General features: G+C 50.6%; 2 protein-coding genes, 1 long non-coding RNA gene and 1 pseudogene across 4 annotated transcripts in view; 3 read left to right on the top strand and 1 right to left on the bottom strand.

The window, feature by feature from the left end:
• Positions 1-1,538, top strand: part of CACNG5 (calcium voltage-gated channel auxiliary subunit gamma 5) — an 8,817-nt gene extending 7,279 nt beyond the window's left edge. Inside the window, exons 4-5 of the mRNA XM_050762486.1 lie at positions 1-63; positions 373-1,538. The exon at positions 1-63 is cut by the window's left edge and continues 83 nt beyond it. Coding sequence (XP_050618443.1) covers positions 1-63; positions 373-630 — 321 coding nt within the window. The 3' untranslated portion in view covers positions 631-1,538. The remainder of the gene's footprint in view (positions 64-372) is intronic.
• A 66,224-nt stretch (positions 1,539-67,762) lies between these two features.
• On the bottom strand, positions 67,763-69,362 carry LOC126938374 (uncharacterized). The gene is made up of 3 exons (XR_007720066.1): positions 69,004-69,362; positions 68,351-68,577; positions 67,763-67,878 (listed from the first exon to the last, which is right to left on the bottom strand). It is a non-coding gene; the product is annotated as an uncharacterized LOC126938374 (long non-coding RNA).
• Positions 69,363-73,016: 3,654 nt separating this feature from the next.
• On the top strand, positions 73,017-142,169 carry CACNG4 (calcium voltage-gated channel auxiliary subunit gamma 4). The gene is made up of 4 exons (XM_050762485.1): positions 73,017-73,441; positions 128,046-128,129; positions 134,353-134,493; positions 139,221-142,169. Exons 1-4 carry the CDS (start codon positions 73,222-73,224, stop codon positions 139,757-139,759), a joined length of 984 nt encoding a protein of 327 aa, XP_050618442.1. The 5' UTR covers positions 73,017-73,221; the 3' UTR covers positions 139,760-142,169.
• Positions 139,799-142,169, top strand: LOC126938326 (uncharacterized; annotated as a pseudogene). The gene is made up of 2 exons (XR_007720058.1): positions 139,799-139,823; positions 140,045-142,169. The product of XR_007720058.1 is annotated as an uncharacterized LOC126938326 (transcript).
• Positions 142,170-142,546: the final 377 nt, after the last annotated feature.

The raw sequence follows: 142,546 nt of genomic DNA, 5'->3' as shown, positions 1-142,546 counted from the left end.
TACTTCAACTACAAGTATGGGTGGTCGTTTGCCTTCGCCGCCATCTCCTTCCTTTTAACGGAGGTAAAGCCTGTCACCCTAAGTAGGGATAGGCTGGGGCTGGGCGTCGCCCCACTGAGCCAGGGGAAACAGGGGAAAGGGGACATTCCACAAGCATTTTGGACCCTGGACCACCCACCCTACTTCCCTTCCTCATCCCAGAATGTGTCTTACCTTCCTGGGTCTCCTCCAACCAGGATGTCCCCCAGGGCCCTGCTCCTGTCCCCACGTTCGCTTCCCACCCTACTCGAGCTGTGTCCTGTGCAAACCCCAGCCAGGGGAGATGAGGCAGGCCCCAGCAGTGAGCTGTCCTCTGCTGTCTTCTCCCTGTAGAGTGCCGGGGTGATGTCTGTGTACCTGTTCATGAAGCGGTACACCGCGGAGGACATGTACAGGCCCCACCCTGGCTTCTACCGCCCTCGGCTGAGCAACTGCTCCGATTACTCAGGCCAGTTCCTACACCCAGATGCCTGGGTCAGGGGCCGCAGCCCCTCCGACATCTCCAGCGAGGCCTCCCTGCAGATGAACAGCAACTACCCCGCCTTGCTCAAGTGCCCTGACTATGACCAGATGTCCTCTTCGCCCTGCTGAGCCTCGGCCTCCCCCATCCCTGGACTGTGGGTGGCCAAACAACCCTTCCTGTTCTCTCCAGGTGACCCCTGAGCCCCAGGCCTGTGGTTGACAGGCCCAGGCCACCCATGCTTAGATGTTGTCACTTGACCCCAGTCCTCTCCCTGCTTCTCCAGAAGGGCTCTAACTGCCCCAGCATGGGGGTGGGAGTCTGGAGTCTGCAGGCAAGCTGATTGTCTGGGAACATGGGAGAAGCCCCGCCCATGTGAGTGCCAATCACAGCAGTGGCTCCAGGAAGCCAGCAGGTCCCCACAAGCCCAGGAGAAACCGATATTCCCTCTGTATATTCTTCCTGCACCCCCAACTTCATGGCCCTAGGTCAGGGCCAGCTCTGAGATGCCAAGCTCCTTACACAGATGCAGCTGGACTTGTGCACTTGCCAACTGGCCTGGCCATTCACGTTCAAGATCTGCACCATCTGGCCGAAAGGCGACTCTGATACAGAGGTCTGGCTGGCTTAGACACGTCAAGCTGGCAGCGTTCCTTCTGAACCCTTTTTCCCTTTTTGTCACCCATGTCCCTCCACATGACACACCTGTCCGTGCTCGCCCCTCCCCAACACAGGCTGTGAACCTTTTCTCCTTGCCTCACACCAGAACTCAGCTGCCCTGGGCCCTGGCCCTAAGGGACTAAGGGTGGCTCTGAGGTCACACTGATGAAGTTACAAAGAGGTGTTAATGGCTGAAGACATCGTAATACGTATGGCCCTTTGATAACATATTTTACAAGAGCCTTTTATGCCTTAACCCAAATAACTGATTCTGACAATGAGAATTTTAGAATTGGGCTGGTCTGAGTTCCTATTACCAGACACTGTTTCTGGTCCTGGGGATACTGTCCCCTTACAAGGTCAATATTTCCGGACCAAGGCCCTAAGATGAAATCTTGTAGACAGCTAAACCACCTAAGTGGAAGGTAGCCTTTGAAGAGGCTGCCTGGGAGTGGGAGCTGGATTTGATGACACCTGGTGCATCTTGAGTTCAAACAAAGGCAGACTTGGAATAATCCAGCTGCTCTCCGAAGGCTGCCTGTGAACATTTGGGGGTTGCCAATTTAATCCTAATATAGAGGAGTGTCTGCTTCCTGGGTGTAGGACAGATGTAGGCAAATCAGATTTTTCCAGAAGACCAGGCAGTGTGACACCCATTCTTCTGGTGGGAAACCAGACCTAGGGGGGTTTTAATCACCTTCCGTAAGTCCACAGAAGCCACTGCAAGCCATGCACCCCTTAGCTCTCCAAGTGTCGGCTCAGCTTAGACGTTTTTGGTTTTGAGATTTTGAGTAGCAAAACAATGCTGTGTGTCGCTGTTCTGCCTGCTCTCCTCTTGCCCTCTTTAAGATGCCGTTAGGTTCTGAGAACAGAAAGCCATGATGGCAATATGTGGACTCCAGCATGTAGTCCAGAAAGCTGCACGTGTGGTGTGTGCAGCCTTGGAGGGGCTGTGTGTTAGGCAGCTGGGCTGCCATAATGAACTACCACAGGCTGGGTGGCTTAAAAACATACATGAATTTTCCTACAGTTCTGGGGACTGGAGTCCAAGATCAAGGTGTCGGCAGGATTGGTTTCTTCTGAGGCCTCTGTCCTTGGCTTGCAGACGGCTACCTTCCTGCTGTGTCCTCATGTGGTCTGTGTGCCGTGTCCCCGGTGTCCCTCAGTGTGTCCAAATTCCCTCTCCTGATACGGACACCAGTCAGATTGGATTTGGGTTCATCCCCAATTAATTGGTGGTTAATTTTCATGAAATAACCTCTTTAAACACTCTATCTCCAAATATAGTCATTCTACAAATGAATTTAGGAAAGACAGAGTTTAGCCCGTAACAGGTATTTTGCTGTTGGATTCTTCCATGTGTCTCACAGCATGGTAGAGGAGAAAGATAAGAGAAGCCAGTTCTGGTCCCAATTTAGCCACTCATTCACCACGAATCCTTGAGCAACACCCTTCCACTCTGAGAGGCTTGGCCTAAATGGTTTCCAAGCCCACTCTCCTCCTACCCACCCACAACTCCAATGACTCAGCCTCCTGTGGGAGGCTCCCTGTTGCTTTTGTATGTGACTTTTCAATCCTTACCTATAAACTGATAGCAATTGTGAGGCCCCCTTCCCTCTCCACTGGCACCCTTGCAATGAATACTGTTGTATTCTTCAGTTACTGTTTACAGAATAATACCAAAACCATGTTCTCCCCACAACAAAGTAAAGGAATCCGTTTTTGTGCTTGGAGACAGTTAGATAGCATTTCCAAACTGGACAATCATTTAGGTGAGCTCTACTCCAATTTTTATCAATGTAATTAGCTCTTAATTGCACTTTTCTCTCTCTAGAACACTTTCTCTGTCACTGTGCCAGGCTTGTTTTTTGTGCACCTGGAAAAAATAGAATCCACTCCTAAATACAAGCTGATTGTGGACTCAGACATCACTAGGTTCGGTCTTTACTGGCCCTGATGCTGAGCTGCTAAATGAAGGAGCCCTTAGCCTGGGAAGATGTGGTTTACACGCATCTTAGGAACAGGTTCTGGGCCATTTTTTTCCCCATCGGAGGTGGGTGAATGTGTCAATAATCATACCATCACAATTTCCTTTCTGTCTATAAATTCATCTCAGAATCAGGGCCTAGTTGCAGCCTCTCCTCAATCAGGAGATTTTTACCAAGCATTAAACATGTACAAACTCAACTCAGAAATCATAAATTAGGGTCTCTTCTTCAATATACATTCTGATCTTTTGTTTCCTCAAGCACTGTAAAAAAATGGGAGGGGATAATAACACGAATAAACCCAAGTGTTATGAATTGTGGAATAAAATGACTTGGGGTAACAGGGAACAATCTGACATTGGTTCCCCCACACCTGAAACTCACTTTTTTTCTTTTTTTTGTGAGACGATGTCTTGCTCTGTCACCCAGGCTGGAGTGCATGTAAGAGTTAAAGAAAGAGGAAAGAACCACAAAAAGTGGCTCAACAGTCAAAGACAGGTTTATTTTGGAGAATAAACCTGAGAGGGGTTTCTGGATGATTTCGGTCAGGAGCACTGTCTCCTACAGACTAAGAGTATTTATTGGTGAAAGAGCTTGGACTATTTCTGTGTCGGGGAGAAGTTTATGGCAGGGTTGGAACGTCTCTGGTCAGCAAGAGGTTATCTTGGGGCTGACATCTCTCTGGCTGGAGGGGAGGTTATCTCAGGGCTGGCATGTCTCTGGTCGGGGAGGGGTTTAGAATAGTTCTGGTCAAAGATGTCATTTGTGGTTTATGGTCATGCTGACCTTAGCCATTAGGCTGACATCCTTTGGATTTAGGTGGTTTTTGATCAAGGTGAACTTTAAAATGGCAGTGCTTGTACAAGATGGTGAAGCTCCTGCTCTATCAGTGCAGTGGTGCGATCTCAGCTCACTGCAACCTCTGCCTCCTGGGCTCCAGCAATTCTCTTGCCTCAACCTCCCAAGTAGCTGGGATAGCAGGCATGTACCACCATGCCCAGCTAATTTTTGTATTTTTAGTAGAGATGGGGTTTCCCCATATTGGCCAGGTTGGTCTCGAACTCCTGACCTCAAGTAATCTGCCTGCCTTGGCCTCCCAAAGTGCTGGGATTACAGGCATGAGCTACTGTGCCCATCCCCTACCTTCTTTCTTGTCCCATGGGTGAGTCAATGATGTCCTCCCAGCCCCACCAGTGACCTTCAGAAGAATTATGTGTTACCAGGACTGCATGCAGAGCTGGGGTGGGGGGGGTGGGGGTGTGGGGGAAATCCACAGGTGCCACAGGCTTATCAGTGATGTCCCTAGAGAACCACATGTGGGGGGCACCCCTCCTTAATGTTTGAGTAACTCTCCCTTCTCCCTAGATACAGGGGGTCTATTAGGGTTCTCTAGAGAAACAGAATCAATAGGATGAATATATAGAAAGAAAGATTTATTTTAAGAACTTAGCTCAAGAAGTTGTGGAGGCTTGGTGAGTACAACCAAAATATGATGGCGGAGGCTGGTGGGCTAGAGACCCAATGAGGACTTGCAGTTCGAGTCTAAACTTGCAGTCTCCTGGCAGAAATCTTGGCTGCTCAGGGGTAGTCAAGCCTTTGTTCTATTAAGGCTTTCAGTGAAATGGTTGAGGCCCACCGACGTTAGCAAAGGTAATTGCTTTACTCGGTGTCCACTGATTTAAATGTTAGTGTCATCCAAAACACACCTTCACAGGACAGTTAGAAAAATGTTTGGCCAAATATTTGGGCAGCATGGTGGCCCAGCCGCATTCACACATAAAACCAACCATTGTAAGTGGAGAAAGGACAGTGGAGGCCAGGGGAGCCACATTCCAGGCTTGAGCAAATTGGTGCCTGGGCTCTGTTCCTTCACCAGCTGCCTGGATTTTGGGTACAAAGGCCCACCGGCAGCTCTGCAAGTCTTGACTTTCTCCCCACACTCAGTGAACCACTCTCATAGGCTCGTGTGACACTTGGAAGTTAACTTGCCTTTGGAACACAGCACTCTGCCTAGGGAGTGGGTGCATAAGTGGATGGATGAGTGGATTCTGCCTAATGCGCCTGTGCCTGGGGCCTGGCTAGCACTGTGAGTGTGGGTTCATCCATGGCAGCAGTGGCTGCTCCATGTGCCATAGAAGAGATGAGGCTCAGTGGTCACCACTACAGGGGGTGGAGGGTGGTACACTGGAGCCAGCCAGAGCCCCCACCAGGGCTGCTTTTGCTCTTTGGGTTCCAGGCATGCAGATGAGTGAATAGGAACTGAGCAGGTGCCCCTCTAGCATCCACGTCTCCCAGGACAGGTGCTGGGGCCTCATGTCCTTAGTACTGGCAGAGCTGAGGTCTCTGGAGTCTCACATCCCTGAACCAGGATCCTGGGCCTCTACTCTGTGACCCTGGACATGTTACAACCTTCTGGGCCTGCCTCCACTTTCTGGTGTGTGAAGCCAGGACTCCGTGTGTGCTCACTGTGAGGCTAAGATTTTCTGCCTGGGTGGCCCTGTCCTTGAAGGTTTGCATGCATGGGCTCCCTGTCCTGCTGGTTCAGAGGCCTGAGTTCTATCGGGTGCTGCTGAGCCCTCTGTGTGTTACCAGCAGCCCTCCAGACTTCTGTCTTTTCATTCCTATAATGGTGGGGTATAGGTAAAATCACCTCATCAGGCTCTGTCCCCAGACTCTATCCCCAACTCTAGAGGCCGTAAGTTTTACAAGCAAAATGCAACCAAGCTCAAGTAGTAGACTCCTCTCAGCGCCTGCCTCCTGATGGAGGCACCCAGATGACAACACCCCAAAGAATGTGGAATTTAGCTAAGAGATCAGATACTCGCGGCACCCCAAGGAAGAATAAGATTTATGCATAACGGAGTGCACATGGCAGGCAGTAGCAGTGGGGAGACAGTTGAGAGGGAGGAAGGCAGAATTCTGCTGCCTTTATTCATGAGTTGGTAGCAAGATGGCAACAGTGATTCCAAACATCCTATCAAGATGCAACAGCATCAGAGGGAAGAGAAGGGTGGTCTTTTTCTCTCTGTTTTTCTAAGGAACAAAGACAACTTTCCCAGAAGCAACCCCAGCAGACTTCATGTCATGTCTCGTTGGCCAAAACCAAGTCACATGCCATTCTTAAACCACCATCTGGCGAGGGGAACAGGGTGGCCATGTGCTCCAGTTATTTATTAATATACAAGTAATTGCCCCAAAACTTAGTAGGTTAAGACAGCAACAATCATTTTTTTTTTTTTTTTTTTTTTTTGAGACAGAGTCTCGCTCTGTTGCCCAGGCTGGAGTGCAGTGATGTGATCTCAGCTCACTGCAACCTCCACCTCCCAGGTTCATGCCATTCTCCTGCCTCAGCCTCCCGAGTAGCTGGGACTACAGGTACCAGCCATCATGCCCAGCTAATTTGTTTGTTTGTATTTTTAGTAGAGACGGGGTTTCACTGTGTTAGCCAGGATGGTCTCGATCTCCTGACCTCATGATCGACCCTCCTCAGCCTCCCAAAGTGCTGGGATTACAGGCATGAGCCACTGTGCCCAGCCCATATCATGATTATTTCTGACAGCTTTAGGGGTTGGCTGGGCTCAGCAAGGCAGTTGGAGTCAGACAGTGGCTGTCATTTCAAAGGCTTCCCTGCACATTGGTCTGGCAATTGGTGTCCACTGGGACTTCAGCTAAGGTTGTCACTAGAACACCTATGCACACAGTCTCTTCTTAAGGCCTGGTCCTCCTCATAGGGTGACAGCTTGGTTTTAAGAGTAAGGGTCCCAAGAGACAGGAAGAAGCTTCATTGCCTTTCTGGAAGCAGCCTTTGAAATTACCTGATGTCATTTCCATCATAATCCCCAGACTCCCCAGATTTATAGAGAAGAGAACATAGATCCCACCATCTCAGATGTAAGGAGTGTCAGAGTTCCATTGTGAGGAGCGCATGAGAGATGGGATCTATGGTAGCAACCATCTTTGAGAAATACAATCTCAAGCACCATGATTGGCTTTGACCAGTGAGTTATTCTCCCAGCCTGGAGATTCTGAAGTTACTGTGGGGTGGGCTCTGAGGGTCTGTTTCTCTAACAAGCTTCCAGGCGATGTCAAGGCCATGACAGGCTCTAGGCTCTAGGGGTTTAGTTCCAGATCTCTGAATTTTTTTTAAAGCTCTCCAGATGGTTCTAATGTGAAACCAGGGTTGAGAACCACTGGCTTGGATCTACTGGGATTTATCACTGTAGCTGGGGATAAGGCCACCTTCTCCTGAGTCTGGCTGGGGAGTAGCATCCCAAACAAAATGCAGGAAAAGAAGGGAGAATGGTGCTGGGTGGACCCCTGAGGAGGTGGAAGCCCCAGGGACCCCCCCTTGCTCTGTCTCAGCCTGCACAGGCCCCACCTCCTTCAACAAGGCTGTGCCTGGGGCAAGATGCCAACTTCATGGGCTCATGCCTAGCCTCTCTGCTCCTGAGCCCTTTCCCCAAGGAGCTGGTATTCACTGGTATGCAGCTAGAGCCTGCCCCTGGAAAGAGGATAGTAGAGGTCAGCATTCTGGAGCCAACATGCCCTCCAGCCCACTGTAAGGGCCAAGGATGGACTTCGGGCTGTAAGCAGGGATGATAAATCCTCAGAAATGATCTCTTGGTCTCGGGCTCTGACTATCAAGTTCAGGTCAATCTTCATCACTGGTCTTTGAATAATTCATTTTGTGCTCAGCAGTTGTAAAAAAGAACAAGGCTCGAAGGTTTAGAGGTTTCTGATTAGGCAATAAAGGAACCACGTATCACAACGTTCCCAGCTGACTAACTTGGGTAAATTTTTACTTTAAATCCACCCACACTCATACACCTCCCACCCTATTTCAGATACAACAATGTGTGTGAAAACACCATGTAAACTGTAAAGTCCTCCTTGGATTAAGTTATTTTCGTTAACAAAATGGTGAAGAGACTAAATTAAATAAACTGCATAAGGTGAGTAGCAGCTATTCAATTCATAGCAATTCTCAGTGTCCTAAATGATCAATTCTGGAGAGCATCCTACAAGGTCAGTTCACAGGCTTGGGATTCACCATCTTCAACCCAGACACAGTCTCTTGCGACTGTTGATTTAGATACTACGACTTCAGCTTCAAACCCAGCAGGTCATCACCAACATCCTCACCACCAACATGCATCTAAAGTCTTTATCAGAGTCCTTGGCACATAATAGGCATTTTGCAAGCATTATCTCACGTAACCCTTTCCATCCTGTACATAGAATACTGAGACCTAAAAAAGTTTAGGGACTTGCTCATGACCACACAGCTGGTAATATTTGCACTGCTCTGCTCTACAAGTCCTGTTTCAAGTGCACCCCCAAGAGCCTGGCACCTACAGTCCTAAATGTTCAGCATGGTAAATGTATCCTCTTCTATAATCAGAGAAATAATCCAGGTTCCCATCCAAAGATAGATGGGGGAAGGAAAGGTCTAAATGCAAACAACAGTGATGTATTATTTCCTGAAAGCCTCTACACATTAATCCTGATTTCTTCTCTCCCATCTCTACTCATGATGCCAACCAATGGCATCATGAGTAATGGAAATGGCTCCAGAAAAACTCTGGATTTTCCTAACTGTGGTCAGCCAGTGGTGGAACCTCACCACACTCTTGTTCTGGAGAAACTGGAGCAACTGGAGAAAGACATGACACATGTTTGACCATGGCACATGTTTGGAGTGTGTGGTTAGGGGTCATCTGGTGCATCCTACCAACGTAACCCCAAGGAAAGTGCTGGAGGAACTGGGCTGAGATCCTGGAGATGAGCTCATGTCAGACTCTGGCCTCCAGAATCCATTTTCCTGGCTGACTCCCAGGGCACCATGGAGCAAATGGCTAGTGGGTGTGCCATGGGAGGTGAGACCCCCCCCCAGCATTCAGAAATGCATCAGCTGGAGAGGAGGAAGAGGTGTTTTTGTTTGTTCATGATGTTTCCTGAAGCACCGGAAGTGTGAGCTCCTGGGTTGATGGCTGTGTGAGGTGCAAAGAAAAAAAAAAGTGTAGTGAGAATGAATTTTACTTAGATGCAAGGAGTGTCACCTTGTTGTGCTAAATCAAATTAAATCTGTCTGAGCCCCTGTTCACCTGGGTGGTGAGAAATTCAGTGTTCCCCAGGGTTGCATGGGAATCCAATGGGGAGGGGATGGCAGTGGCGGCCAGGCTGGAAATCCAAAGTCCAGTGGTGTAGGTGCCAGGGTTCTTGACACCTGGTATCCTGTGTCCTCGCAAACACCATCCTGCCACCCCCTCAGACCCTGCCAAGGACTCTGGTCTCTGCTGCTCTAGGAACCCATCAATTGCACCTCCTCACTCATTTCCTTCCAGGTGTGGGAACTGTCCCCACGGGTTGACTGCTCTCCCCGACCTCCTCCAAGGACTCCTTCCAATCTGCCACCCCCTTGGGAGGGTCCTGCATATCCTTCCTCAGTGGGTCCTTAGAAACTCAATGGTGGGCTTTTTTGCCTGGATTGGGGGGAAGAAAAAGTGATGGGGAAAATGAAGGACTAATAATTTACCCTGTGATCCTATTACTAACAAATTAGTACTAATATATTATTTTGGCTATTGCTACTATTTCTTTAGCACCTATTACATAACAGCTTCTGTCCTGGGCTGTTTATCCAGTGCGATTTCATTTTCTTTATTTGCTTTGAATCCTAGTGCAGAATCTGAGTTAGTTACCCTCTCCAGTTCATGATGTACAGCCATTATTGGTTCACACAAGGCCTGGCTCTTGATTTTTTATTCGTTCATTCTTTTTTTTCCTTGCCCCTCTACCCCATGAGCAACCATTCAGATGTGGTTAATATATACATTTTTGTTTCTATGTGCTCCTTAAGTGCATATTGTTTTCTGGCATGTGTATTTTAATTTAAATAAAGGGTACTGCATTATATATGCATCTCTATTTTTCATCCAGCACTGCTTTTACAACATTCTGCTTTCCTCCATGAACATATAGTTCATTGCTTCTAACTACTGCCAAGTATTCCACAGCCTTTACTTTTTACCTAAACCCCAGTGAAAATCCCAGTAATTAACACCAGGAAAGTGGGATTTGGAGGCCAGAGTCTGACATGACTCATGTTTAGGGTCTGACACCAATTCCCCCAGCACTTCTCTTGGGTAATGTTGCTTCCAACTCCCCCACAACACACGCAGCAAACAGCACTGCTGAAAATACAGCTGTCTGTCTCCCCTTACAGACCTGGCAACCATTTCTCGGGGCCATACCGAGGGGTGGATGTAACGCATCACAGGCTATGTGTGCACTTAATTTAATCAACACGTTCTCATTGTTCTCCAGCACAGATGCTCCAGTTCATACTCCCCATGTCCCCCATCCCCACTAAAACAGCCCAGCATTCCTCAATCTCAACACTATTGACATTTTGAGCCAGAAAATTCTTTGTTGTGGGTGCTGATCCTTGCATTGCAGGAAGTTCAGCAGCATCTCTAGCCCCTACACACAGGATGCCAGTAGTATCCATATCCTCTGCTTGTGGCAACCAAAATCTCCAGATGTCCCCTGAGCGGAAAACTGTCTCCAGCTGTGAGCTACTTAGGCTTCCCTAGCTTTTGCCTTTTTGCCAGTCTAGTGGGTTCCCCCCTACATTCCCAGCAATCCTACAGCCAAACTACCCTCAAAACACCTGATCTCAGAAGTGAGGCAGGGTCAGGCCTGGTTGTTACCCGGCCAGGAGAAGATGGTACGCTGAACTCCCTGATACCCATCACTCAGCTTCCATGAGGACCAACTCATGTCTGACCCCAGATTCTTTAGAGGCAAATCCCAAACATTGGATCACTTCTTCTGCAATGATTTCCTGCTGTATCAGCAAAAAATCAGGATTCTTTTAAAATCACAGTGCCAACAATACACTTAAAACATTAATAATTCCTTGATGTCATCAAATGTCCAGTTCAGTGTTCAGATTTTCCCATTTTTTAATTTTTGAGATGGAGTCTCACTCTGTCGCCCAGGCTGGAGTGCAGTGGCATGATCTTGGCTCACTGCAACCTCCACCTCCTGGGTTCAAGCCATTCTCCTGCCTCAGCCTCCCAAGTAGCTGGGACTACAGGCACCTGCCACTGTACCCGGCTAATTTTTGTATTTTTAGTAGAGACGAGGTTTCACCATATTGGCCAGGCTAGTCTTGAACTCCTGACTTCATGATCCACCCACCTCGGCCTCCCAAAGTGCTGGGATTATGGGTGTGAACCACTGCGCCCAGCCAATTTTCCTTATTATCTAAAACATGCATATGTGTCGGTGCTTTACTATTTATCAAGACCCATATAATACCCTGGCCTTGCAATTGTTTTCAGGTCTCTTACATTTCATCCATGAGTTTCTCCTCCTTACCGATGATCAGTTGGCCCATACAGTATCACATAGCCCAGAATGTTCTGACTGTATCACCCTGGGCTTGGTGAATGTTTCTTTCCATTGCATTTCCTGTGAATTGGTAGACGGATCTAGAAGCTTGATTGGATGCAGGTCTGACCTGTTGACAATGAAACTCCTTCAGGAGGCATGTGACACCTGGCCATCTGGCTGTACTTTTTTTTTTTTTTGAGACAGAATCTCGGTCTGTCACCCAGGCTGGAGTGCAGCAGCGCCATCTCGGCTCACTGCAACCTCCACCTCCAGGGTTCAAGCGATTCTCCTGCCTCAGCCTCCTAAGTAGCTGGGATTACAGATGCCCACCACAACACCCAGCTAATTTTTGTATTTTTAGTAGAGACAGGGTTTCACCATGTTGGACAGGATGGTCTCAAACTCCTGACCTCAAATGATCCTCCTGCCTCAGTCTCCCAATGTGCTGAGATTATAGGCCACCAGGCTCCACCATGGCTGTCTTTCTTCTGGGAGGTTAGCAGTCATTGATAGTCACGGCCCAGGTTCATCACTGTTAGTGGCTGCACAGAGGTGATGTCCTAACACCCTTCTTTCTTCATTACGAGCTGGAACACTGCTGTTCAGAGAAACCTCCCTTCAACCGCTCTCGAGTTTCTGTGCCTCGGTCCTCATGCCACTCTGTGGCTGCACACAACTGCCCTACAGATGCACCCAGGCCCCAGTGCATGGACATGGGGATGGTTTCCAGCAACAACGTCCACCTGTAACATTCTGCCTGCCCTCCCACCCCCAGAAGCCACTCTCATCTTCATTTTTCACAAATCTCCAAGTCATGAATATTTGTGTCCTTATCCTTTCTGGCTCCTGTGTTTTTCTTCTGCTTCAAGGCCATGAAACAACCACATTGAGATGTCTCCCCTAAGAAGTCTGCCCTGATTCAATGTCTCAAGAATGGCCACTTCTTTGCTAGGTTTTGGAGAGGCCCAGGGCAAGCCTGGAGGCCATTCCCAGGGAGGCTGGGAGGGTCTCAAGTTTGCCCTGGCACAGGGTGATGTTGCTGGGAGCTAACACCCCCACTTCTGCTCCCATGTGGAAAGGGGCCTTTCCTGGAGGCCCCCACCAGCTGTGAGTCACCAGCTCCTGAGCCCCAAACCCCACAGAAGAAACGCAAATGGATTCTGGTGAATAGAGAACTCAAGCCACCTCTGTGTGGGAGAGGATGTTATAATATCAGGCTGTCGGCAAATTAACGTTATTAAACAAATGCACAAAAATAGCAGCCATAATTATTCCCATACAGTAGCTCAATCTGGAACTTTCAGGGTGTTTTTGTTCACCCCCCACCCCCTGAAAACAGGGCTGTCGCTGCTCCTGTGGTCCTTCCTCCTCCCTTCTCTCCAAGATGCTGCAGAGCAAAGAGGCCTTGAGCAAGCTCCAAGAACCTCTTTGTTTCCTTGGGAAATGATAAAATCACAGGAGCTAAGATTTCTTCAATACCTAAGTGCCAGGCCCATATGGAACTCGATTTACAACCTATTGAAGGAAATGCTGTTGTTCCCATTAGACAGATTAGCAAGCTGAGTCCAAGAGAGGCCATGTAACTTGCCTTGAGGTCACTGGGCTTGAGGATATGAATGCCTGGGCTTGAGCAACCTGTGACCTTTGCCCTTTACTCTTTGACTTGCTGCTCCAAATGTTCCTCTCACCAGTATCTTCCTCTGTCTCTCTAGAGACGCTTCATCTCAAAGTACCTGGCCATGGCACCATGGCTTTTGAAAGCCGCTGTGTTCCGTGGAGCTCCATATCTCCCTGCTCGGGATGGCCAGTGCCCAGGGCCAGGTTTGGGCCAGGGTTCCTTGCAGGAGAGCAGAACAGTGGGGATCGAGGAGGGGTGACGTGCCAGCAGAGGCCAGCTTCCTGGCAAGTTGGCGTGAGGACACAAGGTCATGGGGGAGGTGAGAGACCTGGGAAGGGGGTGCCCCAAGCACAGATCTGAACATCTCTCCAGCCAGGCTGCGCACATGATTGCAGGAGCCTGTGTCCTGCAGCAAACGGGGCCAGTCCTGGTAGCAGCCCGCTTCTCGCTTTGACAGGCGGATCAGTCCCCCTCTCTGAGCCTCCATCTCCGCATGATGCCTGCCTCTGTGTCAGGCTATAAACGTCACACGTTATGCAAAGGATGCATGTGACAGGTGCCCATTAGGGATATCACTGGGGATACAGCCATAAAGGGCCTTCCCAGGAGCCACACTCTGGGCTGCAGCTGGGTGTGGAGACAGCAGTCAAGCCCAGGTCTTGCCCCTTTGTCCTCAAGAAGCTGTCCAGCGAGCAGAGAAGCCATGATGCTGCCCCTGATGACTCTGGTAATCACCATGTGGTAGACGCCGTGAGCCCACCCGAATGTCCCTGCAGTCAAGGCTGTGGCACTCTGGGCTGCTGGGAGGCCTGTCCTCAGGCGACCCTCAGCCGTCAGCCCTTACCCTGGGAGCTGCCTCAGCTGCAGAGCACCACCTCACCCTTGGTCATGCCCTGCCCTGGGCAGCCCACATCTAGGGACCAGTGGGCTGGGAACAAAGGCCTGGTGATCTCAGGTGACTCAGGATAACTCTGAAGGGCTGGTCTGCCTCCAGTGCACCCTAGGAGTGGGGCCTGCTCTGCAGCCGGGCTCCTCCCCCTGCCCATCGCCCCTCCCACCCTTCCTTTCCCAAGTACCTGGCTCCAGGACATCCCCAATCCCCTGCCAGCTCTTTCTCTGTGCCTGCTTTCTGAGGTATCCAACCTGCAACATATTATCACTATAATTACGTAAGTGCTGATGATGTCGCCCAGGATTGCTTGCAGGTGAGCCTAAGTTGAGAGAAATTGCAGGCAGCCGCAGGAACATGCCATAGAGAACATCTTTAGTTTCTGCCTGCCCGAGGGCCCCTCTCCCCTTCTTCTGGCCAAGGAGTGAGGAAAGGACTCAGGCTGGGTTATAGTTCCTCATCCCGGCTCTGCTGGTGAGGGATAAGCTTGGGCAGCTCCTGCAGTGCCAGGCACCAGGTCAGGCCTTTTACAAACATGACTGCATCTAAGCACATCAATCATGGGTCCCCATCTTTCAGGATTAAAGAGGTCACTTGTCCAAGATTACACAGCTAATGAGTGGTGGGACTGGGATCCAATGGTTTTCACATGGGGCTCCGAGGGGCGCTGGGACCTTCATGGGGTCCCTGGAGAGAAGGGGGTGAGGAGGAGGTGAAGAGGAGCCTGAGAAGAGGAGCCTGAGTAGGTGGTGCTCCCCAGCCTTCAACGGCGGCAACTCAACCTGCACGGATTTCACATGCCAGGAGGATGCCGCCCTATGCCGGCATCTCAGGCAGCCTGTGCTTGATTTCCCCAATGTCACGTTGACTTTTCCATGCAGAAGTGCTTCTGGAATCAGACAGCTCCAAGCAACTGACCTTTCTTGCATGCAATTCTGTCTGCCTCAAGTCACTTCAATCTACTGATTTTGCTCTGCCCTTAGGAACCACACCAAGTAGACCTTGCTTTTCAGGTTAGCACCTGAGGGTAGTTACCTGACTTCACTGAGTGGCCAACCATGTCCCCTCCCTCTTTTCCCTCCTGTGGGTGCTGTGCTTCCGGATGTTTCATCATCCTGGTTACTGTCCTCTGTAGAACCTCCAGATTGCAATGTCTCTTTAAAATATAATTTCCAGAATTGATTCAAAACTCTAGCACCAAATGCCAGGGACTCTTACGTTTCTTGATGTGGGCACCATGTATTTGCTCATTTTCTTTATTAAGAAAATGACCTAAACCTGTAATCTCCAATGCACAGGTGCTGTGCAGGTCAGCAGTGCCTAAGCTCTCTTCACCAGCCTGTGCATGGAAAATTGGTTTGGGGAGCCAAAAGTCAATACTTTACATTTACCCCTTTACCAAATTATACATTTGACCATGGAACACAGAACGTGCACGCTCGAAGAGTCATTTTTTTCTCCCAAATTCATATGCTTACCCAATTTTATCGGGGAAAAAAAAGCTAACAATTCTGCCCTCTTATGGCCAATTTATTATTTTCCTCTTCTTTAACCTATTTTCCTGGAACAGAATGGGACAAGTGGATTCCCTACACGGTTTGGACATCGTGTAGCACACATTTCATATAGGATAGCTCCCATCTGCTGGTGGAAATGGAGAAGAACCTATAATAAGATGGCTGGTGAGGGTAGTTTCAGGAGCCTGGCTCCTCAGCCCTAGCCATCCACTCACCATGCTTGGCAACTGTGGCTGCCCTGTAAGGCAGGAGAAACTTCTATCTACAAAGAACCTCCGAAAGGACTAGGAATCAGCCTCCGGTGTTTCCTATTTAATTTTGAAACAATCTTATAGAAACAAACTTACAGAAAAGTTGCAAGGCCAGAACAAAGAACTCTTATAAAGGAGGGCTCCCAGGCTTTTACGGTAAATGGCACCCTCGGGCCTCAGAAACTTTTTCCCAGCACCCCTAGGCCAAAAGCACCCAACAGTTCTATTTATCAAATACAAACAGCCCCCGACTTGCGATGGTTCACTTATGATTTCTCTGCTTTACAGTGGTGTCTGCGAAATTGATACACATTCACTCAAACCCATACTTGGAATTTTGAATTTTGATCTTTTCCCCGCCAGGGATGCACAGTACAATACTCCCACATGAGATATTCAGCACTTAATCCTAACACAGGCTTTTTATTAGATGATGGTGCCCAGCTATAGGCTAATGTAAGTGCTCTGAGCATGTTTAAGGTAGGCTAAACGATGATGCTCAGCAAATTAGGTGTATTAAATGCATTTTCAGCAGGGCGTGGCGGCTCACGTGTGTAATCCCGGCACATTGGGAGGCTGTGGCAGGAGGATCACTTGAGCTCAGGAGTTCAAGACCAGCCTGGGCAACATAGTGAGACCCTGTCTCTAATTAAGAATTGATTAAAAGGATAAATAGTACAAATGCATTTTTGACATATGATATTTTCAACTTACAACAGGTTTATTGGGACATAATCCCATAGTAAGACTAGGAGCATCTGTGTTAGGTTTCTGTGCCTTAGTCCTCATTCTACCCTGGAACTGCACATGGTCTGCTGTGTGGAAGCCCCCAGGCCCCAGTGGAGGGTCACGAGGATCGTTTTCGGCAATAACATCCACATGTAGCATCTACCCGCCCTCCTCCAGAAGCCACTCTTTCATCTTCATTTTCAACACAAATCTGGAAGTCGTGAATATTCATGTTATTATACTTCTGGCCCCTGTGCGTTCCCTCTGCTCCAAGGCCATGAAACAACCACATCACACATTCCCCTCTATGCAGTCGGCCCTGATTAAATGGCTTGAGAATGACCACTTCCTTGTCAGGTTTTGGAGACGCCATTCTCAGGGAGGCTTAATAGTGGTAGTCTGGTAGATGTTGCTGTGCTTCCGTCAAACATTTAAAGGATCCTGGCCGGGTGCAGTGGCTCATGCCTGTAATCCCAGCACTTTGGGAGGCTGAGGTGGGCGGATCATGAGGTCAGGAGATGGAGACCATCCTGGCAAGCATGGTGAAACCCCGTCTCTACTAAATATTAAAAAATTAGCCGGGCATGGTGGTGTGTGTCTGTAATCCCAGCTACTCTGGAGGCTGAAGCAGGAGAATTGCTCAAACCCAGGAGGCAGAGGTTGCAGTGAGCTGAGATCACACCACTGCACTCCAGCCTGGGTGACAGAGCGAGACTCCGTCTCAAAATAAAATAAAATAAAATAAAATAAAAAAATAAAGTATCCTATGGCACTCCTGAAAGTTTACTGCAGCGCCCTGGGGCACCTCGGAACATGACTTGAGAACCGTGGTTCTGGGCTAGTAAGTTGCCAGCTTGGTGCCCCGTCATCCTTAAATTCTTTAGTGTGTGCTTCCTGCAAAGAAGGACATTATCCTACACACGTAACACACTCATCCCTATCAGAATCCACAACAATGCATCACTACCATTCAAGTGCCACAATGGAGGTCAGTACTGAGACTCACAGTGGACCAAAGGAGGGAGTGACCAGCAGGACTGATGGGTCTCTTTGCAAAGGGAAAAGAGGAATGGGAGTTTCCCAGGTAGGAGGGGACACTATGCCATGCCACACAGGTTTAGGGAAACTTGGCATGTTTGGGAATGCAAAGTTCACTAAGGCTGGAGCTTAAAGACCAGAGACATATGTTGGGGCCAGAGGCAAAAGACCCTTGAACTCCAGATGAAGGATTGTGAACCTCACCCAAAAGGCAGTAGGGAGCCAAAAGACATTTCAGGCAGAGGTCAGGCAAGCCAGCTTCATTTCTGAGAACAGTGTACCGGGCGGCAGTACAGATGGTGGAAGGAGTAGAGAGAGAGGCTGGGCTGGGACAGGAGATGGGGCTGCTCAGGAGCCCAGGGGGGGCCAGGGGGCTGGAGGGCAGCCCCCCAAGGCCAGGGCCTGCTGATTCTCAACCCACACCAGACTGTGAAGATGGAGACCAGCCCTCTGCTTCGTCTGCATCAACCCTGCACCTCATTGAGTATTGTAGTGTAGCATAGTGTAGTGAATCTCAAAGCCGGCCCATCCAAACACAGGTGTGAGAAACTGACTGAAGCCACGTGGAGAAGTTCAGCTGTCAGGACACAGCGCAACATCTCAGTTAATTCCGGAAGCACTGGAGTCCGAGGACTGGACTTGTTTTAAGGCTGTGCCATGTGCTAGGTCTGGGGTCCCAGCTACTCACCTCACCTCTCTCTTCCTCACTTAACAAAAGGATAATAAGAATCAACTTTATGAGCTGCATGAGGATTCAAGGAAGACAGCCTTATGAGGTTCTTAGCCAGCGCCCGGCACAGAGTAAGAGTAAAGTAAATGTCAGCTAATACCTTCACACTTCTCGAAAGGTCTGTGTCTCAACAGAGGAGTTTCTTTCATCACAGACCAAGCCAAAGGACCAAGTTTGTACAATCGGCAAATTCTTAAGAAGCAAGATGTTGGGGCTGGGCCTGGGAACTGGAGATGGAGATGGGGTTGGAGCAGGGTGGGTGTATTAGCCTGTTTTCATACTGCTATAAAGAACTGCCCAAGGCCGGGCGCGGTGGCTCACGCCTGTAATCCCAGCACTTTGGGAGGCCGAGGCAGGCGAATCACGAGGTCAAGAGATCAAGACCATCCTGGCTAACACGGTGAAACCCCGTCTCTACTAAAAATACAAAAAATTAGCCAGGTGTGGTGGTGGGTGCCTGTAGTCCCAGCTACTCGGGAGGCTGAGGCAGGAGAATGGTGTGAACCCGGGAGGCGAAGCTTGCAGTGAGCTGAGATCACGCCACTGCACTCCAGCCTGGGCAAAAGAGCAAGACTCCATAAAAAAAAAAAAAAAAAAAAAAAGAACTGCCCAAGACTGGGTAATTTATAAAGGAAAGAGATTTAATTGACTCACGGTTCAGCACAGCTGGGGAGGCCTCAGGAAACTTACAGTCATGGCAGAAAGTGAAGGGGAAGCAAGACACCTTCTTCGTAAGGCGGCAGGAAGGAGAAGTGCTGAGTGAGCGGGGAGGAGCCCCTTATAAAACCATCAGATCTCGTGAGAACTCACTCGCTATCACAAGAACAGCATGAGGGAAACCGCCCCCGTGATTCAATTACCTCCACCTTGTCTCTCCCTTGACAGGTGAGGATTATGGGGATTGCAATTCAAGATGAGATTTGGTTGGGAACACAAAACCTAACCATGTCAGGGCTTTCAGGCTGCAGAAGGGAAAGCTGGAAAGGAAATCCAGAATGCAGCAGGATGTTTTGACTCCAAGAACTGGGCAAGAGCAGAGACTAAGCAGAGGACATGGCGTGGATGGGTGGATGGTGGAGGGGAGTTGGGAGAGGTTCTGGAGCTGGCAGGCATGGGGCAGAGGGCAGGGACGGCATGAAGCAGCATCAGCTGCCTCTGCCCACTCAGAACACAGAAACTCCGCCCGCCAATTCCTGGTGTCCTCAAAAGGCAGAGGGAGGCAACGGCAGCATTCATGGCCAGGCTCAGAGGGCACACCCTAGGGAGTCGGGGGAGAGGGGGAATCATCCCCGGGACGATCTTGGCCCAGCTCCTGGGGCAGCAGGGAAGGCAGTGGGGAGGGATGCAGGTCGGCCGGCACGGACCCACACATAGAAGCCTTGACAGAAAGAGAGGCCGTTCCTACACCACTTCTTGGTTCCAGTCATTGGCACATGCTCTATGAGAGAAGGGGATTTCCTCTGGGAGAGGAGCCTGCAATAGACTGAATGGGAATGTCCCTGCAATATTCCTGTGTTGAAATCCTAATCCCTGGTGTGATGGTGTTAGGAGATGGAGTCTTTCAGAGGCCATTAGGTCACGAATGGGTTTACTGCCCTTATTAAAGTGACCCCACAGAGATTCCTCGCCCTCTTTCCATCACGTGGGAATACAAAGAGAAGCCAGCCATCACAGCCCAAAAGAGGGCCCTTAGCAGCGCCGGACCATGCAGGCACCCTCATCTCAGACTTCCAGCCTCCAGAACTGCAAGAAACAATGTCTGTTGTTTAGAAACCACCCAGACTACGGCACTGTGTTACAGCCGCCCCAGTGGACTAACACAAGCCCCAAAGATGATTAAAATTAACCAAAGATAATTAAAATTAAATAGATTTTTTTTAAAAAAAGAAACACCAAAAACCCACTGCAGTTCAAACACACTTAACTGGACAGAAAATTTGTAGGGAAAAAAAAGATAGCGGTAACACACACACACACACACACACACACACCCCCCAAACGCCAAGCTTCCGAATGCAGAGCAGGTGTGTCCCACCGGGAGAATCTTGCCATCAGGAGACTCTGGCTGATAATTAAGCTACAAACTTGTAAAGAGGCACGGCTGTAGCCAGAGAACATTGTAGATCATTATGAAATTTCACCATCTCTAGCTAAGGCGAAGAAAAATGTGGAGAATCTAGCAATCACCTCCAAAAGCTTTTGCTTAGTGCCAGTACAATCTAAGAACAAGGAAGGGGTCAGAGAAGGGCCGCGACAGAAGGAGAGGCCAGGAGGGGGCAGGCCCCGGGCACAGGGTTTGAGCCCTTGTGTCTGGGGCTGTGGGAGAGGACTCGCTGATAGCAAAAGTTGCTGCTGGCAGAGTTCCCATTTTTTCAGCTCTTGCCCCCGGATCTGGGAATGTGCCACTCACTTCCTGTAGTCTTTCTGCCTTTGAGAATGAATTTCTAAACAGTAAAGATCCAGCTCTCTGAATTCACCAGCCATGACTTTAAAACAAGTTTCCCAACTTCAGAGAGGCACATCTGTCATTGACTTGGGGGGCCATTTAGGGAATCAAGTGTCCCTCACCAGGGCCCAGCTGGTTGGCATGGAAACCCTCAGTGCACAGATGCAGGCTCTGGCAGGTTCTGGTATATTCTGGGGCAGAGCAAACTCCCCCGCTGTTCTGATGCAGCCTGTCTTGGCGCCCTGGAGCCTGTCCATGGCTAAAAGCCAAACCACGTCAACGTTGAGATATTTTCCACCAGCACGTTATCAGTCAACAAATAATGGGAACGCTAGACATTGAGTAAATAAATACAAATTTGAACAGGGGACCTAAGGGGACTTCTGACCAGTGGGGTCTGTGGTCAGCGAAGGCTTCCCTAAGGAAATGATGCTTGAGCCCAGTCCTGGATGAATGAGTGAGGGCTCCCCAAGGAAAGGTCTTGGACAGAGGATTTCATGGGACTGTCAAGGGAACAGCTTTAAGGTGGGCTTGAGAAACTTAGAGGAGCCCAAGATAGCAAGCAGGAGAGTGGAAGAACATAATGGGGTGGAGGCTATGGTTGGGGTGAAAATGCAGGCTATAATTGTTGTGCACGCCACCTGGTATTTTTTAAAGGGGGCGAGGGTGATGAGCACCATTTTTCATAAAAACAGTCAACTGCTGCTGGGTGCGGTGGCTCACGCCTGTAATCCCAGCACTTTGGGAGGCCAAGGCGGGCAGATCACCTAAGGTCAGGAGTTCGAGACCAGCCTGGCCAGCATGGTGAAACTCCATCTCTACTAAAACTACAAAAATCAGCCAGAGGTGGTTGCAGGCGCCTGTCATCCCAGCTACTTGGGAAGCTGAGGCAAGAGAATGGCTTGAACCCGGGAGGCAGAGTTGCAGTGAGCCAAGATCACGCCATTGCACTTCAGCCTGGGCAACAGAGCGAGACTCTGTCTCAAAAACAAACAAACAAACAAACAAAAAACAGTCAACTCCAAACTTCTCCCAAGCCAGACAGGCCAGTTCACAAGGGCCTGATGTCTTTCTCTACCAGGAGGAGAATGGCCTGATGAAACAGTGGCTACTTTCCCCACTGCTTACCTGAGAACACAGAGTCTTGGCAAATCCAAATAACTTGCCCCAAACCAGGAGGCCAACATGTGAAGGATCCTGAGATTTGGAATAAGATTTATCTGACCCAATTTCCGTCCTGGCACAATTTGCCTGCCGCCTGCAACTGAGTTTTCACTGAAGGGTCACTCACTCCGCCATTGAGTGGTATTTATTGAGTGCCTATTGCATGCCAGAGGCTATTCTAGGCAGAGCCCCCAACCTTTAGGAACTTATCTTCTGGAGTGGGGATGAGAGGATGGAACGCAAGAACCACAAGAACACACACCCAGCACAAGCGTAGTGCAATGATGAAGATACAATAGAATCAGGTGGAAGAGACCCAGGGGAGGCCTCTCTGAGGACGTGACATTTGGGTTGAGACGTGAATGGCAGGGGACATTTGTGGACTCTATTTAAAGGTTGTGATTACGTTCAGAAAATGGCGGCATAATTCCTGTGAATGTGAAATGTGGCACCGAGCCATGGCCAAGGTCGCCTCCTCAGACGCAAAGGGAGACGCGCCCTCTGGTGTTCAGATCCAGCAATTGCATGGATTGAGCCGGCAGAAAATCAAAACTCAGGGCGTATTCAACATCCGCAGATAACAAGAGAGAGAGAATTCCTTGTATTACCCTGCAATTCAGAGGCAGTACGATGAGTGTTCTTAAGCCATAAATCAGTAAATATCCCCTAAATAAATAAATAAAAATCTTTAAACTTCAAGTAGATCCGTCTATGCCTGCACATGCCATATGTTTTGCAACATCTCGGTACCACTTGGGATCTTAATATTAACCTTTTTCCTGTAAATCAACTTGTTTGCTAAAATACATTTCATTTAAAAGAAAAATCTTTTGCCGCCTCCTAGAGTAAATGGAAATCCAATATCATGCACCAAAAAAGTAGAAGATAGCCATGAGACAAATCCACGCAACGCCAAATCACATGGTTTGATTTCTTCTGGACCTCAGGCCTGGCTCTGTGTTTGTTACAAGGGGGAGATCAGAAAGTGTGGCTGGGGTGTGAGAGATAAAGGAGCAGGACTGAGGCTTGCCTTAATTAAAGGGAACGAAAGACACTGAGAGGAGAATAATTTTCTCATTGGGAGATTGGATATTATTTAAGATCATGCTCTTGGCCCCCTAAAGTTCTGGGGTGCAATGCCCTGGGGACTCCAAAAACTCAAGACTATGCATGTTTTCTTGTCCAGGCATGGAATTGACAAGGAAGACTGGAAAATGGCCCTAGTGACCATAAACCAACTCCCACCCCTCACTCCCCGTTGGGCTCAGAGGGGTTAATTGAGTATTAAAGGATCACACAAGGAATGATAAACCTGAAGAGAAACGAGGTCTCCTGACTCCCACTCCAGTGCTCTTTCTCTGCACCTGGGGAGGCCAGTGTCATCTGTTAAGTGAAACAAAATCTTCCTCTTTTTTTTTTTTTCTGAGACAGAGTCTCTCTGTCACCCAGGCTGGAGTGCAGTGGCATCATCTCTGCTCACTGCAACCTCCGCCTCCTGGGTTCAAGTGATTCTCCTGTAGCCTCTCGAGTAGCTAGGACTACAGGCACGTGCCACCATGCCCAGCTAATTTTGGTATTTTTAGTAGAGATGGGGTTTCACTGGTCTCGAACTCCTGACCTCAGGTGATCCACCCACCTCAGGTGATCCACCCACCTCCCAAAGTGCTGGGATTACAGGCATGAGCCACTGTGCCCAGCCATTTTCTTTTCTTTTCTTTTCTTTTTTCTTTCTTTTTTTTTTTTGAGACAGGGTCTTGGTTGCCCAGGCTGGAGTGCAGTGGCATGATCTCAGCTCACTGCAACCTTCGCTTTCCAGGTTCAAGCGACTTTCCCACTTCAGCCTCCAGAGTAGCTGGGACTACAGCTGCGTGCTACCATGCCTGGTTAATTTTTGTATTTTTTGGTAGAGATGGGGTTTCACTATGTTGGCCAGGCTAATCTTGAACTCCCAACCTCAAGCGATCAGCCTGCCTCAGCCTCCCAAAGTGCTGGGATTACAGGCGTGAGCCAATGTGCCCAGTCAAAATCCTCCTTTCATACAACTCTGTTTCATCCTCTGAAAGCTACTTCACAACAAATCTGAATTATACGTATGACTCTGAGTACTTCTTAATAAGTTTGTGCATCATGATTCAGTAGTCAAGGGGGAAATAATGGAGAAGCAATTATAAAAACATAACTTCCCAAAGTAGAATTTCAGAGAAGTTGCCATGTGCAATTGTTCTCTGGAATTCATCTCATGGCCTAATTCCTTATCAGTCTGGAGAAAGAGGTCTTTTTCTGATCCACTTGGGGACTTGAGACTGGACGGCAGCTGGGGGCAGCTGCCCAGACAGCAACCGGGACCAGGATGAGATTTCATAGCAGGCAGATGTAACTCACCAACATGCTGCCAGTGCCAAATGTCCCTAATCAGTCACTTGCCAATTGCCATTTTTAGCAGACTATACATTTCCAAAACCTAAGGATCTGTTTATAAAACCTGATAGGAAATGAAATCAGGAAGAGCAGACACAATGTAAGAAATTGGGAAGCTCAAGCTGGGATTCCCAAGACTGAAGAAAGCCAGGTTGCTTTTCTGAGCATGGGACACCATCCGGACCTACAGTGGCTCCTTCCCACCTTCCCTGGAGCCCCTCCATGGGAGACAGTGGAAATCAGCGTGCTGGCAGCCTGGATAACGAGATTTCTACATCTCACCGGCTCCATCTGCTCTTCTGTCTGCCGAAGCTCTCAGCTGGAAACACAGACCCTAAAGGGACAGTGGCCTTGACTTCCTGGTGGGGAGGAGGGTGAGAAGCCTGGTTAAGAGATTGCTTTGCTACGACGTCTGGACCAGAGCTTTTGAGCTTTCTGAACTTAGAAGGTGCAGACCTTGTTCTTACAAGGCCCACATCCAAGTGATTATATGGTTAGTAGGTGCTGCTTGAGAACACACAAAACCCATTAAAAGTTACTGTGGATTTCATTACACTGTGGAATAAATATATAGTTTATTCATCACAATAGCGTCTACCCAACTGTGAAAACAGTAATCTGTGCACATTTGAGATGTAGGGTTATGCTCTGTCTATGGGGGCAACTTGTCCACGTGGACTCTGAGACTCTGACAGCAGGTCACTGTCCCTTTGGAGTCTGTGGTCCACTACCTGGGAGTTTCCTCTGCTTTAGATGATTCATGCAAACAGCGCCTACAATGCAGAGACATGGGGACTGGGCTCCACACCCCACCATCAGCAGTCATTGATGTTTGAGCTTGTGGTAGTCTCTTTTTTCAACTCAGGGTTTGTGGCTCCAGAATTTCAGATGAAGCAATTGTTTCGGATTCATGCAACCTAAAGAGGTTCCCTCCAATGACCTGGGGTTAGGTATTCATCTCCCCTCCACCGCCTCTGCCCAGACTGAGCAGATAATTGAGGTGAGCAGGTCTCGGGTCAAGTTGGCGGGGACAGAGGAATGGTGAGTTTGCCCAGATATACAAGACCTTTGCTTTAGAAATTTACAAGGGAATTGCCTGATTTGAGAATTTAAGTGGATTCCAATCCTTTGCCCTTTCACTCTGTCAAAAATACTGTAACTCTTACTTTGCATAATAATGTTTAATTGTGTGCCACACATTTCAGAGCATACTGAACATGCATCTCAGGGCAGAGGTTTGCGTGGGGGAAGCAGGAATTTTGCACTTACTAGACACATTCAATTATGTTCAAGGGTAAATCTCATCAAACTGCATTTTCTCCTTAGATGTTAACTTTTAGATCCTGACCCCTAGGAAAGGGGTTGACGTTGCAGTCTGAGAGCAGGGGAGGGGTAGACTTTTATCAGAGCATTGAGGGCGAACAAAAATGAATGACGATAATTGCAGAAACTTTTAGTGACACTGGGAGACAGCTCTACAGCACTGGGGATTATGTTGCAAATGGTGCTCACCTATTTAGTCTCACATTTTTAACTTCTTCAAGTGGGAATTTAATTTTTTTTTTTTTAGACAGAATCTTGCTCTGCCTCCCAGGCTGGAGTGCAGTGGCGCAATCTTGGCTCACTGCAACCTCCACCTCCCTGGTTCAAGCGATTCTCCTGCCTCAGCCTCCTGAGTAGCTGGGATTACAGGCGTGTGCCACCACGCCCAGCTAATTTTTGTATTTTTAGCAGGCTGGTCTCGAACTCCTGACCTTAGGTGATCCACCCACCTCGACCTCCCAAAGTGCTAGGCTTACAGGTGTGAGCCACTGCACCTGGCCAGGAATTTAATATTAAATTGCCCAAAATTTAATTATTCAAAACTGCTACAGATACAAAAGGTTGAAAACCATTAAATGGAAATTTTGAGGCCGAAAATCGGTTCATTCGTTATTCATTCAACAGATATGGATTACACTAATGTGCAACCAGTGTGTGTCAGGCCCATTGTGGAAGCTGGGACAGCCCTTGGCACCCCCTTGCTAAGCCGCAAGCTCCCAGAATCTAGATGCTTGCACCCGCGCTGTCACAGGGCAGAGGGCACCAAGGATGCTCAAACTGTTGTATGTGCCTCATGCCCATCTGCGGACACCAGTGGATGAAGAGTGGGTTTGACTGTCCCAAAGCTTTAGTAAGGCAGCTTCATGGGGTCTCCGAAAAAGAACTCAGGTCTGGGAGCGAGGAACTCCGGTTTCTCACCCCAGCTCTGTGCAGCTCTTGTGCAATTTGCACTCAGTGGTCCATGCCTGGACTCCCGCCCCTGTACCCAGGCTCTGCCTCTCACCTCTGCACACTCACTGGGCACACCCCCAGCCCTGCTGAGCTCAAACCACCTTTCGGTCATAGCCGGGGCCGCCAATGGGTCCTCAGTGCTACTGAAGGTCAAGCTCTATGTCTGAGTCTGTTCAGCCCCCGGCCACCTGGTCACTAGCTTGGACTTTTCTCTTCTGGCCTCAAGCCCCCAACACCTTCTCCATCTCGGCAGATTGATCTTCACGTTCCTTCACCGAGGAAACTGAAGCAGCCACCTCTCTGCTGACATCCGTGCCACCTGTGCCATCATGCCTCCTGTCACTGAGGATAGCCTGTCCATGTCCCCCTCCTGCTTCCTGGATCCCAAGACCCCACTCAAGGCCTCGGCCCCAGTCACCCTTCCCTCTTCCCAGTATCGCTGGGCTTCCCTCTGCTAGACTCTTCTTGCGTGGTTCGTCTCCCGTCTCAAAAAGGAACAGAGCAGAATAAAAGCTTTTCTGGCTCCCGGAATCCTTCTTCTACTGCCTAGTTTCATATTTGCTACCTAGGGCTCCTTCCCTCCCATCCTCTTTTTAACCCTTCCATCAGACTTTTGCCTCAACCACTGCACCGAAAACTGCTGTCACTGGCGTCACCAGGGGTCCCCACATTGCTAAATTCAATGCCAGCCCTCAGGACGGTTTTTGGTTTTTTTGTTTGTTTGTTTGTTTGTTTGTTTGTTTGTTTTTGAGGGAGGGTCTCACTGTGTCGCCCAGGCTGGAGTGCAGTGGTGCAATCACAGTGCACAGCAGCCTCGACCTCCCGGATTCAAGCGACACTCTCGCCTCAGCCTCTGGAGAAGCTGGGACTACAGGCACACATCACCACACCCAGCTAATTTTGTTTTTGTTTGTTTGTTTGAGATAGAGTCTCGCTCTGTCACCTAGGCCGGAGTGCAGTGGCACAATCACAGCTCACTGCACCCATGACCTCTTGGGCTCAACCAATCCTCCTGCCTCAGTCTCCTGAGTAGCTGGGACTACAGGTGTGCCACCATCATGCCTGGTTAATTTGTGTATTTTTGGAAGAGATGGGGTTTTCCCATGTGGCTCAGGCTGGTCTTGAACTTCTGGACTCAAGTGATCCACCAACCTCAGCTTCCCAAAGTCCTGGGATTATAGGCGTGAACCATTGCGCCTGGCCAGGATGGTCTTTTTTGACCTATCTGCCGTCAGATACTGTTGATTAATTGCTCCTCCTCGAAGCACGACCTTCACCTGTCCTTCAGGATACATCCCTCCCAGACGCTCACTCCCCAGCCCCTTCCCTGACTCCTCCTCATCTCTTGAACGCTAAGCACTAAGGCTTCCAGGGTTCAGTTCCTAGACCTTTTCTCTCCTCTGGTTCCATCCAGAGGAGTCCATCCAATCTCATGGCTTACATACCACACACACGTCTACGCTGACACATCCCAAACATATATCTCCATCGAGACCCCTCCCCTGAGCTCCAAACCCCCGCTGGCTGGTTGACTTCTCCACCAGAAGAGCTAATAGACATCACTCATTTAACTTCTGGAACTGAACTTCTGACTCTGCTCAAGGCCACTCCCATCAGCCTTCCTAACTCTCGTAATGACTGTGCCATTCTTCATTGCTCTGAGCAAGCCCCTTAGGATCTTTTTCAGCTCTTTGCTTCTTCCCACCTTCTCCCAACCCAATCCTCTTGGCTCTACCTTCAAAATACATCCAGAATCCACATCCATTGATAGATGAATAGAGAAACAGAACGTGGCAGTCATACAATGGAATATTGTTCAGCCTTGAAATGGAAGTCTGTTCTGACACATGCTGCGACGTGGATGGGCCTTGAAGACACTAGACTAGGTGAAATCAGCCAGGCACAAAAGGAAAAATACTGTACGATTTCAATTATATGAACTACTTAGAATAGTCAGATTCCTACAGACAGAAAGAAGAAGAGGGGTTGCCAGGAGCTGGGGGAGTGGGGGATGGGGAGTGAGTGTCTAACGAAGACAAGGTTACAGTTTTGCAGGATAAAGAGTTCTGTGGAAGGGAGGTGGTGGTGGTTGCATAACAATGGGAACGTATGTAAGGCTACTACTGAACTCTACACTGAAAAATGGTTAAGATGGGGCTGGGCATGGTGGCTCATGTCCATAATCCCAGCACTTAGGGAGACCGAAGTAGGTGGATCACTTGAGGTCAGGAGTGCAAGACCATCCTGGCCAACATGGTGAAACATCTACTAAAAATACAAAATTTAGCCAGGCGTGGTAGCGCGCCTGTAGTCCCAGTTACTTGGGAGGCTGGGGCAGGTTGAACCTGGGACACAGAGGTTGCAGTGAGTCAAGATCATGCCACTGCACTCCAGCCTGGGAGACAGAGTGAGACTCCATCTCAAATAAATAAATAAATAAAACGGTTAAGATGATAAATTTTATGTCTTGTGTATTACACCACAGTTAAAATAAATTTTTTGAAAAACACTGGGCCAAGTGCAGTGACTCATGCCTATAATCCCATCACTTTGGGAGGCCAAGGAGGGAGGATCTCAAGGTCAGGAGATGGAGACTATCCTGGCCAAAATGGTGAAATCCCATCTTTACTAAAAATACAAAAATCAGCTGGGCATGGTTGCACATGCCTGTAATCCCAGCTACATGGGAGGTTGAGGCAGGAGAATTGCTTGAACCAGGGAGTTGGAGGTTGCAGTGAGCCGAAATTGCACCACTGCACTCCAGCCTGGAGAGAGTGAGACTCTATTGCAAAAACAAAACAAAACAAAACACCTAGAATCTGATCCCTTCTTACCCACTTTATTGCTACCATCCCCATCCGAGCCACAGAAAACTCTTGCTGGAATTGTTGACGTCATCCTTAGTCTCCACCAGCAGCCAGAGGGATCTCAGGAAATCCAAGTTTCACCACTTCTTACCTCTGCTCCGAGCCCTCCACGGCTCCCCTCATACTCTAGGTTACAGCAGCCTTACATCAGTGGGCTCAGCTCCCAGCTGTCTCTAAGTAAGGCAAAGAGAAGGTCAGGGCTGAAGTCCTGGGTCTGCACTAGAGGCTCCATGCTTTCCTTGCTTCACCTCTCACTTCTTCCCACTCCACGGATGCCCCCAGCATGCTTCCCTGCCCCAGGGCAGCTGCTTCCTACCCCTAAAACTCTCTTATTTTCCCTCCTTCCTTCCTTCCTTCCTTCCTTCCTTCCTTCCTTCCTTCCTTCCTTCCTTCCTTCCTTCCTTCCTTCCTTCCCTCCCTCCCTCCCTCTCTCTCCTCTCTCTCTCTCTCTTTCTTTCACAGAATCTCTATCACCCAGGCGGGAGTGTAGTGGCAAGATCACAGCTCACTGCAGCCTCAACCTGCGGGCTCAAGCAATCCTCCCACCTTAGCTTCCTAAAGTAGCTGAGACCACAGGTGCGCACCACTATGCCTGGCTAATTTCTATACTTTGTTGTAGAGACGGGGTCTCACTATATGTTGTCCAGGTTGGTCTCAAACTCCCGAGCTTAAGCGATCCACCCACCTCGGCTTCCCAAAAGTGCTGGGATTATAGATGTGGGCCACCTCGCCTGGACCTGAAACTCTCTTCTGATCAATATCTGCCTGGCTGCCCCGTCACCCCCTTCAGTCTTTTCTGACGTTCTTGGCCAGGCCTTCCCTTGCTGGACCATTGAACATTGCAGCTCCAGCCAGGCACCCCCCTACCTCTCTCCCTGGACTATTTCCCTCCACCTGCGAACACCCGACACACTTAGCATTCTGGTGTGTTCTTCACTGTGTGTCTCCCGCACTAGAACATAAGCTTATGGGGGCAGGGCTTTTTGTCTACTCTGATCGCTGACATATCCACAGTGCCTAAACCAAGGTCTGGCAGATATCAGGTGGTCAATACATCTTTGGTGCATGGCAAAGTGGGTGTATCCATGGCCAAGTTATTTCACCCCATGATGCTTCTGTGAGGCCGTCCAGGACAGTGCTTTGCAAACTTTAGAAAGTGTCAGAATGACACAGAAAGCTGGTCGAGCGGACGGCTGGACTCTGCCCCGGAGATTCTGCTTCGGAGTCTGGGGAGGAGGTGAGATGCACCGGTTCTAAGAAGTTCTGCATCTTGCTGATGCTGCGGCTGGTCCAGTATTTCACTGCCGTTCAGGGACTGGATGAAACCCTGAGGCAGGGAGAGTGAGGCAGGCACCTACCAGGGAGAGGAGTGGGATGGGAGCCTCTCTTGTCCCACTGGAGCTCCCACTGGCTTTGCCAGTCCAGGAAGGGGAGCCTCTGCCTGCTGGAAGCTCTGTAGAAGCGGGAGGTGGAGGGGAGGCTGACAGGAGCCGTCCTGGAAATCAGCTCTGGAGAGCGTGCAGCCCTCCTTCCTGCCAGGGCGTCTAGCCCAGACTTGACCCACTGGCCAGGAAATAGCGGGAGATGTGCCCTTAGTGCACAAGAAGCCTGGAAAACCCACTTTGCCCACCCCAAAACCAGTTGTCTTCACTTTAAGGAAGCACTTATAGACCCCACGCAGGTCCTGAGCCACACCCAGTCACACAGGTGCTGACCTCATCCGCATTCTCTCTGTTCCTTTCTAATTCCACCCCCTCCTCCCCATCTTCCTCTTCCTTCTCTCTCTCTCTCTCTCTCATGCACACACATGTGCATGCACACACATGTGCATGCACACACACACACACACACAGTCATCCCTCCTCACACACAGAAGGCATGCATCCCTCATCCCACCCACAGAAGTCCACACATAAGGGCACCCCTCACATCTTACACTCCTACCTCTCCCACAGGCATGTACACGTGTGTGCCTGCAGCTCGTGTACACAGAAAGGCCCAAAGGGTCTCTGCCAATCTCCTCACCCACACACACCTCGAACTCACCCCTCTTCAGAAAGACACATATGCAAGCCCATAGCCTCACCCATACCCACGCCCAACACACACACACATGCACACATGGACACACACATTCTCGAGCACATGCGTGCACGCACACACACGCAGGCACACACAGGCGCATGCACACACACGGGCACGCACAGACACGTGCACAGGTACACACACACACACTCCACCCCTCCTTCCCCTAAGTCTTCTCTAGGAGTTTTTGGTCCTAGCTTTGCTTTGCCATCTTGAAGACACGCCCCACAGGGCATGGCTTCCCTCATGCCCAAATGCTTGTCCTGAGCCCTGATCTGCCCACCCTCAGGCCCACCTCCGGGAGAGGAGATGCATGCTCAGGATACTCTCCAGGGGCAGCTAGGAAGCAGCATGCCAGGATCAACACCACTCATTTCTGCAGTTGCTGGGGAATCATCAACCTGCCAGCAAGCAAATGCACCTGTAGTCCGCTGGGTGCTGTTCAGACCCCAGGAAATGAGAAATAAGAAGCTGCAGGCCCTGCCTTTAATGAACTCACAATCCACGCAAGAGGGTCGAGGGGCAGCTCTGGGAGCTAAGTGCTATTACATGGTTACTGGAGACCCTGGGGACCCAGATGGGAGTTGTCAGACCTACTTGGATGGACTACAAAGGAGAGGATGCTTGGGCAGGGCCTTAAAGAGTGAGCAGGCATTTGGCCAGGCAGGCAAGGAGCCTAAGACACTCCAGGCAGCAGAGAAAGGACAGAGAACTAAGTGAGCTTGCCCCTGTTGGGGAGCCACCAATCATTTTGTGTGATCACAGCAAGGCAGGAAGGCGGAGGATGTGAGGCTGGAGAGGTAAAGGGACCTCATCACTGAGGAGCTGGTGCAAGACTATGGTGTGTGGGCAGCCTTATTGTTTGGGTGATGGAGAGCCATTGGAAGCCACTAGATTTGTGTTACATGGGGGTCATGCTGGTGGAGACAGGAAGGAGTGGGAATGGTACTAGAGATAGAAAGGCCCAGAGGCACCCTTGGATATAGCATAGGATTAGATTTGGCTACAAAAAATCCAAAATAATAGTAGCTTAACAAAATAAAATTCTTAATTCTCTCTCATATCCAAGAAGCAGGGAGGTATGGCTTGTGTGGTTCTCATGGTATCAGGGACCCAGGCTTTCAATCTTGTTGTTGTGTCGCAAGAGGATTCCATTCCTACAATCATCTGTGATCCAAAGTGGCTGCTGGAGCTCCAGGCGTCACATCTACATTCCAATTAGGGGGAAAAGGGAAAAGAAAACAATACCTTCTATTTAAGGACAATTCCTGAAAGTTACCTATAAAAATTCTCTTGCATACTTTAGGGTGGGATGTAGTCATATGGGTCTCACCTTGCTACAAAGAGAGGCTAGGAAAGGCAGTCTTTATTCAAGGTGGCCGTGTGCCCAGCCAAACACTAAGGGTTCTGTGACTATGGCACTTGGTGGTGGAGTGAGCCTGGCTTTAGCTGAGAGGCTTCTACACTACATTACCTTGACCAAAGGCAGATACATGAACACACTCACCGTCTTCCCTCAGACAATATTCTCTCCAAACTGGGCTGCGGACTCCAACCTCTTCTCCAATGATGTGCTGGACATCACAGGGAACGTGAGAGAGACGTAAGACAGGCTGCAAAGCTTACAGTTTCCTTCAAGAGCCCAAAAAGGCATAAAATAAACAATAGAAACTAACAAGAGATAAGCACCCCCTAACGTGGATATAATCCTTGTAAAATAGATGGTTCTGGGCATAAGCACCCGCGACGGTTCCAAAGGGAAAAGGTCATTGGGGACCCCACAATCAGGGACTTCTAAAGAAAACGGGACCCAAGAAGACCCAAAGAAAGCTGATCCCAAGGGGAAAAAGAAAACTTTTACTCTCTGTTTACTATATTATTATTATTATTATTATCATAACGACTAACAGGGCATAGCAAGCCCAAGGTGCAGGGTAGCGTGCAAGGAAGTTGTCAGTCAGAATAAGGGCTTAATTTGAGCCTGGTCATTCTTAAACAGTGGGCAGAATCTCTTGAGTCTTTGCTCAACTGAGAGCATTTACAGAGGCCCATGCGGTGGGCGGGATGGAGTGATCCTCCAATGGACCTTTCTGAACCACCTTGGACTCTTGTCTACCGGCTGCTATGTCCCCACGGTCAGGCTGCAGGTACCCGCTAGTCCTCGACCCATGCGGAGCTTCCCTGGCTCTGCCATGTGACCCTCACCAGTGGCCCTTCCACCTTGCTTTGCCCTCCTGGTGGGCCCCCTCCCATCCTGCTCTCTCTGGTTGGGACCCTTTGCTTTTGGCCTGTCTTTTGCCTTCTTGCCCCTCAGTTCTATCTTTGTGTCTGGGGCACTGGTCTTACTGCTGCTGCCGCTGTGTTTGTGTGTTCGTTTTTAAGCTATCCCTTTATTCCAAGCCCAAAGGCCTTGTTATAGCTCCTGCTCCTTGAATCCCAGGCCAACCCAGAGACCAGGTCCAGCTGGGGAAGGGAATTGGAACCTCCTTCTTCCTGTTCCTCCCTGCTAGGGCATTAGCATTTCCCCAAGATAGTTTTGAAGACTTTGCTTGGCTTGGGAGGCCAGCGCAGTGAGCCCCACCACCAATGAGCTGATGGTAGCAAGGGGCTCACTGATAAGGGTTTGAATGATACCTTTCTGTGGAGGTCATGGTTCCTACATTTCCAATTGTCCGCCCCAGTAGGCCGCCAAAGCACTACTCAGTCTTGCTGGAGGCCTGGGTGGGCGGGAGTGGTGGGAAGGAGAGGGGAGGAGAACACAAGATCAGTTAAGAAGAGACTGGGCTCTGAGAGGACCTCTGGGCAAGGATGGGAATGATTAGAAGGGACGTTGGGGAGCGCCCACTGGGCTGGCACAGAGTAATTTGCTCAGGAGCCCAGTGGGTGCCTGGAGGGAGAAGTCACAATGGGACATGTTCAAAGGGTGTGCTTGTGCTTCCCTCCAACAACATGGACCAAGTAACAATGCAGAAGGAAGCCACCGGCAGAGCAGCAGTGCTCGGGGATGGAAATGGTCCTGGTGGCATTTGGGTCTTTGTAAAGATGCAGCTATCACCGAGTTTCCAGCTACATCCCTGCACTTCCCACAGCTAGTTCTTCAACTCATCCAACAAACCAAATACATTCCTTTTGGCTTAACCTTGATTAAGTGCTTCTGTTACAACCAAAAGAATTCTGACACAAATCCACTCATCTGCATAATGCACTCCCCTGGGTGTCCCAGGTGAAATGCATCACTGCCCCCCCTTTTTTTTTTTTTTTTTTTTTTTTTTGAGACAGAGTCTCACTCTGTTGCCCAGGCTGGTGCAATCTTGGCTCACTGCAACCTCTGCCTCCCTGGTTCAAGCGATTCTCCTGCCTCAGCCTCCCGAATACCTGGAACTAAAGGTGTGCACCACCACGCCTAGCTAATTTTTGTATTTTTAGTAGAGACAGGGTTTCACCGTGTTGGCCAGGCTGGTCTTGAACTCCTGACATCAAGTGATCCACCTGCCCCGGTCTCCCAAAGTGCTAGGATTGCAGGCATGAGCCACCGTGCCCAGCCAAGTCCACGCTTTTTAACCACTGTGGACAGTTGTGCCCACGGCACTTTGTATGTCCAGAAGATGAAAAAGCCCACATCCCTCCGCTCCTCCTGACCAACCTCTTCCACTCTGACTTGCGAGGAACCCAAGCTGTTCTGCATTCCAGGGCCAGGAGACGACCAGGACAAGGCGGGAGCATCCCTGGGCATTGCTCTCTTTGTATTTCATGAGAGGCTGTGAGCTTTTCAGAGAGGGAGAGGCCTGTTTCCGGATGGCACACCTGTGGCCACACTTTCGTGGTCCTGATTTGATGAGTGGCTGCCTCTGAAGGTGCAGGGAAGGGAGAGAGATGCAGACAGCAGGTGTAGGTTCTGCTCCAAGCACCACCTTCTCCCTGGAGGAGGAAGACTCCTGGGACTAAGTCATTGATTTTTTTTCTAATCAATAAAATTCTAAAGTAAACCAAAATCTTCACAGGTATCCTGTGTTCTGTTCTCAGAGATGAAAAGATTTGAAGCACACTCTCTCTCTCTCTCACGCACAAATACACACACACACACACACACACACACACACTCCCCTTCCCCAGCCTCCTCTCCTGCTAGCCTCCTCTTCTCTCTGAAGCTTGTTTGTCAAGCTCAGTATAGCAAGACTGTCTTCTGGAGCGTCAAGACTCAGTATCAGTGGCAACATCAAAGGAATGTGTTCTTTTCATATGCTTGTCTGCTCGTGTCTAAATCCAGAGTAATGATTTTCTCCTAAATGAATACCTCTTCGCTTCTTTCCCTCTCCCGTATAAAGTGGAGCAGCGAGCAGTTTGCTGGTACTGGATCAGACCGCACCCCGTGACAACTCAGCATATTGTCTGTTCATCTTAGAAGAAACCTTTCTTTGCTTTCATGTGAATTTGCGTCTGAACGATTTGCTGATGCCGTGTGACATATCATGACAGGCGAAGAATAATAACAAAGCTTATTAGTGGGGTTGGTAGGAGGAGCATGGGGTTGTGCGAGCTTTATTCCTTCTTCCACAAATATCTCCTGAGCAGCTACGGTGTACTTGGCATTCTGAGTGCATGAAATTGTATCCTAGTGAGATGTACGTCCGTCTCCCACACTGGGAGCAAAGACCATGCCCCTAACACAGTGCTTAGCATAAACTAAACCTCTGTCACATAAATGGGTCTTTGGTGTTATTATGTGGTGGATTGCATAAAGCACCAGGATGTTTTGCAGCTCCTCCCAGTAAGAGATGAAGTCATCAATTTCACCACCCCTTGAATCTGGGCTGGGCTTGTCTTGCATTGGCCAATGGAATACCATGAAACTGACATGTGATTGCTAATCATAAACATCAAGAGGCCCTGCACCTTCCCTTCTTGCTGCTCTGGGAACCCTGAGCCATCATGTGAAGGAATCCAGACCAGCTTGCTGGGTGATGATGATGAAAGACACACGTTACCCCCAGCAGCCAGCTGACTTCCAGAGGCAGCACCACCAAGCTGACTGGCAGTTGAATATAGACACATGGGTGAGCCCAGGCAAGATTAGCTAAGTCTGGCTCAGACCAGAAGAACCGCTTAGATGAGCCCAGTCTAAACTGCCAACTCGCAAAACTGTGGGCTAAAGAAATCATCAATTTTTAATCTTTAATAATGTTTTTTGCCCAGTTTTTCAGTTAATACAGTGAAACATATTTTATATAATGTTTTTAAAATACATACCACTACTCTTAACATTCAGTATTCTTTGTTTTATGCATACAGAGATATCTACTATGTGTAGATTCTGATATGATAGGAAAAAAACAACAAACTCTTTTTTTCCTTTGTATTCTGAGATAATTGGAAAAACCAAAGTGGTTTTTCTACTCTCTACTTGATATGGTTTGGCTGTGTCCCCACCCAAATCCCATCTTGAATTGTAACTCCCACAATTCCCATGTGTTTGGGGAGGAACCTGGTGGGAGGTGATTGAATTATGGGGCGGGTCTTTCCTGCACTGTTCTTGTGATAATGAATGAGTCTCATGAAATCTGATGGTTTTAAAAATGGGAGTTTCCTGCACAAGCGCTCTCTCTCTCTCTCTCTCTCTCTCTCTCTCTGCCTGCTGCCATCTATGTAAGACATGACTTGCTCCTCCTTGCCTTCCACCATGACTATGAGGCCTCCCCAGCCATGTGGAACTGTAAGTCCATTAAACCTCTTTTTTTCTCCAGTCTTGGGTATGTCTTTATCAGCAGCATGAAAACGGACTAATACACTACTCAACACAACACTTCCGACACCTGCTATGTTGAGGTTGTTTCTCCACATACCAAGCAATTCTCCAGCAGACTCTAGCTGGGTGTCCTCTTATCATATTCAACTCTGACCATGTCTAGCTGGAGATAGTGTATGATCCCGTAGGTTGAGGACTCAGTCCCACAAGACTACCCCCAACCTCAGATGTCAGTCACAAATAGTAGGTTGTCACCTATACTTCTGACCAACCTGCTATAAGTTGGGGTTCCCAAGACCCCCTCTTGTGTTCAATCAATTTTCTAGAGTGGCTCACAGAACTCAGGGAAACACTTTACTACCCATTTGTGATAAAGAATATTATGAAGGATACAGACAAGAATGGCCAGATGGAAGAGATGTATAGGGCAAGCTGTAGGGGAGAGGAGTGCAGAGCCTCCATGCCTTCTCTGGGCATGCCACCCTCCAAGAACCTCCATTGTGTTTAGCTATCTAGAGGCTCTCTTAACCCTTTCCTTTGGGATTTTTATTGAGGCTTCATTATACAGGCACAATTGATTACATTATTGGCCGATGGTGATCAACTTAACCTTCAGTTCCTCTCCCTCCCAAGAGGTTGAGGGTTGGTGCTAAAAGTTCCAACCTCATAATCATACTTTAGTCTTTCCAGTAACCAACCCCCATCCTGAAGCTACCTAGGGAACTCCTGGCCACCAGTCATTCATTAGCATACAAAGGATATTCTTATCACTCTGGAGATTCCAAAGGTTTTTGGATCTGTATGACAGGAAATGAGAAGGAAGACCAAATATTTTTGTTCACAATGTTGCATAGATGTTCATGTACAACATTGCACAATATTGCATAGAGTGTAATAATAACCTCCAATAGGTTATTAGTTGCAAAGGATCTCTGTTACAAAGGATAGATTAACAAGAGAAAACAGGCAGAAATTTATTAACATGTATATTTCATATATACATGGGAGACAACCAGAGAATGAGTAGTTCTCAAAGAGGTGGCTTTGAATTCTAACTTCTATAGCATCTTCAACAAAGAACAATAAATAATTTTATTATTATTATACTTCAAGTTCTGGGATACATGGGCAGAACGTGCAGGTTGGTTGCATAGGTATACACGTGCCATGGTGGTTTGCTGCACTTATCAACCTGTCATCTACATTAGGTATTTCTCCTAATACTATCCCTCCCCCAGCCCCCCAGCCTCTGACAGGCCCTGGTGTGTGATGTTCCCCTCCCTATGTCCATGTGCTTTCATTGTTCAACTCCCACTTATGACTGAGAACATGCAGTGTTTGGTTTTCTGTCCTTGCAATAGTTTGCTGAGAATGATGGTTTCCAGCTTCATCCATGTCCCTACAAAGGACATGAACTCATCCTTTTTATGGCTGCACGGTATTCCATGGTGTATATGTGCCACATTTTCTTTATCCAGTCTATCATTGATGGGCATTTGGGTTGGTTCCAAGTCTTTGCTATTGTGAACAGTGCTGCAATAAACATACGTGTGCATGTGTCTTTATAGTAGAATGATTTATAATCCTTTGGGCATATACCCAGTAATGGGATTGCTGGGTCAAACGGCATTTCTGGCTCTAGATCCTTGAGGAATCGCCACACTGTCTTCCACAATGGTTGAACTAATTTGCACTCCCACCAACAGTGTAAAAGCGTTCCTATTTCTCCACATCCTCTCCAGCATCTGTTGTTTCCTGGCTTTTTAATGATCACCATTCTAACTGGCATGAAATGATATTTCATTGTGGCTCTGATTTGCATTTATCTAATGACCAGTGATGACAAGCTTTTTTTCATATGTTTGTTGGACACATAAATGTCTTCTTTTGAGAAATGTCTGTTCATGTCCTTCCCCCACTTTTTGATGGGATTGTTTGCTTTTTTCTTGTAAATTTGTTTAAGTTTTTTGTAGATTCTGGATATTAGCCCTTTGTCAGATGCATAGATTGCAAAAATTTTCTCCTGTTCTGTAGGTTGCCTAGAAGCGTAAATCTTTAGAGAAGTGACAAAACAAAGGAAAAGGACTTTGAGTCTCTATGGGCAGCAACTTGAGGGGGTGGGGAGACAAGTAAATGGCAGATAAAAGCTAGTTCGTAAAGCTTGTTAATATAAATTCCTGTGGTGTCATCTAAAGCTGTCTTCCGTGATTAACCTTTGTTCTGTCTGGTAGAGAGGGAGGCAGGATACTTGTCTTTGCAAATCTATGTCCTGCTTTCAGGCAATAGAGGGAGGACGAAAAACTATCCTGTATTTGATTCTTAATTGTCTTCAGTTCAACAATCTTTCATATTTTGGGAGGCATATTCTAGTCTCCCACATTCATTAAATTAAACAAAAAGGGAATAGGATCACACTCTATAGACCAAATTGTATTCTACTTTTTTTAACTTAATGAATTGTGAACACTTTTGTTGCAATGAAATACTATCTTACAGTATTTTTGTTAGCCATATGTATTTTATTTCATTGTTGTTCATTGAAATAACCCCTTATGGATGGACATTGACACTGTTTTTATATTTTACTATTTTAAATAAGATTGTGATGACTGTACTTGCAAAAATATCTTAAGATCTACTTTTGATTTTTCCTTAGGACAAATTATTGTTAAAGAAAACTTCCATTCTTTTCTTTAATGGATTAAAGAAAAGTTCCATTTTCAAGGCCTCGGATTGTATTGTCACATTGCTGTATAGAAGCAGTTCTCAAACCTTTTGGTCTCAGTGCTTTTTTACACTCTTAAAAAATACTGAGGATCCCAAAGTGCTTGTGTTTATGTTAGTTACTTCTATCAATATGTGGCTGCATTTTAGGGAGCACAGAGAGGTAAAGGGGATGGTGTAGGTACTAGCCATTTTAGAAATTAAAGCATAGAGATTTCAAGAATATTAATTCATTTAAAATAATGACAATAAACTCCTTAAATGTTAGCATAAATTAAGGTAACATGTTATGTACAAAACAAAAAATACCTAGTGTGAAGAATGGCATGGATTTACATCTTTGCAAATCTCATCAAAATCTAGCTTAATGAAAGATGCTGGATTCTCCTATCTGCTTCTGCATCAATATGTTGCAAAATGACACATCATAGAGCCTGTGGAAAGCTCCATTGTCTACTAGGGAGAGAATGAGAGTAGCAAAGGCAAAAAAAATCTTAGTATTATTACGAAAATAGTTTGACCACCTACAGATCTTCAAAGGGCCTCACGAAGCCCTAGGGGTTCAGGGACCATTATCTTTAAAAAGCAACTTTAAAAATCTTTACTAATTTGTTAAGCAAAAAGTAAAATTTCTCCGTTGCTATTTTCTAAGCATCTTTTTGAAGCCTAAATTACATACCATAAAGTTTACCCATTTAAAGTGTATAAATCAACATTGCTTTAAGACACTAAGTTTTCAGGTTGTTTGTTACACAGCCAAAGCTAACTGATATAAATTATGTATTAACATTGACAGTGAAAGAGAAGCATTGAATAAACAGCATGAAAAGCATAAGATGAATAGCTTCTGTACAGTTACAACAGTTAAATCAATATGTGGCATTATTATTGCTATTGTTACTGTTGGTAACAGTCAAATATTTACCGAGTTCCTTCTGTAAGCATTTATTATTCTCTATCTCATTCAGAATTCTCCATAACCACCCTGTGAAAGATGATTTATTAGCTCAATTTCTGTCCCCACAGATTTAAAGAAATTATTATCGTCCATCACAGTGGTGCTATGTTGATACCATCCCTGCTCCCAAAGAATGAGTGCGATGTACAAATGTGAAACATCAGAATAATGCCATCCATTTATTCTTTCATTTATTTATTTTCTAGACATTTGTTGAGGATCCAAATTGCACCAGGCTCTGTGCTAGGCTCTGGGGGAGACAGAGACTAAGGATGAATTTCCCCCCACCTGTTCCTACCTTCAGGGACTATGATGGTGTTGACATACATCTCAGATTAGTTCATTAATGCTGACTCACGTCACAACACTCACTCCAGGATGAGTGAGGTTGGGGGCAACCGTAGGCAGTCTCACACTGGAGGTAGGACTAAGTGCAGTTGGGTTGTGGGAGGAGAGTCCGTGTTTTAGGAAGCACAGACAAGCAAAGGCGATGAGTGTGGATATCAGAGAGAAGAACCCTGAGGACTGAGGGCTGATATTAAGGCAGAGGGAGATCACACTGCCAGGAAAGGCAGGGCTAACTGGATAATCCAGGACCTAAAGACTTCAATGGAACAGTCCAGAAACAGCAAAGATGAGGTACACCTGCTGCTACGTCTTTGTTCTGAATGGCAGACATCATTAATCAACCACCTCCTACAGAGCCTGGGTCTTTTTCAACCCAGTGCTCCAGGCAGCCACCACAAAGCAATCAGAGTGTGCATACATGATGAGCCCTATTTGCCATTGCTGAAATAGTCATTGTTTCTCGTGGGGACAAAAGACAAAAATATTCAGCAGGCTGCAGATAAGGTGAATCATAGGGTAAAACAGAAAACTCTGGAGCCAGACTTCCTAAGGTTGAATCCTGGTTTCTCTACATACCAACTGTAGGACCTTGTGCAAGATATGTGATCTCTCTGTTCCTCAGTCTCCATGTCTGAAAAATAGGAGTAATAGGATTGCTAAGAGGCATGTATGAGATAATGCATTCTAAACACAGCAATACCCAGCATATCACTATTTCATTCCAGCACTCACACTCTTCACTTCTTAATCTTTCCCCATTGCAGTAGTCAACCAACCTCCAATTGGATTGAAACAAGAAAACAGACTTAACAAAGGTGGGTGAAGCATGTGAATGTTACAGTTTTGCTGCGTAGACAAGAACAGAGCCCACGACTTCAAATAGCCTGTGGGGAGAAAAGTCATTGCCAGTCATACCAGCCCCGACCTGAGCATTCCTAGAGACATGCCCAGCAAAAAGTGAGGTGTCTTAGCTCTAGATCTGGGGGACAGCACATTGATGTGTTCCTTTCCTCTCTGATTTTTAGAAACCCTCATGATTACTCAGTTCCACTGACTATGTTATCTGTTTGGTTAATTGGATGTCCTAACATTGGGAGGACAACACTAGCAATGAAGCACCAAGGGGAGAAGAAAACCAATCTCAAAATTAAAGCCTCTGTGATTTCCAGATTTCATAATAGGGAGCCAGGGAGGATCCAAATGCATTTGCATAAATTCCCCCATTGTATACAGAACTCCTTCCCATCAAAAAGAAAATAGTCTACAAGCCAGTAGAAAATTAAACAAAGTCTATGATCAAGGAGTTCACTGGAAAAGAAATATTAATAGCTTTGAAATAAATGAAAAGATGTAAAGGCCAGGCGCGGTGGCTCAAGCCTGTAATCCCAGCACTTTGGGAGGCCGAGACGGGCGGATCACGAGGTCAGGAGATCAAGACCATCCTGGCTAACACGGTGAAACCCCGTTTCTACTAAAAAATACAAAAAACTAGCCAGGTGAGGTGGCGGGCACCTGTAGTCCCAGCTACTCGGGAGGCTGAGGCAGGAGAATGGCATAAACCCAGGAGGCGGAGCTTGCAGTGAGCTGAGATCTGGCCTCTGCACTCCAGCGTGGGCGACAGAGCCAGACTCCGTCTCAAAAAAAAAAAAAAAAAAAAAAGAAAAAAGGATGTTAACTATCTTGAGATACCGTATTTTACCTACAAGATGGGCAAAGTTATTATAACTTGATAATACTCAATGTTGGAAGGTGTGAGAGGAGACAGGTGCTCTCATACATTGATAATGGAGGCATTAAATAGTAGAACCTCATGTAGATCAATTTGACAATATCAATCACAATTACAAATCCCATACCAGAATTGTACACGTGTGGAACGACACATATATGAGATTATTATTGTGGTGTAATTTGTGTTAGTTAAAGTTGAGAAACAACCAATCAATAGGGACTTGTTCAATAAATTATGATAGAGCTGCATAATGGAAAAATATATATGTATAAAAGGGTAATAAGAAAGATCTTATATACAGAAATGGGATTATCTCCAAGATATGTTGATAAGATTTTTAAAAGTAAGATATAGGATATAATCTAGAGTATGTTATTATTTTTGTAAAAAAGGAGGAGAAAAAAACATATTTGCTTGGTTTTAGAGACTCACTATCTGAAAGGACACCTGTAAATTGAGCAACTCTGGCTGGTCTAGAGAGGACAATTGGGTGACTGGGACCAGGAGGAGGAAGAGGACTTCCCATCTATACATGCTTGTACCTTTCAACTGTCCACCATGAGAATGTATTTACCAAACCAATAATTAAAATAAGGCCAGGTACTGTGTTGCACGCCTGTAATTTCAGCACTTTGGGAGGCTGAGGCAGGCGGATGACTTCAGGTCAGGAGATCAGCCTGGCCAACACCAGGAAACCTAATCTCTATTAAAAATACAAAAATTAGCCGGGAGTGGTGGCACACACCCGTAGGCTCTGCTACTTGAGAGGCTGAGGCAGGAGAATCGCTTGAACCCAGGAGGCAGAGGTTACAGTGAGCTGAGGTCACACCACTGCACTCCAGCCTGGGCAGCAGAATGAGATCCTATCTCAAATAAATAAATAAACAAAATGTAAAGATAAATAAACAAAATGTAAAGATAAAAAAAATTATTTGAGGATGAGTAATTGACTTCTAATTTGCTTTATTTTCCTTAATTTCTGTTTCATATTCATAGTCTTGTGGGATGCTAGGGTCTTGACTTTGCTACGTTATAAAGCAAAGTCAGTTTCTAGTCCCCTCTCTCTTTCTTGACAGTTGTGTGTCGGGAGGGAGAGGGGGATATGATACGTGCCTTGCCAGGCTTAGGCTTTTAAGAACCAAAGCTAGGAAGATACTTTTTGTTTTCCTCTTTATGTTCTGTCTTGTTGCATCTCTTCCCTAAGACAATGTGCAAGAGTCTAGGTGACTCCATTGGCAGGAAAAGGGGGAGGAAAAAACAAGAAAAAAAAAACCCTAAGATATATTTTATAGTTTACACAATGACCTCCAATGAATCCTGCCTCTCTGAAGTCACAGCCTTGTGTGAACCCTCATGCCGAATCTGGGCTGATTTCAATTTGCTGGGACCAGTTGAAGGCAGTGGAAGTGATGGAGGTAAGTGAGCACTCAAATTGAATTTTAGCCTGGCAGGGTTCTTGGCTACACCCAGGAGCAATTCAAGGGCAAGCTGGTGGTGTTAGATAGCAGCCTGTATTGAAGCAGCAGAGCATGGCAGCAGCAGACGTCCAGGCTCCTTGCAGAGCTGGACTACCCCATGAGCAATGTGCCTAGAGTAGCAGTTCAAGGTAGTTGTGCAGCCATATTTATACCTAATTTTAGATACATGCAAATTAATGTTATGCAGAAATTTCCAGAAAAGAGTGGTAACTTCCTGGTCATTGGGTCATTGCCATGGAAAAGGGTTAGTAACGTCCTAGCGTTGCCAGGGCAATGGTAAACTGACATGGCACTGGTAGGCATGTTCTATGGAGAGGTATTTGATATGGCTGGGCTCTGTGTCTCCACCCAACTCTCATCTCAAATTGTAATTCCCATAATCCCCACGTGTCTCGGGAGGGACCTGGTGGCAGGTGATTGGATCATGCAGGCGGTTTCCCCTATGCTGTTCTCATGATAGTGAGTGAGTTCTCATGAGATTTGATGGTTTTATAAGTGTTTAACAGTTCCTTCTCTCCCTCACCTGCCACCATGTAAGACATGCCTGCTTCCCCTTCAGCTATGATTGTAAGTTTCCTGAGACCTCCTCAGCCATGCAGAACTATGAGTCAATTAAGCCTCTTTTCTTTATAATAATTACCCATTCTCAGGCAGTTCTTTATAGCAATGTGAGAATGAACTAATACAGTGCTTTTGCCTCTTCCCTGTTTCATTCAGCCTTCAGTCTGGTCCTGAGCCCAAGCCCTGCCTCTGGGATTGAGTCCTATCTCAGAAGTGACCTATAGAACTTGTGCGAGTTACAGGAGTTGCTTTTCTAACTTCCGTTTTCCACTCTGTTGTTGCCTGGAGCTGCCTTGTAGAGTCCAAGCAGACACCATAGGAAGAGAAAGGCCCCAGGGGCTAAAAGATCAAGAGGAGAGAGAGGAAGGAGGGAGCAGACCCAGCCAGTCCCCAACTGTTCAAGCCATCTCAGCTGAAAAGCCAGTGTCAACCAACACCCCGTGAAGCAGAGTTGACCTAGCTCTGTCGAGCCCTGTCCAATTGCTGAATTATGAGCGAATAAATGAGTGCTGTTTTAAGCTACCAAACTCTGGGGTGAATTTTATACAAGAATAGAAAATGGATTCTGGAGAAGGCATCAACAATGATATCTTGCCATACAAACATTATTTCATTTAATCCTCACAGGAACTGTCAAAGTAGGCATTATTGTCCTCATTCTGCAGATGAGGAAACTGAGACTCTGGGAGCTTAAGTTACACAGCTAGGGCCACACGGCTTGTGTGTGCTCAAGCTGGGATTCAAACTCAGGGTTGTCAAACTCTAAAGGCTTTGCTTTCGGCCCCACCGTCCAGCACTGCAGCCTTGAGGTCTGTGTGCAGACGAGCAATGCATGTTTGTCTCTGTTCCTATGTGACACCAAATTCAGAATCCACCTGCAGAAAACTAAATAGCACTGGCCCTGGATCTTAGTGAGATGTGAAGGCCAGCACCATGGTCTGAGACATTTTCTCCAAATTAGTGGTTTGAAGTGGTGAGATCTCTCAAAAACACAGCTTTCCAGGCTTTGAAAAATGACTAGGAAACATGTGCTGAAAGGTAAAGAAAGCTGGATAACAGACCTATAAATCAGTACTGTGGAATAACCACTCTATCTTCATTTAAAAACCTAGTCTTAGGACTGGGCACAGTGGCTCATGCCTGTAATCCAGCTCATTGGGAGGTCCAGGTGGGAGGACTGCTTTAGCCCAGGAGTTTGAGACTAGCCTGGGCAACACAGTGAGACCCCGTTTCTACAAAAAAAAAATAAAAATTAGCTGGGCATGGTGGTGTGTGCCAGTAGTCTGAGCTACTCAGAGGAACCCTTGAGCCTGGGAGGCGGAGGCTGTAGTGAGCCATGATTGTGCCACTGCATTCCAGCCTCAGTGACAGAGTGAGAACCTGTCTCAAAAAATCAAATCAAATTAAAACCTAGTCTTAGACCACCAAATCCTATTTGGAATGATGGAATCTTCAAATTGGATGGTGCATTTATCACAGTTCTTAGGTGCAAGCACCAGGACCCACTCTAGCTGGTCTCAGCTGAAATGGAATTTTTTTAAGGGCTAATATGCAAATCACAGACTGTGCACGAGGTCAGGGAATCAGGTTTGGAGGAGGCAGCACGTTCCACCAGTAGCTCCCAGTACAGAGGCTCCTGCTGCCAACACAGGCACCTCAGCTCCTACCACAGGTGTGCCCTACATGGGTGTTACCACCAGGACTCCACCACTGCTGTCCCTCCCCACTAAAGGACAAGGCACAAGCAGTGCCTCTCTATTGCCTAATACTGCCCTACCCATGGGAGACTCATGCCTGTGCATCTGATAGGTGGTGTCCAGGTCACATGACAGTACCATAGCAGCAAAGGAGTCTGGGAAAGTGAGTTCTGATTTCTGCCTGGGGACAGAGGAAGAAAATTCATAATGTGGGAAGCTCTCCAAACATAGGAAGCGCCATCTCCAAGATGACAAACAGAAGGAATCCTAGAGACCACACTTTCCCTGTCACTTTCAATCAACAGATGAGGAAACTGAGGCTCAGAGAGGGGAAGGGTTTTGCCCAACATCACACAGAGAGTGAAAGGTTATGACCAGAATTCTAGTGATAGCCACAATCTTCAGCTTGGCCAGCTTTTGGGCCAGTGTCTGTTGGTTATACATGATGTTTTCATTCATTGTTTCAGCAAATATTTCATGCTGTGCCAGACACAGTGCTAAGACTGGGACACAATGTTAAATGTGACTTTACTCCTACCTTCAGGAAACTTACGGTGTAGTAGGGAAGACCCCAGGTAAGTGAGCCAGCCAGCCATGTGCTAAAAGACACTCTTCCCACTACCTGACCATGTCTATAATCACTGATACACAGCTCAATGCCTCCTCCTCCAGGAAGCCTTCCCTCACCAGCTCAGCCTGCAGCCACAGCTCCATACCATTCATCCGTTCTTCAACTAACATTTACGGAGCACCCAAGATGCTCGGTCATGAGACAAACCTGGAAACCACTGAGATGCTTAACCCATTTACACGTGCTATGGTGGCTTATTAAGAGGCTAATGAGGCATCGGAGGGAGGGCTGCTTACCTACCCTGAGGGCCCAAAAATTCTCCCAGAGGAAGTGCTGCTTAAGTTGACATTTGAGAGATGGATAGGTGTTTTCAAGGCAGTCGAGGTGGGGAAGAGTGTTCCAGGCAGTGAAAACAGTGCTAGCAAGGGCATGGAGGTGGGGAATGGCCTTTTACATTTTTATTTTGTTTTACTTTTCAGCACCTTCCTGACTCTCAGATGGGAACGCCAACCCTCCTGTTGGCTTGTTGACTTGCCTGGGAGGCTCAGTAGAACGGCTGACTCACAGAGAGCTCTCAGCGGCTGCCTGCCATTACGTCCACTCTCCAGACTTCAGTTTACTCTTGGGTCTTAATTTGTTCAGCAACAGGATTAAAGGGTTGGATCAAATGGCCCTTCAGTTGCCCTCCAGCTCTGGAATTAGTAACCCTGTGTACGTCAGTTAGGTTATTTTGGTTGCATGCGGTAGACTGGCAACTCTGTCTAAGCTGCATAGAAAGAGCTCTCTATGATGGAGGTGGGCAGAGGAGGGCTCACAGAAGCAGAGAAAATGGGACAGAAACAGAGAGAGGTCCAAGATCACAGTGGTGGGTACCACTGGGCACCTTCTCTAGGGACCCGGTACCAGGAGGGATCCATATCTTTGCATTAACCTTGGTCAGCAGAGGGAAGGGCGCCTGGGTCAACAGTCCCCTTATGCTGCATCTAGGGGACAGGAGGACCTCCAGGGGGAGATGAGGTGCCATTGCCCACAGAAAGGGGAACGGACACCACCGGGGCAAAGCCAAAAGAAGCCCAAAGCCCACCACCCTAGGTGGTGTGACAGAGGTCTAGAAACACAACTTTGAGTCTACCAACAGGGATGAACATACTTCAGATAACTATGCCTAGTGCTGTTGAGAGTTTTGAGGTGCTGGCTGTTCCCACTGTCACTATCCATCACTATCCATAGTCTGGGGCTTTCCTTCATCTTCAAAAAAAAAAAAAAAATCATCTCCATCTTGAAGGATTCCACTTCACTGTGAGTTACTCAAAAGTCAAGGCCAGCACCAAAGATGGTGTCCAGCACACAGTAGGTCTGATACATGCCAATTGAATGGGGATGATCAGATAATTCCCCCGCAGGTGACATTACCAGAAAAGTAATGGGGTGTGTGACCCTGTGCACACTGAGGTCCATCCCCTCTGTCCCAGGTTGTCACAGATGCTCTGATGTTTGCAGGGCAGGAGTGGACCTGCCACATGACCCAAAGCATCTGCAGGGGATTTGAGAGCTCAGGACACCCGCCATCCATCCATCAGCCTGTGGAAGGAGAGTGCAATAACATTCCCCAGGGGAAAATGCATAGCAAACACTCCCCTGCCTCTCAGAGGTGACAAGGTGTCCCCCACGACAGACTGATGCAGGGGACAGCAGCGTCTTGGAGAGAAGCACAGGCAAGGGAGAGGAGAGGAGCTCAGACCAGGTCTATGTGGGATCCAATGATTTCTAAGTCAAGATATTCAGCTCTGGGCAATTTACTTAACTTTTCTGAACCTAAGCTTCTTCCTTTGAAAAAATGGAGATACTTACAATACCTACTGCATCAAGGTTGTCGTGAGATTTGATGAGTTAATAATTCATCCCACCAATATTTGTTGGACACCTAATATGTGTTGATTGCTCTTCTAAGTGCCTGAGATACATCAATGATCAAAATAGAGATACCTGCCTTCCTAGAGCTTTCATCACAGTGAACACAGGCAGAGCTGCTACCACAATGTAGGTGCTCTAACTATTACTAGAGTGTGAATGACTTTCCAAGTGGCAGCAGCAGCAGTGTAGTTGGCTAAGTGCCAGACCACTTCGGTTGGGATGCATTCACTAGATCTCTTTCCAAAGATTCCATGTCTCCTCCTGGGCAATGAAGTTAGGGGTGAACATGTGCCTTGCTTTGGCCAATGCAACATGAGCAGAAATGACAGTTGTCCTGGGTGGAAACTTTAAGAGCTAGCACACAGCATGCCATGTTTCCTCCCCAGAGCTGCAGTACTCAGGGACACATGTGACCAGATAGGTACCTGGGTGATTGACAGCCACAGAGCCCCACTGTGGAACTATAATGGACATGTAGCCTGAGTGAGAAATAGACTTTCAAGATATTAAAACCCTGAGAATTGGGGGTTGCTTGTTACCACTGCATAACAGAGCATCTCCTAATGGATAAAACTGACCTCCCCAACTTGAGCCTTGGCAGAGCTTTCCATGGTGCAAGCCTTGTCGTTATATACTAACAGATCACCAGAAGCAAAACTGTAGGTCACTAAGCAGAGAGTGCAAATGTAGGAGCCCTGTCCTGTTTCCTCACTCTTTGCACTAAGCACACTGGGCAGTTTCCACATCTTGAATTCGCTCTCTGTAAACAGTGGCCATCACCCCATCCCCGCCTACTCCAGGATATCAGACGACTACAGGTTCCAGCCTAGGCTGGATCCAGGATCCCCCTGCCCTCCCATCTACTGAAGTTTCCAACTGTGGAGCCCTTCTGGCCAGGCCTCCCGTCCCTGTCAACCTCAGGAAGCCAAGAAGCAGTCTTCCCTCTTCCCTCTCCTGCTTTCAGTTCGGCTTCTCCGATCCAGCACTGGCCTGCTTCCCTCTCTTTCTGTCTCTGTTTATTGGGACCTCCTGTGACCATTATTTCAGGAAACAAACTCCTTTGAACCTCTCCCTACCCCCAGCCTCTTCAAAGACAGGTGTAGCAGTTAGAGTCCAACCAGGAAAACAGAAGTCCTTCTGAGTATTTGAAACAGACAGAATCTAATCTAAGGAACTGATTACATGGGCAATGGGGTAGGGTGGAGAGCTGAGAAGCCAAACTGCCATAGTAAGGCAGCCCAGACACGAGCAACAGCAGGAAGGAGCGATCAGGAAGGAGTGATCAGCTCTCGTCTGGAGGAACAGAGGGAGGAGGGCCTGGGGTTAACCAGGGGAAGATGGAACCAGAGCAGGCTGGAGCCAGAGCCTGCAAAGAGACGCAGCCACTGAAGACAGGGAAGTAGGGGAATGCTTGAACTTCTCTCTTCCTGCCACCTTCCACCTCTTTCCAGCGCCTCCCACTAACTGAATGATCTGGAAGCGAAGGACACACTGCCCCAAGCTTTCCCCATATATCACCTGCTGCCCCATAACCCTCGCCAGTAGAGGCTGCTCTTTCTCCCACATCCCTCTTAGCCCAGGGCACAGGGCTATGCTGGCTTTTCCTCTGAGTTTTTCCATCTTGGTTGGTGACACTGCCAAGTCAATAACCCATGCCCAATCCCCTTCTTCCTTACTTGCCTCCACTCTAGTGCTGGAAAAGTTAAAAAGTTAAAGACTAATTTTCCCAGTCTCCTTGTAGCTAAGGATGGCCAAAGTTTTTGTTTTCTTGATAAGAGGTAACAGACATGTGGCTGTGACCACCTCTTTCCCCTTCTTCTTACCTTGAATGCCATGAAAATATCCAGCACAGCAGCAGCCATCTTGCAACCATGAGGTAAAAAGCCAGTGCATCAAGGATGGTAGGAGAGGCCAGGTGCAGTGGCTCATGCCCGTAATCCCAGCACTTTGGGAGGCCAATGTAGGCAGATCACTTGAGGTCAGAAGTTCAAGACCAGCCTGGCCAACATGGTGAAACCCCATCTCTACGAAAAATACAAAATAATTAGACAGGCATGGTGCATGGTGGCGGGCACCTGTAATCCCAGCTACTGGGGAAGCTGAGGCAGGAGAATCCCTTGAACCCAGGAGGTGGAGGTTGCAGTAAGCCGAGATCACAACATTGCACTCCAGCCTGGGTGACGAGAGCAAAACTCTGTCTCAAAAAAAAAAAAGTAGAAGAGCAGAAAAAAAATAAAAATCCTGGGTCTTTAAAGACACTATTGAAATGTTAAGCTAGCCCTAAAAGGTTCACATCCAGACTTCTCAATGTGTGAAAATAATTAAGTGCCCTTATTGCTTAGATCTCTGTTAAGTTTCTCTTACAACTGCAAGCGTTCCTAAAACATCATCTATGCAGCTTCCCAAGCTGGGATCTCAGGAGTAAAATTCAGCTCCCGGGTTCTCTCTCACCCTCCACGTCCCATGACTCCTGAGTCCTGGAGATTTGTATCTCCTTGGTGTCTCACCTCCTCCCCTCCTTGCCATGATGACTGACTACATCCTAGGTCAGGTTCTCATGCACCCCTATCCAATCTTCCCTTCCAAAGCTTCTCCTCATGCAGACAGAGGGATCTTTCTAAAATGCATACATTGCACATTGGATAGTGTTTCTTTTTTTCTTAAAAACTTGGGCCAGGCACATGGGCTTAAACCTGTAATTCCAACACTTTGGGAGGCTGAGGCAGAAGGATCACTTGAGGCCAGGAGTTCGAGACCAGCCATGGCCAACATGGCGAAATCCCGTCTCTACTAAAAAATACAAAAATTAGCCAGATGTGGTGGCAGATTTCTGTACTCCCAGCTATTTGAGGGGCAGAGGCACAAGAATTCCTTGAGCCCGGAGGCAGAGGTTGTAGTGAGCTGAGATGGCGCCATTGCACTCCAGCCTGGGCAACAGAGGGAGACTCTGTCTCACAAAAACAAACAAACAAAAACAAAAAACAAAAAACAAAACAAAACTTGTCCTGGTCCCAGCTCCCCGCTGCCTTCAGAACAAAACCTAAATTGCTTAGCTTGGCCGGCACAGCCCTCGTGACTTAGCTCACCAAACCTCAGCCATTCCTCCTCTTGAACTTCCCACACCAGCCATATAAGCTGCTAACCATTCCCTAAAGTCGTTTTCTGGTTACAAGGCTTTGCGTTCTCCACCCCACACGGCCTGAATGATCTCACGGCTCCCCAGCTCTGGGAGGCCTTCCCAGACCCCAGCTCACCCCGCCCTCCCCTGTAACTGCTTCTTTCCCTGCTTGCACCCAGCTCTGTAGCTCTTTTATTTGCTTGCTTTTCTCTTCCTCCCTTACCAGAAAGTCGGTTCCTTGACAACAGGGCCACGAGTGTTATTCATCTCTATATTCCCAGTGCCTGACACGCTGCGGGGACTTGATAAATGTGTGTGGAGTAAGAGGGTGAATGAGTGAGTGAGTGAATGAGGCCGTGCCTTCAGGAAGCTGTGAAGTCAGCTGGAGGGAGGAGCTGACTTTTTGTGGGTTTTGCAAAGAGGACAGAACAGCAATGACCTGTCTTTCAAAACGTGCCGAATAACCTGGCTTTCTGGAACTTTGCCCAGCCAGCTTCAGAGAGGCGAACACCTGCCCTTGTAGAGACGTAGATGTATCCCTTCTCCTTAAATGAATTTTGTCTCAAGCCACCTGCCACCAGGAATCCATCTCAAAGCACGATTTTCCCAGAAACTTTCCATTTGTCTTAGAATGTCCAAGGAGAGGAGGCTGAGATTTCAGATTCATCTGTGAAATTCCTTGGAGGCCTCCCGTTCCCTTCCTTCTCAGAGGGGAAGATGACTTTTCCCACAGCTCTGAGATTGACACACCTGTCTCGGATGGGAAAAGAAGGGCGACAGGGGTAGGAGTCGTGCATCCTCTTAATGACAACAAAGCACATTTGTCCTGCTGGTGAATAAATGATTATCGTGTGGATTACACAGCCCTCCTGTTACACAGCAGCTCAGCGCCAAAGCCTTCTAAGTCGTAAAGGAAGGCATAATAAAGAATTATGGGATCCGGTAAAATGAAAATTGGAATCAATTAGTTCCCTTCAGATGAGAGCTGCTCATAGAACATTCGTTATCCTCACCCTGCTGTGTGTGTGGTGGGGGGGTGGGGTTGGGGGTGGAGGGAAAACTGTTTTCTTACAAGTGGCCATTGCCACCCATTAAAGAGCCTCCAACGCTGTTCCCTGATTTCTCCTGTGTTCGTGCCTCCCCACGGGGAGAAGCAGAAGATGCCAGATCAAAGGCACAGTCGTTAACTCCACGCCAGTCCCCGCGATCTCAGCACCACCTGGGATCGGGCTGATCGGGCTGATCGGGCTGCTGGGCTGTTGGAGTGCAGTCCTTCTCAGCTGCAGCTGTAGAGTCAATGCAATTTTAAGTTTCATTCAGGAAACAGCAGTTCCTTAGCTGATGTATTAAATCAATTAGACGCCAACGGCTGCAGAAGCCAAGACAGCTTCCCGGGCAAGCGCCCGTTACCAGGATCATGAATCACACAAGTGTCGGTAAGGTGTTGCTCGCTCTATTCTGAGGAATGCATCCGTGAAAGCTCAAGATTGGCCATGGAAATACCACACAGCCAGCCGGCCAGTTCTGAGAACCGGGGGGGATCGGGAAGGGGTCTAGGAGGCAAATTACTGCTTTTTCTCTTCTGCTTCCTTTTTAGTTTAGTTTTCCTGGAAATTTCCATCTGATAACAATGCCCAAAGCCATCTTCGAGTAAGTGCAAATCTCTCCCTAACTCTCCCTGCCCCCAGCCTCTGCCTTTGCCCAAGACAGCACCTTTTCTTGCCCAAATCCTCCTCTCTACAGCCCTCTGATCTGTGCTCCACACTGGCGCTGGATTCATCTTTCCGAAAGGAGGTTTGCTCCCGTTGCTTTGAAAGTCCTTCAACGGCCTGCCCTGGCTTTCAAGATGCCATGCCATTGCTCCTTCCAGCCTCCCTCCAGCAGGCAGCTGCGCGTGCCGTGCCCCTGGCCCAAGAGCTCTTCTATGCTTTTCTTGTCATTTTGGGAGTTTCTGTAAATATCCCCTTCTCCAAGAAGTGTCCCCTGCCTCCCCAGACCAGGGCAAGAGCCCCGATTCTCTGGAATCCTTCAGCCCCTGCACACTCGCCATGCAGAATTGTCACCTGTTTGCTTGAAACTTCCGGGAGGCAGATTTAGGCCTTTGACTCTATCTATAGCTCAGCACCCAGCAAATGGCATATGCTTGATCAGCGTTTGTGGCAGGGCTGAATGAAGGAACGGGCTTCTGGAGAAGGAGAATTTGTATTTTCTGGGCCTGGTAGTAGAGGGTGCAGGTGAGAGAGGTGTGTGCCAGGTGAGACAGGAGAGAAAGATTGGGGAAAGGAAGGGCTCCGGGAACCAGGAAAAATGCCAGTCCTTTCATCCTCATTTTGCTGTTCAATTTGGCAACCACACAATGGCATGTGAGGCAGGTCTGCTGGGGTGATGATCCAGCTCTGAAGGCAGCTGGGAAACGCTGCTTCTGAAAGCAGCCACGCCAAACCAGAAGTCTCCCCTCTTGGCTCAAGCAATCCCACCCCAGGACTTGTTTAATGAGGACTCTTGAGGACCATGGAGAAGAGGTTGGGACAGGCCAGGACCACAGAGGAGAGAGACTGGCTCAACTGGTCTGATACCTGGGTTTGAATCCTGACTCTGCCATGCACTACAAGTTAGTGGGGGAAATGGCTTAAGCCCTTGAGCCTCAGGCTTCAAATCTGTGAAATGGGAACAAAGTGGGGTTGTCGAGGGGATTAAATGAGATAATGTTTACAGAGCATGTAATATAGTATCTGGGGGGCATGAAATAAAATGTTAGTGCCATCATGATCACCCAGGAACCCCCCCAAACTGGAAAAGAAGCGGCAAGGCAGGACCTAGTTAGCACAGCTAGAAAGGATGGCGGAGGCTTGCTCATGAGGACTAGGACAGAAGTAGGGGGGTCCTTGAGCTCAGTCATGGGAGGAATGAACTTGGGCTCCTACTTGAAGACCACCTGCCTTGCTTGGCTACAAAGCCAAGAATGTGTGTTTGCAGGGGAGGGTCCCTTGGCTTGGGCTGAGGACAGGAGGTTTAGCTGAGTGTCTGGACTTGACCTTGACCTTCCAAAGCCCAGATTCTGGTCCTCTACTGATCTCCCACCTGCCCAATCAGCCCAACTTGCCCAACCAGCTGTCATGCAAGTCCAGACATGAAGCCACAGCCATCCCGAGGGCTCAGCCGAGCCCCCAGGCAGCACCAGGAGACCTGGCTTCTCCACCTGCCCTCCTTCTCCTGCTGCCCTCCACCACACCCTGCAGGCAGCCCAGGCCTCAGCCCGCCAGGGAAGGGCTCCCTGCCCAGGGTGGCCCCCAGCTTGTGGTGGGGGGGTCAAGTGCCATGCAAAGCCAGCTGCAGCCTGGCAGGGCCCAAGGCAGCCCCTGATTCCACAGGGATGGCGTTTTCAGCCAGCTTGTTAAATGAATTAAATGCCTCTCTTCATTCCGGCTCTGTAATTTATCACAGCATTTGTCCCTGCTTTTTTATATTAGAAAATAATGGAAATTATTCCTTAAATAATCCATTTTTATAACTTACATTTAATTTACGAAAGAATGACAGGCCTAGCGCCCTGCCTGTGACCACAACTTCGTTCTCCATCTGCCTTTTTCCCTGGGTGCCCTTGCCCAGGGGGAAAAGAAAAGCACAAGGGAGGTGAGGGGAAGAGGGCCAGTCCGTGGGTCCTACCGATTTATCTGCGGCAGGTCCAGCAACACCTAAGCAATCTAGACTTGGATGAGGAAGAGTGGAGGGGAAGGTCTGGGGGTGCTGCTCACCACGCTCTCCCCTGGGCAGGTTGCTCCCTCTCAGCCCAGGGCCCCACAAGCCTTTATTTTGATCCATGTGGCTCTATTTTTTGACATGCTCTGCTTCTGGCTGATTTCTGCGGTCAGGTTGATCATAACATGTCAGTTCTGCACTCAAAACCCTCCGGATACTCCCCTGTAGCTCTCGGGGTGAGATTCCAGCTGCCCAGTTCAGCTCTTGGGCCGGCCAGCTCTTGTTGCAGCCTCTGCATTTCCAACTCCTCTGACCCTGCCGGTGGCCTTGCTGTTCAGGATGGCTTTCCGCCGGCCCTCCTTCACGGGATAACCCTTCAAGTCCATTCTTCAAAAGTCGGCTCTGGGAAGCCTTCCCCAAGCACAGCCATCTGCCTCCACCACAGCCACCCAGATCACCCCATACCTGCTTTCCACACTTCAGCTGCTGATTGGCCAACTGCCCTCTCTCGGGACTGAGAGCCTGGTGAGGGTGGGAACCACACCTCATTTGACTTTGACCTCCCATAACCTGGTGCAGGACCTGGCACTTAGAGGATAAATCAGTGCCCCGGGGCCGCCACAAATGACCACAAACATAGTGGCCTACAACACACATCTCACAGGTGTAGAATCAGGAGTGCAAGTTTGGCTGGGCTAAAATCCAGCCTGGCAGGGATGCGTTCCTTTCTGGGAGCTCTCAGGAAACTCGGTTTCCTTGCTCTTTCCAGCTTTTAGAGGCTACCTGCATGCCACGGTTCGTGGCATCTTCCATCTTCAGAGCCAGCCACGGTGGGGTGCGTGCTTCCCACGTGGTATCACTCCGACCTTGTCTTCTGCCTCCTTCTTCCACTTTTAAAGGCCCCTTGCGATTCCATTTAGGCCAAACCAGGATAATCTCCTTATCTCAAAGTCAGCTGATTTGCTACCTTCATTCCCCCTGCAACCTCAATTCCCCTTTATCACTCAACGTAACATATCTGTCCACAGATTCGAGGGATAGGGAAGTGGGCATCCTTGGGGGGCCATTATTCTGCCCACCACAGTAAGAATTCAATCATTCATGTTGAGCAAAGATGAATGAGTGAGATGAAACTACAAGCTTCATGGACCACCAATTCTTCGCACCTTTCTGCCTCTATCGTAAGTGGTTACTGAACCATCTAAAAGTGCTTATTTGGAATCACACACTGGAAATCATCTGTTCAGAGAAAACCCACCGAGGCTGGGCTGCCTTCTCACCGTGACCACCGCATTCATGAAAAATCTATCCAGGACATGGTGCCCGCGCACGGCCCACCCCAGCCCTGCACCCACGGTCCTGCGCCCGCGCTTCTCCCCCATAAGTGGGTGGCTTTTCCTCACGAACCCCAAACACGCAATGGAGAATCGCCTCTGCGAGTTCACTCCCCACTCTGGCACCTTCGGTGAACTCTCCCGGCACAAGTGGGTGGATGCCACTCTAGAGAACCATATATAGGTAAAAATCTGAATTTGCAAAGAGGGTCTGTTAGAAGTCGATTACTCATTACAGAAGGATACACCACATGGTCTCTCTAAAGCGCAGGTTTCCGGGAGCACTTTAATGCAGGAGCTGGTGTACGACTTTGAGAGTGACAGGAGGCATTGTCTGGCAGGCGTCACATACTCCGCCGCCCACAGGAGCCAGCCAGGAAGACAACGGAAATGATGACTCAAGCCCAGTAAGAGAGTCCATTGCCAGATCGAGGCAAGCATGCACAACGTCATTTAATGCTGGTAACGTGACACCATTCACAATATTGTCCCATAATTCTATTTGGACAGCTCCTTCTCTTAAGCCTAGACCAGAGTTAGCTGACATCCCCCTGTCCCCTCCTCTTTCTGTGTTTTTATTCTGGGGGAGAGCTAGAGCTGGTTGCTACAGCAACCAATTTATTTCTGCAAGTGCATTTTAACTTCCCTCAGATGTTCTATTTGACGGGAACTTTTCCCTTCTTGGGGTCTGACTTTTGCTGCATGCTTTCACTAAGCCTGCAAAACCTTTGTTTTCTGCTGCCTTAGGGTTCATACACACATTTACTCAACAGAAGGAGGGGAAAAAAAAAAAACACCCAACTCTAAAAACAAGGCATTTGGAGGAGGGAGAAAAACAAAGCAATTACATTTCCAAGTCTGCTGTCATATCATACTTGTAGGATCTCAAGAGCTGCGGTGTTTACCATACAAGTGTTGGTTCTTCTTTACTCCTCTCCCCACCATATAGCTTGGAAAACATACTCATTTACTTTTTCACTCAACAAACATTTATTGAGCATTTCTGTATGCCAGGTCCTATGCGTTAGGTGGTGGAGTTGCAGAATTGAACAAAACAGACCTAGGTCCCTCCCGGAGTTTGCCAGGTATGGGAAAGACCAGCTTAAACACACTGACACGCAAACCCTGAGGCTGATTATGGGGATGAGAGCTATGAAGAAAGGAGCACGCCATCCAGACTACTGGTCTGGAACAACCTCTCTGAGAAGGGGATGTTTCAGTTGAGATTGAACTTGAGACTGAACTTGATTGAACTTGAAAGCAAGAATTGAGACCTGAGAGAAAGAAGAATTCTCTAGAGAGAGAGCAAGCCATGCTGTGGCTGCTCTGAGCTGGAAAGGAGCGTGGTAGGTTGGAGGGAGGGACAGCGGCCAGTGCAGCAGCCTCTCAGGGAAAGGGGAACCTGAGCTCAAGGTGGAGCTATACATAAGGACAAGATCACACAGGGCAGGCCAGGTGTGGGCATTCATATTTGACCCTCAGTGCACGGGAAGATGCTCTGACATGGTTTTCAGCAGACAAATGAAGTAATTGACATCTGCACAGATCCTCTGGCTGCCAAGGAGAGAACACATTGAGGGAATGTAGGTGGCAATTGTGAAGGAGGAGGACAGCGTCACTGGAGGAGGGCTTTCCAGGCACCCAGAGGAGAGAAGCAGGTGGCCTGGCCAGGAGGCGGCACAAGACAGGGAGCAGTGGACAGGGTAGAAATGCATCTTGGACATAACACTGGCAGAATCTGGTGGTGGGTTGGCTGTGGTTTGTGGCCTGAGCCACAGGCCAATGGCGGTGCTGTACTGAGATGGAGAAGCTGGAGAAGGAGTAGGTTTGGAAGGAGGAAATGGGCTCCATGGCACCTGCCTCCTGCTCAGAACCCTCGTCATGCAATTCCTCTTTATGCAATTCCCCTTTTGAGTCTGTCTCCCACTCTGAATGGGAGGTTCCATGAGGGCTGGGGTCACACCTGCACAGTTCACTGCCGCAATTTTTTTTTTTTTTTTTTTTGAGACAGGGTCTTGCTCCATCACCCAGGCTGGAGTGCAGTGGTACAATCTCAGCTCACTGCAGCCCTGAACTCCTGGGCTCAAGCCATCCTTTCACCTTGGTCACCAAAAGTGCTGGGACTACAGACATGAGCCACAGTGCCCAGCCCACTGCTCCATTCTGAGTAGCACTCACAGTGCCTGGCACCCGAAGGCCCTCGGATAGCCACTGTATTCATTTCTTAGGGTTGCAGTAACAAATTACTAGGTGGCTTTAAAAAGAGAGAAACATATTTTCTCACAGTTCTGGAAGTCAGAAGGCTGAAATCCAGGTGCAGATAGGATTGGTTCCTTGAGGAAGCTCTAGGGAAAACCCGTTCCGCGACTCTCCCTCGTTTTGGGGGCTGCTGGCGGTCTGCGGTGCTCCTGGGCTTGTTGGCGCCTTGCTCCAATCTCTGCTTTCTCCTCTGTGCGTCTTCTCCCCTTCTCTCCTAAGGACACTTGTCACTGGACGCAGGGCCTACCCTAATTCAGGATGATCTCATCTCAAGATCCTTAACTTGGTTACATCTGCAAAACGCTTTTTCCAAATAAGGCCACATTTGCAGGCTTTGGGCATTAGGACTCAGGCATACTTTTTGGGGGATCACAATTCAACCCACTTCATCCACCAACTGAGAAACGAATGAGTACCCGGCGATTTCTGGTTGATGGGAGAACCAAGTGTAGCGCAAACGCCGGGTCAGAGAGTAAAGCTCTGGCTTTCAACCAGCCTTCTGTGGGAGCTGTTTGTATTCACCGCCAGTTTCTCTAAGTTGGTCATTCAGGGATGTGTCCATAACACAGCATGTCAGGTAGGTGACTCACGGTGAATAAACTGGAGAGAAGTTGAGTCATAGTTAAAAGCGGATTTAACATTCCAAAGGTGAACAGCAATCCAGCCTCCAGGTTGAAGCCATTCTTGTGCCTCTTCCCGCCAAGGCAGAGACAGATAAGTAAATACCATCCCTGAGCCGGGCAGCACAGCGCAACCTCCAGGCCTGCACCCCTCTCAGGCATCCTGCCTGGCCAGTCCACCTCCTTTCAGAAGCGATGTATGTTTCCAGCATGGAGCAGGAGGCAGGTCAACAAATGCTGCTCTAAACATCTTGGTCAAGCTTGCTGTGACCTCCCATCCTGCCACACACATCTTAAGTCACAGGCAGCCTCCTCTCCACACTGCCACCCTGCACTGAGGGCCACCCCCTCTGGAAACTACAGGGGGTCCACTGCTAAAAAGTGGGAGGTTTGTCTGTGTGCCCCACAATCCAGGCAGAAAGGCCCAAGGCAGAGAGGACCTTCGAGGGGTACATGGCACCCTTCGAAGTCCTCAGAACACGTCTGCCTTTCCAAGCTGACCACAGGCACCAACACTTAGTCTTAGGAACGCGACTTCTCCCTACCTACGAAGGTTTACCGCAGAGTTTTGTCTCCTAGAGATCCTGCCCCATCCCAGGCCCTGCCTGGCTGACCATCCTCCCCTCCAGTATGAAGAGTCTGTCTGTCCTGAGCCAAGACAGGCAGGGACCAGACCCTGGAGGAAGGCAAGTGACAGTGCATGGGGACAAGCCGAAAAGTGTCTGAGGAGCCCAAAGGCCAGGCTCTCCTGGGACTGAGAGCAGCAGCTCCAGCTCCAGGGACACACAGGGACGCACATGGCAGGAACTGGGGCTGTCATGAGCAAGGCCAAGTGCTCTCCCTGGGTGCTGAGTTTCTTTGATGACCAGACCTGAGAAGGGCCCTTTTCCACAGGGGCCTTGAGACTCCTGACTTTGCTGCCTCAGCGTGAAAGTGTCCTGTCTCTCCAGCCGAGCCCCTCTCGGGGAGGCAGGTCCCCATCCCCTGGGCCTTCCTGCTGGGGTGTGCTGCTCTCCCCACATTGTGTGGGCACCAGCACTATCCACTTAGCACCTCAACCCCCCGGGGCCTCTTCACTAGTGTCCCAGGGGCTCCCCTAAAAGCTACTTGCTCCTGAGCTCCAATTGTAATCAAGTCCCGAGGCAGCTGGGTTTAAAGACACAATTATGCATTATGGATAAAGGGCAGGTCACCCTCCCCCGCCAGCCAGCTGGGCATCTGTGCTTGCCCCACGGCTCCCATCAGAGGCTCCAGCCGACCTGTTCCCTCCCCTGGGCACACAGAGCAAGCCAAGGCGCCCCTTGGTGCCTGCAGCCCCAGGAGCCGAGCACGGGGCTCGTAGCTGCAGCCGCGGAAAGGTCCTCTTGCTGGGATCCCACTACAAATTGATGAACGCTAATGACCTGCCTCCTCCATCTGGTACCACAATCACGAAGATGCTCCCAAATGCTGGGAGTTGAGGGTTATTCTTTTTTCTTTTCCTTTTTGCCTTTTTTTTCAAATATTTATGAAGAGATTTTCCATTTATCCTGACACGTCTTCTCCACCGTGGGTGTCAGCTGGGAGGGCTCAGACAACAAACTCCAGAAGGTATTTTCCCCAAAGCAGCATCTGGCTCCGTTGGCAAGTACAGCGGGTGGTTTGCTGGGAATTGGCCGAGGAAGAGGGAGGAGGAGCCACAGGCTGGCAGCCTCCGGTCCTGGCTCTGCGATGCTCCCAGGGATGGGGCTGGAGCATCCTAAGAGAGCAGCCAGGATACAGGACCTCACAGGCACCCCCACCAGCCTCTCTCTCACTCTCACCCTTCAAGTCTTCTGGTCTGATACCAAAGCTCCCCAGCTCCCCAGGTAAACCACCTGGGCGGAGACCAGTTCTCCTCGCAGCTTCTAAGAGTCTTCTTCAGTGACAATTCCCAGTGGGGCAAGTTGGTAAAGGAGAGGGTGCTGGCTTGGCCCCTGCATCTCAAGCTCTCCCCTCCTAGGAATCCTTCTAAAGGCAGAGCCAGGGGCCTCCCTCGTTCTCCCTGCTGGGCATTTCCCACCTTTGGGGACAGTGTGACCCATACCGGGGCAGAGGGAGTTGGCTGAGCAGCAGAGCCGGAGGTAGCAATAAGAACCTTGTGGAATCTCCCAGGTCACACCAGCTTAACTGCTGTCTTCTGTACTCACCTGTGGTATAGCCCCCCAAGTGAATCCATGAACCCCCAGCCCAGCAGTCCTTGATAGTTACCACAGCGTCTGAGCCAGGCTGTATCTGCCAAAGATGAATTCTGGTGAAAATCAAACAATTTCCAGGAGATCTTGGGTCCAAAGGCATCATGACTTCGTGCCCTTGATCTTGCCTGGGCTGCCCATTAGCAATCACTAGGGAGCTTCAGAAAATATCAAAGCCCAGCCCCACTCCAGCACTGTCAGAATACCTGAGAGTGGGGCATATATTTCTAAGATCTCCCACGTCGTGGTCAAGGGCATCCAGGGTTGAAAACTATTGAGCTATGGGAAGACTATGTCCCCTGGACACAGGCAGTCCTAGACTGGAGTCCTTGCTCTTTTACTTACTTGCTGTGACCTGGAATCAGTTACTTGCCCTCCCAAAGCCTCAGTTGCACCATCTCTAAAATGGGGGATAAAAACATTTTTCTTGTCCTAAGGTGCCCAGCACATGTAACTGTTCAACAAAGTCAAGCTGCTATTAATCATCTTCCATCACGAACCCATCTTCCGGGACAAGAGACTGCTGGTGTTGAGTATGCAGCACACTCCAGCAAGGCAGCCGGCCAGGCAGCTGCTTCCATCCACGCACAGAACCGGTACTTTGGAACTGTTACCTCCCTTACCTGCAGAACAGCCTCAAGGTCTCACCTCTGGGTACCAAGGCTGCAAGAGAGCAATTCAGTCCTTACCTCTGGGTACCAAGGCTGCAAGAGGGTAATTGAGTCATGGGCCTTACCACTCCCCAGGTGATGACACTCCCAACAGATACAGCACCAGTCAAAGAATACCTCTCTAGAGGAGGCTGGGCGCGATGGCTCACACCTGTAATCCCAGCACTTTGGGAGGCTGAGGCGGGCAGATCACCTGAGGTCGGGAGTTCAAGACTAGCCTGTCCAACATGGTGAAACCCTGTCTCTACTAAAAATTCAAAAATTAACTGGGCATGGTGGTGCATGCCTGGAATCCCAGCTACTTGGGAGGCAGAGGCAGGAGAATCGCTTGAACTTGGGAGGCGGAGGTTGAAGTGAGCAGAGATTGCGCAATTGCCTGGGTGACAGAATGAGACTCCGTCTCAAAAAAAAAAAATTAAAAAAAAAAAAATCTCTCCTTGAATTTTTAAAAGATCTAGAGCATTTAAAATATCTCCTCTAGGGCTGGGCGCGGTAGCTCAAGCCTGTGATCCCAGCACTTTGGGAGGCCGAGGCGGGTGGATCACCTGAGGTCAGGAGATCAAGACCATCCTGGCTAACATGGTGAAACCCCGTCTGTACTAAAAATACAAAAAATTAGACGGGCGTGGTGATGGGCGCCTGTAGTCCCAGCTACTCGGGAGGCTGAGGCAGGAGAATGGCGTGAACCCAGGAGGCAGAGCTTGCAGTGAGCCGAGATGGTGCCACTGCACTCCAGCCTGGGCCACAGCGAGACTGTCTCAAAAAAAAGAAAGAAATCTCCTCTAGGAAGTCAATGTGTCTACCATCCTGTTTATCTGGAAATGGTCTGTTATCAGATTCAGCCGAGAACAGAACCAGATACGAGTGTTTGAAAACTTATTCTGCTTGGCACCGCCCTGGGTGGGCTAGGGTGGCATGGGGAAGCCCTGAGGCCCACCGCAGTCATGCAGGGAGCAAGTGCTTCTGGGCAGACACTCCAGTGATCCTGCAGACCACTTGAAGAGGCCCCCAGGACCCCAGGAGCATTGCTCATTCATTAGTAAATATGATTTCTTATTTTGTATTATGTGCATCTCCTGGTGACATCTGCTGATGCCAGACTATCTTGCCTGGGTCAGCTGGGCACCAATGTCTTCTTCAAATCTCATAGCAGCTCTACCAAAGCAGGTGCCACTCTGCCAGTGGATTGCTGGGATGAGTGGGCCTGGAAGAGTTGAGTTGCTTGCCACAGCCTTTTTCCTATATCACACATTGCCGCCACTTCCTGGACAAGAAAGGAATTTAAAGAGAGTTTTTGCAACTGACAGCAATGATTTCTTTTCTTTTTTTTTTTTCTTTGAGATGGAGTTTCACTCTTGTTGCCCACGCTGGAGTGCAATGGCACAATCTCAGCTCACTGCAACCTCCACCTCCCAGGTTCAAGTGACTCTCATGCCTCAGCCACCCAACTAGCTGAGATTACAGGCGCCTGCCACCACACTAGGCTATTTTTTTTTTTTTTTTTTTTTTTTTTTGTATTTTAAGTAGAGATGGGGTTTCACCGTGTTGGCCAGGCTGGTCTCAAACTCCTGACCTCAGGTGATCCACCCGCCTCGGCCTCCCAAAGTGTTGGGATTACAGGCGTGAGCCACAGCGCCCAGCCAGCAATAATTTCAATAATGTCTTCATCCCCAAGAAGACCCACATAGGTTCCCAGGGGACAATATGAACCAATAGGGAGGGCTCTGCTAAAGGGGGGGGGAGGAACAATAACAATATTTCTGGAATAGATAAATTAATAGGTCTGTATTACAAAGGGTGCTTGGGTCCAGTGACATCAGTGACTGTTGGCAGTTAAGGATAAGCAGTTGAGGATAAGCAGTGGTTGTTGGCAGTTGAGGACAACTTAGTTGTCAGGGAGTATTAACGAGCAAGATAATAAAAGTTACTGTTCATTTAGTAAGTATTTAAATCAAAATTATAAGCACAGGTTCTGTATACAGACTGCAGAGGCTTAAAATCGGGCAATGCTTGGCAAGCAATTTACCCTGTCCATGCCTTCGTTACCTCTTCGGTAAAATGAGGTTGATAACAGTATCGATCTCTAAGAATTTTGGAAAAAATCAAATAAGTTAATGTATGGCCAAGCACATCAAATAGAGTGCGGTACACACAAAGAGCTCAGTAAGCATCAGCTATTAGCATTTTGTGTTAATGTTTTCCCTGGGCTTACTGAATCTGCACGATAACCAACCCGATGAGGCCCATGTTTGGTTTTCCATCTTACTGGGGCCCAGAGAGGTTCAGCCACTAGTCCTAGGCCACACAGCTGCAAATGACAAAGCAGAAGTGGAAACCCAGGTCAGCCTGAATCTGATGACCTTTCCTTTCCGCCTCATCAAAAGGCCTTGGAGAGAAAAGCAATAAAGACCCAGCAGTTCTTCTGTGACAAGCAGGAATCACGGACATAGGAGGCAGAGGGCAAGTAGTCAATTGATAGCAACAATCCAGAAAGATGTCTGCAGTATAAAGCAAGCCCTCCCACCCAGTAGCAAGCATAGCTACAGGAGGGCCAAGAGCAACCCACCCCCCAGCCCCCAGCAGTCAGTTGAGAGCCCAGGGAGGCTGGAGATGAAAAGGAAGGTGTGGTTCTGAAGGCGAAGGTACCTGGACCTCCGCGGAACCAAACCTTTCATTCAGCAACCAAGCATTTAGCAGAGTTGCCCATAAAACGCGCCCTCTTCTTCCAGCCCCTGCACCAGGCTGTTATATTTTAGGAATTAAAAGCTCTGCTTTGGTGAAAGCACAAATGACACATGTTTGCTGAAGAATGTGCTGTCACTGACCATCCTCCCCGCCCCCTCCCGCACCTGTTTTCAAACGTTTCAGCCTCTGAGTGCAGACGATCTCCTCCTTGGGGTTCTTCTCAACCCTTTGAGAGTCAGCTCAGTTTCAGAGGCCAGCTGTGGACAAAGGAACCTCTCGGTCTGTTTGTCCTGTAGAGTGTTTTGAAAAGAATGTTCTCAGAATAACCAGCCGACACTAAAGCGTGCTGCGCCGGAAGCTTTGGCCAAGCCAGGCTGTTAATATCAACATGCTCATCAACCGGGCTGGTTCCAGAACAGATTCTAGCAAGGGAGACTGCCTGCAGGGCACAGTCCATACTGGGATCTGGTTTGCAAACACACAGGTCTGGATAAGCCCACACGGACTTCACTCACAGTTCACTGTGTTGTTTGCTGTTTAAGGATACTGGATTTTCCTGCCATCACAGTAAATGGAAAATGCCCAGGAGAGGGTAGCAGCCAGAGACCAGAGGCACCTCAGAGGGGCCACTGGGTACTTGGGCCAGGGGCTGGCCCTCCGCCCTCCACTCTGGCTAGCATCAGGGCAGGTGCTGGGGGTAAGAGCCAGGAGGGAGGAAGAGAAGGGTGGGCTCCCAAGGCTGGTGGCTTCTAGAACCTGCCTGCCATAAACCTAGCTCACTCCTACCTGCCCAGGAAATGGGGAGCCTTCTCCAAACCCCAAACTCCAGACCCACCGCCATAGCTTAAAAAGCACAGCTGTCGGGCCGGGCGCGGTGGCTCAAGCCTGTAATCCCAGCACTTTGGGAGGCCGAGGCGGGCGGATCACGAGGTCAGGAGATCGAGACCATCCTGGCTAACACGGTGAAACCCCGTCTCTACTAAAAAATACAAAAACTTAGCCGGGCGAGGTGGCGGGCGCCTGTAGTCCCAGCTACTCGGGAGGCTGAGGCAGGAGAATGGCCTAAACCCGGGAGGCGGAGCTTGCAGTGAGCTGAGATCCGGCCACTGCACTCCAGCCTGGGTGACAGAGCGAGACTCCGTCTCAAAAAAAAAAAAAAAAAGAAAAAAAAAAGCACAGCTGTCTCCTAACCTCTCCACCCTCATGTGAATTTTGTTATTTTTATTATTTTTAGATGGAGTCTTGCTCTGTTGCCCAGGCTGGAGTGCAGTGGTGTGATCTCAGCTCACTGCAACCTCCACCTCCTGGCTTCAAGTGATTCTCCTGCCTCAGCCTCCTGAGTAGCTGGGATTACAGGAGCCCCCCTCCCTGCCACCCAACCATGCCCAGTTAACTTTTTTGTATTTTTAGTAGATACAGGATTTTACCATGTTGGCCAAGCTGGTCTTGAACTCCTGACCTCAAGTGATCCACCCACCTCGGCCTCCCAAAGTGCTGGGATTACAGGTGTGAGCCACCACGCCCGCCCCCTCATGTGACTTTGATCATCATTTGAAATTGATTTCATCTGGATAAATATGTGAGGAGGAGGAGGAAGGGAGGAAGGAGAAGTGGACAAAGTGGCCGCTGTGCCCTTCGGGGACTGGGGTGCAGTGTAGTAGCAGATGGAGCCCAGCTGTGCTCCAGGCAGAGCTGGGTTCAAATCCTGGCTCAGTGACTTGCTCTCTGTTTAGCTGTAAGTTCACCACTTACACAACGGGGATAAAAGTGTCCTCTTTATATGGTTGTTGTGATGGATAACTGAAATGAGGGACTCAATGACTGGCACCCAGAGGACACTCACAAAATGCTATTTCCTTTCTCTCTGCACTTCTAAGTCCTGGCCTGGCATGGAGATGGTGAGTGTGCCACTGTTTTATCACAGCTGAGCTGAAAAAATAAATGCTGTATATCTGGCTTCCATCACCTTGAATGGGGTATCTGTGATAAGCAAATGAAATGGAATAAACTTGAATACATAAAGCCATGGAGCATTTTCTCATCCTCAAAGGAGCCTACTGAAATACTGAAGCAAAAAAAAAAAAAAAAAAAGAAAAGAAAAGAAAGTCATCCTTGCAGCGTGCATCATCTGATGCAGGGGAGGCTGTCAGGACCTGGATCTCCAGGCATTCTTCTTGAAGGCTGAGCAGGCTGCATGGATTGCAGATAACCCTCCACACAGAGCCAAGCCCCAGAATCTTCTGAGCCTCATCCCCAAGCCTTGGCTATAGAAACTAGAAACCATGCTTTGTGTCAGTTCACCTGAGATCTCACCCAGGTTCCTCAAATCCCCTCACTAAGCCTTCTGAAATCACCAGAACCATCTGCTTTGGGTTCAGAAATGAGATACTACAAAAGTTGACACACAAAGGTCATTATTTCTGGAGGACAAAGGGAGAAAACAAAGCTTTACCTAAAGGCTTTGGGAGTTGCTGCAGAAAGTGACTGTGTTCCCCTGGTTGGTGGAGGGCCTCTCCCGTCTTCTCGTCCGGGCTGCAGATGCAGCTGGCTTGGCCGCTCGGACGTGCAGGTTACGCAACGTGAGCACCCTAATACCGTCTTCCCCTCCCATGGCCGCCGCCTGGCTGCCTCACCACGGAGCTGGGATTCTTCAGGGCTCTGGGCTCATTAAGGCTCTGTCTTCATAGCCAAAGTAAAGTGAAGAATTGAGGTAATTACCTAAATGATTCAGTAAGAAGGAAAGACACCACCACGTGTGGAAAAAGATGGTTTGGGAGACTGGTCCAAGGGACTGGCAAATATTGCCACCTTCTCAGCTGGCAAGGGAGGTAATAATACATGTTTACTTGTTCACACCCCCAGCAGTAACATTTATACGGCGGGGGTTGGGGGGCAGTTCATAGCGGGAGAGGATGCCAAGTGTCCAGTCTCCCCACAAGACCAGTCCAGGACCTCCTCCTAGGCAAGAGAAGAGCACATCCCTCCCTCAATTCTGGAAGTGTCACATGGGAGAAACTCCAGGGTCCTCAGGCAGCAGTTAAATACTGTCATTTAGAGTTCTCTAATCTGGCTGAGCAGAAATTTCCAGATTTAAATTGTGCTCACCCAGGCATGATGAATGGTCTCAGTCAGTCTTGGGTTTGCTCCAGCTCCCTGTGCCGGCGGTCAAGTCCTTATGCGACTCCACAGTCTACACCCTCATAACCGCAGGACCAAGCGCAGCTGCCAGTGGGTGTCCACAAACAGAAAGGCAAACTGTGGAGCTCCCGTTGGGGTCCCCCCCTCAATTAACAGGTAATAATAATGACACAGCCCAGCAGTACTTAACAATGGCAAAGAGGCTGCTTAGCGTCCTTGGAAAAACTCTGGCCTTGAAGTCACGGAGATTTGAGCTAGGATCTGACCCCACCACCCTCCAGGTGTGAAACCTGGGGCAAGTTACTCAAGCTCTGCACCTCAGATTCCCCTGGTGTCGTCAGGGGGTGAGAGTGAGAATTAACAGTGCATGTAGGTGGCTCACACCTCTAATCCCAGCACTTCAGGAGCCTGAGGTGGGTGGATCATTTGAGGCCAGGAGTCCAGCATGGCGAAACCTCGTCTCTACTAAAAATACAAAGGTTAGCCTGGCATGGTGGCACACATCTGTGGTCCTGGCTACTAAGGAGGCTGAGGCAGGAGTATTGCTTGAACCCAGGAGGTACAGGTTGCAGTGAGCCAAAATTGTGCTGTTGCAGTAAGCCAAAATTGTGCCGCTGCACTCCAGCCTGGGTGACAGAGCAAGACTCCATCTCAAAAAAAAAAGAAAAAGAAAATTTTTTTAAAAGTGGATGTAATATATGCCTCCTAGACAGTGTTGGGCTCACTGTCTCCAAAATAAAAGGCAGAAAAGTCAGAATTTACTGCCCAGTCCACAAATGGCAGCTAAGTGTATACGACATGCAAAGTGGCTTTTTTTTTTTTTTTTTTTTTTTTTTTTTGAGACAGAGTCTCGCTTTGTCGCCAGGCTGGAGTACAGTGGCGTGATCTCAGCTCACTGCAACCTCAACCTCCTGGGTTCAAGTGATTCTTCTGCCTCAGCCTCCGGAATGGCTGGGAATACAGGCGCCTGCCACCAAGCCCAGCTAATTTTTGTATTTTTAGTACAGACAGGGTTTCACCATGTTGGCCACAATGGTCTCGATCTCCTGACCTTGTGATCTGCCCGCCTCAGCCTCCCAAAGCGCTGGGATCACAACTGTGAGCCACCACACCCGGCCCAAGGTGGCTTTTTTGACCCTTGAAACAACTCTTTTTTTTTTTTTTTTTTTTTTTGAGATGGAGTCTCACTCTATTACCTAGGCTGGAGTGCAGTGGCATGACCTTGACTCACTGAAACCTCCGCCTCCCGAGTTCAAGCGAATCTCCTGCCTCAGCCTCCCAAGTAGCTGGGATTACAGGTGCTCACCACCATGACCAGCTAATTTTTTTTTTTTTTTTTTTTTTTTTGGTAGAGATGGGGTTTCATCATGTTGGCCAGGCTGGTCTGGAACCCCTGACTTCAAGTGATCCCCCTGCCTTGGCCTCCCAAAGTGCTGGGATTACAGGCGTGAGCCACCATGCCCCACCAACCTTTGAAACAACTCAGAAAGTTGCACTCTTAGAGAGGTATCGTTTTCCCAGGTGTCTTCGGCTTGTCCAGATCACCTTGCTAGTTAGTTGCAGAGCCAGCATGCGAAGGTGACTGTCTTGGCTTCTGGTCCAGTGCATTCTCAACTCTCCCGCACACTTTTCTGTAAGTGGAGGAGTGAGAGCTGGTCTACCAAGGTTCTGATGAAGGAAGATTTCGGTTTTGTCTCCCATGGGATGAACATGAGGACTGCTTGCTTGGAGGAGGGCCCCTCCACCTAAGTGTCATCTCTGCCATCTCATAGGTGAATGGGGGAAGCTGCTGCTCTCCACCCCTGAAGAGCAGGTTCATGCAACATACATTCGTTTCTCCCAAAGTCCCCGACGAAGGCTGCAAGTGGGACAGGGTGGAGGGGGATGTTCCTGAGTAACCCAGTGGCTGGCTCAGGAAATGGGTTTTCACACCATGCTTTGTGGAATGGGTCTAGAGAGGTGCTTTGGGGACTGCAGTGCCCTGAGCCCCTTATTCAGCCAGAGCCATGCCAGCCCTTACCTATAGGGCTAATTGATGGGAGACCTGGTTTGTTTAATTGGGCTTCCATTTATGATTTAATTTGAAACAATGATTTGTTAGAAGAAGAAGAAGAAAGGAGAAGAAGAAGAGAAGGAGGAAGAGGAGGAGGAGGAGGAGGGGAAGGAGGAGGAGGGGGAGGAGAAGGAGAGAAGAACGGGATTCATTTTCCTGGAGTTTCTGAGAACAGAACCAAGACTTAATCCTAGTGGCTGTTAGGGTTGGAAGTGGGTAGCCCTGTTCTGGGTCACAGCAAACCCATCTCACACCTTCTGGTCCACTTAGACATACGTCGGGCACCTGCTGTGTGCAAAACCCCAGACCCGGTAGCAGGTGAGTTAAAGTAAATTAGAGGTGATGACCCTTGTCCTTCGTGACTTGGAAAGCAGAATAGACACCCCAAGGGGCAGAGGGGGCCAATAAACAATTACTGGCGCAGCCAGTCTGGTCCTCAGGCTCTGTCACCTTGTGATGTTTGTTTTTCCCCTTTATGTATATGATCTATTCCTCCCAATTAGACTATAATTGTCCAAGTGGCAAGAAACACCTCTCACTCAGCAAACATTTATGCTAGTATGTGTGCTAGTCATAGGAAAGGCTCACAATCTCGTGGGACAGAGAACAGTGATTTCAACACGGGGGAGTGGGGACCAGGGAAGGTGCCACAAAGAAAGTTAAGCTTCATCTTGCAAGAATAGCAGACTCCCTATACCTTTTTCCATATCCTGGGGTCCAATGCAGCCAGGGATGCCAACAACAGGACCACCTGGACATGTAAGGTCAAAGGGCGCTGCACCTCCTGATGCTGGGCCCTGAGAACCTCCTGGAGGGAGGGCTTTGGAGCTGGGTCTGGAAGGAGGAGCCAGCACCGGCTCCCTGGAGAAGGGAGGGTGTCCAGGTTGGGATCATGGCCAGCAGCAAAGACAATTAAGTGAAGCCAGCAGGGCTCGGGGGGCAGAGGCTGGCAATAAAGGCCAGGTGAGGGAAAGCCAGTTAAGCTCGAGTAGAGCAAAAGGCAAAACGAAATAAAGGTATTGCGAAGCGGCTGGGAGAGAGAGGGAAAAGGCTGGCGGGTGGAGTGTTGGAATCTAACACAACTGGAGTGTTCCTGGACTCCAGTAGTAATAGACCCTCAAAAATGTGAGCATGGAGGAGCGCCCCATCTTCAATCTCAGCCTTGCCACCACTCTAGAAAGCAGGGACCCTGTGTTCTCCCCAAAGGACCTCTCGCTGGCATCGCCCTTCTCCCTCAACCCCAAGTCTGGGTCCTTCCAGGTCCTGCAAGGGGATCTGGAGGAGCAGGAGCCACCTGGGTTGGGGTGGGACCTGGCCCGGGCCTGGCGTGTCTTGCAGGGTCTGGCAGCTGTGACCCACATCTGGGGTTTCAGGAATTCTGACCTGAACACGCACTCCCACACTCACCTTCATCACCAGGTGAACAGGCACAGAGGGGAAAGGAGGGACACACCCACCCACGCCCTCCTCCACAAATTAAAGAATCCGCAGGGCCGTCGGAGGGGAGGCCGGATGTCCTGGGATGGTAAGAGAGGTGGCTGGAGACGCGCTTTCCCTTCGGTCCTCCTGGGGAAGCCTTTCCTCGGCTTCCTTCACTCCAATAATGTGAATGAACCCTGGGAGAGGAAGACAGAGCGCGCGCGGGCGCGGGGAGGGGAGGGGAGGGGAGGCGAGGGGAAGAAAATCTGGGCTGGGGAGAGAGGGGAGCGCAGAGGAGCGCACAGCCGGGCGGGGGCCGAGGCGCGAGGGGCGGCGCCGAGAGGAACCGGGCGCGGGCCCGGAGCGCGGCGGCGGCGGCGGCGGCGGCGGCGGCGGGGGAGGCGCGGAGGGCGCGGGGCGGAGGCGCTGGCCGAGGGGGGAGGGCGAGAGGAGAGGGAGGAGCCCCCGGCCGCCGCCGCCAGCCCGCCCGGCGGCCCGCGCAGCCCGCACTCGCCGCCGAGCCTCGGAGTTTGAGCCCCAGCGCTGCCGGAGCGCAGGCACGCCCGGGGCGCGGAGTCGGAGCGCGCAGCGCGGCGCCGCCCCCCGGCCCTCGGCCCCCCAACCCCGGCGCCCCCGGAGCGGCGCGCGGAGGGAGGAGGGCGGGCGGGCGCGGCGGGCCGGGCCGGCGGGCGGCGGACTATGAGGCGCCCACCATGGTGCGATGCGACCGCGGGCTGCAGATGCTGCTGACCACGGCCGGAGCCTTCGCCGCCTTCTCGCTCATGGCCATCGCCATCGGCACCGACTACTGGCTCTACTCCAGCGCGCACATCTGCAACGGCACCAACCTGACCATGGACGACGGGCCTCCGCCCCGCCGCGCCCGCGGCGACCTCACCCACTCTGGGCTGTGGCGGGTGTGCTGCATCGAAGGTACGGCCGGCCCCGACCCTTCGCCGCCACACACATACACACACATGCGCGCGCGCGCGCACACACACACACACACACGGGGCGCGGGCCGGGGAGGGGGTGGGCGCGGCGCTGGCTCCGCGCGAGACACAAAGGAGCCGGAGCGGGCGGGCGGGTCCCCTCGCGGCCAGCTGTGCATCAGCTCGCGTCCCTCTCGGTTGGGGACCTCCCCAGCACACCGATCCCACAAACTCTCCACGCGCACACCCCCTTGCCCACAGACACAATGAAACACACCGAAACTCACGCGCGCGCGCGTAGCCCGGGACCCGAGCGATCCCCAGGGGCCGCGCCGGCACCCCCGGGGGAGGTGGAGGCTGGCGAGGGGGCGGGAGGAGGCTGGGGTTGGGGGGAGCGGTTGGGGGGGAGGGGTTGCTTGGCAACCGGTGTCTGTGCCATTGCCATGGGAACTGGCCATCCTGGGGCGGGGCCGGCCGGGGGCGGGGCGCGTGGGGGCCGCTGGGCTCTCTTTACAGGCTCGGGCCGAGGGCTGGGGGCAGAAGTAGGGGCGGGGGCGCTGTCGGGGTCGGGGTAGGGGCTGGGTTCCGAGCAGATCTAGGGTAGCTGGGTAGCCCCAACCCGACGCCCGCCTCGTCTCCCACGGAGCCACCAGCCCGCTCCTCGCTGCGCGTTGGAGTGGTGAGGGGAGCGACACTGAGTCTCCCCCAACGGAGACAGCGACCTCGGTCGCGGCCCCTCAGCAGGGAGGCTGCGGAGACCTCAGTAGGAAACTAGGGTGTGCAGGGCCGATCTGCGGACCGGGAACAGACTGGGAGGGGCGTGGTCGTCTGGTCCGAGCTGGGCGCTGCGACCCCCAGATGCAACTGGAGGCTGAGTAGTAGGTGTCATGAGGTTGGAATGCCTCTAGGAGCCAGGATTTCGGCCCTGAGACCCTGGGGACAGCTCCCTACTGGGGAGGGGCCTGGATGCCTCCAACGCCAAAATGCGCTCGGCTTCCGCGCCTTCTGGGCGCCCTTCTTCAGCCCGGCTGCGGAACTTGAACTAACAGGTGGCTGGGGAGGGGCCGCCTGGTCCCGGCCAGGTTGGGCACAGGTTTGCTGCTTAAGCGCGGCGCTCAGATCTGGGACTGGGTGGAGAGAGTTGGTGGAGGCTTTCCTTTGATTTTTCAAAAACCCTTGGACAGAATTCCCTCTTTCTTTTTCCGTAACCTTTCCCCGCGTTAACTCCGCCCCTCAGTTCGGGAAGTTCTCCCACACACCTAGCCTTCCTTACTGCAGTTCAGCCCCTGCACAGAGTTCAGCTGCGGTTGTTTCTTGGTGGAGGTTGGCAAGGAGCCCTTTTCTGGCCGCGTTTGAAGTCATCTGAAAAGAGGCTTTGTGAAGCTGGATCTGCTTAGTGAAGTCAACTTGGCCCCCTTTCCCCCTCCAGACCGTGCTCTTTCTCATCTCATCGGGGATCCTGCCCACCTCTGTCTCCCACCCCCACTCCCGAAAGAGGCTGCTTTGCCCTTTGCAATTTGGAGCCTAATACCAGGGCTGAGTGGCGTCTGCAGGTAACAAAAGTGTTCAATCAGTAGTTCGAGAAGCACAGCCACACAAAAGAGCCAGTGGGCTCACGATCACACCCTCCTCTTTTCTTTTGAAAAACATCATTTTTAGTGTGCAATTGCTCAGATCACGAACACCTACTCCTCTCCTCTGGAGAATGTACCCACGTCACTACCTGCTACAGCACCTGAGTTGGATACAGAGCAGAGGCTGCAGTGCCCCATATTCCACCTCACAAGCAAGTTCCATCGGGTGCCATCTACCTGGCACAGTAAGTCATAAGTCATGCCACTGGCACGACCCGAAGGTATGCGTGGACCCAGGGCCTTCCAGTTTCCCAGTGGAAATTCTGAAACTAAGTCCTCCATGCCAGCAAGCCTGGCTTCCTTTATTAATTCCTCATCCTAATTAGGATTAATGCTGCACTTAGCATCTTGCCAGCTGCCTCGAGCCGTTTGCACTTCGGTGTTCGTCAAGAGAGCCCCAAGTTGATCTGGGCAGCTGGCTTCACTAGCAGAGGGAGCCATCTGGGGGACCTCACCGAAAGAACTGGGCTGCCTGTGTTATTCCCCAATGCTCAGCAGTTCTGAGGGCCAGAACATGTTTGTGGGATCCAGGGTTGGGAGAGTGGGTTCAAGATTCCTTGACTAGAATCATTGTGACAGTCCCTCAACCTGGGTGGGAACTGCCAGCCTATCTCATAAAAAGCACATCCCTAGACCAACAGCTCTCAACCACCTGACACCTCACCTCCTACGATGCCTCCACCTGCCAGCAAGTAGCCAGAGCTGAGGCCTGGACAGCACCTTAACCCTAGGCCACTTTCTGGGGACATGGAGGGAGGGTTACCTCCATGTTGGCTTTCATGTTTAAAATGCATTGTTTCCGCCTGTTCTCTAGAAAAGTATCCCAAAGCATTACCTCTAAAGCAAAATGAACAGAAGAAAGTGAAAAAATCAAACCTCTGGGCTGAAACTAAAGAAATACTGCAGCAGGCAGCTGATAAGACTCTGAGCGTAAAGGCAGAACTCTGAAGGGTTTGCTGGCAACTGGCAAACAACAGATTCAGTTTCATGTTCGTGTCTTATAAATGATGTTGCCGGGCCGGAAAGCCCAGCCCTTTGTGTACTTAAGGCATCCATGCATTCTGGCAAGGCTGTGTGCAAAAGTCTGCTGCTCCCAGCTTCACCAGGGCTGACCTTGTCTTAGCCTCTTTCTACCCCTCAAATCAAAGTCTCTCCCTTCTACCCGCCCCTCTGCTGGGAAGTGTCAAAATACTCAAGTGTGCAGAGCCTTGTGCACATTACCGCGTGGTCTGCCCATGACATCCCTGGGAGCGCGCTGTCTTCACCCCCATCTGCAGATGAGCAAGGGAGGTGCAGAGAGGTTCAGGGACTTGCCCAGAGGCGCCCAGGTAGGAGGCAGCCAGGCCAGATTGGAGCCTTTGTCTCACTACAAAGCTCTTCTCACCAGATCATCCTGCCTTTTCCCAAACAGCTTCTGGGTTGCCATTAAAAATAGAACCAAGTACTTGACTACCCAGTGGAGCCCAGCTCTGAGGTTGGGCTGGCGGCAGCATGAAGGCATTAGAAGTGAGGATGCACAATGGATACATAAATTGCATAACACACCTTTTCCCTTATTTTCTCTTCCCTTCCCTTCTTTTCCCTTCTCCCTTTTTCTCCTCCTCTCCTCTCTTCTCCCCTTCTCCCCTCCCCTCCTCCTTTCCCTCCTCTCCCTCTTCTCCTCCCCTCCCCTTCCCTCCTCCTCCTCTTCCTCTCCTCCCCTCCCCTTCCCTCCTCCTCCCTTCCCTTCTTCTCTCCTTTTCTCTCCTCCCTTTTCCTCTTTCTCTTTCAGTCTTTGTCTATGTCTCTCTCCCGATCTGTTTCTCAGTCTCTTTGTGTCACTGTCTCTATCTCTTTCTCTTTTTTCTCTCCTTCCACTGTGTGCTAGACTAGTTGCCAGTCAGTCATCTCCCTGCCTTCTGAGACACTCATCTCATTCTTTATATCTTTGGTGACACCCAGCCAAGTCTGAGGACATAGGAAAAGGGTAGTAAACCTTTTTTCAAGGTTTATCTAAGGCATCACCAGCCAACATTTGTTCAATCTCATGCATTTTGGAATTCAGTGGGTATAGAATGTAAGCAAACGTCACAGAGCATGTACTCATGCCAGGGGCAAAAGAGTCCATGTAGATATGGAAGGGAAGAGGAGACTGGACCCAGAGGGCAGCAGCTTGTGCCACATGCCAAGGCCCTGCCACCCACACCAACTCTAGAGAACTCACTAGAGCCACCCAGTCCCCGTGCTGCCATCAGGAAAGCTCTCCACCCAAAGAGAAGGGTATTGGTGCCTCAGCCATGCCCCTCCCCCAACCCGATGGAGGAAGCTGCCTTCAGCATGCCCACAGCTCTGCCAGGGCCTTAATATAGCAGCCTTGATGCTAGGCCTGGCCCCTGTGCCTGTTTAGTGCCAGCTCTGTGCTGGGCACTCGTGGGGGAAGTTATGGAGAAGGTTCTGGAACCTGAGAGTGAAGGAGTTCTTTGCCCTAGTCATGTTCACCTGCCTCACCTAGGCAGCATCCTGCACACCAGTGTACCCGACCTTTCTTCCCACCATGGCGCACTGAGGAAGAGGAAGCATTAGCCCTGCACCCTGCAGAGGGGAGTGAGAAGACAGCCATGGATGTCTCCCAAGGGGCCCCAGCTGCCCCGAGTCCCCCCCAGGTGCCCACAGGTGGGAGGCTCACTCTTTCCAAAGAGTTTCCTGAAACTCCTTCCTGGTGGGTCAGCTGCATGGCTCTGTCTTAAACCACACTCCCTACATAGGACCGTTCAGAGAGGTTTCATCAAATAATAGCCTTTCTCCGCCCACTCCAGGCCTGGCGCTGGGCTTGAAACTTTTCTTATCTGTGTTTGCTTTCATTTTCTCTTGAAATAACCCAGAGGCAGCCTGTCCAGTCAGGCCCGGGTGAATGACAGTGTCAGAGCAGGTACCCCTTCCCTGATGCGCCAAGTGCCACCAGCTAGAATCCTCATCCTGGACCCCCTTTGCCCTTGGGTGCTAATCATCACAGCCATCACTACGGAAGACCTTCATGCAGGACTCACATTCGTGCATGTAATTTCCAGCAACACCTCAAGGTAAATATTAATTATCTGCCTTTTATAGTTGTAGAAAATGAGGCTTAAGACGTCGTGCCCAGCTCCTGAGTATTGCATCTCACTCCCCAGATCATGGCCAAGGTAGAACATAGGAGCTCTTCTGTCCGCTAGTCAGGGGAAATCCTTTATTGGAACCATGCAGATTTGGGAAGGGGCAGGTAAGGGGGTTGTTGGAGTCGGCTTGGGCTGACATCATAAAATATGATAGACTGGATGGTTTGGACCACAGATGTGAACTTCTCACAGTTCTGGAGGCTGGGAAGTCTCCAGAATTGTGGAGAAGATTAAGGTGTCACTGGACTTAGTTCCTGGTGAGGTCCCTTTTCCTGGCTTGCAGATGGCCGGCTTCTTCATGCAAGTTCCACAGGGCATAACTCAGGAGCACCAAGGGTTATGGGTTTAGCATCCGCTGCCCCTCGCACCAGGGCAGGGTTTCTTAACCTTAGCACTGCTGACATTGGGGCCAGATCATTCTATTAAAATGCTCTATTAAAATGGAGAGAGAGGGTACCAGCTGTTTGGTCCTTTCTTACGAGGGCATTGATCTGATCATGACCCTCACAACCTCATCTAAAGCTCATCACTTCCCAGAGGCCCTGTCTCCAAATACCATTGTTTACACAGAGGATTAGATCTTCATCATATGAATTCTGGGGGCACACAGACATGTATCCGTCACAAACATGTTCTCGCCCTGTCTCTGCTTCACAGCTGGTGCTTACTCTCCAATCATTCAGGAAGAGGACCTTCAAAATGTCTCAGTAGGAAAATCAGCAGATCTTTAAAATAAATCCCCTGTGTCAGTCTCCACCAGCAGCCCAGACTCTGGGGATTTCCAGGACATAGTGACAGAAGTGCCGAGTAGGAAGGGGCCTCGGGTCACCAGACCCTGAGTGTCAGAGGCGAGGAAGCTACAGCCAAACTGGAGCAGCAATGTGCGGGGAAGGGGGCCTGGTGGGCCTCTGTCTCCTCATCTGAAAATGGGGCCTGGTTGTTCTGGAACACTCCTCCCACCTCTCATTCTCTGTCACACAAACCCCAGAGAGCCTCTGCCCGTAGCTTCCACTTTGAAGGTGGGTTGGTGTGGCGTCATGGAGAGTCCTTGCCGGAGGAGTTTCCAGCCAGAAGAGCCTTGGAGGCTACTTAGTTCAGTGACTCTTGACCCTTTTGCTGCTGAGACACACACACAGGCTACAAGTCACCCACCTGCTGGGTGTGCGGCTGTCCCCTCATTCATTCTTTCAGCACAGGCTCACTGAACTCCTGGTCTGTATCAGACATGCAGGGCTCAGGGTCACAGCCGCAGACAGGACGGACAGGTCCCTGCTGTCCTGGAATTGATATTCCTACGTGTGAGGCCGTTGGCACTTCTAGGTACTGATTTATGTTATGGTGAAAACAGAGCAGGGGGCGTGTGAGGAGCGGCTGGCGGGGGCTGCTGTTGGCTGGTCAAGGAGACAGGAAGCTGTCACGTTTAAGCCAAAACCTGAACCACAAAAAGGACCTGGAGGGAGAACCTTCTAGGAAGAAGAAAGAGCAAGGCGAGGCCCCGAGCAGGAGGGAACCTGGTGTGGACAGAGGAGAGGGAGCAAGGAAGAGGTCAGGGGTTGGGTTGGGGGAGGCTTGGAGGTCAGGGTCAGAAGCCTGCTTTATTTCATATGAGATCAGTGTTATTGCAGAACTTGGGGCAAGGAAGTGCGGTGATCTGGTTTATGTTTTTAGCAGACTTCTGACTGCATTTGGAGATGGAGATACCAGCAGGCAGGGGAGGCTACCGGGAGACCCATCTGGACATTGTGGCGGACTGAAGACCTGGGGCTACATGGTAGCAGCAGAGATGGGAGAAGTGGAGGGATGGCCCAAAGAAAGGGATGAGGAATGAAGAGTGAGCTCCCAGATTTGGGGCCACAGCAGCCGGCCAGGAGGCAGCACCATGGCCAAGTAGGGAAAGATGGAAGAAGGAGCAGTTGTGGGAAAGAAAGCCCTTCCACAGAGCGTAACTCAGGAGCACCGAGGGTTGTGGGTTCAGCATCAGCTGCCCCTCGGAGCAGGGCAGGGTGTCTCACCTGTAGCACTGCTGACACTGGGGCGGGATCATTCTCTATCACAGGAGCTGTCCTATGTGCTGTAGGTGTTTAGCGGCATCCCTGGCCTCCCCGCACTGGAACCAGTAGTGCCGCTCCTTCTCCAGCTGTGACAACCAAAAATGGGCTCAGACTTTGCATATGTCCCTGGAGGACAAAATTGCCCCCGTGGAGAACCTCTTGAGTCTAGGGGAAGCATCGTTTAGGGTTGCAGGGACAGAGGGCAGAGGGAGCAGGCATGATTCCTGGTAGCTGGAATTCCAGTCACTTCACTTCACTTGAGAAAGCACGTGGGGCTGGGCGCGGTGACTCATGCCTGTAATCCCAGCACTTTGAGAGCCCAACGTGGGCGGATCACCTGAGGTCAGGAGATCGAGACCAGCCTGGCTAACATGGTGAAACCCCATCTCTACTAAAAATACAAAAATTAGCCGGGCATGGTGGTGCATGCCTGTAATTCTAGCTACTCGGGAGGCTGAGGCAGGAGAATCGCTTGAACGTGGGAGGCAGAGGTTGCAGTGAGCTGAGATCCCACCACTGCTCTCCAGCCTGGGTGACAGAGCGAGACTCTGTCTCAAAAAAAAAAAAAAAAAAAAAAAAAAAAGAGGCCAGGCACAGTGGCTCACGCCTATAATCCCAGTACTTTGGTTGGGAGGCCAAGGCTAGTGGATCACCTGAGGTCAGGAGTTCAAGACCACCCTGACCAATATGGTGAAACCCCAACTCCACTAAAAATATAAAAGTTAGCCAGCATGGTGGCATGCACCTGTAGTCCCAGCTAGTCCTGAGACAGGAGAATTGCTTGAACCTGGGAGGCGGAGGTTACACTGAGCCGAGAGCTCACCACTACACCCCAGCCTGGGCAATAGAGCAAGACTCCGTCTAAAAAAAAAGAGAGAGAGAGAAAGCACATGAAACACAAGTGGGGGAAGCGATCCTATCAATGGGATGACCTGGTGTCTGCTTTAGGGACCAATCCCAGTCCTTTATTAATAGTAATGCTTACCCTGCCCACAATGCCCAGAAGGCGTCCATCCTGGGGCTGAGAACCACTAATGCTGCCCAGTTCTTACGCTGTGCAAACCAGGGAAGTTCAAGACAGGTGAGGCAGAGTGACTTATGCAAGGTCGCGTGGTTCAGGAGCAGAAAGGGACTGTGGGGCCCCCTGGCTGGGGCTCTGTCCCAGCATAACCTCTCCTTGGGTGCGTACCTGGGCAAAGGCTGGGCAACACACAGCCACCATAGCATGGGGCAGCAATAGGTGCAGAACACCGATGGAAACTCCCTCCCGTGTTCTCTGTGCCTCAGGCCTCCATTGTGGTTAACCTGCACCCACACTCAGAGAAGCGGCGCTGCCCTCCATGACAGCCTCCCTTCAACAAGGATACTGTCTCCAGCGGGTGCATGGGCTTGCTGTCCTGGGAAACAGCTTCAAAAAGGAAGCAAACTGGTTCTAAGCCCCAGGGAGGGGCCAGGGAGGACCTGCCTGGATCTGCCCCCAATGTCCCATCCCCCAATTCTTGTTCTGCATCTCCGTGATACTCCGGGAAATGCTACGAGACTCTCTTTTCTGAACTGCGAGGCAGGACATGGTACCAGATGAAGGACTTTTTTTCTAGTATTAACCTCTTCCAATGAAAAACTTTTCAAAGCTGTAACAATGACATCCCATGATTTTACTTTTTGTTTACTTCTTCCTCCTTCAACCATAAAAGAAAGAAAGGGACAAGATAGATAAAGAGATGAGGGACTGGGGTGGATAGAAAAATCAAGTAGTAAAATGAGAGATGATGGCTGCGTCCAGCTAGTGTCCACAGTACCGACTGCAGAGGCCAGCTGGGGGCCAAGGCAGGCCACAGCTTTGTCACTGAGCTTCCTGGGGGCCAGGACAAAGAAAGGAGCATGGCCAGAGGTGTGTTCACGGGGGCATACAATAAAAGGGGAATATTTCATAATAGAAGCCCAGCTCTTCCTGATACAGAGGCCTAGAAGAAATGATGCCCTTTATTTGAAGGATATTCTATTAAAATGGATTCTGTTGAAAAGGCAGCCTGGGGTAGGGGAAAGAGGCCAGGCTTTGGGGTTGGACCTCTAGAGTTCAAAACCCCAGTTTCCAGGCAGCTGTGTAGCTTTGGGCAGGTTAGGTGACCTCTCCGAGTTCTTGTTGACGTTTGGAAAATGGGATGATGAGGCAGTGAATGGAAAGGTGCCCAGCACATACCTATGGATGCCCCTCCCTCGCGTGGAGTGCTCATTAGGACACTTCTGGGTGGAATCAGAATGGTCCCTAGTGTCTGCATTCTTTGAGGCTCCTGGGTGTGAGTCGATGAGGTGGAGACAGTGACTGAGCTGCCAACTCCCAACCTGCACAGAGGACCCTTCTGGTGAAGCACCACGGCCTTTACAAAGCAGACACTTCCACCCCCACAGGCCAGGCTCTCTGCAGGCTTTTCCCGGGCTCTGTCTGGAGCTGGGCTTGAGTTAGGCCCTTTCCTCCCCGCTTAGTTCACATGGAAGCCGCTGCATCAGATGGCTTCGTGGTGCGTGGGCTTGTAAGGGCTTTGGACTTTAACTGGAACTGCTGTTGCACCTCCACGCCCTCCCTCCATCCCACCCCGATGCCATACCCTGCCTCTGAGGACTGTAGACCCAGAGCAAGCTCTCCACTGTCACCACATCCAACCCGGCCTGCCTGCTACCATGGCAAGCTCGCAGAGGCGGAGGCATTGGGAAATGCTGTTTAATTGCCTTTCCTCCTTCCACCGCCATCACCCCATTTCTGAAAGGAAATGTGGAAAGGCAGAGGGCAGCTGCTTGACTTAAGCCCAGCTCCAGACAGAGCCTGGGAGAAACCAAATGAGTAAAAATCATCAGTCTCCCTGGCTCACCTGCCACTAGCATCTGTCACCTCCTGGACCCAGGGACAGAGAAAGGGGCTGGATCTTCATTCCAGCTCCCCCTCTCCTCCCTACCATGAGTCCACATGGCAGCAGCAGCATCAGACGGCCAACACTGAAGCCACATGGCCCCGGGTTTGAGTCCAGACTCCCACTTGTCAGCTGTGTGTCTTCAGACAAATTGCCTAACCTCTCTGAACTCCAGTTCCTTCATTGTTAAGTTAGGAGCATCATAGAATCAACCCTGGGGTTGTCGTGAAGTTATATGAAAAAAAAAAACATGGAAAATGCCCCTTCTCATGCCTGGCACCCTATAGATATTCAAAATATATCATCGCTTTCATTCTATTTCCATGTTTCCTGAACCTTGGAATTTTTCCCAGAAGACATAAGTTGCCCAAATCTTGTAAGCTGCCCCAGGTCAGTCTACCAGCCTGCAGGGCCCAGGAATGGAAGAAGCTGAGCCGCCCCAGTGGAGGCCACGGTGTTAATTCCTCACCTCTCAGAGGCAGGGCGGCTCTGAATGGCTCCTGTGAACTGCAAAATCAGAGACTGAGGCTCTCAGTTGGGAGCTGAAAGAGGGCCTAGCACCCAGGCTGTGCCCGGGCTGGGGATGGCAGCCACCCAAGTGTGTGTTCCCAACATCACATTTTCTGGCACAGGGACTTTGCCAAGCGCCCTACCCTGGCCCCAAGGAGGCAGAGAGGAACTGGGGAACTTCCAGTAGCCTCAGGGGTGGGAACTGAGTGCCCAGACTGATACTCAGGAGCAGAGAGAGCACTCGTGGGGGCTGTGGCCGACCCGCGCATCCCCCTGTCACTTACGGACCCACACCTGCCGAGAACCCTGCCGTACCAGGCACAAGGCTGCAGCTGTGAGCTCCCAGTGTCTCAGGGCGAGGGCCAGGGGAGAGGAGGACAAGGGACCGGAGTGAAAACCATCAGGATTGGAGTCAGGGACCTGTGGCCTGGTCCTGACTCCGCCACTCACCATCTGGACAGTCTTTGGCTTGTCACTCAACCTCCTAGAGGCTCAGTTTGCTCGGCTGTCAAACTGGCAAATAAAACCTGTCCTCCCCGCCCTCCTCCCTCTGTCTTTCCTCTTTCCTCCCGTTGTCCTCCCCTCCCTCCTCCCTGTCTTTCCTCTTTCCTCCTGTCATCCTCCCCTCCCTTCTCCCTCTCTTTCCTCTTTCCTCCTGTCGTCCTCCCCTCCCTCCTCCCTGTCTTTCCTCTTTCCTCCTGTCATCCTCCCCTCCCTCCTCCCTCTGTCTTTCCTCTTTCCTCCTGTTATCTTTCCCTCCCTCCTCCCTCCATCCTCCCCTCCCTCCAACTTCTTTCCATCCCTCCATCCTTCCCACCTCCAACCCTCTCTCTAACTTCCACCCTCCTCCCTCTAACTTCCCTCCTTCCAGCTTTTCTCTGTCCTCCCCATCCTTCCTCTCTTTATTCTTTCTTCCTCCTCCCTCCCTCCCTGCATCTTCCATTCCTCCTTTCTCCTCCCCATCGTCCCTCCTCCCTGCCTTCATCTTCTCTCTATCCCTGAGTCCTCCCTGCCCAGCCCCACCCCCAGGGTTCTGGGAATATCCAAGCCGAGGATGTTTGTGAAAGTGCTGTGAGAAGCACAGTGGCCGTACTCCCACAGAGGCACCCCGCAGGACACAGTGACTTCAGGCTCCTTTTCTTGGAAACACTGTTGGCTGTGACCTCTTTTCCCTCTGACACCTTGGCAAGGAGGAGCCTGCTGGTGGTAACCTCACGCATCGGGTGTGCTGCCCACCAGTGTGGTCTTGCTTGGACGGCAATGCCCCCTCCGTCTCCGGCCCACTCAGTCACCAGTTCATCCATCCAGCAATGCTGCCAAGAGCCTGCTCTGTGTCTAGCAGAGACAGAAGTCCCTCTCCTGCTGCATCCCTCAGGGCTCCTCGCACCCTCCCCAGGCCTGTGGGCTCCACCTCCGGCACATGCCCACTGTCTTCCTTCCCTCCACCTCTCTCCATCTCAGAGCACTCCCAGCTCTGTCATCTCTCGCCTGGATGCCCGCTGCAGAGTCCTGACTGGTCACTCTCCCTGCTCTCCACACACAGCCAGAAAGAGCTTGTAAAAATATCAACCAGATCACATCATTCCCCAGCTCGGTATGTTCCGGTGAGACCACATCCCTCTGATAAAGTCAGGCTCGTTCCTGGTACCCGAAGCCTGTGGATCCAGCCCCACCCCACCCACTTGACTTTCCCGGAGCTTCGTGTGCAGAAGGGAGTCGAAGGTGACATCTGAACTAAGTCTGTGTGATGGTCCGTAGGACAGGGGGGTGTGGGCAGGGGATCCATGAGACCTGCATTTGAATCCTGCTCTGCCCTGTGTTAGCTCTGTGACCTTGGGCAGATTCCTTAGCTTCTCTGGGCCTGTTATTTTCTCATCTGTAAAATGGGGATATAATGACAGACCCCCCTCTCCCATCTCATCAGATGATCAGCATGGTTACATGAGATTGGGCATGGAGAGCCCTGAGGGCGGCCCAGGCACCATGGGGTGGGGAGCAGAGCTGGGTGCAGAACCAGACCTCACCTCTCTCTTGTGTTTTTCTGAGAGCTACCACATGCACCTGCAGGGCCAGGGGCTGCCTTGGAGAGTGGAACTACTTAAAACTCTGTCGTCCTCAAGTGTTTGTGGGGCACCTGCTGAGTGCCTGGCTTCAGGCTGGGCGTAGTGGGCACAGAAAGCCCCCAAGGTACTTACTGTCTGGTTCTGGTGACCCTGGGGCACCAGCAGTAGGAAAGACACCACACAGGGCACGATGTGGAGAGGGCACCAGAACGCGTCCTAGACATCAGGGACTCCTCTTGGACGCTCTAAGGGGGCCTATCCCATAAGGTTGTCAGGAGAATCAGATGGGAAATACACACAGGGCTCCCCACACATCTGTCTCACCGTAGAACTGAAATAAACAGCAACTCTTTTGCTTGGCATCTTGGAGAGGAGGTAGGACATGGTGGTAAAGGGCCCAGATCCCAGAGTGAGTGGGGGTTTGAATCCAGCATCTGCCTCCTACTAGCTGGGGGGCCTTAAGCTAGTCATTGCACCTCCTCTGAACCTCAGTTGCTTTCTCTGCAAAATGGGGTTGTTAGCAATACCTGCTACACACGTTTGCTGGCAGGAGTCGCGATAAAGTATCTAAGTGCTTGCTTTGGAGCTGGCATAACGTGTTCAGTGCATGGTAGTTATTCTCATCTGCTAACCCAAAAAATACATGGCACGTGGGGACAGGGGAGGGGACCCAGAGTGAGGACGGGTTTCGGAGGAAACGGGGCTTTGGTTCTTAATTCCCAGGGTTCCTCCGGCCCACTTCACCCCTCCCCCACACACCAAAGCACAGGCAAGAAAAGGACACAGATCCCCAAAGACTCCCTAAGGACATTTCAGGACACTCAGGCTCCCTTCCAGGGGCCGGACAGTCCGGCCAAGGCCGTGTCACCAGCTCATCATTAGCATGCGGTGGGGGAGGGATGCCCCGTACTCGTTTCCGGCCCTCAGCTCTGAAAAGCCCGATAACAAGTGCACATTGATGGCCCAGGTTCCCCAGGGCGAGCACGCTGTCCCTGTCTCGCATCTGAGCCTTCGCCCGAGACATTTTCTCGCTTCAGCAGTTTGGCATGTCATACAAAGGGGCTCTGATTTTTCCTGATATCCAACTCCTCTTGCATGAAAAATGGCTTTGGTTGTCTTTCTGCCTGCGGATTCCTGAGTGTGAGTCAAGGCCAGATGCCTGGTGGGCAGACAGTCCTCACTTGCTTAACCGTTTGGAGGATCTCCCGTCTTCTACCTTGGTGGCCACCTGTGGCCTGTGGCCTTGAAGTTCAGTCTCTGGGGGAGTTCCCTGGTGGCTGCAGGCCTGCCCCTCACCCTCTTTCCGACAAACCCCCTTCCCTCACCCTGGTGGTTTCTGATGTGTCTCCAGTCTCCTCCTTTGAGTTGCTGTCATTCTCTCAGTCCTGGTCACCACACCCACCCAGCCAACCCGAGGTTCCTTTTTGTATGACCATCCTCTGCAACCCAAACCCATTTTCCCCATTCCCCAGTGACTTCTTCCCTTCCTCTCTTCCCTCCTTTTTTTTTATTTTTATTTTTATTTATTTATTTATTTATTTTGAGACGGAGTCTTGCTCTGTCGCCCAGGCTGGAGTGCAGTGGTGTGATCTTGGCTTACTGCAACCTCCACTTCCCAGATTGAAGCGATTCTCCTGCCTCAGCCCTCCTGAGTAGCTGGGATTACAGGCATGCGCCTCCACGCCCGACTAACTTGTTTTTGTATTTTTAGTAGAGACGGGGTTTCACCACATTGGTCAGGCTGGTCTCGAACTCCTGACCTCATGATCCACCTGCCTTGGCCTCCTAAAGTGCTGGGATTACAGGTGTGAGCCTCCGCGCCCGGCCCTCTCTTCCCTCTTTCTCTCCTTTCTTTCTTCCTTTTATTTCTAATTAATTCTTCCCCTTTTCCCTTTGAGTCTGCCATCTTTGTAAACCACACAAGCCCTCTCCTGCTTCCTGTTCAAGTCAGTCTTTTGAAAGTTCTTGAAGCATTTCCTAGATAAAAATGTATTATTTTAACTCTGTGATTATTAGGAGGGTTATTAAACATGAAGAGAATTCTATTAAATAGCAAATTGAGTGAGCCAAAAACCCACAGATGTGGAACCTTTGAAGATCATCTGGTACGAAATGGATGTGACTGTGCCAATGGCTGCTTTATTAAGCTGGGAACAAATATTGGAAGGCAATTCACCAAAATGTTAAACTGATGGTCATGGGAATGAGGAGTGACTTATTTGATCTTCTATCTTTTTTCGAATTTCTGTGATGCAGAGAGGAAAAAATATAAACCTGATATTTAGATGAAAAGCATTCCAAGCGCAGTCTCCAGACAGATGAATGGGTGTGTATGCAGATTTGACACTGCCGGTGTTTGTTCTTTTTATGCCTTTTTTTTTTTTTTTTTGAGATGGAGTCTTGCTTTGTAGCCCAGGCTGGAGTGCAGTGGCGCAATCTCGGCTCACTGCAACCTCCACCTCCTGGGTCCCGGTTCAAGTAATTCCCCTACCTCAGCCTCCCGAGTAGCTGGGATTACAGGCACGTGCCACCATGCCCACCTAATTTTTGTATTTTTAGTAGAGACGGGGTTTCACCATGTTGGCCAGGCTGGTCTTGAACTCCTGACCCCGTGATCCGCCCACCTCGGCCTCCCAAAATGCTGGGATTACAAGCATGAGCCACTACGCCCAGCCTGTTCTTTTTATTCTTAAATGCATCCAGGAGCACGGTCCCAGGCACCACGCCCAGCGACTTCTTGCCAGCATTTTATTACAGGCCACTTCTGACTTATAACCAAATTGATTCCTGGATCAAAGCCTTTGCGAGCCAACCACAATTGAATCTTTATTTCCTGTAAACACAATTTCCACATTGGGCTTCCATCCCTAGAAATCCATCTCCTACAATAAAAGTGCTAAAACTGACCATGAAAGTGAGAAGGAAATAAAACCCAGATCTATGCTCTTACAAACTTTTATCACATATGTAACCCTAAGTACTTAATCCGAAAGCTGTGTCGTGAGAGGCTCCCCAGGGAGAATTTTTCTGCCAGAGTCAGACGGCTCAATATTTCTTAATATGTGAATCCAATGAAGTTTCAGCAGAAGATGCTTACTTTTTTAAATTATTTCCCTAGGAAATTGCCCTGTGGCAAGCTTAAGCAGCCTTCATTGCAATTTCATTGCAAGAAATTCATTGCACCAAAAGTCTTCAAACTCTTTAAAATAAAAGATTCTTTTGTCTCAAAAATTTTCCATTGCCAATTCCCTTTGTGTAAATCTTTTTTTTTTTTTTTTGAAACTGAGTTTCACTCTATTGCCCAGGCTGGAGTGCAGTGGCACAATCTTGGCTCACTGCAACCTTTGCCTCCTGGGTTCAAGCAATTCTCCTGCCTCAGCCTCCTGAGTAGCTGGGATTACAGGCGTGCACCACCACACCCAGCTAATGTTTGCATTTTCAGTAGAGACGGGTTTCACCATGTTGGCCAGGCTGGTCTCAAACTCCTGATCTCAGGCAATCTAGCTACCTCAGCCTCCCTAAGTCCTGGGATTACAGGCGTGAGCCACTGCACCTGGCCTTCTTAGAAACATCTTTGCATTTCTTCCAGAGGTTCCTCTAAAAGAACAACAAAAAAAAGAAAAAGAAAAAGAAAAAAATATCTGCATGGTGAATACTGGAGGAAAGGCAGTTTCCACTGTGACTCGTACACCCCTGAAACAATCCCTCGCTCTTTGTGGCAGTGAGTCAGTTGACCCTTCAAATGTCCATCAATGCAGAGATACAAGCTTCCCCTTGGGTCTTTGTTGCCAGGTGCTCAGAATGTTCCCTTTAGTTCTTAGCAAGAGTTTCAGTTAAGGCAGAAGCGGGAGGGAACTGGTATGGAAGGAGATACTGATCAAGTCCAGCATCCTCCAGCTGAGATTCCCAGTACTAGGACTACAAAATTTTCCCTTAGTTCTAATCAAATTTGCTACCTTCAATAGTAATGTCTGTTCCTTTCTTCTTGTTCAGTCTTTCCTGTAGCTGAAAACAAAGCAGTCATCTTCGACCCTTAATAGCCCTTCATATTCTTGGAAGCGGTTTTTTTGGATCCTTCTTTGGTCTACCCATCTCTGGAGGAAAGGGAAGGAAATTTACCAGTTTTTTTTGTTTTGTTTTGAAACCTAGTTGCTTTCTTTAGATGGTAGCTTGAAACGCATAAGCCTTTGTGCAAAGCACTGGGACAGGGTGGGAAGTGCTGGGGCCGAGAGAACCACAGGAGACCCACTCTGTTTGTCACCAGTGGCCGTGAGTAGGAAGGTGCTCAGGCTAGCCCTGCAAGGTCCCCTCCGCCCTAGCTGTTTATCCACTTGACACTCTCCTGCTCGCTCTTCTGTTTAGAGTCCAAAATTATGAATAGTTTAAAAAATAACAGCAAATGCCTACTGAGCCCTCGCTATGCACCAAGCGCATTATGTATTATTTCAATAACTTTCCATATGTTATCTCAGCTTATCTTTGTAACAGCTATAATTTCACACTAGTTACTTAACTATGATTTAATCATGTTTCAGGTGTATTATTGCAGAAAGAGAGCTAACTCTTAGAAAAAAAAGTTTTTAGAGATAGGGTCTCACTCCGTCGCCCAGGCTAGAGTGCAGTGGTGGGATCATAGTGTGTCCGGAGTTGGTTCCTTCTGGTGGGTTCGTGGTCTCGCTGACTTCAAGAATGAAGCCATGGACCTGCACAGTGAGTGTTACAGCTCTTAAAGGTGGCACGGACCCAAAGAGTGAGCAGCAGCAAGATTTATTGTGAAGAGCGAAAGAACAAAGCTTCCACAGGTGGAAGGGGACCTGAGCAGGTTGCTGCTGCTGGCTGGGGTGGCCAGCTTTTATTCCTTTGTTTGTCCCCACCCATGTCCTGCTGATTGGTCCATTTTACAGAGTGCTGATTGGTGGTCCATTTTACAGAGTGTTGATTGGTCCATTTTACAGAGATTGCTCTATTTTACAGAGTGCTGCTTGGTCCATTTTACAAACCTCTAGCTAGCCACAGAGCACTGATTAGTGCATTTTTACAGAGCACCAATTGGTGCATTTTATAAACCTCTAGCTAGCTACAGGGCGCTGATTGGTGCGTTTTACAATCCTAGCTACAGAGTGCTGATTGGTGCATTTTATAATCCTTTTGTAAGACAGAAAAGCTCTCCAAGTCCCCACTTGACCCAGGAAGTCCAGCTGGCTTCCCCTCTCAATAGCTCACTGTGGCTTTGAATTCCAGGGCTCAAGCTTGTTCTGTTGCCCAGGCTGGCTTCAAACTCCTGGGCTCAAGCGATCCTCCTGCCTCAGCCTCCCAAGTAGCTGGATTTACAGGCATAAGCCACCATGCCTGGCAATGAGAGCCAACTCTACTGTGGTTCCTACTATGTGCCAGGGATTGCCCTGTGCCCTTTATATAGATTAACTTGCTTAATCCTCCGCCAGCCTGTGAGGCAGGTGCTAATACTACTTCCATGGTGTAGATGCAGAAACTGAGGCACAGGGAAGTTAAGTAACTGCCCAAGGCCCCAGAGCCAACAAGTGGTGAAGTCAGAATTGAACCCTAGGTTGTCTGGCTTCAGATTCCATTCTCTTCATTCGGCTATACCTCCTCCCAGTTGGTAACAGCAATAGCTATGACACGAAAATCTCTGCAGGCACTTTGCAGAGTTCACTTCCTCCTCACCATGCAGCATGGACAGCACTCCCCTTGTGGGAGACTCACCAGCCTGTGACAGCCCCCAGCACCTGCACCCAGGTCTCGAGCCCCAAAGCCCATGGCAAGATCTTTCTCAGCTCCATGCTAAAAACAGTCATGTGCCTGCTGCACGTTGGAGAAAAGGTGAGGCTGTGGGGTGGCTCAGTGTCCTGTGAATATCCAAAATAACCCACGGTGACCCCAAGAATCTGGGGCCACAGTGCAGGCTACCCAGGCTGGAGGAGGCGTTTGGATGGGAAGAGAGAGCAGGACCCGCCCCTCAGGTGTGTCCCCGTGGTTGCCAGACGCTGGCTGTGGGCTGGGCTGCCACATCAGGCTTCTCAGAGGAGGTGGGCACAGCGTCGTGACCAGAGCAACGCACGATGCTGGGCCCCAGGTCTGACTCATGCAGCCTAGAGAGAAAGGATTCTGCTGTCAGACTGAGGGCGGCTCTTCAGATAGGGCACTCTCCGCAAAGAAAGTGAAAATCATTCTGCTCGAGACAGCTCTTTTTAGAAGACATTAACCGTGCACTCCAAACCCTGGAACCCATGTTTTGCAGGGGCTGCCACCCACTGGCACACTTTCACACCCAGGTTCTGGTTGTTGGCATTCACACGGTGACTCCCAGCTCACACAAAGCAGATAGAAAAACAGGCTGATCATCCTGTGTGTTTCCATTCATACCCTGTTCACACGCAGGCAAAACGAATGCAAGGCAGTGGAGCCCAGCACAGTGGCTCCCGTTGTGGGCTATTGTCTGGGAGGGTGCGAGGTGTGTGAACAATGTTCTATATCTTGATCAGGGTGCTGGTTATATGGGTATGGACACATGTTCATTGAGCTGCACTCTTAGGATTACTCTCTGTAGATTTATCTTCAGTAACAATTAAAAATAGTAGCCAGTTGCAATGGCTTGAACCTGTAATCCTAGCACTTTGGGAAGCCAAGGCGGGAGGATCACTAGAGGACAGGAGTTCAAGACCAGGCTGGGCAACATAACGGGACCCCATTTCTTAAAAAAAAAAAAAAAAAAAAAAAAAAAAAAAAAAAAAAAAAAAAAATTAATTAATTAATTAGCTGGACATGGTGATGCACACCTTTAGCCTTAGCTACATGGGAGGCTGAGGTGGGAGGATTGCCTGAGCCCAGGAGTTTGAAGCTTTAGTGAGCCACCACTGCACTCCAGCTTTGGGCAATAAGCAAGACCCTGTCTTAAAACAAAAGCAAAAAAACAAATATAGGTCTGGGATGACAAAGACTCCCAGGTGGCCTGCCACCAGCTGGCACTCGCCGCCATTCATCCCCAACTGCTGGCCAGTGTTTTCTTCAGTCCTAGGCAATCCAGCAAATACTCATCAGGAATGTGTGTGCCTAGCCCTGAGCTATGTTCTGGGGACTCATTCATTCATTCATTCAGCAATTATTTTTGCACCCAGCCTCTTGGGAACAGTGTTTGACCTCCCGGAGGAGAAAGATACTCCTGTATCTGCAGATTCTGAGACTCGGAGCTGTTCAGAATGACATGACCTCCCACTTCTTCCTGCCTTGCCATCTGCTTGTGCTGTCTCTCATGGGATCCTCATAACCCCACAGGAAGGTGGATTCTGTCACCCAGAAGGTTCTCTCACCCTGGGTTCTTCACCCAGAAGGCGAAGCAGCAGAGGCAGAGTTTGACTTGAGCTCGAGCCTGAGCCTGCCCCAGGGTCCCCAGGGTTTCCAGGCTGGGAGGCTGTGCTGACAACAAGCCCAGCACCTTTCTGCTCACCTCGACCTCATCCTTGGGGAAATGCCCTGCTGAGCCAAGCACACCAGCTCAAGGAGACCAGACCAAAGGGTGACAGGGGACTGACATGTTTGGGGTGAGGAGGGTCTGACCCAAGGGCAAAGAATGGCCTTGCTTCTCTGAGACTGTCCTCTCTCCCGGCCTGGGCAGCTGTGATCCAGAGATACTGCCTGGTACCCTGCCCTGGGGGGCTCCCACCACCCGCCCTCATCCTGCCTCATCTGTTTCCAACTCCCTACCTGCATTTTCTTAGTATCTATTCAAATCCAGAAAATGCTCATTGAGGATTTGAAAACGAAACCCGAGGCTGAGTCCTGAGTACCCCCAGATTCATTCATTCATTCGTTCATTCAGCAAATATTTATTGAGTATCTGCTACTGATCAAGCAGCATTCAAAGTGATAGGGAAAGTTTTCTTCACAGCAGAGAATAAAACAGACAGCAATTCAGGAAAGATTCTATTGTCCAAGAGAGACAAACAAAAAGCAAGGAAAAAAAGGAGTGTCAGAGTGAGGCTTGTGATGTTAGAGTGTCATTTGTCTTAGTGCACTCAATTTCAGGGAGGCTTGGCCTCTATCAGCCTGGGAAAGTCCCGGGGGGCTTCCCAGAGGAGGCAATATTACTCTTGTCTTGCAGAATGCGTAGGAGTTCCCCAGGCAGGGGAACGTACAGAGGCGCACGTCCTCCTTCCTGAATGCACACACGCACTCTCCTATTCATTCTTTATTCATCCAGCAGACATTTTATGGAGCACCCAGATGAAAAGTAGAATCCTGTCCTGTTCCTCAAAGAAATCAGTGTCCAGTGGGAGAAGGGAGACAGAGGGATGGCCATCTGTTACGATTCTGCGTGGAAATGTGTTAAGTGCATGTCCAAGGAGTGGCAGTAGCACAGAGTGGGAAGAGGAAGGTCCTCAGAGGTGAGGGATATAGTCAGGGAAGTTTCTAGGTGGCAAGTCATGTGAGACAGTTTAGGAAGACGAACACAAGTTTGTTTAAAAAGGAAAAAAAAAAAAGAAGAAGAAGAAGAAGAGGGTTCCAAACAGAACGCAGGCAAAGTTCCGGAAATATCATGCCTGCTCCTGGGCATTCCATAGTTACCCCAGTGCCTACCAGGGGCCCCTGGCCCTGAGCGAGCCCCTGGGATGCATGGGATAGAGGGGGTGTTCCCGAATGCCTAAGAAATCTGGTACCATCGAAACAGAAAGCCTCATATAAGAGGAGGCCCGAAGCTGGGGACAGGGAGGTAGAAGGACAGAAGCAAAAGGGCCCTTCGCTCCATCATACCTGCTTAGGAGCCTGCCTCTGGTCCTCCTGGCCCAGCCGGGCAGGTTGAAGGTCTCACCAAGGGGACATTGAGAGCTGATGTGTGTCTGGAGAGCTCTTGTGGCTTCTCCTGTGCAAGATGGAGTGGAGGGAGCAAGGCTAGAGGCAGGGGCACATGTTAGGGAAACACTGGAAAATTCCAGCCCCGGGGTATGAGTCCTGAATTAGGATAGTGGAATGGAGGAGATGGTGGATTTGAAGGAGATGGTGCCTTGGACATAGACTGGATGCAAGAACGAGAACCCATTATGGGGGAACAGGGTGATGTCACTGAGCAAGACAGGACACACAGGAGGAGCAGAAGATGTGTGAGTGAGGCTGATAAGTCCAGCTCTGGGGGAGGGCACAGATCGGTTGGAGCAGATCATACAAGTCTTGTGTCTTAACTAATGTCTTCACTATTTAACTATCCCCAATTTAAAGAGGAGGAAACAGAGGCACAGCGGGTTACAGTAACATCCTCAAGTGGCAGGGCATTTAAGTGGCAGAGTTGGGGCTGGGATTTGAAGCCGGGCAGTCAGGCTCCAGTCGCCACGTCCCTAACCTCCACACTGTACTACCTCTTGTGCCGGGAAACCCTAAGGAGACCCTCGCCTTGTAGATGTAGTGTGTGAGCCTTGAACTTCCTTGGAGTTGTGAGAGGAGCTATGCGGGCTGGCATCTGTGTCTTAGCAGGATACAGGGTCGCTCTGAACCCCAGGATCCTACAGATGTGAACGTAAGGGAAAAAACGGAGCTCCTCACTGAGGCCTCCTCAGCTCTGTTCCTGGAAAGACTATGCAGGCCAGGAGCCCTTCCCACCCCAGCCATCCCTCTATTCTGCAGTGCTGGCTGGGAGAGAACGTTGCTGCCTGCTTACTAGAAACTGCTAGCTGTCAACACCCCAGGACTAAGCCCTGAAGGACCCAAAACACAGTGATGAGATACGCTGCAACATGAATGAACTTCAAAAATGTGCTAGGTGAAAGATTCCAGACACAAAACCCACTGGATGAGTTTGCCAGGGCTGCTAGGCTTAAACAACAGAAGCTTATTGTCTCACAGTTCTGGAGGCTGGAAGTTCAAGATCAAGGTGTCAGCAAGGTTGGTTCCTTCTGAAAGCTGTAAGAGAGAATCGGTTCCTCTGAAGACCGTAAGAGAGAATTTAGCTTCCAGTGGTTGCTGGCCATCTTTGGTGCCCCTTGGCTTTGTAGAAGCATCACCTTCATCTCTGCCTTCTCTTCATACGGTGTTTTGTCTGGGTGCGTCTCTGTCCATGTTTCTCTTTTTATAAGAACACAAGTCATACTGGATTAGGGTCTACCCTAATGACATCATCCTTAACTATACTAGATCTGTAATGACTTTATTTCCAAATGAGGCCACATTCTGAGATACTGGGGGTTAGGACTTAAATGAATGGAGTTGGTGGGGGGAGGGGACACAGTCAATTCTTAACAGCCACATCTTGGGTGATTCTGTTTATACGAAATATCCAGTGTATTTACAGAAAAAGACAGCAGATTCGTGATTGCCAGGGGCTGAGGGGAGAGGGGAATGGGATTGACTGCTTAATGAGTACAGGGTTTCCATTTGGGGTGATGAAAATTTTCTGAAACAAGGAAACAGACTCAGAAAGATTAGGTAACTTGCCTGAGGTCACACAGCTGCTAAGTGGTTAAGATGGGATTTGTTCCAAAGTTTATATTCTTTCTATCACAACTGGGGTCAAGTGGAGGTTTGTCCTTGGACAAATTATTTAGATTCCCAGACCCTCATTTCCTCATCTACACAATAGAGTCAACATATCACCCTTATCCTCTACCCCTGTGAGAATTCACAGAACTCACCTAGTGAGAGTCACTGGTACATTCTGAGTGCTTAATAAATGGTCATTATCATTACTCTCTCAGTCAGGGTCCATCCAGGAAAACAGAAACCGCTCTGTGACTTTCAGACAGAGGAAATTTAATAGAGGGAGTTGATCACTTGGGTGATGGAAGAGCCAAGAAGCCAAACGGGAGAAGCATCAAGCACTGAGATGTGGGTGGCTGCAGGAAGCTCCTTCCTGAGAGAAAATGAGAGAGCGGTTTTACTGGAGGAAGTTGGGACCACAGAGGGAGGGGCTTTCCAGAAGTAACTAGATAGACCCCCAGAGGAGATGCAGCAGCTGCAGAAACACTGTCCAAGGAAGAGGGGGCGAAATACCCTGACTTTCCCCCTTTTGATGGCCCTTTTTTCCATCAGAGTCTCCTATTGACCAAACCTACCCAGAAGCCAAGGGCAAGGGAGCCTGGGAAGCATGGTTCCTGGGATAAAGCAGGGATCTCAGTGGTGCGTTTAGCTGGTGAGCAGAGCTTACTGTTGGTCTCTGTGTGCCAGTTCATGCACGATGTTGGCATGCCCGAGACGGGACATGGTCCCAGTGTGTGCATACTGTAGGTATGCACCCAGGAAAGAGGCAGAGTGGGAGCCCTTGAGAGTGTGCATATTATGGCTCTACATCCTTTGTGTTTGTGTGTGTGTGTATACACACATGCAACTGCACACAGTGTGGTCACAGAGCCACCACCCTGATAGCACCCAGTCTGGCTATGTGAATCCCCATGTACTGCACCTGGGAGCGTGTGAGGCCATCACACAGCGTCTGCAGCTCCATCTGCCTGCAGCTCATCCTGTCCTGTTGCCACGGCGGGAAGACCCAGGCTGGAGCACACAGCATCAAGGCTCAGCGCTCTCTGCTCCAGGGTGTCCTGTGACTCGGCCAGTCCGATCATCAGAGCTATTGTGTGCATGTATCTCATCTCCAAACAGCCGCCGGCAAGCAGGAGAGGAAAAGGCCCTCGAATCTGTGGCACCAGCTTTTCTTTGAAGTGAGGAAGCAGAGTTTCTGTTTTTCTTGGAAATCCAGCTCCATCGTGAGGGATGTTGCTGCATCTGCCTCTTGGTGCCGCGTGTCTGCCTGGCCTCCTGCAGGGCTTCCCTGCCCATCCCCATCACTTGGCCCTGCACCTCGCCTCACCTCAGTAATGCATCCAGCCCTTGCATCTGTCACTGGTCGGATAGCACCGAGCAGCTCATGGTATCCACTGCTCTCCAGTGGCTCTGAGGAGATACGGGTTGTCAGAGGGGTCTCTTTGCCTCTCTTAGACCAGAATCTTACTGAAATTTCCTGGTGAGGTCTTCCCATTTCTAGTTCTATCATATGTAAGGCATTGAAAAGGCAAGGGAGGCGGGGCGCAGTGGCTCATGCCTGGGATGTCAGCACTTTGAGAAGCCAAGGTGGGTGGACAACTTGAGACCAGGAATTCAAGACCAGCCTGACCAACATGGTGAAACCCCGTCTCCACTAAAAATACAAAAAGAATTAGCTAGTTGTGGTGGTAGGTGACTGTGATCCCAGCTACTCAGGAGGCTGAGGCAGGAGAATCACTTGAATCCAGGAGGTGGAGGTTGCAGTGAGCCAAGATCGTGCCTCTGTACTCCATCCTGGGCAACAGAGCAAGACTGCCTCAAAAAAAAAAAAAAAAAAAAAAAAAAAAAAAAAAAGGCAAGAGAGTTAAATGAGAAGAGAAACAGAAGCTGCTAAGAGCTTTTTATTCCCAACATCTTTAGCATCAGGGAGAATTATGGGTGGAACTGTGTCCTCTAAAAGGATATGTCAAAGCCCTAATGCCTGGGACCTGGGAATTCGACCTTATTTGGAAATAGAGTCTTTTTGGATGTCATCAAGTTAAGATGAGGTCACACTCCATTAGAATAAGCCCTCGTTTAATAGACTGGGTCCTCATAAAAAAAAAAAAAGGGAGAAAAGACAGACATAGGCGGAGAAGGACTCAGAAGATGGAGGCAGAGATTGCAGTGATACAGCTACAAGCCCGAGCATTTGCTCAGGGTTGCCCGCAAACACCAGGAGCTAAGAGAACAGCATGGAGCAGATCCTTCCCTAGATCCTTCAGAAAGAGCATGGCCCCACTGACACCCTGATGTTGGGCTTCTAGCCCCCAGAACCATTCGAGGATAAGCTTCTGTTGTTTTAAGCCACCTCGTTTGTGGTGCATTGTCATGGCGGCCCTGGAAAACCAATACAAGGAGATTAATTCAGCCTTGCAAATAACTGCCAAATTAACCACACTTCTGAAGTGTTTTCCATGCTGCTCTCCAAGAGGGAAAAATAAAAGAAAAGTGATTTTGTTAGCAACAGTGTGTTGAGAACTCCCTTTGTAGGCTAAGAACACATATGTGTCACCTCCCTGAACCGCCCACCAACCTCCCGATGTGGGTACTGTTCCTTTCCTGATTGACAGTGGAGGAAACTGAGTCTCAGGTTAAACACTTTTGTCAAAGCAACATCAACATTTTTTATTTCTTTCTGGATCAGTGACTATTTCCAAGGCTGGACTGGGGTCCTGAAGGCAAAATGAGCAACTTTGGATGAGATATACATTCATTTTCTCTGTGCTTCTTAACAAATTGCCAAAACATAGTGGCTGAAAACAACACAGATTTATTATCTCCCAGACTCTGTGGACTGGGAGTCTGGACACGCTTTGCCACATCCGCCGCTTAAGTCTCCAAGGATGCAGTTGAGATATTGGCTGGGTAGCTTTCCTTTCTTAGCTTGGGAACCTCTTGCATGCTCACTGGTTGTTGGCAGAATTCACCCGGTTGTGGTTATGAGACAAAGGCTGCCATTCTCTTGCTAACCATCAGCCGGGACTTCTCAGCTCTTGGGGGCCACCCAGAGTCCTTGCCACGTGGCCCCCTTGGCAGTTGACTGCATGACTATTTGTTTTTTCCAGACCAGCAGGAACATCTCTGATTTCTTCCCCTCCAATCTGCCGCAACGGAGTCTTATATTACATAATTGAATTATCATAGTCACAGGTTCCTCCAACACTCAAGGGGAGGGTGTTATACAGGGGCACACAGCAGGGGCGGGTATCCTGAGGGCCATCTTAGAACCGTGCCTACCACAGATGGAAGGGGCTTTGGTGCAAAGGGTGGTTGCCGGTCAGATGAACTTGACTTTGAGTTCTGGTTCTGTCCCTCTCTAGGGGTGGAGGGTTGACCTTAGGGAATTTTCTTCTGCACTCTTTAAATCTAAGTCTCCTTATTTTTATTTAATTTAATTTATTTATTTATTTATTTATTTATTTTGGGGGATGGAGTCACGCTTGTGTCGCCCAGGCTGGAGTGCAGTGGCACGATCTCAGCTCACTGCAAGCTCTGCCTCCTGGGTTCACACCATTCTCCTGCCTCAACCTCCCAAGTAGCTGGGACTACAGGTGCCCACCACCACGCCTGGCTAATTTTTTTGTATTTTTAGTAGAAACGGGGTTTCACGTGTTAGCCAGGATGGTCTCGATCTCCTGACCTCGTGATCCTCCCGCCTCAGCCTTCCAAAGTGCTGGGATTACAGGTGTGAGCCACCGCGCCCAGCCTAAGTCTCCTTATTTTAAAAAAGAGTACATTAATACCAGACTCAAAGGCCTGGGATGAGGATTAGATGAGTTAAACCATAAAGCACTGGCAGTTGCTAGGAGCTCGGTGAATGGCCGCTCCCTCCCTCCTTTTTTGCAAGCAAATCTCCAGCACAGAGGAAATCACAGGAGGGTGGTGCAGGTGGAAGGCACCTGGTCCTGGAGCCGGAAGGCCTCCCTGGGCTCCAGCTTGATCTCGGCAGGGTCTGCCCATCTCACCATTTCCCCTGCCCCTTCCCCTTCTCCCAAATGGTAAGAATCACTGTAGCTTTGCCTGGTGAAAGATGAAGATGAATTAAGATCTCCAAACAAACAAACAAACACTTCCGAAAGACCTCTCCTTCCTGTACTGTGTGAGGCATGTTTCTCCTCTTCCCAGAAGCCAGATCCCGTAAGAGGAGGGCCCCCCTCCCCTCCTGGTGCTGAGCAAAGCAGTGGGGCAGGGGGGTGTACGGGTCGGTGGCAGATGTCTTTGCTCCTGGATGGTCACTATATTGGTCCATTTCGCTGCTTGAGTCTGTTCTCCCGTTGGGTCTTCAGTAGACTAGCGACGCCTCCCTACTCACGTGGGTAAGGATATGGGCCTGTGAGGATGTGTTTCAGTTCTGCCCTCCATCCTCATGGGGCACCATCCAGATAGGATTCAGCCCCCAGATATTAACCCTGAATAAGACCTGACAACTCCCGACCACATGTTCATGATTATCTGATATGTGACACACCAGGAAGGCGTGTCTCCAGACAAAGGCCAGAAACCTTGAACATTTCAGGGCATCACCTGGCCCTGATATTGAAGCGTACAGAAAGCCAGAGGTGTGAAGGCAAGATCTGCAGGCCGAGCTCTCTTCACCACTTCAAAGGAGAGTCCCAACTTGAAACTTCACTGTCTGGTTTACACTTCCTGCCTCTTACCACCGTGCCTGCTGGAATGCGATGGGGCCCTCCCCAAGGCGAGCTGCCTGCCCATCCAACTCACTCTGTCCATCCCTCAAAACTCACTCAAAGGTGACCTTCCCCACAAAGCCTTACTCCTCTGCAGTTGGTGGTGACACCTCCCTTCTCTGGACTCCTGGAGCTCTGGGTTTGTGCCCAGACTTTGGCCGGATGTGTTATGTCATGTCACGGGGTACCTGGTGCTCCGCCAAGCTCTTGGGGGCCTGTGTTGCCTGCTCTCTTGCCCTTGGGTACCTGGTTGCCCCACCAAGTCAGCACCCTCAGTAAATGTTTGCTACACGAATGAATAGGTCCCATAGATTGGGGAGGAGACAGGTGGAGACCCCACGTTGGGTCAGCCCGAGAATCTCTGTGTGGGAAGTTTTGAAAAGTTGAGATAAGAAGAGCTTATTTGGGTCCTATCCCCACCTACCATTCATTCACCGTTCATTCATTCATTCATTCATTCAACCTAGCACTGGTTCTCCCAGGCACAGGGGATCCATCAAATAAGAAAGGCCTCCCAGCAGCACACAACAAGCCTGGCACTACCCACCAGCACACCCACCTTCCTCGGAGGAGGTATGTCTAGAAAACAGCTGGAAGCAGCCCTGCCATGGCTGGGTAGGGGTAGGGTCAGGTGGCAGCCACCCGTGTGGGCCCCTTCGAGGCACCCCATGGCTCCCCAGAGTCTGGTTCAGAACCCCTGGCCTGGCGGAGGCTTCCTGAGAAGGTAACAGAGCCAGAGAAGCTGTTGTGTTTGCACCGGTGTCTCAGTCCTGCAGCTGGGGACCTTGGTCCAGTGAGACCAAAGCTGGACTTCCCAGACACTAAAGCATCGTGGGCCCTTCCTGAGTGTCATTTTGCACTTGTCATTGTGTGTTATTTTTCTTCATGAGGGCCTGTCTGCTTACACAAACTTCAGGGCCCAACAGAATCTGGATCTGCCCTCGTTTGGGCCACACATAAAACCCCAGATAGATAGAACCATCCCCCAAGTGGGACTTCTCAGGAAGATGGGGCCCCTCTGTGTGGGTTTCCCAGAGGGAGCGCCCACCTTGCACCCAGCGTGCTCTGTGTCTACAGCAGCTGGCCCGGCTCATCTGCTGGGTTGGGACAGGCTGTGAGAACCCTCAGGGCAGCACCTGCAGTGCTCAGCTGGCACCCACTGGGGCTCAGCCACCCCAATCCCCACCCAGGAGACTCCAAGGCTGCCTGGCGGTGGCTTGTGTGGGCCTGAGGCCTGTGGCGGGGGCCTCACGGCACCGTTTCAGGGCTCAGCATTTGCTGAGAGGTTTTCCATCATTTATTAATGAGCATTGGCAGCGGTCCTATGAATTAGGGCCCATTTGGAAATGAGGCTCTGAGTGGCTGGGCAGGCAGGGCCGCTGATTCGCAAGCTGTGTCATCCCTGGTGCTGGAAGAGGCTTTGCTCCTGCCACTGAGGCCACTCCCTATGACCACACCCCAAAGAAGGGCTTCATCTTCCCAGAGGAGGGGGCATACATTTGGGGGCGGAAGACTGCTTCACCCTCTAGCTGGGGCCAGGCTTGGACAGCTCACAATCTCCTCCATTGCCAGGTCACCAGGGCACCCCCACGCCTGTTCTTGCACACACAAGGGGGATCACCCAGGGACAAAAGTGCTTAAGGAGTAACCATGTGAGATGATAGATTGTTTTTGTTTTTCTTTTTTGTTTGTTTGTTTTTGTTTTTGAGACGGAGTCTTGCTCTGTCACCCAGGCTGGAGTGCAGTGGCACCATCTCGGCTCATTGCAACCTCCGCCTCCCAGGTTCAAGCGATTCTCCTGCCTCAGCCTCCTGAGTAGCTGGGACTACAGGCGCCCGCCACCATGCCCTGCTAACTTTTGTATTTTCAGTAAAGACGAGGTTTCACCATATTGGCCAGGCTAGTCTCAAACTCCTAACCTTGTGATCCACCCATCTCGGCCTCCCAAAGTGCTGGGATTACAGGCGTGAGCCACCGCACCCAGCCAATGATAGATTCTTTAACTTGCTTCAGGGTAGTAACTACTGTACTATCCATCTTTATATATATCCCATGACATCATGTTGTAAACTTCAAATACACACATGAAAAAAACCTTTTTTTTTTTTTTTTAAAGAGACCAGAGGTGCAGTGGTTCACACCTATAATTTCAGCACTTTGGGAGGCTGAGGTGAGAGCATTACTTGAGGCCACAAGTTCAAAACCAGCTTGGGCAACATGGTGAAACCCCATCTCTACTAAAAATAGAAAATTAGCCGGGTGTAGTGGAGTATGCCTATAGTATTAGCTACCCAGGAGGCTGAGGTGGGAGGATTTCTTGAGGCCAGGAATTTGAGGCTGCAATGAGCTATGATCAAGCCGCTGCACTCCAGCCTGGGTGACAGAGTGAGACCCTATCTCCAAAAAAAAAAAAAAAAAAAAATGTGCCTCCACTACTGGCAGACATGCATGGAGAAGGTGCCTCAGCACACCGTGTGTGTCAGGACCTCGCGTGTTTGCCTTGCCCTTGCCCTGGGAGGTAGGTCTTGTCATTATCCTGGCTGTTCAGAGTGGGAAGGTGTGGCATGGAGGGATTAAGCAAGCAGCCCATGCTGCTGTCAGCCAGAATGCCACACTGGCCCCCCAGGAGCCTGGTCCTGGTGACCACGGAGCCCGTGAGCTGGGTGTCATGCAAGTAGAAAGCACGCCGTTTGGAACCAGATACAATGATATTCAGGTCCTGGCTCTCTCCAGTCGGTCATCTCCCAGAGCCTCTGCTTCTTCCTCTGTGAAATGGGAACAGCAGTCCCTGTCTCCTGGATTTTCGGGAGGATTCACCAGTGTAACAGCAACATCAGCATCACTGCACCTGCAGAGTTAGCACTCAGCGCCTCCTCCATACCTTCTCAGAGGCCGGTGGTAGTGGAGGGTGAGGGAGTGAGAGGTCTTCCCAGGACGAGGGCAGGGTGGGGAAGGGGGGAATCGGGGCTTTGGTATGAGGAGGACTGGAGCCATTCGTCCCCTTGAATATCCAGAAATCTATGGCTGTGGGATGCAGCTGGAGAGAGCTGCTTTGCAAAGTACCTTGCAAAGAAAGATCTTGCAAAGAAAGATCCATCTCAGATCTTTTTCTTTAACAAGTTTCTCCTGGGGCCAATTTCAAATCAAGTTCAATCTGGTATCTAACAGTGAAAAGCTCATAACTCAGAGTCATTAGATGGAGAATATTCAGGCCTCTGTGGAGGTGGCCCTAGCGCCCTCATGCCACTGCTCCGGGTCGTGGCACCGTGGTAAACTTCATTTTCCGGCTGTTATTTGCACCTCTGGAAGTGGGTGTCTCCGGCTTCTGTCCATCGGGAGTGGGGGTTGTTTCTGCTGGAGAACTGAAGGATGTGCTATTCCTATGTCTGGATCCAAACCTCACTGGGAGGGAAAATGGCTTGATGAATAATGAAAGCTTTGTGATCACACGGCAGCCTCTCATGAAGCCTGAGGAAGGTCAGGCTCTTCAGCCCCAGTTAAGCAAAGGGGAGGCACCGGAAGGGCAGAATGGAACTTTGCAGGGCTGGGGGCCTCACGAGTCCACGCCTGGGTTTGCCAGCATCTTCTCGGAGTGGGCCAGCATTTCTTCTGAAATATCGGGACTGCAGGAATTTATGACAGTGTGGGTTGTGTTAAAAATGGGATCTAGGCCAGGTGCAGTGGCTCACCTCTGTAATCTCAGCACTTTGGGAGGCCGAGGCGGGCAGATCATGAGATCAGGAGTTTGAGACCAGCCTGAACAAGATCATGAAACCCTGTCTCTACTAAAAATACAAAAATTAACCAGGTGTGGTGGTGGGCGCCTGTAATCCCAGCTACTCGGGAGGCTGAGGCAGGAGAATTGCTTGAACCCGGGAGGCAGAGGTTGCAGTGAGCCAAGGTCGTGCCACTGCACTCCGGCCTGGGTGACAGAGCAAAAAAAAAATGGGATCTATACAGACCTCTAGGTTTTTCCATTTTTCCTTGTTGCCATCAGTTCAACCTATTTGTGAGGGGGTGATTTTTACTTTGATTTTAGAACTGAGTGACATGAAACCAGTCTGACATCTGGTCCCACTGAATCCCAAACCATGGTTTTGAGTGTGGCCCGTTGGATTCGCCTCTAGGACATTAATATTTATCACGTTACAATCAAGCCATGGTTCCAGGAGCGACTTGTTGACTTAGGAGGTTGATGACAAGCAGCTCATTCCAGTGGCATCTTGTGGACAGGGGCACTGCATGCTCTGCCAATGCCTCTCTGCTCTGTGGTTGGGCATTCTGATGGCATTCCTGGGTATCTCACTCCCTAGTGGTAAAGAGGGCAGAGGGCAGAGTGGATTTATTTTTTCTGCCTTTTGCACGCAGACACAGAGCCAGGGAGCCAGGAGAGAGCAGTGCCTCCCCTGGCCTCCTAGATCCCGAGTCCCTCAGAGCTCTCTTTGGAGAAAGAACATCAGTCTGATTCTTTTTTTTTTTTTTAGACGGGATCTCGCTCTGTCCCCCAGGCAGGAGGGCAGTGGTGTGATCTCGGCTCACTGCAACCTCCGCCTCCCAGTTCAACCAATTCTCCCACCTCAGCCTCCCCAGTAGCTGGGACTATAGGTGCACGCCATGACGCTCAGCCAATTTTTGTATTTTTTGGTAGAGATAGGGTTCCACCATGTTGGCCAGGCTGGTCTCAAACTCCTGACCTCAGGTGATCTGCCTGCCTCGGCCTCCCAAAGTGCTAGGATTACGGGTGTGAGCCAACACGCCCAGCCCATTAGTGCAATTCAACCAACATGAATTGAGCAGAGACTAAATAGAAGGCTTCAGTTTAAAGACAAGTAAATCTCAGACCCAGATCCCTGGCTCACGGGGAGACACAATTTAGAAATAATGCAAAAGGTTACAATGACAGGGATGTGCACAGACCATTATGAGAAGGCAAAAGAGAAGAGGGGGACATCTCTAGGTGGAGATGTCCCCGGGTGTGGGAAGCCCGAGGGCTTCTTGGAAGGGGCAGCACCTGCCCTGATGACTTCTGAGAGTTTATAAAGGGATGAGGGGAGGACAAAGGGAACAGCCCAAGCCAGAAGATGGTTCGAAACAGCATGATTGGGGAACCCTGCAGAGCTCAGGGTTATTGGAGGGCAGGGCCAGCGACAGGACTCAGGGTCAGCAGGAACCAGCTGTGATGGCTGGCATGACCAAACTCTATCCTGCGGGAGGTGGAAGGTCAGTGATGGTGCTGTGGTCAAAGTCCTATGTCACCAGATTGTCCTGGCAGGTGGTTTTGAGGGAAGCAGCAACAGCGATACCAGTAAAAAGGAAGAGTTACGCAAACCCAAACTAGGGCAGGGCAGTGTGGATGGAGAAGGGGGTGGATTTGCAGCATCACAGAGGTGGAATTCCAAGATCGGCTGATGGATGAAATACAGGCAGGGTGAGGAAGAGGGAAGAGTCAAGATGCCCTCCAGTGAGGATCCCCAGAGGGTGGGAGCAAGAAGGCAATGAGAGTAGGTGAAGGGTTACAAAGGGCAGGTTGACAGCTTAGTTTGAGCCGTGTTGAGCCCTGTGGCCCCTGTTGGACTTCTAGGTGGAGATGTCCCCGGGGGTGGGATGCCTGAGTCTGAGGAATTGCAGTGCAAAGAGAATGGTTAAAACCAGGCGGCGTGTAGTGGCTCACACCTGTAATCCCAGCACTTCAGGAGGCTAGGGCAGGCAGATCACTTGAGGTCAGGAGTTTGAGACCAGCCTGTCCAACGTGGGGAAACCCCATCTCTACTAAAAATACAAAAATTAGCTGGGTGTGGTGGCGCACGCCTGTAATCCCAGCTACGTGGGAAGCTGAGGCAGGAGGATCGCTTGAGCCTGGGAGGCGGAGGTTGCAGTGAGCCAAGAGCACGCCACTGCACTCCAGCCTGGGCAATGGGAGTGAGACCCTGTCAAAAAAAAAACAAAGGTCCACACCTGTGCAGAGGTCACCAACAGGAGCATGAGCATGGAAACTGAGGACAGAGGAAAAGCTGCGCACCCCTGAGAAGGAAGGGGAGGAGGAGGAGACCCTGAGAGAGACTGGAAAGGATCAGTCAGGGAGTGATTAGGAGGGTGTGAGAGAGAAAGGCCACAGAAACCAGGAAGGCGACCACGTGTGAGAAGAATTGCCAAGGTCAAGGGTGTTGGGCTGTTTCCCTTGCAATGTCAGGGTTCAAGACATGTCAGGGCTGTTCTGGATAGAGTGGCATTGGAGGCAGACTCCATTTATGCCGTAAATTTCAAGGCCCCCAGTCTGAAGCAGTTCCCCACAGTGAGGCCTCAGACATCCTGCAGACCATGGGAGATCTTTTTTATTTTTAAAGAGATGGGGTCTTGCTAGTGTCCCCCAGGCTGGAGTGCAGTGGTGTAGTCATGGTCACTGCAGCCTCCAACTCCGGGCTTAGGTAATCATCCTGCCCCAGCCTCCTGGTAGCTGGGACTACAGGTGCACGCCACCATGCCTGACTAATTTTTTAAATTTGCTCTTTGTAGAGATGGGGTCTCACTTGAACTACTGGACTCAAGCAATCCTCCTGCCTCGACTTCCCAAAGTGCTAGGATTGCACTGCACCCAGCCCTGGGATACTTACTTAACGTGAACATTCCTGAGCCTCAGACTGAAAACTGCTAGTTAGGGCACTGGCCTGAAGCCGAGTTCCCAACCTTCAGGAGGCGCATCCACTGCCCTGAGTGTTCCCCACTCACCTTCCCACGCCCCCAGGCAGGCAGCTTCTTGTCAGTGCGTGGCTGAGCTCATCCAGGGCCAGACCCGGGGCCTCGGGCATGCTCTGGGGCTGCCCATTCACACTCTGCCTCTTGCTCAGTTTCCAAGTCTGTTTCATTTGGGAACAAACTGCACGCCCTGCTTCCTTACCCACGCCCTGCCTTCTCACATGAGCCCCTTTCCAAAAAGACACACCAGTTATCTGGAGCATGGGTGCCTAGCATAGGACAGAAGCTGGTGAAGGGGAGATGCTCCTGAGATGGTCTGGGAGCTCACCGAACATCCCACCATTTGGGCTGGGCCTCCCTCAGCCCCTGAACTGCCAGCTGGTGCCTGCTTGTATTTCGTCATATACAGTTTGAGAGGTGGTGGAGCCGAGTGGTTTAGGCGCTCAGGCTCTGAAGGATGATGGCTTGGGTTCTAGTCCCAGCCCTGCACTAGATGGGCAACCCTGGGCAACTTACTGAACCTCTCAGGACCTCAGTTTCTTCATCTGTAAAATGGAGTGGCTGACAATGGCAGTACCTGCATGAGAGGGTTGCAGTGAGGACTGAATGAGTTAGAATATAAAGTACATAGAACAGCGATGACCTTAACAAGTATTAGCTGCTATTACTGTAATAGTTGGCAGTAGAGTTGTTGTTGTTGGTGGTGGTGGTGGTCATTGTGGTAGTTAGCATGGGACTAGCTCCCTGACCCCAGGGCACTGCCCCCACAGACTTGAGTCCTACGTTCCTTATCCATCTCAGTGGTGTATTAGTCCGTTTTTGCACTGCTATAAATAAATGCCTGAGACTGGCTAATTTATAAGGAAAGAGGCTTAATTAACTCACAGTTTCACTGGTTGGGGAGGCCTCAGGAAGCTTACAATCATGGTGGAAGGCAAAGGAGAAGCAGGCACCTTCTTCACAAGGCGGCAGGAGACAGCGAGCGAAGAGGGAACTTCCAAGCATTTATAAAACCATCAGATCTCATGAGAACTCACTCTCAGAACACCATGGGGGAAACTGCCCCCATGATCCAACCTCCCTCCTTCAACACATGGGGATTACAGGTCCCTCCACTGACACGTGGGGATTCCAATCCAGGATGAGATTTGGGTGGGGACACAGGGTCAAACCATATCAACTGGCAAGAAGCCAGAGCAACTATGATCTATTAGGATAGATGAGACTCCTTGTCCGGGCTGTCTGAGTGCGCAGCCTCTCAAGGGAAGGGGTTTATTTAGATGAATTAGAGAGAGAGCCAACGCCTCCTCCCCAACTGGCTTTCAACTCATCCCTGGCATGGGGATGGTGGGTAATAGATGAATCAGCCACCCAGAGCACTTAGATGAAATTAGTGATGTCCAAATCTCGATTGCCCTCCTAATCAGGTGATGAATGTGGCTCCCCACCGCCTATTTCCACCTGGCTTCCACCCTGCCTTCCCCAGGCTCTCTCTGCAAGCAGAATCTCTGCATTTGGGACTCTCCTCTCTTTCCTTGTGTCGTTTACGGCATTTCTCTTGCTTAATGGTGGGGAGCTGGAGTATAGCTTCCCATTAACTTTTATCCTTCCCATAAACAGCCTGCTTAACTCACGATGACAATTGTTCCACTGTGTTCCCAGGGCTTTCTCTGTCTCCCTCCCAGCCAACCTGCTCTCACTGGGTCCCAGCTCACCAAGCCCCACACATGGGCTCTCCTGTGCCTGTGGAAGGAGGGAAGCTGGATTTTACATTTTATTTGCTTTTTTTTTTTTTTAATGCAAGCAAAAGCCTCAAGCCTTCGCTCCAAAACTCCAGGAGGAAGCTGAGGCTGAGTGACCTGCACCTGGGATTTCAGGAGCCTGGAGCCAGGAGAGGGGGCAAGGGTGCAGAGCGCCTGCTCTGGGACATGGATCCTGCCATGTGGGCATGGTCTCTGGGACTGACCGGAGGAGGGAGAGACACAGCAGGACAAGTGAGGGCCAGTGGCCAAGGTCTCTAGGCCCTGAGTGAAGTAGCACAGGGAAGGACGCTTTGGAAGGGTGCTAGTGCCCCTAAGCCAGGACTGCTTTCGGGACAGGGGGATGGATGGTTAGTTTGAAGATAGACAGTGATGGGGGCACTAGTTATCCTTGGAGTCCTCCCTTTCTGCCCCAAGTCAGCAGAGGACCTTAGTGAGACCCCTTTCCCAGAGCCTGGATTCTGACTGGCCTCCCTGCCTCCACTCTGTCCTCCATCCTGGAGAGGAACAGACCTTCCTGAAAAGCAAATCTTGTATATCAGATGGTTAGCTTCACACCCTGATATGGTTTGGCTGTGTTCCCACACAAATCTCATCTTGAATTGTAGCTCCTGTAATCCCCATGTGTCATGGGAGGGACCTGGGGGAAGGTAATTGAATCATGGGGATGGGTTATTCCTATGCTGGTCTCATGATAGTGAGTAAGTCTCACAAGATCTGATGGTTTTATAAAGGGTGGTTCCCCTGCACACACTCTCTTGCCTGCTGCCATGTAAGACGTGTCTTTGTTCCTCCTTCACCTTCCACCATGATTGTGAGGGCTCCCAGCCACTTGGAACTGTGAGTCCATTAAACCCCTTTTTCTTTATAAATTACCCAGTCTGGGGTATGCCTTTATTAGCAGCATGAGAACAGACTAATGCACATCCCCACATGGCTCCCTCCAGCTCTCAGGCCCCGGAGGCCCTGCTACCTCTGTCCCCTCCCCCTGGTTCTCTAATTCCAGCCCCACCGGCCTCCTTTTGCCTTCTCAGACAGGCTCTGGCCCCTCTGGGCCTCTGCAGTAGCCACTGCATCTTTACCTTGCTCCTCTTTCAAGGCGCAGCTGTACTGTGGGTTCCTCTGAGTAGCCTCCCTGACCGCTTACAGGCTATCCCAGGCCCCCTCTTGCCACTCAAAGGCACGGACGGGATGACCCTGGCACCTTCACCACGATAGCCAGGGCCTAGCATAGTGCCTGGCACCCGGCGGGCTCTTAATGTGTCAGCACTGACTTGAGTCTGGGGTTCTACTGGATGACCAGGTCTGCAGCTGCTCTTCCAGGACTTGAGGGGCCCTCATGGGGCAGATGAAATAGACATTTCTCTGTGATTCCATAAGGAATGGAAGGTACACATCCTGTGCATTGTAGCAAAGCTCTTCCTGGAAAGCCAGCAGTGGGCAGGACGCAGGCAGGATGTTGGGTGCCCTGGGGCTTGGGATAGAGGGCGATGGGCACAAGGCGTGACTGATTAGCCCAGGAGCTCTGAGGCCTTGCCTAAGCCCATGATCTGCCGGCTCCTCACCAAGTGACTGAGAAGCACTAGGGTGCTGGCAGGTAATGGAGAATTCTAACCTGGTGCTCCAGACCACAGGTATGGGAGCATATTCGTCCATTTTCATACAGCTATGAAGAAATACCTGAGACTTGGCAATGTATTAAAAAAAGAGGTTTAATGGACTCACAGTTCCACATGGCTGGAGAGGCCTCACAATCATAGCAGAAGGCAAAGGAGGAACAAAGGCACGTCTTACATGGCAGCAGGCAAGAGAGCGTGTGCAGGGGAACTACTCTTTATAAAATCATCAGATCTCATTAGACTTATTCACTATCACGAGAACAGCATGGGAAAACCCACCCCCATGATTCAATTACCTCCCACTGGGTCCCTCCCATGAGACACGGGGATTATGGGAGCTACAATTCAAGATGAGATTTGTGTGGGGACACAGCCAAACCATATCAGGGAGGTGGTGAGAGGGGTCTTAAAAACTGGGTTTGAACTTGGTATCTGGCTGCCCTGAAAGAACTATGCTCAGCCCTGGAGTTACTCCAGAAATGCATGTGTGCTCCCTCATCCTGGTCTGGCTGCTAGAAAGCACTGGTGACCTGGCAGACCTGGCAGGTGTGTGCCCTCCCAGACACTGGCTCTCCCTCTCTCTCATCTTTTCTCTCTCTCTCTCTCTCTCTCTCTCTCCAACCTCAAATGGAATAAGGAGGCAGGAAATCATAGCAGTGACAGCATTAGTTGTAGGATCAGACAGAAGTAGGTGAGAGAATCCTGGCTGTGCTACCTTGGGCAAGTTGCTTGCCCTCTCTGAACTTTGGCTTTCTCATCTGTAAAATGGGTGTATAGGAGCTCCCCCTTCATAAGTTGTTTTTGAAGCTTAAGGAGAAAATAGAAAGAGCTTAGCACATGCTTTACAGAGAATATAGTGTTCAACCAAAGCCAACACTTATTAGTCCATTAGTCATGAGGCTCAGGGAAAAACAGGGTTACTTTGCTGGGCCTTCTAAGAGTCAGGGAAGCTCTGCTTATTTTGGAAGCCACAGTATTATGGGTATATGAAGACAAGGAAGAATCTGTGTCAGTCCTAATAGGGGGCAAACCTGGCCTGCTGACTTCTGACAATAAGACCAGCTGGCTCTTTGTTGCTAGAACAGGGCTGGTTATAACAACAGCAAACATGTTGTAAGCACATACCATGTGACAGGCACGGTGACATTTAAAAGCTGCATACAATTGTGTAATCCCCCAAATCACCCTCACTTTATCCCCATTTGTGATCCCCATTTCACAGATGGGAAAAATGAGGCACAGAGAAGTGAATTAGGACCTCAGATCATACAGCTAATAGGTGGTAACAAAGCCAGAACTCAAACCCAAGCAGAATGACTTCAGAACACACCGTCTCTACGCTATCCAGCCAAAGGATGATCAATAGGTATTTTATCAACTAGCAGCTCCTGAATGGAACACTGTGTTGAGGATTCAAACTATGATCTGGGGAGAAAAGTACTGTGATTGATTAGCAATGTCTGCCATGGGCTGGGAAGGGGAAGACTCAGTTCTGTGCAGGACATTTATTCACCACCAACTACTGCACTATTGACATTTGGAGCTAAATCATTATTTGATGGGGCAGGGTAGGGAGTCATCCTGTGCATTGTAGAATATTTAGCAGCATCACTGGCCACTAGTTGCCAGTAGCACTTTGCCCTGCCACCCCAAGTTGTGACAATCACAACTGTCTCCAACCTTTGTCAAATGTCACCTGGGAGGCAAAATCACCCCCGGTAGAGAACCTTGCACTAGAGCAGGCAGGGGACAGGGGGCAAAAGAGCTCTAAACTTGAAGTCAAGTGACCAACATTCAAAGCTTGGCTATGCTACCAATCAGCTTGTCACCATGGAAATGGCCCTTCACCTCTCCAGGCAGCAAGTTCTTAATATTTGAAGTGAGTGGGGTGAAGTGGATGATCCCAAGGGTCCCTTCTAGAAGTTTATGATTCTCTACTTTGATGTTCCCTCCCTTGCCCAGCCCCTTCAATTAAAATCAGGTTATTGGAGCATAACTTTCCAGAGATCTGCAGAGGCAAATCAATGGAAAAGCTGAAATCTGCAGAGAGCTGTTTCGCCCCTTACAGCTCCATAGTTGTTCCTCATTAAAAAAGAAAGAAAGAAACGAAGAAAGAAAACAACCACCACCCTTGGTACTGAAGTTTCATCTAAGCAGCAGTTATCAAGTAGATGCAAGGAGAAAAATCACAGAGACAATAACTGAATACCCATTTCCCTGTGTTAGGAGAGAAAGGGAGCAATTGGTTGGGGAAATCTCTCCGGCTCCGTTCAATTATGAATCTCGGCAGGAAGCCTGGAAAATCCTGGCCCACTCTGGAGCAAAGTGTTGGAGGAGGCGTGAGGCTAGTGCTGTGGGTTCTTGAAGAACTCGCTGAGCCAGATGAGGGATGGTGAGAGGGTGTAACCAGGCTCCCACCTCCCGCCCCAAGGGGCAGGAGGGGTTGGGGGGGAAGGAGCAGGGCCCTGAGGAGCCAGGGGCTCTGGGGCCCCAAAGCTGTCTCCAGGGTCCTCTTGGCAGGCATTTCCTGCAATCATGGCTCTGATGCAGGAGAACCCTTCCAAAGTCTTGGTTCATTGACTACTGGCAAGGAGGTTGGCTTTTTTTTTTTTTTTGAGATGGAATCTTGCTTTGCTGCCAAGGCTGTAGCACAGTGGCACGATAGCTCACTGCAACCTCTGCCTCCCAGATTCAAGTGATTCTCCTGCCTCAGCCTCCCCAAGTAGCCGGGATTACAGGCACCCGCCACCACACCCAGCTATTTTTAGTAGAGACAGGGTTTCACCATGTTGGCCAGGCTGATCTTGAACTCCTGACCTCAGGTGATCCACCTACGTCAGCCTCCCAAAGTGCTGGAATTACAGGTGTGAGCCACCGTACCCGGCCTTTTTTTTTTTTTTTTTTTTTTTTTTTTTTTTTTTTTAATCAGAATGGGAGAGAAACCATCATCTATGGGGACTCTTCTCCCTGCTGGCCACACATGGTGTGAGGCCTGTAGATGTCTCACTATCCATAGAGAGGACACACAGATGCTGAAAGGTTGAGTAGCTCAACAGTGTTTTCTGAGGACACCCTCAGCCCTTCAGGTGACTGAGACCTCAGAAGGCTGTAATACACAGGCCACAAGCTTCCACAAGCTTCCACGCAGAAAGGGGCTGGTGCTCAGCATCGTCATCCCCTGATACAGCATCCTTCCTTTCCCTGGAGCCCTGTGGTCTCTAGGGAACCCAAGCTTATTTTCATGTCTTAGAAAGTGTTGCAGACCTGCCCTGAGACAAGGAGTAGAGCCTGGGCTTTGGAGCCCTGGAAAAGCAGGTTGGAATCTCCTTCCCCCAGTGAAGGTACAGCTGGTTGGGGGTTAGGGTTCTCCCAGTTGCAAGCACATAAACCAACTTCTCTGACTTGATCCACAAAGAGGACTTTCTTTTTTTTAAGACAGGGTCTCAGTCCTGTCACTCAGGCTGGAGTGCAGTGATCTGATCTCAGCTCACTGCAGCCTCAACTTTTCAGGCTCAGTTGATTCTCCCACCTCAGCCTCCCGAGTAGGTGGGACTATAAGCGCGCACCACCACGCCCAGCTAATTTGTGTATTTTTAGTAGAAATGAGGTCTTGCCCTGTTGCGCGAGCTGGTTTCAAACTCCTGGGCTCAAGCAGTCCACCCACTTCAGCCTCCCAAAGTGCTGGGATTACAGGTGTGAGCCACCATGCCCGGCCCCAAAGAGGACTTTATCAGAAGGATGTGGAAGGGTCCCAAAGGATGGAAGGGAGAGCTTAACAGCCAAGATCAAGGAAGGAAAGAGGCAGGAGCCTCTATAACTGGCATCCTGGACCACTCAAGAACACCCCTTTAAAAACTCTCGAAAGTCCCTTGGTCCATGGGTCTCCTCTGTCTCTGATCCAAAATATACACTTCCAAGAGAACCTCTGATTGGTCCAGCTTGGGCCAGAGGTCTGCCGAGGAGCCTTGGCTGGGGGCAGGGCCATGTCATGCGGCCACTGGGGGAAGTTCTGTGTGAAGGACTCATTCCCAGAGAAAGGGGCTCCCGAGGGGTACACCCCTGAGGACCATCGGAACCTCAGTATGGGTGTAGTGCAAGGCAGACGGCCCACTCCCTCTCCGCCCACCTTCTGCCCCTCTGAATCACCACACAGGTGCCCACAGCTCAAGATTCTTAGAGTCCAGGACCCAAAGCAATGCCTCTGCTTACCAAACGAGCTTTGATCTCCAGGGTCCAGGTTCACAGAGAGAATTTGGAGGTAGAAATGGATTCTCTCCAAGAATCCTGCTTCCTATGGGAACCAGAATGGGCTGCAGACAGGCCTCAGTCCCCAAGTGGATTTTGTACCAGAGTCCGGTGCTGTCTCCCTTCGGCTGACCACAAAGGTGACTTCTCTCTCAAATCCTCCATTGGCCCCACTCCAGGCTGCTCCATTGAAAGGAAACACCCTTTCGGACCTTGTGGTTCCCTGAACTGCTAGACACAGGTGGGTCTTGGGGACAGGGCTCCTGCCCCCCTGCCTGGTTCTATAGACGAGCTGACAGAAGGGGCAATGGGCCCGAGTCACTATGGAAGCCATTATAAGGCAGGCTGACTCCAAGGGGCCTGACACCATCCCATCAACCACCCCTCCCTGCCCGGAAGCCTCTGGCAGCCTCAGGAAGCTGCCAGCCTGAAGCCAGAATTGATGTGTGTCCCTTTTCACGAGGCACTCCACCATGAGGGGCAGCGATGAGGAGAGAGCTTGTTCCTTCTGGGTGAGCAGGGGCTGCCATGTCCAGGCAGCCAGGCTCCTCTGGGGCTAAAAGAGGCCACCCAAGGGCCCCAGGGTGGGATCTGAAAGCCCTAACAGGCCAGATGATAGCAGCCAGGCTGGGGACAGAATGACAGACATTCAGAGCCTGGAGGGTCTAGAGCTCTGAGCATGAGCCATGAGTTTTCCAGCTTCAGGAAAGCTCCCAGGGCACCTCAGCTGATGGCGTGAAATCCAGTCTCCTTACAGGATGGTTCCGGCTCCCTCTAGGACTGCAGTCCCACCTGCTTACTCAACCTCACTGCTGTCCCCGTCACCTCCCCACGCAAGGTCCCTTCCAGAAGCTCATGCCAAACATGCCTCTGGGCTTTGTCTCACTTGGGCTGCCATATGCCAAGTACTACTTACTTTGTGTGAACCCCAGCCACTCCCCAAGCTTCCCAGACACTCCATTCAGCACTTGTCCCTTATTCTTTGAAATTCCACAAACCTGCTCCTTCTCTCATAGTGTCACTGGCTCTCTTGTTCTGGGTAATGTGCTCACTCACCTCCCCAGCTAGGTCATAAGTTCTCCCAGGCAGGATCCACGGGACCTGGTGTCAATCAATGAATACCAAACTAAAAGAAAGAATGGGCAAAGGATTGAGTGGGTGAACCTTGTTCACCTCAAAAGAAAAACCCCAAACAGATTCTAGTGGGACCATGAGGCACCTCAGTGACTTTAAGCTATCAAAGAAGAAACGAGGCTGGATGCAGTGGCTCACACCTGTAATCCCAGAACTTTGGGAGGTCAAGGCGGGTGGATCACTTGAGGTCAGGAGTTCGAGACCAGCCTGGCCAACATGGTAAAATCCCATCTCTACTAAAAATATAAAAATTATCCAGGCGTGGTGGCCGGCGCCTGTAGTCCCAGCTACCCGGGAGGCTGAGGCATGAGAATCGCTTGAACCCAGGAGGCGGAGGTTGCAGTGAGCTGAAATTGCACCACTGCACTCTAGCCTGGGCAACAGAGTGAGACTCTACCTCAACACAAACAAACAAACAAAAAACAAACCCAAACAGATTCTAGAGGGACCACAAGGTACCTCAATGACTCTAAACTATCAAAAAAGAAATGAGCCTGTGTGAATCTTTTAGCAGGTGCCAGTGATAGTTGTCCTCATTTGCCCAAAGAAACTTCCCAGACTCTGAATGGCAAGCATTTATTATTTTTAGCCCCTCTCTTAACTCTAATTGGAACACAGTCTAGTCTAAAGACATCTCTGAGAAATGAGGAGTTGAAAACCGTATACTCACACTCATGACATCATCACAATTTAGCCTTCTCAAGGTGCCTTGACCAAATGGGTCTCATTGGGTCTCACTTGAGATTTGAAAGGTTGTAAAAATATTTCCCCCATTTTCCGAATGAGGAGCGGCTTCCCTGACCTCTACTCTGCAGCCTGGGCCTGCCTCCTCGGTGATGTGCTGTCGGAAACTCAGGACTCCTTCTAAGCCCTTTCCTCAGTTGTCACTGAATGACTATGGAAACAGAAAGCTTCAGAAGGGCAGAGACCGTGTCTGTCCTGTTCTCTTCTTATATTATTGATTATTGTTCTAACAGAAAAAATTCCAAATGTATAATGCCTTAAACATGGTAGGAGTTTGTTTCCTGCTTATCTAACAGTCCAAATGGATGGCCCTGTCAATGGACATCTGTGTTCCACAGAGTGATTCAGGGACCCAGGCCTCTCTCATCCCATGGCAGATTGGGAGGGAGTGGAGATGTAGGGCCACCCCCACTGCTCTTGAGCCTTGTCCAGGAGTGGCTCACATCACTTCAGCTCACATTTCATTGGACAGCTGGGTCACAGGCCATCTTGAACCGCAAGGGAAGCTGGGAAATACAGTGTAGCCGTGTGCACCGTAAGAAGAGGAAACAGGTTCTAGCAAGCAAAACACTCCACTACATCTCTGAGTCCCCAGCATCTCACACACAGCAAGTGCTCAATAAATCTAAGTTCAATGAAGGAACCAAAGGTCATAGTGGCTTACCAGTGTCTCATGGAGAGCCACCAGCAGGTCAGGAAGCTAGGGCTCCCTGAGAAAGCCCGACCCAGCCCAGACTGCCTCTCCACGCCTGAAGTTTCGCTGCAGGAACCCATGGAGAGGTTTCCCAACAGCCTAGCTCGCTGAAGCTGGAGAGAGGCCAGCCTGTAGGAGACCAGAACGTGCCAATTAGGAAATCACAGTTATTAGGGGGTTTCTTTGGCACTCAGCATGGAAGTGGAGGAATTACTAGGGGGACCTCTAAGGGAGAATTGTGGGGAGCAGGGAGCAGGGCTGGGCAAAGAGCTGAGGGGTGGGGAATCAAGGAGCGTCGAGTTTGTCAGCAGCAGCTTGTAGCACTGGCTGGTGGGCCTGCCCAGCATGTCTGCTCTGAACCCTGGGTTATGGGTTAAATTGCACCCTACCTCATCCCTACCAAAAATTTTTATGTTGAAGTCCTAACCCCAGTACCTCAGAATGTGACCTGATTTGGAGACAGGCTCTTTACAGAGGTAATCAAATTCAAATGAGGCCTTTTGAGGCCGGGTGTGGTGGCTCATGCCTGTAATCCCAGCACTTTGGGAAGCCAAGGTGGGTGGATCACTTGAGGTCAGGAGTTCGAGACCAGCCTGGCCAACCTGGTGAAACCCGATCTCTACTAAAAATCACAAAACGTAGCCAGGCATGGTGGCACATGCCTTTAATCCCAGCTACTCAGAAGGCTAAGTCAGGAGAATCACTTGAATCCTGGAGGTGGAAGTTGCAGTGAGCCAAGATCATGCCACTGCACTCCAGCCTGGGTGACAGAGTGAGACCCTGTCTCAAAAAGAAAAAAAATGAGGCCTTTAGAGTGGGGCATAATCCAGTATGACTGATGCCCTTATGAAAAGGGGAACTTTGGACACAGATACACACACACAGAGAGAATGTGATATGAAGAGAAGGCAGAGATGGGGTTTATGCTTCTATAAGCCAAGGAACGCCAGAGATCACCAGCAAACACCAGAAGCAAGGTAGAGTCATGGAAGTGCTTTCTCCCTCATAGCCCTCAGGAGGAACCAACCGCATCAACACCTTGAATTTCAAGCCTCCAGAACTGTGAGGCAATACCTTTCTGTCATGAAATCCCCCAGTTTATGGTACTTCGTTAAAGTAACCCCAGAAAACTAATGCACCCTGCGTCTCTGTGCTGGAATGATCTTGGCCAAGTCACTTCCATCCTGGCCTCCAGTCCCTCTTCTGAAACTACGTCCAAGGACAGCAGCCAGTGTCTCCCCAAACCAAGAACATCACTTGCCATTGCGCTGGGCTGCGTTTCTTGGTTTTATATCTCCTTGCTGCTCCTATCCCATGCAGTTCCCTTTAAGAAGGATGCCTCCCTGGGCCTTCCAACCTGACGTCACCCCCTCCCTTAGTCCATTCAGGCTGCTAACAAACTATAAAATATAGTATATATATAGTATATAACAAAATACTGTAAATTGGGTGGCTTACAACAGAAATTTATTTTTCATGGTTCTGGAGGCTGGGAAGTCCAAGATCAAGGTGCTAGCAGATTTGGTGTCTGGTGAGGGCCACTTCCTGGTTTATAGATGGTGCCTTCTTGCTGTGTTCTCACGTAGTTGAAGGGATGAACGAGTTCTCCAGAGTCTCCTTTAAAAGGACTCTAATCACATTCATGAGAGCTCCACTAATCACCTCCTAACATCATCACCTCAGGGTTAGGAGTTCAGCATATGAATTTGGGGGTGAGGGACACAAATATTCAGACTACGGCATCCCTACCATGGAGACAATAAAGTCCCATGTCCTCTGCCCACCATGCAAGACCCCACCCGCATCCCAGCTCCTTCTGCCTCTACCTCCCCCATCACTGCTACCCAACCACACCAGGACAGCTGTGGTTTGGGAACCTTCACACCTTTGCCCCGACTGTCCCCTTTGTTTGCACCAGACGTGGTGGTGGTGCCTTCTCTGCACACATCAGCCCTTCTCAAAAATCCTAACCTTGCTCCCCAGCCAAGCTCTGCCTTTGTGTCCATGCCTACCCTCCCTGAGTACTCGCTGTCCCAGTGGTGTGGGACCCTGGGTTGCCGTCCCCGCTGCTTCAGCATCTCTGCCTGCTAGTGAAGGATTAACGCAGCCTGAAGCATCAGCCGATACCCTCAGCCCCAGAGTCTAATCCTAAGGAGTGTTGGGGACACATGCTTCCCCATGGTGCTGAAGCCACACAGAATGTCTTAGAGCTCTGAGAACAGTCTGTGTTCTTCTGCCTCCCTGGTGTGCGAAGTAGGGGCACAGACTCTGAAGCCAGGCAGCCTGGGTTCAGATCCCAATTAGGGCACTTAGTAGCAAAGGGTGTTAGCCTGTCTACCATATACGGTTAGCATGAAGATTAAGTCAATAGATGTCAGGTGTTCAAAATAGTGCCTGATACATCATAGGTGCTAAGTACAGTAAATATTTGCTGTCACTCTTACCATGAGGACAGAGCTCTTTCACGCCCCCATCACCTATCAGCCCAGCTAACGTCCTGCTACCCCTCAGTTCCCCACCATGAAGTTCCTCCATGAAGTCCCAGGCAGGTCATTTCTGGGATGGTCTGTAGCCTCCTGGAAACACAGAACCCTCCAGTCTTTCTAGGCTGTTCCCTTCCTTCCTGTGGAAATGGGGTGGTGTAGGAGGGGGCCAGGTTCTGAGGAGCTCTGGGAAAACCTTGAGGAGAAGTAGTCGTGGCAGATGGTTGGCAGAAGGACAGAGAGACACAGGCATGCTCTGAGCTCCCGCAGCGTGCCCCTCTCTAAGACACAGACCTGGTCCATTTGGCCCTTGGACCAGAGCTGTGACCCAAGTACAGCTACCCCCTTTCACAGTGTACAGTCCAGGGAAAACTCTCCAATTTGGAGTAGTTGGGAGACGGCTGCTTTAAATTATGGTAAAGTTCACATTGATGGCTCTCTAGAACAATACATGTTGTTTGATTATTTTGCAGTTCCTAAGTTAATTCAACCAGAGTTGCTGGGACGCTTGGCCCAGGTATGGTCTTCACCCTCACTGCCTTCTCTGGTCTGTGTGGCCTCAGTAGGTGTTCCTTGATGGTCCCTGGACTGAGTCTGGGGTTCTTCCCCTCTCCTCTTCTAGTGTTGCCTGGAGAGAGTGGGGATCATGGGGGATGTTCTGAAATCACGTATTATCTGAGCAGCCCCCACAGGGGTGTGTGTTCCCAGAAGTGGACTCCACACCTTCATCATCTCAGCTTTGAGCTCGGCCACAATTTTAGGACAAGAGTCCGCAGCCTAACACGCCGCAGACCCCTTCCCCTGCCTTCACGCATGGCGCCACCTGAAATGATGCTGATATTCATTTATTTTATCTTCTTGTGTCAATAGCACCCCTTTCCCTGCTCCACCAGAATGAGAGCTCCGTGAGGGCCAGACTCCGTCTTACTCAGACTGGCAGCCCCAGCGCTTAGAACATTGCTATGGACTCTGTAAAATGCTCTTGAGGAATGAATGAATGAGATGAGATGAGATGAGTAAACAGTGACAATACTGTCGAGCAATGAATGATTGAGTGATGAGCAAATGGTAAAAGTCTGTTGAGAATTAATGAGTGATGCATGAGTGAACAAGAAAGGCCCCACTCAGTATCATCTTCTACTTGCCCTCTTTCCTTCTCTTTCCTTTTTATGCACATTCGTCCCCTCCTAGATCCTAAAGGGGCGTTGTGCTGCTGGGCCGCCCTCTCCCCAGCTTCGACAGCCCCAGCCAATTCGAGGCTGCCTTCTTTCCCAGGGCCTGGAGACTCCCAATACCTCGCTCTTCATCACCTGACAGTTGCTTCCTTGAAGCTAACCCGGCGCACCTGGTGGCTATCTGGTTTCGCTTCCTGTTCTGTCTTGGGGAGAAAGACCAGCTGGGCCTCACCGCCTCTAGAGCCCCAGCCCTGCATCTATAGAGGATTCTTGGAAAGGCTGCATCAGGGTGGTATGGAAGGAGCACTGGACAAGGAGTCAGGAGGCTCGATTCCAGGGTGCCACATGCAGAGGACCAGGTGTCCCCTGAGCCTCCCTTTCCTCTTCTGTCAAATGGGGCAGAGAAGACTTTGTTTTACAGCATAGGGTAGAATGCCTAATTGTTCTGCTGTGAGCCTTGTGGAAGCAGATCTTTCAACATCTCTAAGCCTCTTTCTCCATCTTCAAAGGAGCCTTATTGCAGAGATGAAATGGGCTGAAGCATGCAATACGCCCAACTTTCATGGTAGCTTGAACCCAGGGCTGGCATACAGGGGGTGTATCTTGGGTGGCCATCCTAGGGACCAGGCATGGGGGAGAGGAGAGCCAATGCAAAGGTGTCCTGAGCTGATGATCACCTGGCTTGGTCCTGCTGGGACTCACCCCTTCAGAAGCAGTGTAGAATGGACTTCAGAACTGCCCACCAAGGGACAGTGTTTGGGGACGTTTATCCACCAGCTCCCATCCCATTCTCCACTGTTCAAAGGTTTCCCCCAGGGTGGTTCATCCCTCAAACTTCCAGTTGCGCACGCGCGAGTGCAGAGCGCTTCCCGCAGGCAACATACTAAGTGCTGTGGGTGGAAAGCAAGAAGTAATTGGTGCAGCTGAATTGAGGTGTCAGCAGGTTCCACTTGTACAGAGCTGGTCGTGGCAGCCATGTGTGACTGGGGTCAAAGATAGGCCAAGAGGTACGAGGTGGACAGAAGGGTGACCATACACTCTCAATAGGTGCCTGTGGCATCTGTGAATGTTTGTGAGGATCAAATGAGGTCATGCTTTTGAAAATGCATTGCAAATGAGAAAGGATTACATGAATAGTCACCATCAGCAAGTCGCCCTCTGACATGCTTTTCTCCAGGATTCCCTTAATGACAATGGCCTCAGGTGGCCCATATGGAGGCTTAGTGTCCCTGAAATGGCTCATAGGGTGACCAGCTTGCCACGTTTGCCTGGACTCTTCCAGTGTTCCTATGTCCCTGGAACCCATCAGGTCCTGGGGGTTGGTCATTCAACTGTACTTGGGGACATGACCCCAAGGCATGACCTTCACAGAGGTCATGGAAGGAGAAGCTCAAATGCTGCCCACACACCCTCCAGCCCCCAGGGTTCACACCTCGCTTCCCAGCTCCCCTGTCCAAGTGCATCTGCTGTCATTTCAGACCCATCACCTCATTTTCACTTGGAATCAAAGAATCTGGTCTCTTTTCTTACTTTTAATGGTTCATTTTCAGATACTGTAGAAAATTCAGAAAATACAGAGGAATGTAAAGAAGAAAAATTTAACTCGCTCATTACTCTATCGCTCAGAAATAAAATACTGGACACATTTGGGGATATACCTTTCCAGATGCTTCCTGTGCCCACAAATATATACTTTTAATGAGGCCGGATGTGATGGCTCACACCCGGAAAACCCAGCACTTTGGGAGGCCGAGGTGGGTGGATCGCCTGAGGTCAGGAATTCGAGACCAACCTGGCCAACATGGTGAAACCCCATCTCTACCAAAAATACAAAAATTAGCCAGGCTTGGTGGCATGCACCTGTAGTCCCAGCTACTTGGGAGGCTGAGACAGGAGAATTGCTTGAACCCAGGAGGTGGAGGTTGCAGTGAGCCGAGACCATGCCATTGCACTCCAGCCTGGGCAACAGAGTGAGACTCGACTCAAAAAAAAAAAAAAAAAAAAAAAAAAAAAAAAAGAAATATACTTTTAATGAAAGTATCTCCTGATACGTGCAGATGAAGAGATTATACACGTGTGCACATAAGCCTGTACCTACTCATGAAGGAGCACGCACACCTGTGCACACACCCCGTGCCTGTTATTTACAAAATAGTCATAGAATCTTCAAGCAGGACTGTCCCTCTGGTCCAACTCCTAGGTTTTCTAGATGAAGAAGTAACTTGCCTGAGGCCGAGTGACTAACAAACTCTCACACTAGTGGTCTCCTGGCCCTTGGGAAGGCGAGGGCCACAGTGTCTCTGGGAACACAGCCCAGCAACCCCTGTCTCCACCTCACGACCTCAGCATTCCTGCAGCCCAGCCAGTCAGGATCTCACAATTAGCCACCCTAACTATCACTTAATAGCTAGCACAGCAAATGGCCCGTGTGTGGAGAGCGAACACGTGTGAAGTGGATTGAAAATGGCTTTCTCTCTTACTCCTTGCACCAGCCATTAATTTTCTCCTTACTAAATGCCCTAGGCCAACGCTAACGAAATTAAATTTGACAGGGATAAATGTGAAGTCCTTAGTGCCAAACATTCTACTCCACAAAAACAGATTCGGGGGAGGTGAGGCAACTTTTGTGAAAAAAAAAAATCCTAGGAGACCGAATCAACAGTGATACCCAGTCCCATTAACAGAAGCATGGAGTCCAGAGAAGAGGAGGAGAAAGTGCCAGTGTAGTTTGAGCTGGTCGGACCCAGCCTGAACGTTGGGTTTGGTGGTGGAACTATGCCTCCAGGCCCTGAGAATTGGGAGCAAGCCCAGAGGAGGGAGCCAGGGGGATGTAGGCACTTGAAACCATCAGTAAAGAAATGGCAGCTGGGCACGATGGCTCACACCTGTAATCTCAGCACTCTGGGAGGCCGAGGCGGGTAGATTGCTTGAGGTCAGGAGTTCGAGACCAGCGTGACCAACATGGTGAACCCCCGTCTCTACTAAAAATACAAAAATTAGCCGGTCGTGGTGGTGCACACCTGTAGTCTCAGTTACTCGGGAGGCTGAGGCATGAGAACTACTTGAACCTGGGAAGGAGAGGTTGCAGTGAGCCGAGATTGTACCACTGCACTCCAGCCTGGGCAACAGAGCAAGACTCCATCAAGGAAGGAAGGGAGGGAGGGAGGGAGGGAGGGAGGGAGGGAGGGAGGGGAGGAAGGAAGGAAGGAAGGAAGGAAGGGAGGGAGGGAGGGAGGGAGAGAGGGAAAAAGGGAGGGAAAAAGAAAGGAAGGAAGGATGGAAGGAAGGTAGGAAGGAAGGAAGGAAGGAAGGGAGAAAGGAAGGGCTGAAGGTGTTGACCTAGAGAGGATGTTTAGGGGAAACATCCCTGATTCTTGGCTCTAGGGACAGAGAACAATCTCATTCACTCTCCACGGGGCCAAAGACAACTCGTGCCCTTCTCCACCGCCTCGTTAGTAATAGCTGGAAACAACAGGTGTGCCTCCGTGGGTGAATGATGAAACAAACAATGCTGCATCCATGCCTCAGAATTCTGCTCAGAATAACACGGAGCAAACTACCCGTACGCATGACAGCTCAGATGAATCCCAAGGGGGTTAGGCTGAGTGAGAACAGCCAGTCCCCAAAGCTTACATTGCTGGATGACTCCATTTGTAGGAGAGTCTCAAAATGACAAAACTATTGACATGGAGAACATATTCCTGGCTGCCTTGGGTCAGGGAGGGGACGGGCAGGAGGGCGTGGGTGCGGCTGTGTGAGGGCAGCACGGGGGCTCCTTGCAGTGACCGAGTGTTCTGTATCCTGACTGTCCACGTCAGTGTCCTGGTTGTGATATTGCACTACAGTTGTGCACGATGTTGTCATGGGGAGAAGCTGAGTATAAAGGGTACGTGGATGGTTCCCGTATTACTTCTTACAACTGCCTGTGACTCTACAATTATTTCAAGACAAGTGTAATTTTTGTAAAGATGGGCGGAACCCCACGCGTATATACGTGGAAGGGTGTGCCCACGAAGGAGGGTCTGAGAAGACACACGGTGGACTTGGCAGCCTGCCGCAGCACAGCTAATCAGGAAAGACAGACTCCTTTTTCTTTTTCAACCTCTTATTGCCACTTGTCCCACCGTGCATGCGTGACTTGGTGATTTTGCTTAGACCCATGAAGTAGCCAAAAACAAGGTGTGTGGGGGAGGGGAGGAATGGGGGAGGGAAGGCATGGGAGAGGGGAGGAACAGCAGAGTTTGGTTTCACCCACCCACGGCTGGCAAAATGCCTACTCCAGGTCTCCAGGAACATTCTGAGCCTGCCGTGTGAGAGCCAGGAGTGACAGGAAATGGATCCAGCCCACTCTGGCCTCTGTGTCCCCACCCCACCACCCTGAGGCCAGCCTGTCTTGGCGTTCCTTCCTCTTGCTCACAAACCGTCATGGTTCTCCACCAATTCAGCCACTCATGAAGGAGCGAGGGTGGGTGATTTCCAGATCCAACAGCAGCGAACCCCCGCTCTGAGCCACCACCATGGGCCAAGAATCACCCTGAGTGCCTTTCAAATATGACGTGGTGTAATTCTAAGATCCCCAGGGGATAAGGGCTGTGGCTCTGCCCATTCTACAGATGAGAAGACCGAGGGATTAATAACTACGTTGTTCGTGCTGGATCCCATGCAGAGGACATTCCTAGCACCACCTCTGAGACCCTCCCTCTGCCTCCCCACCATCCCGCCCCCCACCACTGGCCCCCAGGGCCCATGGACCTTCAGGAAGCAGGGTTGTCACTGAGCACCCCAGCTTCTTGGAGGCAGCAGCTGAAGGGGCTCAATGGAGGAAAGAACTTGGGGACAGCAGCCGGTAACCAGCTTCTTGGTGCCCAGGGGGAAGGGCGGCGTGCTCCCAGCTCACCAGCGACCTCTCCTGGTTGGAAGTGTCAGAGGTGGGCGAGCACCCGGACCCTGCCGCCAGGACTGTGCTCCTGACTGACCAAGGCAAGGTCGGGTGCTTGCAGCCGCTGCAAAAAAGGAATTGGCCCCAGTTGGAAACTGCCCCAGCATAGGCCACTCGGGTGTCAAGATGAGCTTGCGGCTCCTGGGCTGCAGGAGCGGGGGCTGACCTGGGGGAAGGGGTTTCTGGCATGGATGGGACATAGCAGCAACACCCTGTGTCCCTGGCAACCGATGTCCAGTTCTGTGGTGGACATTCTCAGACTTCAGGGAAGCAGAGGACTAGGAGAGCGGGGCAGAAGATTCTGGATGGGAGGAGTGGCCTGTCCTACATTATGAAGCTACCCAGGGGGTCTGGCCCCCCACCCCATGAGAGCCACTTCTCAAAGAGTAGGGAGGAAGAAACCAAGCAGGAGATGGGCTCAGCCCTTCTGGAAGTTTCTCTTGCTCCGTCTTCTCTTCCTTCAATCACACTGAGTGAGGGGATTGGAATCTGCACCAGCTGTGTACCTTAGGAAGAAGTCACCATAACTGTGGTTTTTTGAGTTTTTTTGAGACAGGGTCTGACTCTGTTGCCCAGGCTGGAGTGCAGTGGTATGATCTCGGCCCACTGCAACCTCCACCTCCTGAGTTCAAGTGATCCTCCCAACTCAGCCTCCCGAATAGCTGGGATTACAAGTGCACCCTACCACATCCAGCTAATTTCTGTACTTTGAGGAGAAACAGGGTTTCACCATGTTGCCCAGGCTGGTCTTGAATGCCTGGGCTCAAGCGATCTGCCCTCCTCAGCCTCCCAAAGTGGTGGGATTACAGGCGTGAGCCACCGCACTGGGCCATAACTATGGTTTAAGAGCAGGAAAGACACAGACAAACTTCAACCCCACCTTGCCTTCGCATGTCTTGCTCCTCTGCCTGGAAAGCCCCCTGAACCCCATTCCCAGTGGGCAAATTCTTCATTTTTGTTTTGAGATGGCGTCTTGCTCTGTCACCAGGCTGGAATGCAGTGGTGCGATCTTGGCTCACTGCAACCTCCGCCTCCTGGCTTCACGCGATTCTCCTGCCTCAGCCTTCCGAGTAGCTGGGACTACAGGCATTCGCCACCATGCCCAGCTAATTTTTGTATTTTTAGCAGGGACGGGGTTTCCCCATGTTGGCCAGGATGGTCTCGATCTCTTGACCTCGTGATCTGCCCGCCTCGGCCTCCGAAAGTGCTGGGATTACAGGCGTGAGCCACCGCACCCAGCCTGTTTTGATTTTTTTCAAGATGCAGCTAAGAGTCCCTTGGGTAGAGGGATCCAACCTCCTGCTTACCCGGGGCAGCTCTGCCTGGCACCTCTTATCTCAATGGTTATTCATGCTAGGTCCCCTTACTCTCACGCGCGTCCACCCTTGGACCATAACTAGGGTCACCTTTGGGGCTTATCTCTCCCTGTGTAGCCGTTCTCTGTGTGTCTCTGCTGTGCCCCCACCAGTCTGGGACGCTGGAGCCTTTCTTCTCTGTCTGTCCCCAGGACCTGCGCAGAGGCTCACACAGGCGGCAACTGTGTCTGGAGTGAGTGGATGAGTGAAGCCAGACAGGATGTACAGTGTTCTTTTCTTCTCGTTCCTTCCAGGGGTCTATAAAGGGCACTGCTTCCGGATCAATCACTTCCCAGAGGACAATGACTACGACCACGACAGCTCGGAGTACCTCCTCCGTGAGTGTCAGGAGGCCTGGACTCTCTTTCTGTGGGGAGGGGGAAGGCTGGGGGGGAGGCGGCCGAAGGAAAGAGGGACACTGGGCGTGGAGAGGGTGATTGTTTCGGGATGCTCCGCTCACTCTCTTGCTCATTCAGACATCGTGAGTTCGGAGGATGGAGTTTTGCTCATCACTGCCATGACATACTGGGTATCTCAATGGGGTTATTTGGCTGCCAGGCCTGTGCCCTGGGGAGACAGGCCTGGGCAGAAAGCCTGCTGGGCGTGGCTGGCTTCGGAGCTACTGATTGGCTGGAGCTGGGGCTGGAGCAAGGGAGGTTAAAGATATAGGCTCTGCCCAGGCTGGGTCTCCCTGAGGGGTGTGGCACCCCAAGCACACTGGGGTCTACCCACCCTCTCCTGCATACTCTCTTCCATTCCAGTCTTGAAAAAGCAGATACAGTCATACACCAAGACAGCCTCGTGGGGTGCTGGGAGACCCAGGGCAGAAGGCGAGGAAGGTGCCAGGGAGCAGCCTCTGATATATGGTCCTGAAGTCTTTTAAGCACCGCGTCTGCCCATGGGAGCCCCCACCTGCTCCTGGGTCCAGTGGCTGCGTGGGGCCCCCAGACTGAAGCCCGGAAGTCACAGCGCAAGCTCAATCCCAAATAACAAACCCAGCCACCATACTAAGTCCAGATCTCATCCCTGGGCCTGTGAATACTTCCCTGGGAGCTGCCAGGGAGGAGCCTGCAAATAGAAAAATAGCACCATTTCGGAGTCATTTTCCCCTTTCACGTTAGGCAAGACACGAAGAGCAGCTCACAGCAGCACCCCTGGGGCTCGAACCCAGCCTCATTGATGGAGAATCGATACCAGCGCCCTCAGAGAGAGCACAATTCACTCTGCACCTGCTTATAGATCGTTTTTTCTAAGAGAAAGGATTTTGATTCTGAGTCATCTGGTGAAATAGAACAGCACGCGGTTCCCATCGAGCCTGGGGCAGTGTCAGGCTGCTGCGACCAGGCCCAGAACGTGAAATAATTTGGCCACCGCTCTGCCTCCCATCCTTCCTCCCTCACCTTCTCCTCCCCTTCTCCTCCTTCTGCCTATACTCTGGTTCTGCTTACCGGGAGCCCACACTGAACCAATCAAATGAGATTCCCACAGGGCCGCCAGAGATAGTTGTGCAGGTTGCACACTGCACAACTCAAAGGATGTCACATGCATCAATTATGGTATGAACATCTGTCCAGTTGTATAGTGCATGTCTGCACAACTGTCTACAGAGGCCCTTGGTGCTCAGCCTAGCTGGGATGACCCAATTGAAAATCAGCCCCAACTCAGAATCTGCCTTCTCTGCCCAATCCAGGGCAATCAGGTGGTTCTTAAAGCTCTGGGGGCAGATGTGCCCATGGTCCAACCCTGGGACTATAAGGAAAATGGCGTTAGAGAAACAAACCATTCCCTCTCCATTTCCCACTGGAGCTCCCCTGAGGTTATGGGCATTGGTGCTAGTTTTTCTTTACTCACCTGTCTCTGTCCCATTCATGGTCCCGGAGTGCTGAGGTCTTTTTCTGGATTGGCCTCAAGATGCAGTAGCCCAGAGGTCACCCCACGTGGCTTCCTGATCTCCCAGCAGGAAGCAGATGTCACGCTCAAACAGGATGAATAAAGGGTGTCTATGGAAGGACCATTTACAAAAGTGTGGGTGAGGTTAAGGGAAACCCACAAGGGCTGGAGAGCACCCCGGGACCAGCAATAGCCGGGAGCCTGGATAGGTGAGGGGGGCAGGCGTGGGGAGCCTGGAGGAGGGAGCGGTAGGGACAGAGCCGCCTGGCAGGAGCTGCGGCCATCGGGAAGCAATGTCGCCCCTTCACCAACAGCTGGGCCGAACTCCCTCGCAGACACCCCTCTCCAAAAGCCAGAGGTGGGAGCCCGAGGATTCGGTCCACACAGTCAGCTTCCCGGGGCCCAGGGCAGGATGGAGTGAGGCTCTGGAAGAGCAAAAAAAAACAAAAACAAGTGAGCCGTTCCAGGTCCTCTGGGGAGGGTGCAAGGCGGGGAGGGCTACAGAGTGATTTTCCCAGATATAATGATGGTGACAGCACAACCGCAATTAGAGCTCATTGGGGAAGGCCATGTTCTCCTTAAGCGTACGCTGTGGGGAAAGCAGCCAGGTTCATTAACAAGCTCAGAGATGCTCATGGAAGAGACAGCTTGACGGCTTTCGGGCCTGTGGTCTCTGCTGCTGGCAGAAGTCAGGGCGGGGTGGGAGGGAACTGACTTCCCAACAGGGAGGTGTTTTTCCACTCGGTGGCTGCAGAAACCGGGATATCTGGCCCTAAAACCAAGCTCTGCATGTGTCTTTGATCGTCCTTTTATCTCCAGAGTACAGGTGCCTGTGAGCTTGGAGCCAGAGGGGCTGAGCAACTTTCAGAGACAGGCCAAGGTCATGGTCGCCACAGACATCTGGCATGAGTTTCCAGGGCCACCCTGATTTCTAATATTTTGTCTTCTGGTCTCTGTCCAGACTATGGCTCCCCAAAATATGTAGAAGCACAGGAGGGTGGTCTCTGGCGGTTGATATTTGCAACAAGTGAGGATTCATGAGGGTTCATTTATTCATTCATTTAACAAGTTATTGCAGCCAGACGCAGCGGTTCACTCCTGTAACCCAGCACTTTGGGAGGCCAAGGTGGGAAGATCGCTTGGGGTCAAGAGTTCCAGCTTGGTCAACGTAGTGAGACCTCATCTCTAGAAAAAATAAAAATAAATTAGCCAGACGTGATGGCATATGCCTCTAGTCCCAGCTACTCAGGAGGCTTGGGTGGGAGGATCACTTGAGCCGAGGAAGTTGAGGCTGCAGTGAGCCACGATCGTGCCACTGCACTCCAGCCTGCATGACAGAGCAAGACCCCATCTTAAAAAAAAAAAAAAAAAAAAAAAGTTACTGTGGGCCTACTATGTGCCAGGCACTGTATTAGACAAGTGGAGTACAGCAGCAAAGAAAACAGGGCTCTGTCCTCCGGGTGGAGAATGGGTGTTTTGGAGAAGGCAACAGATCCACGGTGGGGCTACCTGTGGGGCTGCCTGTTTCAGGCCGGCTCATCTGCGTGGGCGTGGAGCACCAACCCTGGCAGATCCAAGGCTGCACTGCTCCCACCCAGTCTTTGACAATTCAAGAAGGAACTCGGCCCCCAGCCATGCATTCTGAAACCTTCCACAGAAGCTGGGCTTGTGTTGTTTGTTGCAGAGCGCCCTGAAGGCCTCTGAGCTCTTATGATGTCCCTGCTGATTTGCAGATGCACAGCCCAAGATTTGAGGGGGTCACCACCCCACCTCCTGCCTACCTTCTCTTCCGCAGGCCCTGCTGATCCCAAGGGTTCCTGCCCACCTTGCCCTGGGCCTGGTGCCCCTCTCCAAGTCTGCATTTTCAGCAGCTAGGTGGATAACTTCTGTGCCAGGCCACAGGGGGCTGGTGTCAGGGCTGCTGGGAGTCCACAGTGTGCCCGGGGGTGAGTTAGAAGGAAGTGTCTGGTCTCCTGGCAGATGCAGATCCTCTGCCAGGGCTTGATATGGCTAGCAGGGCATGGGCTGGACTTCAGCCTCACTCATCCCTCCACCCCTTAGCCACCTGCGCTGTGTCCGACCTGCACCACTGTCTGTGGCAATCCCAGCTGGCATCTGCACATCCACAGCTCAGGCATGAGTCCCTGTGGCAAGGCATAGGTGCTTGTGTGACTTACCTGGGCAGAATGGATGGCTCTGAGCCAAGCCTGGGCATCCAGTGATCTTAGAGCAACTGGGCTTTTTTTTTTTTTTTTTTTTTTTTTTTAAAGACGGAGTCTCACTCTGTCATCCAGGCTGGAGTGCAGTGGTGCAATCTTGGCTCACTGCAACCTCTGCCTCCCAGGTTCAGGTGATTCTTGTGCCTCAGCCTCCTGAATAGCTGGGATTACAGGCACCCGCCATTATACCCGGCTAATTTTTCTATTTTTAGTAGAGACGGGGTTTCACGATGTTGGCCAGGCTGGTCTCAAACTCCTGACCTCAAGTGATCCACTCACCTCGGCCTCCCAAAGTGCTGGATGGACTTCCTTCTCTCGGATTCCTCTGACCTGTCTGCAGAACGAGGGCATGGAGGGGATGACTGACCCCAACTTTTCTGGCCAGCACAGATCAGAGGCACATTTCAGAACCACACAGGAAACTTCATCCCAGAGCCCGCTGCTGCCAGAAGGCAGAGAGGAATTGGAGAGGAGGAGGCACCAGAGAGAAGAACTGCATTTAACGCCCCCAGACAATCCCCTCTCTGTGAAGCAGGGACACACACTGATGCGTTCACAAAAAAGGAGACAAACCCTGCCTTCAGAGGAGAGGCTGACAGCCCTGAAACCCGCTCAGCTGGCTGGGGAGGGCGGCGCCTGCCAGTGCGGCCAGACTCACTGTCCCCTGCGGGGGCCACCAAGGGTCCACGAAGCCGAGCTTTCTACGGGGCTGGGAGACAGCAGGTGCTTGGGAAAGGCCGAACTCTTTGCTTCCCTTTCCTGAGTCTCCCTTCCCTCCCTCTGGTCTTCCTCCCACCCCATACGCTAAGGGAGGGGCACCCTAAGCCCTACTGGGTGCTTGACGTTTTCTCATGGTAACACTCCGATGAGGCATGTTCATTTCCCAAGGCCACCATAACAAATGATCAAAACCGTGTGACTTGCAACCGAAATTCACTGTCACAGTGTGGAAGCCAGAAGCCCAAAGTCAAGGTATTGGGGGACCCTGCTTTCTCTGAAGGCTCTAGGAGAGGGCCACTCTTCCAGCTTTGGGGGTGGTTGGTACTCCTTGGCTCATGGAAGCACCTTTGGGTCTCTGCCTCCGTCTTCACAGCCCCTTCTCCCCTGTGTCTTCTCCTCTTCTAAGGTTCTGTAAGGATGCTCGTCTTTGGATCTAGGGCCCACTGGATTCATCCCGGATGATCTCAGCTTGAGATTCTTAACTGAGTCCACATCTGCAAGACCTCTTTTTTTTTTTTGACAGAATCTCGCTCTTGTCACCCAGGCTGGAGTGCAACGGTGCAATCTCGGCTCACTGCAATCTCCACCTCCTGGGTTCGAGTGATTCTCCTGCCTCAGCCTCCCAAGTAGCTGGGATTACAGGCACCCACCACCATGCCCGGCTAATTTGTTTGTATTGTTAGTAGAGACGGGGTTTCACCATGTTGCCCAGGCTGGTCTCTAACTCCTGACCTCAGGTGATCCGCCTGCTTTGGCCTCCCAAAGTGCTAGGATTACAGGCATGAGCCACTGCGCCCTGCCAAGACCATTTTTCTAAATAAGATCAATTTACAGGTCCTAAGGGTTAGGACACAGGTGTATTCCAGGGAGGCTGCAATCCAACTCCCTACAGGTACATGTTACTATTCCCAAGTTATAAAAGGGGACTGAGGTGGCCACCAAAGTCAGCTGTCCCCGCTCAGCTAGTCAGTGGCAGGGCTACAAAGGTGGTTCTGTGGACACTGTGGGTCACAAGCATCCCTCTCGGCCCAGTCACACCTCCCCTGTGACTTCAGGCCAGTCGTGAGGTCCCACATCCTTGTCTGTCACCTGGGGGATGATGATGATGATGATGATGATGATGATGATGATGTTGAAGGTATAGAATGGTCGGGCCCAGCGCGATGCACCTTACATGTACAAAACCAAGTGTAGGACACCGGTGCTGTGAGGAACCTCATTCCACAGACAGGAAGCTGAGTTTTGTAGAGTGAAAGTGACTTGGCCAAGCCTGCACAGCCGGCATGTCACAGACCCAATGCCAATGCCTGTGCTCTCAGCCACTGACCAGGGACACCCTTTGTGGACACTGCTTCCCAGCCTTCCAGGGGCTTCATGGAGACTGCATTGATGCAAGGGCTGAGGGGGTTGTGCAGTGTCGCAGAAATGTGATGCAGTTTGTTGCTTTCATGGCTGTTACTATGGTCTCCCTGGTGCCCACTCCCAGGGAGAGACTAAGCGAGATGTGACTCCAGGGTGAAGGGCAGGCCTGGAGCCCCCACTTGCATCTGATCCAACAGCCCTGAGCTTACCTAGGCCCTGGCCCACCTCGAGTCTCCAGGTCCTGATGGGAATCTCAAATCCTGGGGAAGGGCCTGGAGCTGCAAGATTCCTGGGAGACATACACAGCCATGCCCGGAAGGGCAGCTGATCTCACTGCCTTCTGCTTTGTGCCCCCCACCTCCCTGGCCAGGCATCGTGCGAGCCTCCAGCGTCTTCCCCATCCTCAGCACCATCCTGCTTCTGCTGGGTGGCCTGTGCATCGGCGCCGGCAGGATCTACAGCCGCAAGAACAACATCGTCCTCAGCGCCGGCATCCTCTTCGTGGCTGCAGGTGAGCCGCCTGCCCGGGCTGGTGCTGGGCTGGGAGCTGGGGACACAGGACTGCCTGTTTCACACTGCAGGGAGTGTGCATCCTGCGGGGGGAATGCAGACATAACATCGCTGCATGCAACTGACTTGTAACGTTCCGGTGTTTAGGACGGGGTGGATGGAGAATGGGGAGCACCTGCCGAACAGGGCTTCCTTGTGGGGTGACAGAAATGTTTTGGGTGCTTGCACAACATTCTGAATGCGCGAAATGCCACTGGATTGTGCCCTTCCAAAGGGTTACTTTTATCTTGCATGAATTTCACTTCAACCAAAAAATAAATCCAGGTGTGCAAAGTGGTGCGTGGGGTTCAGCTGGCAGTTTTACAAGCCTGTAACTGGAGCCTGCCTGGGTTAGGCGGTCAGGGAGGTGCCCAGGGGAATCATGCCAAAACTCGAAGGAGTTGGCCAGGTAAACACAGGGTGGGGGCCCAGAATGGGCATGAGTGGCCATCTTGCAGAGGAAGCAGAAGTCCAAGGTGCCCAGGAAAGAGTGAGCAGGCGGCCCCCGCCCATCCCGACTGCCCCAACCCTCCTGGCTACAAGAAGGCAGCAGCACCTCAGAGCCATGCCCGATGTCCCCAGAAAGTGCCACTGGGGAAAAGCCACAGAGCTGTGGGTGACAGTGACATGCCACCTGGGCTGAGGATGGGCAGGTCTGTGATGCCGCACACGCGGGCCTCTCAGAGCATCCTTGTCCTGTCCTGCATTCCCTCGCCCTTTCTCCTGGAGTGGGTAGATGACTTCTGTTCACATCCTGGGACCCGGGGCCACTGCAGTAGAGGGGCTGGCTCCAGCTCTGCAGCCGCCGCTGGGGAGCCGAGGTGCCAGGCCCCAGTTCTACACCACTCCAGGGTCTGTTTCCTTCCAGTGCAATAAATACATGTGTGTGTGGAGTGCGTGTGTCAGGAGTGTGGTGTGTGTATGTGTTTGAGAACTGTGATTGTGTGTGTGGTATATGTGTGTGTTTGAGGAGTGTGGTGTGTCTGAGGACTGTGGTGTGTGTGTGTGAAGAGTGTAGGATGTGTGTGTGTATTTGAGGACTGTGGTGTGTTTGAGGAGTGTGGTGTGTTTGTGTGTGTGAGGACTATGGTGTGTGTGTGTCTGAGGAGTGTGGTGTGTGTGTATATTTGAGGACTATGGTGTGTGTGTGTCTGAGGCACGTGGTGTGTGTGTATTTGAGGACTGTGATATATGTGTGTCTGAGGCGTGCGGGGTGTGTGTGTGTATTTGAGGACTGTGGTGTGTGTGTGTGTGTGAGGACTATGGTGTGTGTGTCTGAGGAGGGTGATGTGTGTGTGTATTTGAGGACTATGGTGTGTGTGTGTGAGGACTATGGTGTGTGTGTGTGTGAGGACTATGTGTGTGGGTCTGTGGAGGGTGATGTGTGTGTCTGAGGAGGGTGATGTGTGTATTTGAGGACTATGGTGTGTATGTGAGGACTATGGTGTGTGGGTCTGCGGAGGGTGATGTGTGTGTCTGAGGAGGGTGATGTGTCTGTGTATTTGAGGACTATGGTGTGTGTGTGTGAGGACTATGGTGTGTGTGTCTGCGGAGGGTGATGTGTGTCTGTGTATTTGAGGACTATGGTGTGTTTGTGTGTGTGAGGACTATGGTGTGTGTGTCTGAGGAGTGTGGTGTGTGCGCGCACGTGTGTGTCTGTTGGGAAGAGGAGCCTGTGTTGAGGGTCTCCTGGGAGAAGCATGAACCTCCCTCCTGGCCAGGCCCCCCGCCCTTCCCTTCTTCCCCGCGGCTCCGTTCTCTCTCCTCCTGCCCCAGGCCCACCACCTGCTCCTTGAAGCAGTCATTTTTCACAAGGTGTGAGCCGTTTAGGAGGTCCCGGCTGTGACCCCTGAACACTGCCCCGGAGCGTCCTCCCCAGGTCAGGAAGAGAAGACTCCAGTCACACCAGAAACCACAGTGGCCGTGCCAGCGCTCTGTGAGCCCGACCGCACCATCCCCGCTCCTGCGGAGGAGGCACACAGGGAGTCCAGCAGCTCAGGTGGCTTCCCTGAAGTCACACGCACAGTGGCAAAGACACGCTGTGCCCAGGGCTGCCCCCCTCCAAGGCCCCTCGAGATGCCCCCTGCAGCTGCCTGTGCCCCCAGAAGAAGCCGTTTCAAAGGCAGGCCCAGATGCTTGGTGCCACCAGAGGGGCTTGGAGCCTGGACCCAGAGCCTTAGCCAAAGAAAACTAGTCCAGGCAGAGAAGGTGGCTGCGGCCGGCTGCAAGGAAGCAATGGGGAGGCCCGCAGGGGGACACTGGCTTATTCACTGGCGTAGGGGGCGCTGATGGGGGCCGAGCGTGGTGGCAGGCACCCGGGCGTGTATGGGGCCTGGCTTCAGACCACCAGCCCTGGCAGGGAGGTCAGACAAGCTCTTAAAGAACTCGAGGTGGAAAATGGTAGGTGCCACAGGGGAGGGACAGGTTCCAAGGCTGGGAAAGTCGGAAGAAGATACAAAACTTCTCTGGGAAACTGGATTCATAGAGTTGTCATTTAAGAAACACTTTTCCAACGCGTGCTGAATACAGAGTGGGGAAGACAACACGAAGCTAGGGAAGCAGCAAGAGAGAGATCAGAGGGGAGAAAGGTGAACTGGTGGCGGCTCACACCTGTAATCCCAGCACTTTGGGAGGCCGAGGCAGGCAGATCACTGGAGGTCAGGAGTTTGAGACCAGCCTGGCCAGCATGGTGAAACCCAGTCTCTACTAAAAATACAAAAATTAGTTGGGCATGGTGGCACGCTACTTGGGAGGCTGAGGCACAAGAATCACCTGAACCTGGGAGGCGGAGGTTGAAGTGAGCCGAGATCACACCACTGCACTCCAACCTGGGTGACAGAGCAAGACCCTGTCTCAAAAAAATAAATAAATAAAAAGCGAACTAGTAGGGTAAAAAAAAAACATGCCAGAAAGGGTTCTTACAGAACACAACGGAAGAGACAAGGAGTCGAAACCCAGGACTAATGAGCTCAGGGCAGGATTGCTGGACCCCTTAGCCGAAGATATTCTAACCCTTCCACACGGGGTGGGTGCTGCAGAAAATGGACAGAGGACGTGGACAGTGCAGAGACAAACACAACACAGCACTTTATGATAAAATGCAGCAGATGGTAATTGAACTTACGGCAGGCGCCCTGTGTGCTGGATGCTGTTGTGAGCACTTTGTATATATCAGCTCATTTAATCCTCACACCAGCCCGGCGAGGTGTGGACCACAGTTACTCCCACCTTACACATGAGGAGACTGACACATAGGGATTGGGAGTAATTTGTCAAAAGTCACACTGATATTTGGTAGAACTGGAACTCACACCCCACCAGTGTGGCTCTGTTCAGCCTCCCTTAGAATAAGAGAGAATCGAATAAACACAACAATGACTCTTTTTCACTTCCCATATTGGCAAAGAACCAGAAATTTGATAATATTCACGATAGGCTGTTGGGACATTTGTACCCTTACAGAGGGCACTTAGGCAGTGACTGTAAATTTAAAACACTAAATGCAGTGTAATATCCTGAATCCATCCAGGGACAGAGAAAGTACATTAGTGCAAACCCAGTAAAATCCAAGTAAAGGCCGGGCACGGTGGCTCACACCTATTATCCCAGCACTTTGGGAAGCTGAGGCAAGTGGATCACTTAAGATCCTGAGTTTGAGACCAGCCTAGCCACATGGTGAAACCCTGTTTCTACTAAAAATACAAAAAGTACCCAGGCATGGCGGTGCGTGCCTGTAATCTCAGCTACTCAGGAGGCTGACGCAGGAGAATCGCTTGAACCCAGGAGGCAGAGGTTGCAGTGAGCAGAGATCGTGCCACTGCACTCCAGCCTGGGCAGCAAAGTGAGACTGAGACTGTCTCAAAATACAGACAAACAAAAAATCCATGTAAAGTCTGAAGTAATGTGCCAGGCTGGTTTGTTTGTTGTGACGAATGTTCCACATAATGTAAAATGTTAACATTAGGGGGAACTGGGTGAGGAGTATATGAAACTCTCTGGACCTTGCAGCTGTTTGGTAAATCATAAATTATTCTCAAATAAAAATGTATTTTAAGTGTTTCAATGCACATGGCCCAGCAGTTTCACTGCAAGGAGTGCACCCCGTAGTTGTATCCATGTGCACACGTGAGGCTGTAGACACAAGGATGTCCAAGGCAACCTTGTCACAGCAGAGGGCAGGGCCCAGACATCTCCTGCAAAGGCCTGGTTAGGTGGTTCGTGAGACTTCCTTATGGGGGTGCCGCATGTAGTTAGAAAGACAGGAGCAGCTCTGCATGGCCTGATTCAGAACTGTCTCTCAGATATACTGTTAAGAGAAAAAACAAGCGGCCAAAGAGTATTGTGCAAAGGAAATAATAGGGGTGTGGGTGTGTGTGTGTGTGTGTGTGTGTGTGTGTTAGAGAGAATTCTTTTTTCTGGAAGGACATACAAAAGAAGATAACAGTAGTTGCCTTAAAGAGGGGAACTGGGGGCTGAGAGTGTGTTTCATTGTATACCTCATTTGAACTTTGTACTATATTACCCATTCAACATTAATTACTGAAAAGAAAAATTAGCAACGAGAATAAAGAAATACTCATCAGAGAGGGGAGTGTCCACCTGTTCCCTGCCCTGCCCATCCCACTGTGGGTCTAACCTCTGCCTCTCTCCCTCCCTGGCCCCACTCCCCGCTCCCTGCTTCCCTTTCAGGCCTCAGTAACATCATTGGTATCATCGTCTACATTTCCAGCAACACAGGCGACCCGAGTGACAAGCGGGATGAAGACAAAAAGAACCATTACAACTATGGCTGGTCTTTTTACTTTGGAGCTCTGTCTTTCATTGTGGCTGAGACCGTGGGCGTCCTGGCTGTAAACATTTACATTGAGAAAAATAAAGAGTTGAGGTTTAAGACCAAACGGGAATTCCTTAAGGCATCTTCCTCTTCTCCTTATGCCAGGATGCCAAGCTACAGGTACCGGAGACGGCGCTCGAGGTCCAGCTCGAGGTCCACCGAGGCCTCGCCCTCCAGGGACGTGTCGCCCATGGGCCTGAAGATCGCAGGGGCCATCCCCATGGGGGAGCTGTCCATGTACACGCTGTCCAGGGAGCCCCTCAAGGTGACCACCGCAGCCAGCTACAGCCCCGACCAGGAGCCCAGCTTCCTGCAGGTGCATGACTTTTTCCAGCAGGACCTGAAGGAAAGTTTCCATGTCAGCATGCTGAACCGACGGACGACCCCTGTGTGAGCCGCCTGCCCCTTCTCTCAGCTCCGGCCTCTCCCCAGAATGGCTCTTTTTGTCACACAGGACGGCATGTGATCCTCAAGACAACGAACAATGAACTAAAGCCGAACGCAGCCCCCCCTGGTCTCCAGAGGTGTCCTGGGCTGGTTTTGCACAGAGGCTGTGCTGGTAGACTGGACCCGGGGCTGCAGAAGAAGCTGAAGGCTGACTTTGTCCCCTCCCCCAAAAGGGTGTTTTGATGCCCCAGGGTCACTGAAATCTCCCAGGAAGCCCCAGAGCTTTCCTGAGGCTGCCCGGCCTTGATCAACTCGGGAAGACAAAATCGAGCCATTATCTCCTCTTGGAAAGGAATCTTGCCAGAAAAACGGGATTTCAGGCCCCTCCCTCCCTGCCTGGGCGCCTGGCCACCAGAAGGCTCTGCCGAGCACCAAGAGGTCTCTGGGCTCTTGTCAGCTGCTTTTGAACCTGAGGTTCCTGTGTCCTTGAGCCAGAAATCAGACCACCGAAGCTCACTCCCTTCCTCTCCATCTCTCCCTCTCTTCGAGACTCTGGCGGTGGCCTGTGATCCTGAAGACAGCTCTGCAGCCAACTGGTGCTTCGGCCTTTGCGCTGTCCCGGGGCCAGCTTCCCTCGACCTGGGGAGGCCATGGCCTGTGGAGGAGGCCCAGGTAAAGGCTGGCAGCTGTTGCTGGCTCTCCTCTCTGCTTCTGGAAGCTTCCGCCTCACTCAGAATGGGCAGGACAGACCCACTGACTGGACTTCAGAGTCTGGAGGGTTCCATTGGTCAGGGGAAAGTGGGCACGTGGCCTCTTGCTGTGCCCCTTGTCACAGAGCCGAGGAGCAACTCTGTCCCCTGAGCATTGGGGGTCCTGGGGAAGAGGTGGACACACAGCTCCCTCCAACTGGCATTCGGCAACAGGAGCCTGGACTTCTGTGCAAGAAAGGGAGACCCAAGGGTGAACAGTGGCAAAGAAAAAAAAAAAAAACCCTAGAGAACAAACATCCAATTCCTAGGTGGTTACCAATCATGACTTCCTGCAAATCAACGCCAGGAGAGCAACTTACATTCATTTCTTTGTCTTAAAACGTAGCAGCAACTGGCCCCACAACTCCTGTCAATGTAATTTATTCCACCACCACCTAACAGGATGGAGTGGAGGGAGTTTGGATAAATGGGCTGAGCTGGGCTTCTCTTCCTCCCCACAGAGGGGAGATCTCAGCACTTTGTCCGGAGCTGAGGAAGTGGGTTCTGTGTTTTACAGTTTTTCCAGCCATTCTTTTTTTTCCCCCTCGTAAAGCAAGCAAAGAGCGTGGAAGCGTGTACTGGCTTGGAAGAAGAACTCTCTAGAACATGGAACTTAACCCTCTTTTATATAAAACATGTGCTTTCTAAAGAAAAATTGTTTCTTACTTTTTGAGACTCCTTGATCCACCCTGGAACAGTCGCCTGTAGTCCTGGTAGCTATCGTGCTTGGAAATAACAAGTGCATCCTTACCTCAGCTATCTGCTTGCAGCCCATGGGTGGACTCGGCCCCCTGGGGTTCAGACCCAGGTCCATGCGGCCTGGTGATGATGTCATCGTCTATCCCACCTTCCTTTGCCCCCAGGAAAGGACACATCCACCCGTAGCGGCCGCAGCTGACTGCTGCGGTGTACCTTAGAGCTGAAGTGAGGCCTGCCAGGGCCCCTGTGTGCTGTGCTCCGGAGCCTTCGCTCCCGTCGGGGCTGACATCGTCTGGTGGCGTGTCCAAGTGTGCCTAGCAGCGGACGCTGAAGCACCAGAGCTCAAGGCCTTCACCTGCTCTAGGCCAGCCCCGTCCCCACACCCCACCACCTCCACTGCCATGACCAGGCTGAAGACAGGGAACGCCCTCCCCAGACCCGCCGTCCAGCAAGGCCCCGAGACTTTTCTTCTGTGATCTCCAAAAGCAAGGCAGCCGCGCTGTTCTGTTTCCTCTCCATCTGCCACCTCCCCTCCCACTGCCCCAGAAGTTTCTATCATTCCATGGAGAAAGCTGTGTTCCAATGAATCCTACCTCTTGCCCAGTCCCAGGCAGAGTAAGCAGGGCCCACCTAGGGACCAAGAAAGAGTAGGAAGAAGGGGACGAGCCGGGAGCAAAACCACCTCAGACACCCGGAACTTCTCAGCCTTCTCCCCGCGGCCAGCCGGGTCTCCGGGGACCCTGGGCCCTGGGCCACCCATTCCTGGCCCTCCCGCTGCATCTCAGACCTGACGCCCACCCGGGGGGGATGTGGTGGCCGGTACCCGCCTTCTCTCCCTCCTCCCGACCCACCCCCTCACCCCCACCCCTGTGTGTTTCGCCAGTTAAGCACCTGTGACTCCAGTACCTACTACTGGTTTTTGGTTGGTTGTTCTGTCTTTTTTTTAATTAAATAAAAACATTTTTAAAATGTTCTCTTCTTGATGTGGGGAGGCGGGGGAAAAGCCCCCCATAAGTCTTTGTGGGCAGTTAGGGTAAACAGATGTCCCTGGGTCTAGGGTACACTGTGCCCCACCCCCGCCGCCAGAGAAGAAGAAGGAGGCCCAGGGGGCGGGGAGGCCAGGCTCTGACCAAGGCCGATTTTTCCGGCTTTAATCTGGGTCACTGGCCACCTCCCCCGTGCCAATGGCTGGTTTAAAACTTCTGGGTGGTGCCATCGAGGTGGCTTTTCACCAATGAGCCAGAAGATACACAGGCTGCCCTGGGTGGGGTGTGGGCCCCTGGGCAGCCAAGAGAGCCAGGCCTGTCCCCCTGCAGAGTGGAGGCCAGCCGGAGCCACAGCTGCCA

This window comes from Macaca thibetana, chromosome 16 (assembly GCF_024542745.1).
Source record: "Macaca thibetana thibetana isolate TM-01 chromosome 16, ASM2454274v1, whole genome shotgun sequence".
Classification (NCBI taxonomy): domain Eukaryota; kingdom Metazoa; phylum Chordata; class Mammalia; order Primates; family Cercopithecidae; genus Macaca; species Macaca thibetana.
The sequence above is the reverse complement of the archived record's forward strand: the minus strand, read 5'-3'. Positions and strand labels throughout refer to the sequence as shown.

Bases quoted from the DNA above. Each gene is read 5' to 3' on its own strand.
- CACNG4 (XM_050762485.1), top strand. From the start codon at position 73,222: ATGGTGCGATGCGACCGCGGGCTGCAGATGCTGCTGACCACGGCCGGA. The intron at 73,442-128,045 runs GTACGGCCGGCC...CGTTCCTTCCAG, and splicing joins GCGGGTGTGCTGCATCGAAG to GGGTCTATAAAGGGCACTGC. The intron at 128,130-134,352 runs GTGAGTGTCAGG...CTCCCTGGCCAG, and splicing joins CAGCTCGGAGTACCTCCTCC to GCATCGTGCGAGCCTCCAGC.